General features: G+C 35.9%; 7 protein-coding genes, 1 long non-coding RNA gene, 1 other non-coding gene and 3 pseudogenes across 9 annotated transcripts; 1 reads left to right on the forward strand and 11 right to left on the reverse strand.

Annotated features, from left to right (window-relative positions):
* Positions 1 to 11,299: 11,299 nt before the first annotated feature.
* On the reverse strand, positions 11,300 to 17,247 carry LOC137939386 (uncharacterized). Its single transcript, XM_068784655.1, has 9 exons — positions 16,737 to 17,247; positions 15,980 to 16,025; positions 15,807 to 15,885; positions 15,661 to 15,706; positions 15,420 to 15,518; positions 13,346 to 13,414; positions 12,896 to 13,238; positions 12,636 to 12,790; positions 11,300 to 12,543 (listed from the first exon to the last, which is right to left on the reverse strand). The coding sequence occupies exons 1-9, from the start codon at positions 17,208 to 17,210 to the stop codon at positions 11,560 to 11,562; spliced, it is 2,295 nt and encodes a 764-aa protein (XP_068640756.1). The 5' UTR covers positions 17,211 to 17,247; the 3' UTR covers positions 11,300 to 11,559.
* Positions 17,248 to 22,636: 5,389 nt separating this feature from the next.
* LOC137938855 (uncharacterized) lies at positions 22,637 to 25,861 on the forward strand. The gene is made up of 5 exons (XM_068783927.1): positions 22,637 to 22,805; positions 23,176 to 23,362; positions 24,085 to 24,291; positions 25,238 to 25,432; positions 25,514 to 25,861. Exons 1-5 carry the CDS (start codon positions 22,723 to 22,725, stop codon positions 25,643 to 25,645), a joined length of 804 nt encoding a protein of 267 aa, XP_068640028.1. The 5' UTR covers positions 22,637 to 22,722; the 3' UTR covers positions 25,646 to 25,861.
* Positions 25,862 to 29,055: 3,194 nt separating this feature from the next.
* Positions 29,056 to 29,337, reverse strand: LOC137938138 (large ribosomal subunit protein uL6m-like; annotated as a pseudogene).
* A 2,816-nt stretch (positions 29,338 to 32,153) lies between these two features.
* LOC137939445 (large ribosomal subunit protein uL6m-like) lies at positions 32,154 to 32,873 on the reverse strand (annotated as a pseudogene).
* A 409-nt stretch (positions 32,874 to 33,282) lies between these two features.
* On the reverse strand, positions 33,283 to 33,546 carry LOC137938143 (large ribosomal subunit protein uL6m-like; annotated as a pseudogene).
* Positions 33,547 to 34,376: 830 nt separating this feature from the next.
* On the reverse strand, positions 34,377 to 34,685 carry LOC137938129 (large ribosomal subunit protein uL6m-like). The gene has a single exon (XM_068783116.1). The coding sequence runs from the start codon at positions 34,683 to 34,685 to the stop codon at positions 34,377 to 34,379; it is 309 nt and encodes a 102-aa protein (XP_068639217.1).
* A 6,641-nt stretch (positions 34,686 to 41,326) lies between these two features.
* Positions 41,327 to 43,861, reverse strand: LOC137939059 (uncharacterized). Its single transcript, XR_011109923.1, has 2 exons — positions 43,688 to 43,861; positions 41,327 to 41,902 (listed from the first exon to the last, which is right to left on the reverse strand). It is a non-coding gene; the product is annotated as an uncharacterized lncRNA (long non-coding RNA).
* LOC137939632 (small nucleolar RNA snoR101) lies at positions 41,930 to 41,993 on the reverse strand. Its single transcript, XR_011110008.1, has one exon. It is a non-coding gene; the product is annotated as a small nucleolar RNA snoR101 (small nucleolar RNA).
* A 6,200-nt stretch (positions 43,862 to 50,061) lies between the features above and the next one.
* On the reverse strand, positions 50,062 to 68,669 carry LOC137939251 (protein GET1). Its single transcript, XM_068784485.1, has 7 exons — positions 68,468 to 68,669; positions 68,011 to 68,090; positions 62,988 to 63,058; positions 61,819 to 61,889; positions 61,593 to 61,674; positions 50,657 to 50,706; positions 50,062 to 50,384 (listed from the first exon to the last, which is right to left on the reverse strand). Exons 1-7 carry the CDS (start codon positions 68,576 to 68,578, stop codon positions 50,316 to 50,318), a joined length of 534 nt encoding a protein of 177 aa, XP_068640586.1. The 5' UTR covers positions 68,579 to 68,669; the 3' UTR covers positions 50,062 to 50,315.
* Positions 68,670 to 82,735: 14,066 nt separating this feature from the next.
* LOC137938811 (HMG1/2-like protein) lies at positions 82,736 to 84,319 on the reverse strand. The gene is made up of 8 exons (XM_068783856.1): positions 84,213 to 84,319; positions 84,055 to 84,112; positions 83,742 to 83,855; positions 83,594 to 83,651; positions 83,448 to 83,492; positions 83,261 to 83,341; positions 83,079 to 83,168; positions 82,736 to 83,002 (listed from the first exon to the last, which is right to left on the reverse strand). Exons 2-8 carry the CDS (start codon positions 84,102 to 84,104, stop codon positions 82,985 to 82,987), a joined length of 456 nt encoding a protein of 151 aa, XP_068639957.1. The 5' UTR covers positions 84,105 to 84,112; positions 84,213 to 84,319; the 3' UTR covers positions 82,736 to 82,984.
* Positions 84,320 to 97,456: 13,137 nt separating this feature from the next.
* Positions 97,457 to 106,049, reverse strand: LOC137939482 (uncharacterized). The gene is made up of 18 exons (XM_068784757.1): positions 105,994 to 106,049; positions 105,020 to 105,407; positions 104,046 to 104,369; positions 103,747 to 103,941; positions 103,376 to 103,471; positions 103,230 to 103,260; positions 102,283 to 102,410; positions 101,617 to 101,857; positions 101,380 to 101,531; positions 101,171 to 101,295; positions 99,981 to 100,107; positions 99,827 to 99,885; positions 99,606 to 99,699; positions 99,336 to 99,522; positions 99,130 to 99,228; positions 98,855 to 98,973; positions 98,421 to 98,480; positions 97,457 to 97,678 (listed from the first exon to the last, which is right to left on the reverse strand). The coding sequence occupies exons 1-18, from the start codon at positions 106,047 to 106,049 to the stop codon at positions 97,574 to 97,576; spliced, it is 2,586 nt and encodes an 861-aa protein (XP_068640858.1). The 3' UTR covers positions 97,457 to 97,573.
* Positions 106,050 to 107,501: 1,452 nt separating this feature from the next.
* LOC137939446 (uncharacterized) lies at positions 107,502 to 109,857 on the reverse strand. Its single transcript, XM_068784711.1, has 6 exons — positions 109,715 to 109,857; positions 109,036 to 109,166; positions 108,715 to 108,799; positions 108,376 to 108,429; positions 107,787 to 107,878; positions 107,502 to 107,691 (listed from the first exon to the last, which is right to left on the reverse strand). Exons 1-6 carry the CDS (start codon positions 109,751 to 109,753, stop codon positions 107,502 to 107,504), a joined length of 591 nt encoding a protein of 196 aa, XP_068640812.1. The 5' UTR covers positions 109,754 to 109,857.
* Positions 109,858 to 137,047: the final 27,190 nt, after the last annotated feature.

Consider the following 137,047-nt stretch of genomic DNA (forward strand, 5'->3'; position numbering starts at 1 on the left):
AAACCCATTTTGAGGTAACAAATGAGATTGGAATAAGGTGACAAGAGGTGTGAAGTGGCAATGACAAGGGTGACATAATTTCTTATGTGCCAAACTTTGGGTAGACATGTCTGTACTCAGTTATAATCTCATTTTTTTTCCCAGACAAGCCATTGATCCTCTATACATCCTACCCACCCAAAGTTGGGTTTAGATTTCTCTGGCCCCTTTTGAACCTTCTCTCCTACTATATATATGAGAGAGTACCCAACATTGCTTGGATATGATACTGATAGCAATTAATTGTGATGTGTTACATTGTTGGATGTCATAAAATGAAGAGAGTTTTGAAATAATAGAGATACCTAATTTATCTACTCATTTAAATTTTTTACATTTACATGAAATATCTAAAACACCCTAGTAACATATTTCAGTCTTGCCATTTAAATGAAAATATATATACTACACAACATACCAAAGACATTTTTCCTAACCAACCTGTTGCTAACACTTTATACACATTATCACAAAATGTTGCATATTTTGGTAAGAACACAAGTTATTTTATTTTTCATTCTTTTCATGTAAATAATTGACATTCTATTTTACTTAATTTTTTTCTTATGTGTTAAAAGACACCCACATGTGTAGGGAAGGCAAGGTTAGTAAATAATAAGAACTTCCATGGAGATGGCGTAGAATTGTAATTATGTAAGCTGGTGTATGTCCCACTTATGTCATTTTTTTATTTTGAATCATGTAGCCTTAGCGACATTGAAGTCAATATAAACATTTTTTCATAGCTATAAATACAGCCTCAAGGCATAGTGTAAAGCATTCGAACCTCTTCTTCTTTACTCAAATTCGTCCTTACACTTCTCTCTCTTTTCCTCTGCCTTCTCTCCCTCGGTTTCTTCTCTCCTCTCTCCCATGTGCTAGAGTTCTCTTTTTTTCTCATTCCCTTGAGATCTCTTGTGTTTGTGTTGGCCCTAGAAATCAACGTTATGTACATTATAAATAACAAAAACATCTATCATTACTTGTTTTGTGGATATTATAGGTAAAATACAAAAAATATTAACACAATGATTTTTACTCTTTTCTATTTGTAACATAAAAAAAAATCCGACTATCTTTATAACATATTATTTATCTATAGGTTTAATTTTTTTTCAAATGTAAGCTTGTAAAAAAATTCGCTTATATTTATATAAAAACCAAAAAAAATTATACAAACACCTATTTAACTTGGTCACAATTCTAATTGTTAGGAATTAGACGCCTTAATTCCAAACTAACGAGAATAATAATAATAATAATCACGGAAGAAAGGAAAAACAAGCACGAGAACAAACAACAAAATTTATACAAGTTCACCTCAAAGTGAGATTACGTCCTGTCTTCCGCTGTTGTAGTAGTCCACTACGAAGATGAAATAGTTTACAAGAGAAATTACCCACACTTAAATATGTTTTTCTCTAACCTCTCGGGCTACAACTTACGATGCTCCTCGAATGATGAAAACCCTAATAGCGGCACCCCCAAATATAAAAAAGGAAAAATAGGGCAACTAGATTACAAGTGTGAAATCCCCAAACTACCCTTAATGAAACAACAGTCAATATATCGTGGATTTGGCGGGGACTCCACCCCTACACCCCCGGGAGGGGGCTTCCCCGCTCCTTTTCCAACCCCTACAACAACCTTACCGTGAAGGTCGACCCGCATACTAACTCAACGTAAGGCATTAATTAGGCTCCACAACTTAACACTAAGGTTCGATAAAGAAAAAACCTAGAGCGGAGGGGGGAGGGGGTTGAATGACTAGATTCGTAAACTTTTGCTGCTCAGTTTAACTTCTTTTGGTGAATCCATGAGTGTGTATGAATTTATCTTTTCAATTAATAAAAATACAAGGTCAATCTTATAATTTATGTTAATGCACAATAGTCAAAGTATAAGGGGAAACAATCCATATCAAGTACATACAAGATTTTTGGGTGGTTTACAATCCTTCTGTGGATTGCCAATCCACCCCCCAAACCCCCACCCACCCCCCCCCCCCCCCCCAAAGGGATTTTCTAGCAGTTCACTAGGGTATATGAGCCGAGACAGTAGCTCACTAGGCACACCAGCCTAGACCTTCAAAGGGATTTTCAGCACTACCTACCTATACAAGGCCTTAAAACACAATAGTAAACTCAATTGCCAACCCCTACTCAACCACAATTATTTGCTTACAATGTAACTCGATGTAATTTGCCTTCCAATAGGTTGACTTAACAATCTAAGCTCAAACAAATAGGTTTGCCAACCTAAGTACCTACTCATTATAATCAACAACATCAGATAATCTTTAATGACTTGATTTCAAAGCCTATGTATCTCAAGATGTCTTGCCCTAATAAAATTTTCATATGAATATGTGAGATATGATTTGGAAAATGAAGAAGACAACAAATGAAGATTTTGAGTGGTAGAGTTAATCACACAACCACTCACACTGAATGAAATTTTATCTTGAAAACTCTTGGCACATATTCTCAAACCAATATCTAAGTATTCAATTAATATTTCAAAGGATAAGAACTAGAATACTTAGCTCAATAGAGGGAACTATCAATTTTGACTTCCTTTGGAGCTGGGAAGATGGAAAATTTTCCTCAAATCGTGCGTGAAGGATTATGAGCTAGGAAAATGTTTTGGCTAAGAGAGAAAATTATTTGGGAAAGTCTGGCTCAAATAAAAGGCTCTCCAACCTTCAAAAAACTAGTTGTTATGAGTGGATGACACTATTTTTGGCATTTAACAAAAATAGGTGAAAGCTAGGTCCAAAAATTCTAAAAATAATTAATAAATCCTTTTTTTCTACTTAACATGTTGGAAGGTCACTCAAAAAATTGGAGACCTATAGCCTTCTAAATTTTCTTTTGACACTCTCAAAAGTTGAATTTTTGCAGTAAAGGTTTGAATCATATGCCAAATATTTGAATCTATTCCTTCCAACAATATGAAATTGCAATTGAATCCTCCCCTAGGCTCGACTCCTTAAGTTTTTTATTCCCATAGGGATTGAGCCCGTCATCTGTAACAAAACTTTTTTTTAACTAGGATATGTTATTTTTTGTTGTTTTTCACCCAGTTGGGGTCGAACCCATAGATGGGTTTGTCTCCTACAATGTGTGTCTTCAATACATGGTTTGATCCCACTTTTAATTCCAAAAATTTTGTAACAAAGGCTGACGACCTCTTTCTTTTCTTTGCTTTTTCTTTGCTTGTGTGGAGATTAACATCCTGTGACTTGGGTTTGAAATTTTCCTTCTTTACATGCTTCTTTTGGTCCTTGGATTCGAATCTTCCTCCTTGATGGATTTGAATCCAATAGAGGGTTCGACTCCATTTTTAATACTAAATTTTTTGTAAGTGGAGTTTGAGTCCCTTTTTACATTTTTGCATTCGGTTTGGTTCAAATACTTCCATATGGGCCAACATCGTTTACTCCTTTTTCACCATATGTTTTGACTCCTTTTGTTTTTTCACTTCGAGGCTTCATTTTTTCACTGATGTACTTGACTTCTATGCATGGGCTTGACTTCTTTAGCCTTTTACACTACATTTGATCATCTTCATGTACAAACTTGACACATGAACTTCTACTTCAAATTCACCTTCAAATTCGTTTCAATCATCTACATGAACTTCAACTTCATATTTGGTGTTAGTATGGACGAGTTCATGTGCATTGGAAAACAGTTTCCAGTGTTAATGCCCCAAAACGAGAAATATGACAAAAACAAGAGAATGAGTAACTTGTAATAATATACTTAAATAAAACATAATACCTAAACACCAAATTGGGTAAAACAAACACGATTACTACACAAATAAGTAATTTAATGTATAATTAAAATATATTAAGATACTAATTAATTAAATTATATATTATTTAATGATTTCAATTTATTGTACATTAATACAATAATTACGTGAGCCAATTAACTGTGAACATGATTAATTATAAAAAAAATAATGTTAAAAATAACATAAACGAATATAATAAATTAATTTATTAATAACATAAGATATACTTTAACATAAAAAAGAATGATTAAACAAAAAGAATTGATCAAATGCTAATATTTTTACGTATTATTTAATTAATAATATTTTATTAAATTTAAAATAATTGGTTTTATTAATTATAAAAATAGTTTAATAAAACCAAAATAATTGATCAAATGCTTGATTTAACTATATTTAAAATATCACTATTAAATCACTAATAAAAAATAATAATTAAAAAATAAATATAATGAATAAATAAAGTTGGTTTAATTTTTCCTAAACTTAGGAAAAATTAAATCAATATCGTCGTCTTCCTCACGGCGTTGATAATTGTAGGGAGACAACGACGAGCCAGCAAGCAACGGCGACTGAGGTGGCGCTTTGACGTCGGAGGCAACTGCAACGGTACGCTGGAGGCGTTGCAATAGAGACGCTCCGATTGGATGCTCGACAATGCAGATTATGCGAAGGAGCGGTGGCAGGCAATTGTGACGGAGGCTCTGTGATGGCAGCTCTACGACGGAGGCTAAGAGGGAGAAGAGAGGGAGGCCGAGAGGACGTTCGCAGCGAGAGGGAGAAGGGAGAAAAAAAATTTCAGAGGAAGAAGAGAGGAGGGAAGAAGGAGAACGAGAGAGGGAAGAGTGCGGAAGAGACATAATTTTTTTTTTCGATGGTATGCTTTGACGCATCCTGCTCGCTTCATCCGGTTGATTTACAATATATTGCGGAATCCAAAATCCTGAAATTAAACCGTGGGTGTTATCTTCGGATTCATCTAATTCATCAACAAGAATCGGGCGCTAGTACTCCACTAACAATGTCAAGAGATGAATTGAGTAATGCGGCTAAAGTTTATCTCCTGATTCAAGTTGATTAACCCCCCTTAAAAGCATGACCATGGCATTAACCACCATATCTCCTGGAATTTGTCAAATGTTGATTAAATATAGTAGCTACTCATATGACAAAAACCAAATGCATTGAGTGGTAGGGGCAAACCATACATATTCAATAGTGGGGAATTACCGCATCCATAATTATTGTTGGGCATGCTATAAAGCACTTTAACTTTCCTGTTGAATTTCTAGAAAAGCAATATAATTCATTGACTTTACTATAACTAAGTATAATGAGCCTCTATTTACAATAGAGAAAACAAGTATAATCAGATTACAATTAAACTACCTATGTCTCAGTTACACCTAAAGATTAACAATTAAGAATAAGTTCTAACACAATTAAACACCTGAGCATGAATAGAAGACTAACATAACTAAAACACTTTTAAACTGAGTCTCTTCTGTGAGGCTTCCTTTCGATGATACTGTTGTGAGACTTTATCATATTAATTATGGATTTGTGAGACTTCTTGGTGTGAGAGTTATTGATTTCTAATGCCAACACATAAACACGAGATCTCAAGGGAAGGAGAGAAGAGAGGAATCTAGCTCTTGGGAGAGAGGAGAGAAAAAATCAAGGGAGAGAAAAAAGAGGAAAAGAGGAAAAAGTGTATGGACGAATTTGAACAAAGAGGAAGAGGCTTGAATACTCTACCCCATGCCTTGAGGCTGTATTTATAGTTGTGTGAATGTTTTTACAATAGCTACAATGACTTTAGAGCCACATGCTTCAAAAGTAAAAAGACATAAGAGGATATACACCAGCTTGTATAGTTATAATTATATCCCATATCTATGAAATTTCTCCTCATTTACTAGCTATGCCACCCCTACACTCGTTAGTGTCTCTTAACACTCCCCCTCAAGCTGGTGTTTATAACTTCACTTGCAAATAATCTTAGTTAAGAAACTTGTGTGCTTGAAAAATAAATTTTGATTGCCTTGATTTGATTCATCTTATTCTTATTCACATCTTGCTTGTAATCTTCATCTTTTTCTCATCTTGTCTCTCCCTTACTTGGATATTTCAGCCACATAAAACTTGATTATTAAAATATGTGGAATTCTTCATAGTTGGTTACCTCCTTCTTGTACTTCTCCTCCTCAAGTTGATGATCTCTTTGTTCTTTTCCAAGAGACCCCGTTTGCACATCATAATGGTGAGAGAAGAAAAATCACTCCTAGTTGTACGACAAAGCTCCATACACTGAAACACACTCTACTCAATTTCAATGGCAAAAAAATAACCCAACTTTATAGCACAACAAAGAGTCTACTCACTTTTTAAGGATAATTCAAAGACAAATCACCTCTTGGGTGAAGAATAAAAGACTTGACACAAACTAGATGTTGGGGACACTCTTATACTTTTAGGTAGTGGGTCTATAGGTGTTGGAATATATTAATACGTTGGAGTGTCACTAAGATTTACAAAGAAATTATTCAAGAGATAATTTCTAGAACGAGAGAGGTTTTAGGACACTAAGATTACTAATTTATAATGAGCAAACAAGACTTTCTAATTCAAAATTTTCTGATTTTGTAAAAAATGAAAACTAAACTCATAATGAAAAAGACTTCTCTTAAAGAAACTAATGTAATGTGAGATCAAATAAAAGAAACTTTGAAAACTAAACTCAAATCGTTAAAATCTTTACTAGATTTTGAAAAACAATAGGAAACATAACCAACATTTGCTACTCAAAAAGTGAAGCCGAAAATTCGGCTTAAATTCGGATCTTCGCATGCAACAAGATACCAGCATGACCTTTGATTATTCCAATATGGATATTTATATGTAGAAAGATTAGATTGAGAAACGGTTTATTGGTATAAAAAGTAGATTTGCATAGATTTCTTTTGAGATGTAATTCTCACTATAAAACCTCAACAATGTTGGTACAAACCATTCAGGAATTTGAGGCTTTCTGCTACTTGACCTTTGATGCTTTAGATATCATTTCTAGAAAATTTTGATTTCAACGATTCTTTTTGTGATGGATACTAGACTCAAAAAAAATTCTGATGGTATATAATTTGCTAAAGGAAACATATAGTAATAGAGTAAAACATCTAATTAGAAATAGGAATTGGGAAAGAAGACTTAAGGAAAAACGATAAACTCCTCTTTTTTCTTTTTTTTCTTCTTCTTCTTCTCCATCTTTTTTTTTTCCATATCAGATCTTTGTCTGCTCTAAAACCATGTTGAGAAGACATCTCAAGGGAAGGAGAGAAGATAAGAGAACTCTAGCTCTTGAGGGAGAGAAGAGAAAAACTCTAGCTCTTGAGGGAAAGGAGGGAAGAAACCAAAGGAGAGAAACAAGAGGAAAATAGAGAGAGTTATATGGACGAATTTGAGCCAAGAGGAAGATGGTTGAATGCTCTACCCTATTCCTTGAAGCTGTATTTATAGTTGTGTGAATGTGTTTACAATGACTTCAATGTTCTTAGGCCTACATGCTTCAAAAGGAAAAGGACATAAGAGGACATACACCAGTTTACATAATTACAATTCTATGTCATCTCTACGAAAGTTCTCCTTATTTACTAGTCATGCCACCCCTACTCACGTGTCTCTTAACTAGAGTCACATAAGACTTTTCTATACCTATTCTTCAATACTCCCCCTCAAGCCAGAGTTTATAACTTTAACTTTCAATAGAAAAGATTTTTGGTCTTGAAGAAGAGATTCTTCATAATGTACTTCCCTTGATTTAGATGTCTTGGTCAAATAAAATTTGATTACCACAACACGTGGAATTCTTCATGGTAGATTGTACTTCTCTTAAATGATAGAAAAACCTTACTTCAATTCCGAAATGAGGCACAACCACTATAACATTCAACTTTCAAACAAAATTCTTACACGTAAACATAGGAAACACAACCACAGACTTGATTTAGTTTGTAGAATCTTTCAAATTTCTCCTCAAGTATGGAGTTATCAGTGTGATTCAGGTTGAAGCGAAAAAAAAGAGTGAAAGAAAAGAAAACAGAAGCAGAGAAGAAAAATGGAGAGAGAGAGAGAGAGAGAGAGAGAGAGAGAGGAAAACTGAGAAGGAAAATGGGAAGAGAAGCAGAATATAAAATAAAGAATAGGGAGAGGAAAACTACAAAGGAAACTGCAAAGAAAGAAGAAAAAGGAAGAAGACTAAGAGGAAGAAGAGAAAAGGAGAAAGGAAAAAGAAGAACAAAGAAGAAAGAGAAAAAGAGGAAGACCGAGAGGGAAGAACAGGAAGAAGAAAGCAAAATTGACAAAAGGGAAGAAAGGAAGAAAGCAAGAGGGAGAAAGAAAAAAACAAAGAAAAGAAGAAGGGAAAAGTAGAAACGGGAGAAAAAAAAGAAAACGGAGGAGCAAGCTTACCTAGCTGGTCATCTCCTCTTTGTAGCAGTTCATCAACAGCGTCATAGCTCTCCTCGACAAGCCAGAACGGAACAACAAACCAACCCAACACCATTTTTATAGAAGCAAGAGAGGTGTGGAGTGTTTTTCTTCCTACTTCATACGTGCATGGACTCTATTTCAGTTTGACGGGTGGACAAAGAGAAGTATTTTACTCTAAATTTGAACGAGTCCGATGCTTATCAAAACACTTATATATGAGAGTCAAAGAAATTTGTTTGCTCAAATATTCCATCATCAAACGATCTTAATTCTAATGGGCTCACTGATGGTTATATATATAAAAGGTGAAGACCCTAGTCGGATGACAGATTAAGAAGGTCTTGCCACAAAAACAAAAAGGTGCTTCGAGAGCTGTCTATCTACTCCAATCGAAGAAGAAAGTCTCAAAGGGTGGCATACCCTTGTGGGTGGCATACCCTTGTTGGCACCCCATGTCACTATGTATCAACTCCTCCGCTTGTGTTGTATCTAAATGGCATTCAAGTGGTCTTCTCCTATATGTTGTTTTGGTGGTGGCCCAATATTATTGGCTTCAATCTCGATACTCGATCCAAATTTTGACCAGTGGTGGCCCAATACTTTTTTGCTTCATCTTGATTGTCGATTGGCTTTGACAATTGATGAACCATTTGACAATCGGGGTCGACCTATACCTTTCCACACTTTGACAATGGGGAATTTCAATTTTGACCATCAGTCAATTGGTGACCAAGTTCCTTCAATTTGAATCGTTAATCGATATTGATGATTATGATCGTCTGTTAGGGTAAAAATACCCAAGAGTAGCAATTGCAAGGGCAAATCACTATTAAAATTGAGAAGATTGCTTAATAAAAAGGATAGATGGAAAGCAGCCGTGATGGTGTCCAACTATAGACTTCTTGAAGGAGATTATTGACTACTCAAAATTGAAAAAGACTTAACACTTAAAACATAATTAATCAAACAAGTAAAACTTGGACAATAATCACTTAATAAATCAATGAAAATCAAGCATTTAATAAAATTAAAAACACTTAAAAACTCTACATCAAAGAATTAAAAACATGAGAACCAATGAATGGCAATCCAATAAGAAAACTCTGATTGTTGAAAGGGAGTAGTAATTTGCTTCATCCATTCATGTGGGTTTTGATTCCCATTCCAAACCCACTTAAAATGGATTATTCTTGTCATCTCTCATTTACTACAAAATTAGAGCAAACAGGAAGAAAAGCTAGCAATTTTCCCCTAAAAAAAAATTGACCTCGTCTATGGTTCTTGATGTCACCTACGATCAACCAACGTCATTGTTGACGGAACCATAAGTCAGGTAACTCGTCGAGCCGATTCCCTCTATCCTTTTTCTATTGCTCATCACCAACATCAATAGAACTTTATGGCGACCACTCCATCACCGATCCGTCATCCATCACATCTATGAGTCGCCGACAACGCTCACCATCATCCTTACAATTGTCGAGTAGAGGAAAGCCACCACAACCATAGTTGTAGGCTTGTCGTCGTCGTCGCTAGAAACCGCCATTGTAGCCGGATTTCGAGGGTTGTCTGACGCCACCAACGTCGTTGTTGCGTTCACTCCGCCTCCTTCTTGCCCATCGCTTGGTGCTCTTCTTGTCATAGTGAAATTGCTATATAAAATGGCGTTTGGACGGTTCATCAAATGGATGCTTTTGGTAAACCTTCATAAATCGCTCCTCTTTTCTTTAGTACTGTAGTTTGGGTGGCTAATGGATACTTTCAGTACCTTTTCTAGTCACCTTTGGTCCAACAGGGATTGTTTCAATAGACGGCCTTGTTGTCTGTTTGTTTTTCTTTCTTCCTTCATTAGGTTGGTAATCTAGTGTTTGGGTAAATGGTCTTCAATAAAGCCTTTTTGCTCTTCAATTCGATTGGAGGGCTCTACTTTTCTAACTTTGCTTACTATGTTGAACTCTCTTTGCCTTGTTCCTTTTTATACGGCCGTTTGGACAAATCAAGACAGGGCAAACAAACACACAACTAAATATTTCTTCAGATTTTTGAACTACAATACATACTTAATGCACCTCAATAGTAACTTAGTGTTTGTTATTAGCAAAATTATCTTAAAGAAAATCTTGAGACAAATAAATTTCCTTTTACTATTTTACTGTATATTATCACAGTATAGACACCTTTGGTGCTCTTCTAGTGAAATTGCTATATAAAATGGTGCTTGGACGGTTCATCAAATGGACGCTTCTAATGGTTTTTCTATCTATTGGTCATTCAAATATCCTGTATTTGGTTGGTAGACCTTCATAAATCACTCCTCTTTTCTTTAGTACTGTAGTTTGGGTGGTTAATGGATACTTTCAGTACCTTGTCACTCTCATGTTTGGTCCAACAGGGATTGTTTCGTTAGACAGCCTTGTTGTCTGCTTGTTTTTCTTTTTGCTCTTCAATTCGATTGGAGGGCTCTACTTTTCTTACTTTGCGTACAATGGAGGGCTCTACTTTTCTTACTTTGCTTACTATGTTGAACTCGCTTTGCCTAATTCCCTTTTTATACGGCCTTTTGGACAAATCATGATAGGGCAAACAAAAAAGGCCTTTTGGACAAATCATGATAGGGCAAACAAACACACTACTAAAAAAATTTCTACAAAATGCTCCTCAATAATAACTTAGTATTTTTTATCATCAAAATGATCTCAATGAAGATCTTGAGACAAATAAATTTCTTTTTACTATTGTACTATATATTATCACAGTATAGACACCTTTGGTGCTCTTCTAAAATGGTGTTCTTCTAGTCACCCTTGTATCATACTCCAACACTCTTTAACCTAAAAATAGTTGAAACAGGTGTAGGAAATACAACCGAAAGATACTGAAACACTGGCATTTCGTAGCAGCAGGAATATTTCTCAAATTCAGCCCAGCTGAAGCTTCTTCTGTAACTGTTAGTTGGAGTCCGCAACACTATCATGAAATCTTAGATAATAGAATAAATATTTTCCTTCTAAAATCATGGATTGAAATGTTACAAATGCGATTCACCTTTGCCTTTCAGGAACTGAAATTAGGATACATTAATCTGTACACTCCCACACCCCTTACCCTTATACAACATAAATGGGCTGTAAAAAGAAATACCCTTTCAGTTGTTGCTTACGGTTGTGGTTATTAATCCAACTCTTTCTTGCTACGAAATTGTGGGAAGAAAATAAGAAAAATTACCCCTTAGAGCTGTAATACTAAGTCTGGATGTTGTGAATCCACCTTGACTGCACCTGATGATGGAGAACCTGGAGACTGGAATCTGACATTCAGATCTGGTGGAACCGAATCTGAATTTGGGTGCAGAGATAATCCCCCCCAAGATGGCTGCTGATGGGGCAGAAGTCCCGAACCTGGATGAACACCATGAGGGGCATTTGCGGAGAACACACCAGAATTTACAGAACTTGAACTACCGAGTAGTTTAGTACCTTCAGCTTCTGCTTGACCCAGGTGGGGCACTGTGGCACTTATCAGTCTGGGGCCTTCAATGTCCGCTCGACTAGTAGGTATGGCATGGACAAAACTGTTAGCTCTTCTATTAACCATATCAAGCATCCCTGAAGCTGAAGATGTCTCTACACTGACGTTATTTCCATGTGGACCTCCTGGCCTGATCATCTTTCCTACTTGAGAGAGATTAAAACCAAATCCAGGGTTAAACCCATTAACAGGAGAATGGACCTGTGGGTTCCGCTGCTGAAGTTTGAAAGGTGGCTTTGGCCAGACTCCACTGCTGCTGTTGAGCAAGTTAAAACCAGTTTCAAAGCTTTTCCCTCGAGTTTCAGGGATCTGAGAAGAATCAGATGAACTGCCAGCAATGGAAGTTCGGGTGTTAGACACTGGAGGGCTTCTGGTCAAATTAGCTTCTGAGGCTGACAAGTTATTTGAGGATTCTTGTTTCTCCGACAACTTATCACCCTCATGCTGTACAGTACTACATGCTATTGGTTGTGGACCTGTAAATGAAGAGGACGCTGGTGGTGGCTGAGGTGATTGATTTGGAGCTTCATTTTCTCCCACCCATCCTGGCCCAAACTTAGTTCCTGGAGGCAATACTTTCTCAATTTTCCTGGAAGCAACTCTCCAAGCAGTGGGTCCAAGGTTTGCAGCAAATCGAGCCAGGCTCCTCGTATATGCATACTCCATATGAAAGCCAAGACCAACCTAATTCATGTTATAGATGTTTCACCCATCAGTTACAGGTATACTTCTTAAAAATAAATATTCAGAAGCAATAGCTTCGGCATAGTACTCACAGGCATTAATTGCCTCCTATCTCCATCAAAAGTAGTCAGCATTGATGGTCCACGTGCAGATAACGACTGGAGGGACTGTTTGTAAGTGGAACGGCGATTTTCATCAAATACAAACTGTTTTTTGACAAGTTTAGACACAGACTTCAGCATCGAACCTGAAAAGTCAAAACTGTCAGAAAACAAAAGAATACACTCTTTAACAGCTGCATGCATAAAAAGGAAGGCAGCAAGATGTGCTTCAAAGTTTGAGCAGCATAAACCTGAGAATTCATCATTCCTGTCAGATTTATGATCGGCCAAACCACCATGAGTTTCAGCACTGCGGGAACTCCTTGTGGATGCATCTCCTAGACCGGGCTTATCAGCTCCTCTTCTCGTATCATGTAAAGAGTTAGATTTGTTATCACCGGGAGTTGCAAGGGTTGCATCAGAGGAGAAATCTGAACTGGCCCTATCAGCCAGAGGGTGTCCTAGTTGTCGTTTGATAGAAGTTTTGCCCGGTGGTCTTCCTCTACGTACAGCTTTCAGGTCAGGTACATTATCTTCACTATCTTGCCTTAAGTTCTCAAAATTCTTTTTTGCAAGCTCTTGGATGGACCGAGCCTGCAAAAGAGGTAAGCAAATTTATTGAGGCAACTCTAATGCCCTTTCCATCTTTTTCTAAGAGTTCATAGAATAGTGTTTATTAAAAAAAAAGTCATAATTGATACCTGACGAAAATAAATGGTATCGGATGCATTGTAACGCATTGCATTTGAACATATTAAGAACACGTCTTCCTGCAACATCAAGAAATATGGCAACTTAGCAATATAATTTTTTTTTTAAATGAAACTGAATTTTATTAAGAGAGCTCAAACAATCAGATTACAACTCAGCAATATAAGTTGAAAGGCTAAAATAGAATATCTTGAGAAACATGGCAACTAGAGCCACATCAGAACAAAAGGGATTCATGATGAAACTACTAGTCTATTATCAGGTTTGATAGGTCGAGATTCACAGCAAATACAGTTCAGCTGTTTCTATAGGCAAGGGGGCTTGAAACAAATATTCCCCTTTGTGTATAACTCAATATTGAAATATTTTAACAAACTTAAAAGGACATCCAGCTCACCAACAGGCCCCACCACTAATTACTAGAACAAATACTTGCCACAAAAAAAAAAAAAAAAACTCCTCGGCCCCACAAGTCTAATTTCCCAATTTTTGCAAACAAGGCTCGAAGTACGCATAGATTAACATAATACAGGTACCACAAGAAAATGAAAATAAGTAATGGAATTCAATTTTCTTTTTTAAGAAAATGTAAACCAAATTTTGTGGCGTAGATACAACAAACATACTTATTTGCCCTACTAAGACATTTTTTTTAGAAAGTTTAAATTATCCTAATAACAAATTTTATAAATGTCACAGAAGAAAGTTCAAATATTGATAGTCACATGTTGCTGGCAGCACCGTAAACCATCTTATAAGAGATGGGCATTACTAAAACAGCTTCCCAGCAAAAAAAAGGACAAATGAAAAGTATGAGACAGATAGCCACTCTTTCTAGTAGAAGCTAAAAGTATTTTAAAATTAGATAATGGTGAACCACGAGAGAACAGAATACTAACCTATCCTATTACATTTTTTTAAGGGATTTTGTCTTCATAAACAATACTGAAAGTTGCCCCAACATAGAAAATTATGACTTTAGACAAAAAGAAAATGTACATTAGTGCAGCGGATTAAGCCTTTGGCTCAGTGGCCAATTGGGGACTTTCTTAGTGTGAAGGTCTTCGTTTGAGGTCTCAAAGATACATTGCTATTAGGATGTGTGTGTCTGTTATAATTGTGAGTGCCTCTGTGTCAGTCACCAGAAACAGAAAAATTAAATAAAATGAATAAATAACAGTATAGTGAGAACAATTATGTTTTGTAGAGTAAAAGATTTGAGAGCCAGAGGTACAGCAATTGCACTGAAATAGTTATCTTTCAACCATTTCTAGCATTCATGGCAGCATCTTCAGTTTTGGCATCGGCACCACATTTCAGCAAGTCTAGCCTTTATTAAGAATTTAAAGGGTGTCATTACATTGTTAATGTATATTTAGCACACAAGACATTACTAAAACAGACAAGCCTCAAGAAATTCAGTCTCACCAAAGCACATTCGTATGTTTTGTGTTTTCTGGGCTCATTACCAGTGATTGAATGGTAATCTTTGTATTGAAAATAAATAAACTTTCTATCACGGTAATCTTTGCATTAAAAAAAAAACTTTCTTTCAGAAGAAAGGTAAGTTCCATCCAAAGATTCTGCTCATTGTAAAATATACACAGTTACTCCCTTTAAAAGGGAACTCCTTGAGCATTGTGTTTCACCCTTTACACAGGACAATACAGAGGAAGGTGAAATGGGTTTAATAAAAAAAGATAGCCAGCCTCGTAAGGATCTATAGACCTTTAATCTCAACTAATAAGATGTTAACTCTGGAAAACTAGGTGGGGAGTGCAATTGATACATCATTGAGAGAGATGAAAGTAGTGATAACATTGAAATGCAAAAGCAGCAATGTGGGAAAAGCAAAGTCACAAGGATCTATTCAATGTGTTCAAATGGAGTCACTCAGACAAAATTTTCTTTGACCATTCGAAAGACAAGCTACACTGCTCTGAGAACCACACTTGTGAATTTCTTTAAACCAGCAGCTTCACAAGATGGAAGAAGAAATATTCATTCTTAAAATGAAAAGCTTCACTGAAATTAACAACACATCTACAACCTCCTTCAACCGACCTCAAATTGTTCTAAATTGGCATATGCTCCAGACGAAAGCTTGCTCCTCACAGTACCAAAATCCATTGGATGCTCTATGACTTCATGGTAGTCCGGCAGCTGTAGATAGGAGGCATCAAAACTCAGTTCAAATGAAATAAGTACTTCATCAAAAGTTGATGCAGTAGAGAGCTGGAGCAAGAATAAATAAAAAAAGTGCATACATAACTAAGGAATCAATATGATTGAATCAAAAACCAACCTCATTCGGATCCACAGGTTCTGAAAAAACTCCGTAAGTGTCTTTCCTGTCAATAAATCAGACTTGGGGTCAGAACTAATATTTGAAAACAGAAACAAATCAAAGAATCAAATTCAGAATAAGTAAGAAGGGATCCACAAACGCACTTTTGAAGCCGGTCGAGGATAAAAATCAACAACTTCTTATCCGGCAGGAGAGTTATGGGCCCGCTAACAGAAGGTACCACTGCATAGAATAGACAACGTAAATAGATAAATATTAAATATAAATATTTCCAAGAACATGAATTTTTTTTGCGGCAAATCCAACCAACGCACACCTGGACGGGAATCAGTCGCTTTCACAGCTGAACTCTGCCTTTCTGTCTGGAAAAATTTTATATCGAAGTAAGAGACACGGTCACTAGAATTGAAGAAAACTACCGAAAATAAACTCATCGTTCAAAAATCTCAGAATTTGAAGACCTTTCCACATGCAATGAAAGGGTAAAAGTAGAAGAAAGATCCAATTAGAATCAGAGAAACAGACCAAATGACGGATGATAATTATAGAAACAAAAAAGAAAACAGAGTAAGAAAGGAAAGGAAAGACAAATTAGAACTTTAAAGACAACATATGTTCTCGAGATATCAAAGAACTTGAGACCAATCAAGATTATAAAAGTACAACAAATAGCCTCGTAAAGTATCGCTGAAATCCCAGAGGTGAACAATAAAGGAAAAAGAAATAGGAAAAACAAAAGATTGACAAAGTCAAATCGGTGAACTATTACCGATATCGAAGTTAATCTGTGACAAATATGGACAGATTTTTCAACTAACAAAAAGACTATCGGAATTAAAAAGTCCAAGCACGACTCTTATTTAAAAAGGAAAAAAACACGCCTTTTAAGACAAATAGCAATGCGAAATCCCCAAAACTGCAATTCAAAGCGGAAAAGAAAATTTCCAAAATCGAAGAAGACGACCTTTTTTACGTATCTGATCCAGCACCCCTTTCCCAATCAGTAACCGAAATGTACGGAACAAAAAGAAACACTGCCGACTTAAAAAACGAGCAAAAAGAAAAATTATCACCTTTGCCTTCACCGATCCCTCAACGAATTCCCCTGATCGGTCGGCAACACCAACGGCATTGATCTTCCTTCTCTTGAGCGGGGTCTCCCCATTCTCATCCTCCTCCCCGTCAGAGTCGTCCCCGGCGTCGGATCCCGACCTCCCGGCCGACTGCGAATTTTCCGTCCGTTGGGGCAAACGAAGCACAAGCGTAAGCTTCTTCTCCCTGCGCTTGCCATTGGTCTCCTCATCATCATCCTCGTCGTCATCGTCATCCCGATTGTCAGCAGCGACCTCCGGAGTCGGGTTGCGGCGAGTATGCCGGCGGGGGGGCGGAGGGCTAGGGTTTTGGGAATTGGGGTTTCCAGTATTAGAATTGGGTTCCTTTTGCTGTTTCTGTAATTGCTGTTCTTGCTGTTGTCGGAGGTTTCGCTTTTGGAGATCCAAAAGAGAGGGACGGCCTTTCTTCTTCTTCTTCTCCACTACCTTACCCATTTCTCGATCCCCCCCCTCCCCTCTCTCTCTCCCTCTCTCCCTCTCTCTCTCTAAACTAAGGGGGGTATATTTTTCGTTTTTTTTTTTTTTCAGGGTAGGACTTTTGCTATGTGAGTCACAGGCTCACACGTGACGAAGTCCAGTGAGAGATAAAGTGGCACGTGAGAGAGCAGCGTCCCGTACTCCTCTCGGGCCTTGCCATTTCTGAGCATAGTCGAAAATGCTGATGCTGCTGCTGCTGCCGCTGCTGTAGATCAATGAAACGTGGCGAATAGGTGGGTCCACCCTAGGAAATTTAATAAATGAACGTGCAGTTGCATGCTTCTACGCAAGTAGTGACACTTGGCCAATATTTCTATATAGATGAGTCACATTTATCTTCCTTATAAAGTATTTTCTGATATAACTTAAATCTTGAGGTTTAAATAAATCAATAATTATTATAAATTTAATATTATTTAAATTATAAATAGGGGAGAGATAGCGTTATTTTTTATTTTTTATTTTTTAAATTTTACATGGTTTAAGCATGGGCCCAGTTATATTAGAGTTCCCTAACTTTGATCTTGTTGCCTCTTATGGTCCCTCCATTGCTAACTCAGTCAACTTCAACTTAATTTCACTGGTGTAGGCATGGATTTTTTATTGTCAAAATTAAAACATTAATCGACAAAATGATGTAAATCGAATGAACTTGATCATTAATTGATTGATGGTCAAAGTCGACGTTCATGATCGTCAAAGCATGGAGGTTTATCAAATAGTCTATCAAATGTTAAAATTAGACCTTCAGTAAAAAATTTGGATCAATTACTAAGATCTGAGCCTGATTGACTGTGAAGATGAAGTCTATTGTATCGGGTGACTACCAATACCAAAGGGAAATGCCACTTAAATGTTACACAAATAAAGTAATTGGCATAAGTGACATGTGATGCCACAAGAGCTCCACATGATGCAACAGCATCTAAGTGGTAGAATACTTAGTTCTACCGTATGTAACGATATCATAGAATGAAGACTTGGCTCTATCATGTGTCGCAATTTCAAGAAATGGAGATTTAGCTCAATCATATGTCACAATCTCATGGAACAAACACTTGGTAACAAGAGACTAAATGAGGGAAAGGTGGTGGGGTGGGGTTGTTGAACCACCCCCACCTTTCAATAAATAGTGAATTCGTTTGCTCTTTCCCCATATGGTTTGAACCACCCTCACCCCTCAATAATTTAATTTTTGTGTTGTCATATTATTGTATACGGTTGCATCGATTTCCGAACCAACTCATTTGTACCTCCATAGACGATAATGGTAATTAGAAAAAAAAAGTAATTGGAATACTTATTCTCGATGAAATTTAAATAGCCGATAAATATAATCTATTTTTGGAAAAAAAATTCATTTTTAATGGGTAAAAAAATACTGGATTATATAAGTTTATTCTCGGTGAAAATAAATATACATTGATAAATATTAACTATTTTAAAAAAATAATTTCACCAATAATGGGTAGCAAAATAAAAAAATAACAAAAGGAGTAGTAAACTGAAAAAAGTTATATGTTGAGTAATTAAAAATTATATAATGTAATTAAGTTATTAAGAATTGAATTCAATAATTATGCAATATAATTAAGTAGTTATTTAAATTAACTAATTAAAATAATAAATAATGTTACTTAGTAATTTATTAACTATTTTAGTAAGTAATTAAATATTTAAGTAACTAATTAAGTAAATAATTAATTTTTAATGAAGTAACTAATTGACCATCTTATTAAGAGATTAATTGGGTGGGTAACTAAATAGGTAATTAAGTAATTAACTATTTAAATAATAGAATTAAGCAAGTAATCAAGTCACTAATTGAGTGAGTAATTAATTAAGTAACAATAAATAAATGTAAACTAACTAAGTACGTAATTAGTTAAGTGATAATTGAATAATATAATAATAATAATAATAATAATAATAAGCAACGGATTAACTAATTGATTTATTAAATAACTAATTATATAATGTAATTAAGTTATTAATTAATTTACTAGGATGTTACTTAATAATTATGTGATGTGTTAAAGTGATTAGGTAAATTAACTAAATGATTATCCAGTTAAGTGAATTAACAACTTAATTATTTAATCTACTAATTGATCAAATGATTGAGTTACTAACACTTAACAATGTAGTCATAGATAGACATTTTGTATTTTTGTTCGCGTCATTGAAAGACTTCGTATGTTTTTTATGAGAATGGGATGCGAAAGAGATCAATTGCATCAAATTCTTAGTGTAGTAATCGTCTTTCACATGGATTGTAGATAGGGGATACGGCGTTTGTTGTATGTTAGTTGTTGTTGAGTATTTTCTTCGTGTACTCTGTTTGTTATATATTTTCTCATGAATAAAGTTAAAATATATATTTTATTTTTAATGTTGAAAATTTAATTTTATGTACAAAAATTTAGGAGTATTAGTGCAAAAAAAACAAATTACCTTTTGTTTATTCAATACTTTTACTCTACAAAACCAAAGTTGGAGTATCCTTTTAAACATATTCTTGGAGAGGGTAACCAAGTAGCAATTTTTTGCAAAAGTTGGCAAAACAAGGGGCCACATGTTAAGAGAGAAATTTAATTTACTTTAAAATTAAAATTTCATAATTAAATTATATAATAATTTAGGGAATAATGACAAATCAATCAAGAGATTGATTTGTCATTATTTCCTAAAATCAAGAGAAAATCTTGATTGATTTTTGACTTCTTAAATTATGAAAATTTGAATCCTTAATTAAAGAATTAAGTAATCCCTCTTTAGCTGAAATAGACTTGTATTTATTGTAAAAATTCATTTCGATTCAATAAAATTTCACCCTCTCTCTTTCCATTAGTGGATTAGGCTCCTAGGGCTGAACCACGTAAAATTAATTTATGCTTTTCGTTCCTTTAGTCTTCAATTTCATTTTTGCATAAAAATTTCTCATGGTATTAGAGCCAAAAGTCTAATTTTGGCTATTTTTTGTTTCATTGTTAATTTTTGCATATTTTTTTTTTGTTATTTATTCCATTATTTTTAATTCAAATTATTTTTAAATTAGATAGATCTGCTTACTGTAAGCATTTTGCCTCTTATTTCATCAAAATCCATTAAGAAATGGTTTATAATTTTATGTTTTTCATTGACGGGCATCATATTTTTGAATTGAATTTCCAAGTTCGATTTGTTAGCTTGTGAGCCAACTCATTAGCATAATTTTCTTACAAAAATATCTTTTACTCTAATTGCTCTCGTCAATTCTCTCTTTAGTTGGTTGAAGGTTGTTCTTATTTACCTAAAACTTCAAAGACATCGGTCATTCAACCTTTTTGGGCCCCTCAAGTCAACATCTAATGTTGTTGTTTGCCAATGGAATAAACACTATTAATGGAGGAGTTTGCTCCTCTATGATAGTTTGCAGTTCAATGGTGCTAAACTCATTACCATATTCTCTTAATTTATTTTTTAAAATTTTTAATTTTTGTAGTTTTAAAAGTTTGTTGAGCTCAAACTTGGCTCAAGCTTGACCTTAAACTCATTTATAATTTTTGAGGTTGAGCTTGAGTTCAATTTAAGGGTCAATGCTAAGCTCAAGCTTGAATTCAATTTAAGGTTCAACCCTAAGCTTGAGCTTGAAGTTTTAAGGTCAAGCCAAACTCAAACCTACACAGGTTCAAGGTTGGCTCGACTTGATGCCACCTCTAACTTGAAGAGTCTTTTAGTGATGAAATTGAGTTTTGTTGCTAAAAGTTGATTTTAATGATAAAAAAAAATTCGATGCTAAAACCTGTTAGGAATTAAACGCCATAATTCCAAATCAACGATAACAATAATAATAATTGCAGAAGAAAGAAAAAACTAGCACGAACACAAACAATAAGATTTATACATGTTTGCCTCAAAGTGAGACTACGTCCTGTCTTTTGTTGCTGCAGTAATCCACTATAAAGATGAAATAGTTTACAAGAGAAATCGTACACACTTACAAGTGTTTTTCTCTAATCTCTATTGGGCTGCAACTCCAACTCCTTTTCGGTGATAATTAAAACCTTAACAACGGTGCCCCCAAATATAAAGGAAAAATTAGAACAATCAGATTACAAGTGTGAAATCCTCAAACTATCCTTAATGACTCATCAGTCAATATATCATGGACCTGTCCAGGGGCTCCGCCCCCTTCCAACCCCCACGACGACCTTATTGCAAATGTCGATCCATGATAGAGGGTAAGGTGTAGGCTCCACAACTTAACAAAACCCATTTTTACCATTGAAATTTTATTTTTTTGAGGAAAACTTAACAAAACACACTTTTTTTTATAAAGTTTTTCACTAAAAAACTTTTTTTAAGAATTTTATTTTTTAAAATGAAAATATTTGTCATTCAAAAGATTAATATCTTGTAGTGATGTTTTTTATTTGCTAGTTGCTACTTTATGAAAAATCCAGTTTTTTTCATCACTAGATTGCAAGTATTTAATCCTAAAAGTTTCTTCAAACCAAAAGTTGACAAGATATTCAACATACCATTCTTCTTGTTAAATAATATTTGTATTCCTTTGCCATTCTTCCCTTTGAATCTCTCATAAATTTTATTTTTTTACTTTATCTTGCTGCATATATTCCCAACTTCCTCTCTATTTTAGCTTTCACTTGGCAGAGCCAAAAAGTTTTGGAAAGGGAGCAAACAATGAAATAAAAATGATTCAAGCCTTCAAGAACACATCTATTGATTGAGTTTCAACTTAAACTAATGGATTAATCCAATCTTCCACCAGAAAAAAACAGCTGGTCCCGACGGAATGGCAGCCATGCTTGACGAAAACCAGGAGCTCCCACAGACTCAAGTTCTAGACTGGGTTAATTACTGCAATCTGCAAAATTTGATCAATCCATGTCGGATTTCCCTTATCCATTGCACTGCGACGCGCCGTGTCCAGCTCAAATAGAATGTTTGAGTTGTGGCCAGAGCATTTGAAACAGACAAACTGGGCATAGAATAAAGAGTAACTGCATTAGAAAAAGTAAAACCCGTCAACTTGAATGAATTAATGGAAGAATCAACCTGTTACGGCTTGGCCGGCGGCACCATGGAACCGTTTTTGTATATCAGTTACTCCAAACTTCCATCCCTCCGTCTGTGGCGCACCAGCAAAACACCAGGTTGTTTTGGAAGTCGTTTTCTTTTCTTCTTATAGAGAGAGAGATTCCATTCACTCGTGCTCACAATTACAACAACTACCTTCATCGTAAAAGGCAGGTTGGGTGCCTAATTCCATCAAGATTCTTTATTCTTCTTTCGAACCGGAAGTAAATTGCTTCTAGCTGTGATAAGTTGACAGCCACCACGCCTCAGCGTGCAGTTGAGGAACTCTGGAATTTTTTCCGCCTAATAACCTTCAAAACAGCCTATAAAGAGAAAGCAGGAGCAGTTCAGGTGGTTTTGTCGAATACTCATCTTCGTAAAAAAAGCCATGTGTATTGCGGTGTGGCTGTGGCAATCTGATCCTCGGTATCCTCTTCTCCTTCTACTAAACAGAGATGAATACCACGACAGGTCGGTTTGAATTTGTTGTTTTTCTTTAAATTCTCTTCGCATAATCGCAATCCGTTCCACCTGAAAGCAGTGTAATCGGGAACAAGTTAGTATTGATTATTATTTGGATTATTTCGGTACTTCAGTGCCATGAATTTGATCAATATAAATTGTGGGTCTTCGGTTTCTTCAACACCTGTTTGTAGTATTTCCTAATAGAATCTGAATAACGCAACCACTACATCTAATTCAAGCCTAACTAGATGATCTTTCAATGTACTCAATCCCGGTTTTTGTTTGTAGGAAGTTAACTTATAATATGTTTACAAAAAGTAGAGATTATCTCGGTATAGATGCTCGGAGGAGTAAATTGGTTGGATGTTGCATGCAGGCCGACTAAGCCAATTCATTGGTGGGATGACTCTTGCCAAATATTGGGAGGTAAAGATTGTCTGGCCGGGGGTACTTGGATGGGCTGTAAAAGAGACGGACGCCTAGCTTTTCTAACAAACGTGTTGGAACCTAACCCGTTTCCCAGCGCAAAGAGCAGGGGCAACTTGCCTCTGCGTTTCTTGAGGGTGAGAGGCTTCACAGTTTGTCTTCTGTAATCGGTCAGTGTAGCAAAACAATGAATGATAGGAACCTCGTGTCTTCCCATGTTTGGTGGAGTCTAAGAAATAGTATCTACATCTTGATATGAGCTTTCACATATGCATATGATCTGCCTTACCACATCTAGCTGTCTGCTTGTCTTCTTTTTTTCACAAAGGATCTCGACTTCTTGGTGGTAAAGGTTCGTGTAAGTGATGAACAGTTGTGCAACTGTTCTTGCTTGCCTCCTGCTTTGTTCTAGATGAATTTGCTTCTTCTTGATTTAAGGCCTTCCTCAATTTCCCTCTTTGATTTAATCAACTTCTCAGGTTTGGTTGTTTGATTACCTTGATTTTTCCCTAGATGATAACTTTTCATGGCTTAATTTTACCTTACTGGAAAATCCTAAACGCTCTCTTCATTGATTTGATTAACCTAAATGATAATCTAATATTTAAAGAACACTTCAGCATATTCCTATGCTTGTTTTGTTGGGCATGAACGTTTGTCATGATTGTCATTCTGGTTACATGGCATAGTTACTAGAATCTTTTAGATTAAATTACCTCCATGGCTCCATCTCTTCTGTTTTGCTTCTTTTACTTCTGATAAATTTTCCTCAAGTCTGTGGGAAGCTTTTTGCAAAACTATTCTAGTGACTACCAGTGGCCTATCTCTGAGTTGGGTTTTGTTTTGGTTCTAACTGCAGAGTGGAAAGAGTCCTCTTGAGTTTGCAGAGGAGGTAGCTGCAGAGGCGGACCAATACAATGGCTTTAATCTCATATTGGTTGATATTTGTTCAAAAAGCATGGTATATGTTTCTAATAGGCCAAAAGGACAGCCTGCTTCAATTCAGGAGGTGACCCCTGGACTTCATGTCCTCTCAAATGCAAAACTAGATTCTCCCTGGCATAAGGTAAGTACTACAAACAAAATCATTCATCATTAGGAGTTCTCTTTCGTTCCAAGGATAATGTGGATGCTTTAGCTTTCTATCAGTTGTAATAATTAGTCGTAATAATTTGTAAATTATTGTCCTGTGATTGATTCATTTAACAAAGTAGGTTATTGTGATGCATGTAATATAGATAATGTATTAATCTTGTTCACAAAATTAGACAGCAGGAGATAATTTTTCTTATCTTATTATTTTATCAGGAGAAACTATACAGCCAAATATTTAAAAAAAAATCCAGATCTTCATCTTGGTTATTATTTCCTTATCTTATTATTGTATCAGGAGAAACTTTACTGCCAGATATTTGACAAAAATCCAGATCTTCATCTATTCATGGGTATCATCTCATTTTTCAAAGAACTTACTAAAAGTATTCTGCATTTAACATTAAAAAAAAAGGTATCCCAACTGATTTCCCATTGAAGCAGTCAGCAACAGGGCAGTTTGTTTAGAATCTGAGTGCATTTAAGGCAGCAGATTTCTTAAACCAACATCATACGCTTCATTGTTTGGGTGCAGGAAGTAATTCCCTGATAAGACAATATTCTAGAATTTGTTTCTTTGGAAAGGAAGACCGAGGATCATTTTCTCCTTAGAAGTATGGAAATTAGCAGTATCTTTTAGAATCCAAAGAAGATGAGTAGTCCTTTTGTTTTCTGTGTCTAACATGGGGGAACATTTTCTTAATGGAAGCAACCAAACAGACTTCTTGGGGAAGTAGTCTTTTAGTTATGTGAATAAACCAAGTTTCATGCTGTGAAGAAACAGGAATATTAAAATGATTTTTATTTTTATTAAAATTTGTTCATCAGAGAGTATCTGCTATTTGATTTGTTGAAAATATAATAAAATTTCCGACTAGCCAAGAAGATTTATTGGCTATTAACTCTCATCCTCCTTGCAGGCCCAGCGCTTGGGTAAAAATTTCATGCAGCTGCTCTCAAAATATGGAAATGCAGAGCTGCTGAAGAAAGAAATGGTTGAACAACTTATGAGAGACACTGTTAAAGCTGACAGGGTGAGGTTGCCTAATACAGGTGTTGATTCTGAGTGGGAATTCAAATTAAGCTCCATATTTGTTGATGCTGAGAGCAAACAGGTATAGTGAATAATTCATTTAGCTGCCTTAATTTCTTCTTCCTGTCCAACCGAAACAACTTCCCACCTTTTCAAATGTCAGGGGCGGTATGGCACTAGAAGTTCAGCTGCTGTTACCATGAAGGCCGACGGAGAAGTTAGTATCTATGAAACGTATCTGGAGAAAGGTGTTTGGAAGGATCATACAATTAACTTTCAGATCAAAGAAGCATAGCAGGTGTGAAGAAAGCTCGTAGCAATAAAAATGCTTCCTGTTAGTTATTGTTGGTACTCTGAAAGGTCATTGTGATAAGAATCAAATTCTATTATAGTTCCAGTCTTTTTGTGAAAAAAACATCAAAGAAGCGACACCCTCACTATTCTCATTGTATGTAAGCATGTTTGTGAAGATTACTTGGTATCGACTCCAAAAACTAACATCAGCTTCAAACTTTCCCAGTTTGATAGAGACTTTCATAATAGCTGTACAATCCTACTGCTTCAAATTCAAATCCTCCCTCTCTCCGAGCTCGTCTAGTAAAGCCAATACTAGTCTATGCTTTATCAGGGTTTTTCCCAAGTTCCAGTATAAGCTTTGCATGGATACTTGCATGTTTAGAAATTGTGTCAACAATTTCAAACCTTGAAATAAAACTCCTCAATCATATAGCCTATGATGACACTTTAAAACATGCTACAAATTTTGTTTCTGTGGTAGAAGTAGCAATCAAATATTGTTTTGCACTTCTCTAAGAAATGACCCCTCCAACTAATAAGAAGACGTATCCTGATGTCGACTTTCTCGAATCAAGGAAGCCAGCAAAATCAGAGTCTTAATATCCAATCACTTCCAAATGATCAGATCGTCTATACGTAAGCTTGTAGTCTTTAGTCCCCTGAAGGTATCACATGACTTTCTTTGTAGCTTCCAATGGTCCAAACTGGGATTACTTTGATATCTGCCCAACATTCCCACTGCATATGCTATGTCTGGTTTTGTGCAAACTTGAGCATACATTAAACTCCCAACTGCTGAAGCATATGAAATGTTTTTTATTTGTTCCCTCTCTAAATTATTTTGTGGACCTTGTTCCAAGCTTAATTTGTCACCTTTGACAATAGGCGCAACACTAGATGAGCAATTATCATACGATATTTCTCTAAAATTTTGTTGATATAGGTTTCTTGAGACAATCCTAATGTCTCTTGGGATTTGTTACTATCAATCTTTATGCCTATGACATAAGAAACTTTACCCATATCTTTCGTATCAAATTTCATCGAGATAAATCGTTTGACCTCATAAAGTAATCCTAAATCACTTGAAGCAAGTAAAATATCATCTACATATAGGACTAAGAAAATTATTTTACTCCTTCTGACCTTATGGTATATACATTAATCCATGATATTCTCCTTAAAACCAAATGAAGAAATTAACATCATGAAATTTTAAATACCACTGACGGGAGGCTTGTTTTAGTCCATATATTGATTTCTTAAGTCTACAAACTAAGTGATCATTCCCCTATGAAATGAAACATTCACGTTGTTTCATGTAAACCTTTTCTTTTAGGTCTCCATTGAGGAAAGTCGTTTTCACATCCATTTGATGTAACTCCATATCATAATGAGCTACTAATGCTATAATTATCCAAAATAAACCATTCTTTGAAACAAGAGAGAAGGTATCGTGATAGTCAATTCTTTCTTGTTGAGTAAATCCTTTGGCTACAAGTTTTGCCTTCTATATTTCAATATTGCCTAAAGAGTTTCTTTTGGTTTTATAAACCCATTTACAGCCAATGACCTTACCCCTTTTAGGAAATTCAATAAGATCCCAAACTTGGTTTTTTTCGCCATTGAATCCAACTTTCCTTCATGACATCATTTCATAATGTGGATTTGTGTCCACTCATGGCCTATGAAAACGTGATAAAATCATTTTCAGTACAAATATCCATGTCAGATTTTTGAAGGTATATTTCATATTCTGAAGAAATTGCTGGTTTCCTAACTCTTGAAGAACTTTTTAATGGTACTATAACATTTTAAGGTTGAGAATGTCGAGTAACCTGATGTATAGAGTATCCTCATGATGAGATGGTTCTTTAACTATTAGTTGTACTTGAATAATCAAATCCTGATGATTAATATCTAAATATAAGGTTATAACTCTTCTCACGCCGTGTTGTGATAAGTCTTCCTGTTCCCTTATTTGTCTTTCCTTTCCATAGATATAGCCGGCAGCTCATTCTTCCATTTCCCTCCTCCTTTCCGAAAGACAACAAAGACGAAATAGTTTGCCAGCAAAACTGCTAAAGCAGAGGTTTACAAACTTTTTTCGGCTTAGGTGACCGCATGCGCGCAATGGAACAGAGAAATAAAGGGCCTCGAGAGAGGAGACTACAAATTCTGCGAAATGAGCAGCAAGAGCTTTTGGTTCAGGCCTCCATAGCGAGCGAGCGGCCCGACTCTAACGACTGAGATTATCTATATGCAAAGATGATCTATGTAGTTCACGTCGACTTACAAGTTGATAACCTCGTTCTAGTCGATTGTGTTAAGCTAGCTATTATAAACGTTCACCTCAATAGAAAGAAATATCATATCACCTTATTCTTAAGATAATATAAGCATTCTCTTGTAGCTGTATTTATGGATGGCCGCGGGGTTCTCTATTTCAACGGGTTCCTTTTGCACATTCAAATAGAAATATACAATTTCAAAACCTCCCCGTCGAGCCCTCTCGATGACTTTGCGCCACAGTGATGATCTTGATTCCATGGATCACTAAAACATTGATTCGGTAATCCAACAGTTCTCCACTTAGTACCTGGATGATTGCTGTTGATGGGGCGAGGGCGGTGGGTTGGGAAGGTAAGGTAGCTTGGGCTACGTAAAGTGAAGCCAGCAAAACGCGTTAGCTGAAACTGAAGAAGGCAAACTCTCCTTGTTGAAAAACAGAGTGCTTCGAAAGGCGGCCGACCTCTCCATTATAAGTAGCACTAATAAGGAAATAGCTGATTTTCGGTAAGGACTCAGCTCCGCTCGGATGACTTGCTCATATCCCTTAAAGAGTAAATTCTTCAGGCCTCATATTTCGTCCAGACCATTTGGCCCGAACTATGGAAGCCAAAGCGAAGGGAATAGGAGGAAGAGGAGAAGGTGTCACTTTCAGTAGGCCTCCGTGGGATATCCGATAAAGGGTATCTTCTCGGCGGGCCTCCTTACCGTAGGTTGCTTTCTTGAATTTGCTAACTTTGCATTCCTCCCCCAACCACGTGAATCAAAGTGGAGGAGTCATATATACGGATTCAAGATGGCGAAATAGTATAACACCTATCTCGATTTTGGCTCATTATGCAGAAGTAAAACACACGAACAAGGCCATGACACCAAGATAAGATTTAACTGAAAGATAACAAGGCCATGACACCAAGATAAGATTTAACTGAAAGATATCTAGTTCGTAAGTGAACTCAGTGGCAAGTTCAAACTCTGTTATTTGGCAGTTTCATATCAAATTTCTAGCTTCACTACCACAGTCTAGAAGGAACAAAATATTTTTGTTTTAACCACAACTAACCTGGCTATGCTGCTTAGTTAAATATTCAAGTAAATATAGGTACAAGATTTTCTCTTTCATTTGGACTCCTTCCCTTGTTTCTTTTTAACAACTTCATCCGTGTATAATATGCCCTTGCCCTTGTAAACATCAGAAGGTTAACAAGCACGAACCGCAAGAGCAAACTGATGAACCCTCCACTTATCAAAACCAGAAGAAGACTCAAACTATTGGTGGAGCATCAAATCAATCTCATGGGTGAAGCCCACCTTCAAATAAAGCAAACACCATTCAGCTTTTGCTCTTGCCTTAAAAACCACTCCAACAATCTTAAGAAATCGAACAAATTTTGCTTCCATTTTAATTTGCAGTCCAACATATTTGAAGCAAACAAGGGTCTGACTAGAAAGTGAAAAACCAGAGTAAGTTGATCACAAAGTGTACGAAAAATCATTAGATTACGACATGAATAACAAAATCTACTTTCAAAGTAGGTGAACACTTAAGTATATTTTATGTATTTAACATTCTAGCTACAAATGTTGAGACTTCTAGGATGATGCAATATCTGGGTGACAACATTGCCAAAACTATATAAGAATTCTAGATAGGAAAGGTTCAGACTAAAGCTTGTTCAAAAATCCAAAAAAGTATAAGTCATTCCATACTTGAAATTATCGAGAAGAAGAACAACTCCCGTAAGTGTTTAGAATTTTTTTTCTCTTTCTTGATTTGTTTTTACTCCAATGCATTGAAAGAGAGGGGGGAGGGAGGTCACACCACATTTATTTTAATACAGAATATTTGATGAAGGACAGCATTAGATTGGTAGCCAATAATATATGTGGCCTCCTGTCAGCATTCTTCCGCTGACTTGGCCATTTTGTCATAAGAATTACTTGTCTCGTTTACCTTGTCTGTGAAGTAATTTGGTACCTTGACTGGTAACTAGGAAAAATTTATAGTTTTCCTTCAGAATCTTGAGTTTAGCCAATGAGGCTATGAACATATAATTAATATACTAATAATATAATTGTTGAGTGGCGATAATATAGTAGCCAATATAAGTGAATAATCAAGGGTGAGTTCGCTCTAACACAAGCTAGAGTAATCATATACAACTACAATCCATTATTAGAAAGGACACTCTACTCTCCCCTCCAAATTGAGGGTAAATGGAGGAGTTATTGGTTCTTATGTTCCCGTAAAAAATCATTACCAATGTTTGAAATGACTTACCAATAATTGCATGCGTGAATGTCATTGTTAATCTCAGTGCACTCTAAAATGATAATGCAGATAGCGATGATAATGTGGTCTTGTGGATGAGGATAGTCAATCAACAAACATTCGGAGGCAATGTGCATTAAAATCCACAAGAGCCGCACAATATCGAGATGCCATAGGAACTCGCATGTGGAAAGCTAAATGATGGTTGTATCTTACTGCTTTTGAACATGTATCTTGTCGTTCATATGTATTAAACTAGTAACTAATGATTTTATTATTAAAAGCACAAACTCGTTGTTATCTTCCAAGGCATAAACGTTTGTTTTTATGCTACAAATTATGGACTATTATGAGTAACTCAGTTCATTTTCAAGCATGTTTTTTAGTTTTAATTTATATATATGTTATTAACAATCAATCTTAGGTTATTAATAAAATAGTATATTTATTTATTTATTAAATTTATTAATTTTATTACTATATTAAATTAGATATTTAAAACTAGTAATTAAAATATAGTTAAAGTAAACATTTGATAAATTATTTTTCAATAATTATCCCATTTTTATAAATAATTAAAATAATTATTTTTAATTTTATGGAAATATATTATTAATTAATACAACGTAAAAAACCCATCTTGTATTATTAATAAAATAATATTTCTTATTTATTCATTATATTTATTTATTTATTGTATTAAACTATTGATTTAATAGTGGTAATTTAAATATTGTTAAAATAAGAATTTGATCAATTATTTTGGTTTAATTAACCCATTTTTATAATTAGTTAAACCAATGGTTTTAAATTTAGCAGAAATATATTATTAATTAATAATACATAAAAATATATATTGTGTTACAGTAAGCATTTGATCAATTATTTTTGTTTAATTATTCCTTTTTAAGTCAAAATATACCTTCTATTATTAATAAATAAATTAATTTATTTCTTATATTTTTTTCTGTTATTTTTTACTTTGTCACTAGTAATTACTGTATTAATGGAAAATAATATGTAATTATTAATTAATATAATATCTTATTTAATTAATTATTATATTAATATTTTTTAATTTTACATTAAATTACTTATTAGCATAGTAATCATGTTTTTTTTGGTTAATTTGGTGTTTAGATATACATGTTCTTTTTAAGTATATTATTACAAGTTACTTATTCCCTTGTTTTGGTTATATTTCTTATTTTGGGGAAACAGTTTTCCAGTACACTTGAACTCGTCCATACTAACACCCAAGTTGAAGTTGAAGTTGAAGTTGAAGCAAATGTTAACTAACCCTCCATATGTAATTTGGACATTTGCATTTAACCAAAAGAGGTATCACAACTTCTTACTCTTGCCATGATCCGCTCCAATGTTGCGTGATCTTGTGTTGATATAAGGGCCCTGAAAAGTTGCTTGAGGAGGCAAAGGCTTTGTTGGGACGATAACAATTTTACTCTTTGATGTCCTTCAACAAAATCATCAAAATCAGACCTGAAAATGTAATTTGGCAACACTAGAGGCACCAAATGTATGAGAGCTCTATGTACACAAGCACAAAAGGAAATGCGAAGCTTGCAGCAACAAAGACAACTAAGCCTGATGCAAGAATAGCATTCCTCAACCTGGCCATCTGACAGTGTAATAAAAAAACCTGGACCTAAAAGTATAAATGTAGAGCCTATTAACCAAAATATTTGTTTAATTATGCTAGGATTTATCTTTAAATATTAGAGTTTGGGTGTAATTGGAACAAGGGTATAGTTCAATTGTAATTGGACTCTATAACTTTTCTCTATTATAAATAGGGGTTCATGTACTTTGATTACATCAAGTCAATGAAGTTTTTCTCTTTTCTATAAATTCAGTGGAAGAAATAAAATATTTTTGTGCTGCTTAATTAAATATTCAAGTAAATATAGGTACGGGATTTCCTCTTTCATTTAGACTTATTTCCTTGTTTCTATTTAACAACTTTATCCATATATAATATGCTCTAGCCCTTGTAAACATAAGGAGGTTTACAATCACGGACCGCAACAACAAACTGATGAACCCTTCGCTTATCTAAACCAGTGCAACAAATAATGTTAGGATTAAAGTAGAAGACTCGACCTGCTAGTGGGAGCGTCAACTCCATCTCATGGGTGAACCCACCATCAAATAAAGCCAATGCCTTTCAGCTTCTACCCTTGCCTTAAAACCCACTTCAACAACATTAAGAAATTGAAAGAATTTCGCTTCTATTTTAATTTGCAGTCCAACTTCTTTGCAACAAACAAGGGTTTGACTAGAAAGTGAAAAACCAGAGTAAGTTGATCACAAAGTGCAAGAAAAATCATTAGATTATGACATGAATAACAAAATCTACTTTCAAAGTAGGTAAACACTTGAGTATGTTTTATGTATTTAACATTCTAGCTACAAATGTTGAGACTTCTAGGATGATGCAATATCTATGTGACAACATTGACAAAACTATGCAAGAATTCTAGATAGGAAAGGTTTAGACTAAAGCTTGTTCCAAAATAAAAAAAAGTATAAGCCATTCCATACTTGAAATTATCCAGAAGAAGAACAACTCCGGTAAGTGTTTTGAAAAAAAAATGTTTTTACTCCAATGTGTTGAAAGAGAAGGGGAAAGGAGGTAACACCGCATTTATTTTTGTTGAAGAGCAAATATGAAATAGTCTTACATAACTTTCACAATAAAAAATCTTACAGAGCCAAAATTATTATGCTTGCAGGTCGCACATAAGAGTTTTAGTTTAAACGTATTTTAGTTATATTAGTCTTCTATGTTGAGTTATTTAATTATGGTGGGATTTATCTTAACATGTTAGAATTTGGGTGTAATTAGAACAAATGAAGTTCAATTGTAATTAGACTCTACAACTTTCCTTTATTATAAATAGGGGTTCATGTACTCTGATTACATCAAGTCAACGAAGCTTTTCTCTTTTTCATATATTCAACATAACAAATAAAATATATTTTTTTACCACAACTAGCATCGTTGTGCTACTTAGTTAAATATTCAAGTAAATATAGGTATGAGATTTCCTCTTTCATTTGGACTTCTTTCCTTGTTCGTTCTTAACAACTTCATCCATATATAATATGCCCTTGCCCTTGTAAACATCAGGAGGATTACAATCACGAACCGCAACAGCAAATTGATGAACCCACCCTTCGCTTATCTAAACCAGTGCAGCAAATAATGTTGGGTTTAAAGCAGAAGACTCAAACTAAAGTAAACGCCCTTCAGCTTCTGCTCTTGCCTTAAAACCCACTCCAACAACCTTAAGAAATCAAAAGAATCGTGCTTCCATTTTAATTTGCAGTCCAACTTCTTTGTACCAAACAAGGGTCTAAGTAGAAAGTGAAAAACCAGAGTAAGTTGATCACAAAGTGCAAGGAAAATCATTAGATTACGACATGAATAAAAAAATCTACTTGCTAAGTAGGTAAACACTTGAGTATGTTTTATGTATTTAACATTCTAGCTACAAATATTGAGACTTCTAGGTTGATGTAATATCTGTGTGACGACATTAACAAAACTATGCAAGAATTTTAGATAAGAAAGTTTTAGACTAAAGCGTTCCAAAATTAAAAAAAGTATAAGCCATTCCATACTTGAAATTATCGAGAAGAAGAACAACTCTGGTAAGTGTTTTGAATTTTTTTTCTCTTTCTTCATTTTTATTTACTCCAATGCGTTGAATGAGAGGGGGGAGGGAGGTAACACCGCATTTATTTTTGTTGAAGAGCAAATATGAAATAGTCTCACATAACTCTCACAATAAAAAGTCTTACAAAGCCAAAATTATTATGCAAGCAGGTCTCACATAAGAGTTTAAGTTTAAAAGTATTTTAGTTATGTTAGTCTTCTATGTTGAGTTATTTAATTATGGTGGGATTTATCTTTAAATGTTAAAATTTGGGTGTAATTGGAACAAAGAAAGTTCAATTGTAATTAGACTCTACAACTTTCCTTTATTATGGGGTTCATGTATTCTCATTACATCAAGTCAATGAACTCTTTCTCATTTCCATAAATTCAATAGAAGAAATAAAATATTTATGTTTTAACCACAACTAGCATTGTTGTGCTGCTTAGTTAAGTATTCAAGTAAAGATAGGTACGAGATTTCCTCTTTTATTTGGACTTCTTTCCTTGTTTCTTCTTAACAACTTCATCCATATATAATATGCCCTTACCCTTGTAAACGTCAGGAGGTTTACAATCAATAACCGCAATAGTAAACCGATGAACCCTTCGCTTATCTAAACCTGTGCAACAAATAATATTTGGTTTAAAGCAGAAGACTCGAACTGCTGGTGGGAGCGTCAACTCAATCTCATGGGTGAAACCCACCTTCAAATAAAGTAAACGCCCTTCAGCTTCTGCCCTTGCCTTAAAACCCAGTCCAACAACCTTAATAAATCGAAAGAATTTTGCTTCCATTTTAATTTGCAGTCAACTTCTTTGCAGGAAACAAGGGTTTAACTAGAAAGTGAAAAACCAGAGTAAGTTGATCACACAGTGCAAGGAAAATCATTAGATTACGACATGAATAACAAAATCTACTTTCAAAGTAGGTAAACACTTGAATATGTTTTATGTATTTAACATTCTAGTGACAAATATTGAGACTTGTAGGTTGATGAAATATCTGTGTGACAACATTAACAAAACTATGCAAAAGTTCTAGATAGGAAAGGTTTAGACTAAATCTTGTTCAAAAACAAATATGGAAGAGTCTTACATAACTCTCACAATAAAAAGTCTTACAAAGCCAAAATTATTATGCAAACAGGTCTCACATAAGAGTTTTAGTTTAAATGTATTTTAGTTATGTTAATCTTCTATGTTGAGTTATTTAATTATGTTAAGACTTATCTTTAAATGTTAGAGTTTGGGTGTAATTGTAACAAGGTTAGTTCAATTGTAATTTGACTCTACTACTTTCTTCTATTATAAATAGGGGTTCATGTACTCTGATTACATCAAATCAATGAAGTTTTGAGCTTTTCCAATAATTCTGCTGCTTAGTTAAATATTCAAGTAAATATAGGTACAAGATTTCCTCTTTTAATTGGACTTCTTTCCTTGTTTCTTTTTAACAACTTCATCCATATATAATATGCCCTTGCCCTTGTAAACATCTGGAGGTTTACAATCACAAACCTCGATAACAAACTGATGATCTAAACCTCACTTATCTAAACCAATGTAGAAAATAATTTTTCTGCTACTAAATCTATGGTAGTTTACTTTAAAATCTGTTGGATAGAACATGTTCCATCCTAAAATGACTAACAACATAGAAGGTCTATTTTCTGAAATAACCTTATAACCTTATAACCTATTAGTCTTTCAAAAAATTATTCAATGTGGGACTTTTTTTTACTCAATACACCCCCTCACATCTAACACTTACACATAACATGTCTCAAACATGGGTACAAGCTCCCAATGGAGCAAATAATACACCACTCCCACCTCAAGGAGCCCACTCACACAAATAACAAACAACCTAGAGAGCACAAACTGGGCCTTAGCCCGTGCACACGTCCTACTCTAATACCATTGTTGAGTTGAACTCAATTCCATCCCAAAATGATTAACCACTTAGGAGGCCTATTACAGAACCTTAATACCCTTTTCTGACATTTCTCAGTGTGAAACTTTTTCCGACATTTCTCAGTGTGAAACTTTTTCCCACTCAACAAGGATCCTACAATTAGCAAAGAATAGTAGGAAGGCCCAGTGAAAGATCCATATGCTCAGAGGCACCATATCATCTTATCAGGCTGGTCATGCTTGAGTCCACCATTGTCACGTCCTTAACCAAGTTGCATACTCGAAAGCCTCAACATCATTAAAATCACAGCGGAATATAGAGCTCTAATTTACTTCTTAGAGTCCTCCTTTGCCAGTAATATTGGATAGAAGTGCATCCTCGTTTTGAGCAAGGTAGAAAAGACAGAGGTAGGAGACCTTCAAGAGGGAGTTGTTGAACCACATACCAGACTAGAAACACACACAGTTTCTAATATTGAGCAAGAGGCGAATATGGGGAGCAAAGTGATTGTTGTGAAAGATACATCTCTAGACCAAGGAAAGTCTATTTGGTGATCCATCACTGAGCCACCAGCAAGCATTTGTTCTTCCCATATTCCTAGTAACAAATGGAATTCATGCTAGACATTATTTTGTGAGGAGGGCAATATTAGCGTCCCTTACATTTGTAGACATCCATCCATTTTATCATGCAATGCTTGAATCCATTAGACGACTACACAATGTACTCTCCATTCTTCCTATCAAGAGAGGTAGGCCAACTAGATTCCTAGAAGAGAGCCAACACAACACTACAATCTAGTGGCCATCTCATCAAGGCTAGCCTGAGGTAAATTAAAGCCATATAGGGTAATCTTGCTCCAATTAATTTGCTGTTCAGAAATAAAAAAATTGTTGAGGAGAGCTTTAATATGAAACACTTCTTCCATAATACCATCCACAAAGATGACTTTGTCATCCGCAAAATGAAGAATTGAATTATCAAGTCTCTCATCTTCAAAGAGAAGTCTAATCCAATCAAGATCCTTCGTCAGGTGGAAGAGGCAAGTGAGGCCATCAACAATAATATTAAATAACAAGGCAAGTGAGGCCGTCAACAATAATATTAAATAACAACGATGAGATGAGATCTCCTTGTTGAAGTCCTCTAGACCCTTTTAAAGTACCCATAGGCATTTCCATTAAGGATAACTAAATAAAATACATATGAGATGCAACTTTGAATCCAATGCCTCCATTTGTTTCTAAATCTTATGCCCCAATTGCTAGGAATCGAGGTAGCGCCAGCAAATCCTATCAAATACTTTTTCAAAGTCAAATTTTAGCATAATCTAAGGCCTAGAACTGTGCTTGAAACAATCAATTGAAGACAAGAAGAAGAATTTTTTCTCTTGAGTATGTTCCTGCACCCATTTTTTCATGGCATTCACATTATCGTACTACACTTTCCATATTGCAAATCATATATTGATGGAAAGGTTTTAGGTCTAGTTTCCAATGCAAAAAGAGTTTAAAAAATCAAAATTTTCTACAAAGATAAATCAACATTTGAAACAATAAAAATCAGGCAACAGTAATAAAAAGTTTCAATTTGTAGGAGTTTGTGCCATAAAGAACATTTATATAGAAAATTATATGTCAAAGAAAAGATCTCTAAGCCTATTTTCTAACCCCACAAACCGTTTCCCAATCCAATTTTTCTTAAGATATAAATTAACATTAGAAGAAGAAAATGTCATGTTGGAAACCTATTACAAGTCAAAAACACAATTTTTAAGTTCGATTTTTTTTCTTTATTCTTTGTAGTAGGTTATTCTATTGCTTTGGGTTTCTTCAGTACTGGCCTTTGGTAGCTTTGATGTTCTCATATTCCTTTTTTCTTTTTTCAGCCTACGTTGATGTTCATTGTTTAATTTCTAGTAGTTTCTTGTTGGTTAGCAAACTAAAGTAACATCCAAAGTTTCTACTGCACGGTCATTGACATATCTTATATTTTCTGTCTGGTGTGATGCTATTTCTCCATGGGTCATTTTTGTTATTTGCTTCTTGAATAATTGGCTGTTGTTGAGTTTTGGTTATGTGGCATTGACATTTCGATTGTTGCATGATGGGTAGTAAACTGTAGTCCTTAGTATCTACTCCTTTTTTTGATTTCGTAAAAGTAGGTTGCATCGTTATCTAAGTCCTTATCACTTGTTGTTAGGGGAGACCTCCTTTGATGTATTTTCTTGCTTTCCTTTGAAATAAAATCATCACCGTTTAAAAAAAAAAAAAAGGTTGCATCCTTATGTGGTAGCAACTACTAATTTTACTCTAATTTCGGTATTCAAATTTATCCTAACACTTCCAAGAGCAATGGAGATTCTTTTTCTATCAAGAAGTTTGTAGAAGAATGGTGTTTTAGCTTCATGAGCTACTTGTCTTGCGTCAATTCGTCTCTTGGTCCAGCACAATCAAAGCTTTGTTTCTCTCTTGCCCTTGTTGGTGTAAAAAATTGTCCACCATTGTTCTCTCCTTATCGATACTTGCACTAGGGTGAATGATTTAAGGATGTAGTCACAAAAGAGGTAACATCAAAGTTATGTTAAAGTGAAAGTCGTGAACCCCTAACAGTACTTCTTCAATAATTTTTTTAATCAGCCCAAATCCAATTTGAGTTGAGTCAAGTGAGGCTGATTTACATCCTTAAAATTGGGTGAATGTAGTGCTACCCTTAAAAGTGAGTAGGATGGCTTCTCTTAACTTTTCTTTGATCTAAGAGTGCTAGCATGTGGAGTTGTGTCAAGTGCTAAGACTGATTTTTTTTCTCTCACATATGTTATTGGCAACCTAGGTCTCTTGTTGTCATGGATTTTCAACTCGAGAGGGTGAAGTAGAAGAAATACAGAGGAAAGAGGTATTTAGAAAAGCCTACAATGAAGTGTTCCAAAAGGTGATGACTTTTTTATCGAAGTTGGAGACAAGAGTCAAGTTATTCACGATATCCAAGTGGGAGATTGGAAATACAGATTTTAAGAAGTGGCCAAATGCAAGTAGAAGTAGACGATCAATGTGAAGCTGAAATTTTGAGAATTCAATGCTACATTGAAGATGTTGTAGACATTGAAGACCTAAGTATAAAAAAATTATGATTTTTTTTTTATATTTTGATATGCTATGTAACAAACTGTAGTCAAAATTTTCAGCTTGAGGGAAGTGTTATAAGATATAATTTGTGTTTATATAGGTTTCTAGGTCGATGTTTTCTTACAAAAATTTATTACATAATTCAACGTGAGATTTTCTCCAACCTTCTCTTTCTCCTCCCATGTTGTCTTTCTTCTCCTAATAACCTTGGGAGCACGAACTCGGCCTTGACTCACGCACACACCTTACTCTAATATCACTATTACGTTGAGCCCAATTCCATCCCAAAAATGACTAGCCACTTGGGAGACATTACTCAATCTTATAACTATTAACATTTTTTCCACTTTCTCAACAAGAGACTTTTTCTACTCAACATTCCCTCCCACGTCCATGCTTACACATAATAGGCCCGAAATATGGGCACAAACTCTCAAAGGAGAAAACAACACAGAATCCCACCTCATAGAGCCTACAACACATAGGACCCCTACCTCATGGAACCTATAACGCTGATAACTTAGCAAGCACAAATTGGGCCTCAAACCACGCACACATCCGGTTCTATCCATAAAATGACTAGCCATTTTTTTTTTTTAAATAAGACCCTATTACTTAATATCATAACCGTTAACTTTTCTTCACATTTCTAGATGTGGGATCCCACTCAACAGTAATTTTACTATCATATCACTTTTGCTATCATTAACAGCAACCACCAATTAAAAAAAAAAAAAACGTTGCATTGTTCTTCGAAGAAGAGATATTGTGGATTGGAGAATGGAAAACTAAGAAGGAAAATGCATCAGCTAGATCCAACACAAAATGGGTTATAAATCTACAACAAATTCCATTTGTGAGTTGCCATTTGAGAGTGCCTTAAAAAAAATTTGGGTTTCAAGAAGTACACCTATAAATTTTCATGCAAAAACCAACAGCAATTTATCTTTCAACCAATCTAATTTTTCAAGAGTGCACAAAGCATATTAAAGTTGAACGTTATTTTATTAAAAAACAAGGCGTTCAATAAGGAAACAGAACTCCAATATATCTCCATTTCCATACAAAGCAACTATGTTATCTTATATCCTATCAACTCCCGCCGGCTCAATCTCTATTTTCTTCTCCACTACTTTTAAGATTTTATTCTCCAAAGTCATCTGTCCTTTTTTCTTATAATTTTCTTTTATTAATCCGACCCATTAGATTGTAACTTACTGGCTACCAACCTCAGTTTGTGCAACTCAATGCCTGGTCCTGTAAACCACCGAACCCATCAGCAAATGGTTAAGGTGTTTTGCATCTGTGAATGGTTGTTCGCTCATGATGCATTCACCCACGTATCACAAGCTCCAGCTTCTACAAACTGGGCATGATTGGTTTGCAAGTAGGGTAGGCATAAGGTTGGTTTAGAGAGTCTCGGACGGGTCAAGAATCCGGTCGAGGAGGAGAACAAAGCACGCGGTTTTACATTTTCTACTTTGTAAGGATTTTCTAAGGACGAGCTTTGGGGTCGGGATTTTAAAATACCTCTGCCCTCCAATCGCTCAACCTTTCCGCATATCAGCCCTACCGCCATTCATCACGACGGAATAGACGAACCTGCAAGCTCATCAAATCTTCTCCCCGTTCTCTTCTTCCTCTTTCGTCTATTTTTTTTCTCTTTTTGCCTCTAATCTTCCCTGACGCCGGCGAGTGCGACAATCGACGCAAGCAGAGTCTGTCCGGCGAGAGGGGATGAAGAGTTCTGCCCTTCCCCCCTTCTCTGTTCCATTTGTTGCTTGGTTTTTTTGCATAATTCGTCTTTTCTACTAAAAGAAAAACTGAAATCATCTCTGTGTTTCTTTTCCTTCTTATTCCTTTTTTTTTATGCTGTAATTTTTTTACTTTTTTATTGTTAAACGCTTGATTTTCAGTTAAGTGTTTAAGCTTGTTTGTAAGTACTGCCTCGTTTACCATGTTAAGTTATTCATGTTTGGTCATTAGTGTTTATTTGAGCTTTATCAAGATTATGATTTGCTGTTTGGGTTGAGAAATTTTATGTTCTCTGCTTTTCCTCGCACTCTTTTTGCTGGTGAAGTAGTTTTGTAAATTAATGGTGGGATATTTGGCAAGCTACAGACTAGAGGAGAACCAGGATTTTCTCAAAAAACAGTTTGGAGTGTTAATATTTACCTTCGGGTATCTTATTGATTTAAGCTGTTGTCGAGAAAATGTTTCTCAAGCAGTCAAACTGTTTGCCTCTACAAACATTGCTCTTCTTTTGAGTCTTTAGTGTGCATTAATTCTTTTGTGGTAACAGTCGATTGACTTAACCGTATAGAAAGGTTGCAACACATCATTTTCATTTGCTTACTCAAAATACTCGAGTTAATATCAGAGAATCTCAACCAGCATACAGCCTAAAAAATTAACCCTATCAATAGAAGTATAGTAAATGATTCCCTTCCCTCTTAATCATAACTTCTAAAGCTCATCTGTGTCAGAGAAGCCGAACCCAGTGGGGCTTGATCACAAGGTGCTACTCCAAAAACAACCTATATGACCTAACAATTGAGTTAAAGGCCCAAATGCTTATATCTGCAGAGTTTTGAAGCCTCTGAAAAAAGAATGAAGTATAATGAAAGTCATGTGTTTTTGGGGCAAAATGAACCATAACAGTTCTGAGTAGAGAACACAGATTCCAGCAACTTTTTTGGAGGGGGCATTTTGCATTCATTACTTCTTGCTGGGTACGTTCTGCTATGAGACTAGTAAAATTTCAATCTTCCTCTCTTCAAAAATTACAGCAGATCAGCCAGGTCAGGGCCATGATTTAGCACTGTTTTAAATTTGATTAGCCTAACCAAAGATTTTTTTGTCAGTATGAGGCTTAAGCACAAACTATAAGTCCGCCTAACTGTAATTTCATCAAACATATTCTGGGGAACCCAAAAGTCCAACCGCAATTCACATAGAAATTGCTTTAGTATCTGCCCAAAGATACAAAGCACAAAACATGCATCAGTTACCAATTTGTCTACATAAGAACTTACCTGGAAGTTCAGAGATCAAGTGTAAGACATCATATGCATGGGAAATCAAAAGGAGAAAAAAATCCCTTAAAAGTTCATAAATAGGATGGGAACAAAAGAAAAGAAAAACTAGAGAGGAAGAACAGCATAGCGATAAAGCAGCTGAGCATATTATTCATAAGCATCACATCTTGATTCTCAAGCCAATCGAAAACAACAAAAAAGATAAGAGAGGAAGTTTCAACAGTCAAAAACCCAAAAGAAGTTCACATAACAAGATAGAAAACTATATGTCAAATGAAACACATCCAATTCACCAATTAACGGCATATCACATATCTATCAAACAGAAAACAAAATACTCAGACCTTCTAAGGAACCCCAAAAAACCCTGACCGAAAAACAAGTTGCCCTAACTTAGGAGTTGCAAGTGGGTAAATTAAACAGGGTAACCAAGCTCGGTCAACAAGACCTGCCACATGTTTGGGATTCGAGCATCTTTACCTCACATGAAAGTCTCAGGCTTTGATTGGAAAAGAGTACTGGTCACAGGAAAAACAGGTAATCTAGACTCAAGGCCACAGGATTTTATCACTTCATTGCTCTCATCTTGTCCATTATGGTATAAAAGAGAAATATATGCTTTACATAAGCAAGAATAATTAAGAACGAACTTTGTCTCATTACAATAAATACTCATCAAGTCTTTATTTTTAAATTGTTTCGAAAAGACTCTTTTGTTTTATCAAACAATATTTTATTTTTAAAAACGAAATGAAAGCATTTGATTGAGAAAGTATCCTTTTCCCAAATTAAAAAAAAAAAAAAAAAAGTGGAACCCTTATAAGAAGGAAAAAGTATTTCAATGTAGAACACAAAAGTGATTGTTAAAAATAAATAAATCCAGGTTTCCCAACAGTTGCCATAGTTCATTTTACAACTGTTATTTCAATAAACAATATTGGTAATATATATAATCATCACAAATGAAATTCTAAAAATAGGGTTGTTATCATCATTTTCATGTCTTTCTAGTCTCCTTTTTAAGGGACAAAATGACTACAGCCTTTGAATTAATGAAAAAACTTTAAACTGTTGTCTTATTTTTCAAAAAAGTACCAACTCACGTCCTTCATTTTCAATGAATCTTGCAATCCTTACCCTACTTGTCGTGACCCAAAGTAGAAAGGGCTTTTACCTAAATCACTTTTATAAATTAAAAGGTATTTCTAAAGACATTATGTATTTTTTGTTAGGTTGTTATTAAAAGAGAAGATTGGAATCGCTATAATGACTACCTTAGTACCACTTTAGAAATAAACGCAAGGAAATACTTCTACTTAACATACTTCTCGATAAAATAGCGTACTCCTCAATCAGAAAAAGCCTGAACCTTGTACCTGATTCAGCGAAACAGTGAAAATCTTACCTGAAACCCTAAGTTTAAGACCAGATAATCTTAAACAGCATATGGCCTATAAAATCAAACCCATCAATAAAAGTATAGTCCATGTCCCTTCCCTCTGAATCCTAAGTTCTAAAGCGCATCAGGTGTCAGAAAAGCACTCCAGACAACACATCTCAAAATATCAAAACGGTGACAAGAAAATAAATATACAAGATACAACCGACTAGTCAACATCCTCAGAACATACCATTCAAAAAATCCCGGCTACAGACTAATGACGAATCTATAACGCAAGAAAAATGCACATAAGGAGAAAGCAGATCGATTTAATTTACCCTCTCGCTCCGTACATGGTGGAGAAAATACGAGCGCTCACTAGATAAACCGAAGAGGCGGCGACAACTGCGTCTCAGGACTCTTTTCAGAACTCCCGAAGGAAGCAATGGCGGTGGTGATTCGCGAGGGAAAAGACCATATTCTAGCGGGACTTTAAACCCTAATATCACCGCCTTCACGCATTACTTCTTATAGTTGGAGCTGGACAGTCGTGGGCCGTTTGTAGTTTTTTATTTTAGATAACTTGTGAGCCCAGTTGCATTGGATGCCCCTTTGAGAGGGATTTTTTTGAAGCAAACGCCGGATATAAAAAGAACTCAGGTTTAATTGCCGTGATTTATTCTTCTACATTGTGTAACCATATAATCAGACCACTAAACCATATAATCAGACCACTAAACCTGAGTCAGAACACTAAACCATATAATCAGACCACTTAAGAAATAACAACTAACATTCTCCCATTTGGTACGTATTTACATTTTTTTCATTTTAGGGTTTAGTAGAGAAATCATATAAATCATGGTGACAAAATCATTTTCAAACAAGTATAACCTTTCATATATCACAATGTGATTTTCTAGTAAAATATGGTGTTTTATCTCTATAAAGCACAACCCAGGTACCCATGAGGGCCTATCCAAACGGATTTGGATGGAATTATTGACAGATTTCAGGCATGTGGGATAATGCCTTATTTGAATTTCAATAAACTCGTGTTTAGAGTTCTCCGTGTATGCGAAAAGGTCATTTCTTTATATTTTTTACTTAGTTTCTTCTTAAACGAAAAGTAAGTGAGGTTGTGCGATGAGGGACTGGGTTGTTTTTTCTAGCTTGATCTAGCGACATAACAATTGGTATTAGAGTAGAGATGATTTAGTCATGGCTTCCTTGGAACCGATGTTGGAAATTATTCCAAATAAAGGTAAGAAGAAAGTCTCTATAGCCGAATCCCATTAACTTCATTTTAATCTAAGCTCATGAAGGTGGAGTGTCAATGCTCAAGTTGGGAGGAAAAGATTCAAAAGTGGTGGGTGTCTGAAAACATAGTCCTGAAGCGGCTCAAGGGCTAAAGAACCATGTGCATGTCGTCATTGCAGTTCTAAAGGTGGATACTCGCAATGATCTTAACGAGATGCAAATGGAGTTAGAAGAGAAGCAGATGAGAATGGCAATTCTTGAGCGAACCGTTTTGAATGGGAAAATGGTTCCTACACACATAAAGATCAAGATTTTTGAACCAAAATCGTACGAGGGCTTACTAGATCTGAAGGCAATCAAGAACTTCTTATGGCAAGTTGAGTAGTACATCAAAGCATCAAATCTCACGGATGAGGAACTAAAGGTTAGGACTACATCTATGTTTGTCATTGATGATGTTATCTTGTGGAGGAGAAGAAGGGTTATTGATGTTGAGGATGGTGAAAACTCAATTGGCATTTGGGAATATTTCAAACAAGAGTTGAAGTGTCATTTCTTTCCCAAAGATGTTGATTATCTAGCTTGAAAGGAATTGCGTGTATTGAAGCAAAAAGGGACGATTCGTGAGTATATTTAGCATTTACTTCTTTAATGTTATGAATTTTTAACATGATCGGTGAGGATCAGTTGTTTTCTTTTCTTACAGGACTTCGTTCTTGGGCTGAAAAAGAGTTGAGGAGTCAGGAGGTGAAGACGCTTGCAACCATTTTAGCCACCTCGGAGAAGTTGACGGATTTTGAGAGAAAATCCAATGATAATGATGCCACATCTATGGATAAAAATGAGAACAATTGGAACCATAAGAAGAAGTCTTTTTGGAGACAAGCTTACGAGAAAGACGAAGGGAACCATAAAAATGGAGAAAAAAAGAAGAACTACTTGGAAACAGGTAATCCTAAAAATTGAAAGATTGTTTGTACTCTTTGTGAAGAAGATCACTTAGTGAAGGATTGTCTAAGTAAAAAGAAGCTATTAAATGCTATCAAAGTGGACAATGGAGTTAGGCAATCAGATAACGATCAATGTATTGAAGAATGGTCGAGAAAACCGTATTGGTTCGTTGATGTTGCTCAACTCAATTCGAGCAATGGTCGAGAAAACCGTAAGGCCTAAACTATTTTTTTTATGTGTTGCTAAATGATGGCAAGGTGAAAGCTTTTGTTGATTTGGGAGTTATCCACAACTTCATCTTGAAAGAGGAAACAAGATTATTACACTTAAAGTGGGAAGTGGTGGACAGTCAAATAAAAACTGTCAATTCGAAGCCAAAGTCATACTTAAGGTGGCCAAGCATATTCGTGTCATTGTTGGAAAGTTGGATTTTTAAATTTTGTTGTAGGTCCTTTGGATGATTTTAATGTAATCTTTGGGGTGGATTTCTTTTGTAAAAACAAGGCCTTTGCAATGCCCTATATGGGGATGATAAGGATTATGGACGAGGAAGGACCGTGTGCAATTTTCGGTGTAAGAGATTATTTTAAGGGGAAAGCAGCAATGCTTTCAGCCCTCCAACTTAATAGGGGTCTTAAGGGTGGAGAGTCTAATTTTCTTGTATATTTGGCAGGTGACAAAAAATAGGTTGAAGGTTGATCCATGCCGGTTGTTGATTTTTAGGATAACACATAAACACAAGAGATCTCAAATGAATGAGAGAAGAGAGAAACTCTAGCTCATGGGAAACAGGAGAGAAGGAAGCAGAAAAGAGAGAGAAGTGTATTGACGAATTTGAGCCAAGAGGAAGATGCTTGAATGTTCTACCCCATGACTTAGGTTATATTTATAGTTGTGTGAAAGTGTTTATAATGACTACTATGCCCTTAGGGCTATATGCTTCAAATGAAAAAAGACATAAGAGGATATACACCAACTTACATAATTATAATTATATGTCATATCTATAAAAGTTCTTATTTACTAGTCATGCCACCCTTACACACGTGGGTGCCTTTTAACACTCCCCCTCAAGTTGGTGTTTTTAACTCTACATTGCAAATAATCATGGTCAAGAAACTTGTGTGCTTGAAAAAAAAATTGATTGCCTTGCTTTGACTCATCTTGTTCTTGTTCACATCTTGTTTGTAATCTCCATCTTGTTCTCATCTTGTCTTCCCCTTACTTGGATATTCTAGTCACATAAAATTTTATTACCACAGCATGTGAAGTTCTTCATTGTTGGTTACCTTTGTCTTGTACTTTTTGTTCTACTTTCTCCCCTCAAGTTGGGGATCTCTTTGTTCATTACCAAGAGACCCAACTTGCACAACATAATGGTGAAAGAAGAAAAAACACTCCTAGTCGTACGATAAAGCTCCATACACTAGTCAAAATAGTCATAGTCTGAAACACACTATGCTCAATTTTAATAGCATAAAAATAACCCAATTTTAGGGCACAACAAAGAGACTACTCACTTTCTAAGGGTAACTCAAACTAAAAACACCTATTGGGTGAAAAATAACAAGACTTGGCTCAAGCTGGATGTTGGGCATACTCTTATACTTTTAGGTAGTGGTTCTATAGGCATTGTTCTGAAGTGATTTTAACAAACACAAATTGAAGAAAATACTTTGAGGGATTAAGGGTGTGAAAAGAAGATAGCATCTTTCATACTTCCAATGGAAGGAGCCGCATGATGCAGCTTTTTATACTTTCAAGTAAGAAATAAGCGTTTTTAAACCAATAGATGGATAAAAAAGAACCAGGTTTGACTCAAGAGGGAGATAAAAAATAATTCCTCAATAAACATGATGATTGAGGAAATTCAAAAAAAGTTCTCCACTAAGAAAGTTTATAGATGGAACATAATGATGAAAGTTTTCTAAAAATAGACTTCTCATATAAAACAATTACCTTTTAACACACTTTGACCAATTTGGAAAGCAAATATTCAAGAGATAAATTTTGGAATAAGGGAGATTTAGAATACTATTATTTGGAATTTAGAATGAGGAAACAATACTTTCTAGTACAAAAAATTTCATACTTTATAAAAAAGAAAACTACACTCATGATGGGAAAGACTTCTTTTAGAAAAACTAATGTAATGTGAAATCAAATAAAAGAAACTTTTGAGGAATGAAAGATACTCAAGTTGGTAAAATCTTAACTAGATTTTAAAAACAAATAGGAAAGTCATCCAACATTAGCAACTCAAAAAGTTCGGCATAAATTTGGATATTCGCATGCAATATGATACCAGCATGATCTTTGATACAAACTGTTAAGAAAATTGAGGTTTTTTGCTACTACATGAAACTTTTCTACTGCTTCAAATGTCGATTTTTCTTTTTATAAAAATCGTATTTCAACGCTTTTTTTTATTTAGAAACTAGAATCAAGGATGTTTCCAATGGTATATAATTTTTTTATATGAAACATATGGTAAAAGAGTGAAAATTCCAATTGAAAAAGAAGACTAAGAAAAAACGAGAAACTCCTTCCTTCCTTCCTTTTTTCTCCATCTCAGATCTTTGTCGGTTCTGATACCATGTTGATTTCTAGGGACAACACATAAACATGAGATCTAAAAGGAAGAAGAGAAGAGAGGAACTCTAGCTCTTGGGAAAGAGAAGAGAGGAACTCTAGCTCTTGGGAAAGAGGAGAGAAGAAACCAAGGGAGAGAAGGAAGAGGAAAAAAGAGAGAGATGTATGAACAAATTTGAGCCAAAAGGAAGAGGCTTGAATACTATACCCCATGCCTTGAGGTTATATTTATGGTTATGTGAAGGTGTTTACAATGACTATAATACCCTTAGGACTATATGCTTCAAAAGGAAAATACTTAAGAAAACATACACCAACATACATAATTACAATTCTATGACATCTCTATGAAAGTTTTCCTTATTTACTAACTATGCTACCCATACACACATGGGTGTCTTTTAACAAGTCTTTAACAAGAATCACCCTAGGAAGTTCTCCTAGCTTAATGTACCCATAAAATTACTCTCCCCCTAAAGTTAATCTTTTATTTCAAAGTTTTGTTCATCGCCCCCTTTTTTGTGATCATTTATTATCAAAAAAATATTTTAAAGGAAATAACTTGTGTGGAATTCTAATTTTTTGGATCAGTTGATTCCAAGAAACTCATAGTTGCACAATCACAATAAAAATTAGTCCTCATAAATAATGGGGGCAAGTATTGAAGATCTATACTACAATAAGATGGTTGAATGTCAAATTTTAGTTTAGCATAAGTAAGCCAATTTGAATTGCACTAGGTAAATTTAAAACATTCTTTAGAATATCATAGCCCTAGATAAAGATTACTTATGCCTATATCTCTACGAAAGTGTGAGAATCAAGCATATAAATCTTGCATATAATCAAATTCTAAATGATGAAATACAATTCTCAAGATATTGATAGAAATCCGACATGCAAGTGCATTACTTCCAAAGTACATGTGACCTAAATATTAATGTTTATTGTGCATTTAAGCAATAATTATCCTTTTCAACTCACCCCACTCATTAGCACTTACTATCCAAGTAAGGTCAATGACAATATATGCTTAATTTGCCTATATCAAGTGATTCAAGTGATCTTTTTATATATTCCTAGCCTATAAGAATTCCAATTAAGTCTCATAAACTAGGAAAAGGGCATCCTAAGTAGCTACACATCTAAGACTTCCACACGAATAAAATTTTGGAATGCATAGGCTCTAATGGTAATAGGACCTAAAAAATTTCTAATTATAATCTAATTGGGTTCTAATCCATTTCTATCGCATTAGGTTTATTCAGTTTGTGTAGAGAGGCATATAATTTCACGAGTTTCATTTATCTAACAAACTAACTTTTCCCTCAATGCATAAGTATTCTAATTCCAAGGAAATAGTTGATGTACACTGAGCTCATGTTAACAAAGCGGCTAAATTTATTATGTACTAAGCAGGGAACAGAAGACCTCAAAGACACAAAAGTCGCGACTACATTGTACTCTCACCCTTGGATCTCTTCGCCTAACTCGCTACATTAGGCAACCTTCGAATGGAATTCACTTTGTTTTGGGTGTAACTATTTTTAAAATTTGAACTGATGACTATGGATCATCTCGAATTGTGTTCTAGGTAAAAAAATTCACTCAAATAACACTAAGATTCAACAACCTATGTTTAAGGTTTCAAACTCATCAAATTTTGTAATCCTTAAATAAGTTGAAACTGTTGACGTAAGCTGACTCAAGTCTTTGATTTTGAGCGTTATAGGATGAAGAAATGTGCATTGCCTTCAAGAAACACACACTAGACATTGTTGATATTTAGGTTTCGTTTATTTAGTAGCTCAGAAACCAGTCTAACGGAGAGGCTTTAACGGTTTATCCTCATAAATATAGCCTATCAATTAAGTGAAAGATAAGGTAAGTATCATTCTCTGCTCAGTAGTGAAGAAAGACAATTGAAGGCGTCCAGCGAGGTTTTAACTATTGCAGAATCCAGTCTTATCCAAATGTAAGAAGTGTTTATATCCAACTTGTGCAATTGTTCTGTTTTCCAATTGCAGCTACTCTTTGCATAGGACATTTTGAAGGCCTGAGTCTAACCAAAAGAACGCCAAAAATGATAGGCAAAATAAGAACACTACTCAGGAAAAAATGCGACGAGCTGTGCCATTCCACCACAGAAAAGTGCACCCACCACTATGGGAATTTCTGGGAAATAAACTTGCTCACTCTAGTGGCCAGCAGTATCCATGGTACAATTCCAACCTGCAATTGTAACATAAAACATGTTTTGAAAAGAACTGCAACAAAAATTTGAAAATAACAAAGAAACGACAAGATGTCAATGCAACTGGCGATGACTATGAAATGGTAAAATATTAGCCACTTTGATGTTTCGAATTTCCACTCACTGTCATAAGAGAGTTGATCTTCACAAACACAAATACAACAGAAGTTATTCTACTTGAGCATGCCTTTGTATTGAACATTTGAAAAATTTTAAGATTCAAAATAAATAAAACATTTTAAATCTTTACCGTAACATGACCAGCAATAGATTCCCCAGCTTTCCAAGATAGCACCTTCCCTGTAGAGGGGCAAACAGATTAGTTCTACAAGTTCGGTTGGAAAAAATGAAGGAGATGCTTTCCAAAGAAAAATTAAAAAAGTAGTGCAGAAGAACAGGTACCACTCAAGGTTGAAACTGAAGCATGGCCTTGATGGAGATCAGCTTATTAGTTACAGGAGGTAAAACTTTCAACAATGGAAAAAGTGTTTTAAGAAGACTAAGGTCCTACTGGCACCCATTTTTATTTCATATTGAGATCATCTCATTAACTCACTACAAGAAGCGTGACGTGTTGAAACGCTATAAATTCGTACATACCCCTACCACTACCGTATGCCAGTTCAATCTTGTCTGTAGCATACAAAAGAAATCGAAGTGGAGTTATTAGGCCTACACACAATGATGATGTGGAATCCTTCTTGAAACTTATACATGGCTTCTGCTGGTTCCCACATAACTTAGTAAAATATTAGTGAACATCAATAGAGCCGATTGGAGAATAAGAGATCAAGGTACAAACAGATATGAAGTTAAGGAACTTGGAGAATCATGAGGTTATACAATAAATTTCATCTAATTGCACCCTATTCACAATGGAGCCACTATAATTAACTTCATAGAATAGCCAGGACAAAATAACAAAATAGCATCTGGTCATGACCCTAAAATCAGCACAATGTTCAGTAGATAACATAGTCTCTCCAGAGGACAGGAACTTTTAGAAAATTCCTTCCACAGTCCCCCAGACCTCCTTCAAAGACCAGTAGGGTCATTTTGCTGAACAATTTATATAATAACAATAAGCTAGAGAGTTTATATTCCTCACATCAAGAGTATGTTTACTTCATTTTTAATTTATAAAATTGTGTTCCTGCAGACATTGTCAAACCTCTCCTCACGAAATTGCAGTTCATTTTACAAAAATCTTGCAGTTCACCAGTGGTCCTTAGAAATAATGAATAGGGACTATCAACTAATTTCAAAAACTAAGCACGAATGCTGGCAAATAACAATCATAATAACTAGATGCATGGTATAAAAAAAAATTGAACAATCTCAATCTATTTGGATGATAAAAAATAAAATACTAAAAGCAACTAGATTCATATCCTTTAACGATTTCATTTACTATCTACAGCTAAAAGGTGTAAATATGAGATGGATGGGAAATGGTTGTACATAGAAACAAACAAATTCACTGAGTGTAAGGAAATTTTGTTAGATTGTCAGCAAAAAATTGAGACACTGGATGGTACAATCAGGTCCCATCAGGATCGAAGGCTTATCTTTAGAAGACAGGAAGCAACCCAGTTAGCCACTCACATACAAAGATGAGAATTTCCTTCCGACTCAAACATTAAACCTCAAGTTTCTTTGAACTGTCGGGATTCCAGAGATCCACTTCATGACTGTAACACAGAAAACCCTGAGGAGGTAACTTACTACAACACTTTAGAAATCCTGGATGGCCCTTGGTTGCCCAGGTGCCTCTTTCATTGTGAATTGTCGGATTGCAGCAAACTTGGTGCAATAGACTTTGATAAACTAAGATTTAAAGCCCAAAGAAACCATGGATACAGGGCTTTCTAGATTTTGTGCTGATCACCCCTCTAGTTAGTAGTTACAAACCAATTTTAAATAGAGAACCTAACATTTCTGAAACTTCCTAGACAAAATTGTGAATCTTTCAAACAATGTTATCAAAATCAGACTGGTCATGAAACCGGAATAATAGTCAGTTTTAATTGAACCGATCGTTTGGGTTCAACCAATTATTAAACCAGTATGACATCATCATAAACTAATTATATACTAAATATAATGTCATGTTACCAGTGGTTGTAGAGTTCGGTTCAGGAAGAAAGAGTGGATTGGGAATTCTTCTTTAGCTACTTTATTTCCTCATCTTTTTAATATGGTTTTGTCTCAAGATATTTTGGCTCCCCAATAGTATGTTAGTAGAACTTGGAATTTTAATTTTCATCATAATCTTACTGGCATTGAAGCAGTTGATATATGGAATCTTTTATCTTTATCTGAAAATCACTTCATTATATTTGCTGGAGAGGATGAGTTAATTTGGAACTGCTCTTCTGGCATATTTTCAGTTCTCCATTTTATGGGTTTTTTATTGTTTTAACACCCATAAATGGGTTTTATGGGTTTTTTTTCTGAAGGGGCATATTTTGGTCTTTCAAGGGTATAGTTTAGCATATTACTCACAACATGCATTTGGGTAAGTTTTCAGGGGCTCATCATCTTTCAAGTGCTGTTTTGAGAATGCATTGGAGAGACATTATAGCTTCTTCTGATATTCGACCTCCATGTATTGTTTCTTGGTCTCCCCCTCATGAAGGGTAGTTGAAGTTGAACATTGATGGGAATTCAAGAGGAAATCTGGACCCCATTGGAGGTTGGGGTTTTATTAGGGACTATTTTGGTTAGATCCTCCAGGTATACTCTGCACCATTGGGCTACTGTGATTGCGGTCACTTTTATGAGTGAAGGTTTTCTTTTTTTCAGGTTTTCAGGTCCACTGGTGATTGAGAGTGATCCTTCAGTTGTAGCCTCTTGGTTTCACTCTGGAAAATCTCCTCCATGGTGACTTCTTCATATCTTTTATGAGATTATGAATTGGAGACCATGAAATTGGGACTTGAGCAGTTGTTGTCTGATCAAGATATCATGCCAAAAGCTAACTGTGTTGCCTTGCCCCATCTGGAAGCCAATGGTTGTGCTGATCTTGGGGGGAAGATCCTAGAAACTATGCCAAAAGGGGAGAGCACTGCTATATTACCTTCTCCGAGCCACCAGCTATGATCATCCAGCCAGAGTTTGTGAGACACCAATTGCCTCCATATGGCATCCTCGCACCTATTTATATCCCAACACCATATCGCCAATAGAGTTTGATTCGTCAAATTGATTGGCTTAATGTCAAGACTCCCTGGTTCTTGTGCTTTACCACATCCGACCACTTGACCAAGTGGTGTTCGAAATCAAGTTCAAACCTTTCTAGAGGAAATTTCTCATGAACTTTTCAATTTAATGGGTGAATGACATTGGGCTGTGGAGGAAAATTAGGAAGTATAATGGAATGCCAATGCATGAGCTGATAAGTATCAGCCTTCCTACCTTGAAAAGCAGTCTCCCCTTCCTAGTTAACAATCTTCTCTTGTTTCTCTCTATCACCAGGCTGCAAAGGACTTTGTTTGACTGGCTGATGTTGAAGCCAGCTAGAGTGGATTTGTGCCGATTAACCTTCTGGCCAGAGAGCAGCTATAAGAATGCAATGATTACTTTAAGATTGTGGATTTACTCTTGGGGTCCTTTGATGAAAATGATGGTGTTATCAGCAAATTGGATGATGGGGACATCCACGATGGGGTTGTTGGATACTCACTGCACCCAGCCTATCTCCCTAGATCTGTTGGATGCAAATTTTCAATAAATCTTGTGTAAACAAGTAGATTTGAGAGAGAAAGAGGAAGAACAGATTGAAAAAGGAGAGGAAGAAGCAGCAGCCTAGGCTGCATTGGAGTTCATGCCCAATAAGCATGAGTTTCCCTCTTTTATTCACCACTTAAGTGATAATTACAAGAATGGACAAAAATGCCCTCAGTTACAAAAACTCATATAACTCATACAATACAACTCTTAATCGAATGAAACTTGAAACATAGGAGCTTAATGAAATTATCTATCTAACAGAACTATGCTAAGAAAAATCAGAATATGAAAAATGACCAAAATACCCTTGGACCTGTATCTTAAAACTCTCCCTCAAGCTGGAGAGTAGATATCAAACAATGCCAACTTATCATAGAACACCAAGTGCACACGTCTTCCCAGAGGTTTTGTAAACACATCTCCAAGTTTATCTAATGACTTCAAATATGGAGTAATCACCTTTCCTTGCATAACTACATCTCTGATAAAATGACAATGAATCTCTATACATCTAGTTCCCCAGTGGAATACAGGATTGCTTGCAAAGAAGATAGCAGCCTGGTTGTCACACTTCATAACCATGGGTTCTGAAATATGAAAACCAATCTTAAGAAGAATATACTTCACATAAGCTCACTAACACTATGAGCCATTGTTCTATTCGGCCTTTGCACTCAACCTGACTACAATTGTCTATTTTTGTGTTCTGCTACCTCATTTTGTTGAGGAGAATATGTGCAATATGTCCGATGAGTAATACCATGGAAAGCAAAAAATGATGCAATTTTTTTATTGAGATACTTCAATTAATTAACCGTACAAAAAACATAAACACAGGCACCAAATTGATTCTTTATTTCATTAAAAAAAATCAGGAATATATCAAATACTTCAGATTTCTCCCGTAGGAGATACACCCAACTTACCCGACTAAAATCATCTATGAAAGAAACAAAATACTTGAAACCAAATGGATTGGGAACCCGACATGGACCCTATACATTAGAATGAACTAATTCAAACATTTTGGTGCTATGGCTAGGACTAACTGGGAAACCGGCTTGACGATGTTTTCCGAGTACAGGACTTACAATCAAAAGAGATATCTACTAACAAAGAAGGAAAGGACTGACACAGCTTAACTGGTGATGGATGTCCCAAGCGTAGGTGTCATAGGTATGAGGAGTCTGCAATGGTAAGTGCCACAACTTTGGGAATAAAATCATCGTCCAATAGGCAAAGCCCTCACTTCTCATGCCCGGAACCAATCGTCTTTTGGTCTGCAAGTTCCAAAAACCACAAGAAGTAGAAGAAAATGGTTACTAAACAATTTAAAGACTTAGTGATGTGACACACAGATAAGAGGTTGATTGAAAATTTTGGAACAAAAAAAAACTGAATTCAAGGATATCTTAGGAGTGGTATGTATGGTACCCTCCCCCTGAATTTGGAGGTGGATCCACAACTAAAGTAACTTGGCGATATGAATGGGAAGGATAAATGAACTGAAATAAGGAAACATACCTGACATATGGGTAGGTGCCCATCAATCAATGATCCAAGAGGGAGAGTGGGACACATTCAGTGTAGTCATACTTGTGCTCGCCATTGTGGCACTTGCTGAGGACAAAGGATCAAACTCAATGACAGAAGAAGTGATAGATGGTGTAGTCAATTGACCAAGCCGTAATAGTAGTTGTTGAATCTCATCATGTGAACTAGAGTGAGAAGTAGCATCTTTGTTTGTGACTATAGAATTGGCTCAAGTAGGCTTACCAAACTTCTCCCACCACTTGTAGAGATAAGGTTAGATCAACTATAGTCAATACATTTTCAATCCCCTCTATCATTTTGGCCACGACCTCGAGTAGAAAAGTCTTGACCTCTACTTCTGCTACTACTTCCACAAATTTGACCCTCGGGCTTACCAACAAATGACTGGAGGTTAAGAGCCGCAACATATAACAATCTATCATCTTTTTCAAATTTACATACTACCGCACCTTCTGCTTGAAGGACTCTGTTAAAGGCTTGTTCAAGAGTAATCACATCGATATTGACCAATAATTGGACCCAAATAGCATCATATTCAGATCCCAAACCATCTAAAAACCTGGCAACCTGAATTTGATTTTTTTCCTTATGGATGTCCTCAACATTTGCAGTGAAATGATGAAAAGGTGTTGATTTCCTATAGGACACCTCTCATTTCAAAAAAATAATTTATCACTGATCTATCTCCTCACTTCATATTAAAGTACTAGATATATGGCTCACAAATCCGACACAAATTGCTCTCGAGAGACAAAATGGAAGCCAGAGTTGTCCACATCTCTTTAGTTGTACCACAACTTAAAATCTGGTCACAAAAACGTGACTCCATATTGTTCACCCACCAAGTCATAACTTGATTGACCTCTTCAATTACTGGTATAGGGGAATTATCTCTTATGTATTTAGCCATTATTCTAGCCTTCAGAAAAATAAGAACGGATCTTGACAAATTCACATAGTTCATCCATTCAATCTGATAGAGGTTATCTAAATAGGCTTAGAGTGTTTTCCATCTGAACTTTCAGTTTCTCTTTGGACAGCAACTTGTGTGGTAGATTCAGTCATCTGTTTTCCCCGAAAAAGATCACAATTCAATGCAAATGAGAGCCTTATTACACAAGGGATTACTTTCCCCAATTCAATTTACCCTGCGCAGGCAAGTGGGCACCACAAATCAAGAAATAAGGGCACACCTTCACTCCAAGTGTATAAACAAGTAATGTGACAGCAGTCGCAATCTTCAATTGAAGTGGAAACTTGAACAAAAACAACTTAATTGCATGTAAGATGGATGATGCAGGCTGTGGGGAGGATGATGCAAGCCCTAGGTAGGCTGCGCAGGCAAAAATGAAGCTAGGGCTTCAAGTAGGATCCCTTAAAGAGCTTAAAAACATAGTAATCATCCAATTGATAGTAGGAGCCATCAACCAATTGGTTATGGTAGGAAGAAAAGAGGAAAAGATTTTACCCTACCAGTCCAGATGTTGGAAAAACCTTCAGAAGGGTTGCTGAATGAAGAAGAAGAAGTCACAAAACTGAAGAAGATCTCCCCAAGACTGCCTTCACTGCTCTGATACCATGCTAAAGAGTAGATTTGAGAGAGAAAGAGGAAAAAAAGATTGAGAGAGGAAAGAAAGAAGAAGCAGCCAAGTCTACATTGGAGTTTGTTCTAGAAAAGCACAAGCTCCCCCCTTTTATTAATCACTTCAATGACAATTACAGGTAAGGACAAAAATGCCCTTAATACAACTCTGATTAGAATGAAACTTGAAACGTAAGAGCTTAATAAAATTATCTACCTAACAGAACTATGCCACAATAAATCAGAATATGGAAAATGACCAAAATACCCTTGGACTGATATTTTAACAACTTGAACCCTAAAACTTGACATGCCGAAAAACTTCTCAAGGATGAAATAAAACTCCAACTCAAGATAAGGTAAGATGTTCTTCCCCACATCCTAAAGGGGTTTATATAGGGCTTCAAAGCAAAAGATTGGACTTGCCTAACTAACAACTCCTAAAACAAGAAACTAAAACTGTTCCTAAGGCTTATGGGTCGGTCCAAATATCATACCCTTCTACACTATTATATCTCATATTATGTGACGTGACATAAAAAAAAAATTTACTTGGTTGGACTCCTATTAAGTTATGAACTTTTCTTCAATGCCTAAACTAGGAAACTTCCTTTTGGCTCAAAAAAATTACAATTACATGTGATCTTCCTCCCTCTAGTTCGTGTTAGACTTTCTGTGGACATCCTAGAGAGACTTCCTTGTTGTTTAAGGAAAGCAATATAACTTCGGAACTAGGATTTTGATCTTCATCGGAACCCAAATATGCTAGTTGGTCTTCTAGACCTTACAGCTGGTATGTTGATAGAATGGGTTTTGGCTTCTTCTAAATACTTTCTTCAAACTATTTAAAAAAGAAGGTTTTTGCTTGTGATATGTTGTATATACACTATACTATGTATAATATTAGTTATAGTTGTGATATCACATTATATGTAATAAATGCATTATATAAAATTTACATACCATATTATGTTCTACATAAATAACATTAAGTCTAGTGTATGAATATCATATTATATATTATATTTTTTGCATACTTTGTCGACTACACCTTATGTCTTTGTGACGGCTCCATTAACCAACTAATGAAGTTAAAGGCCTTTTTGGGGTTATTTGAATTAAGTTCAGGGCAAAATATTAATTGGTGAAAGTCATCTATGACTGGATTCCATGTTGTTGAAGAGGATAGACATTCGCCAACTATATGGGCTGCTCTATTGCGTCTCTTCCAGCCACCTATCTCGGCCTTTCCCTGTTTGACAAGAAACCTGATAAACATCTTTCTACACCAGTCATTGAAAAGCTAGAGGCTCGTCTCTCAACATGGAAGGAAAGGCTCCTATCCAAGGCGGGCAGGTTAACCCTCCTTAACTCCTGTATTGCAGGGCTACCTCAATACTTAATGCCCTTCCTCCCCTGCCTGGCATCCATGAGAAACCATATTGAGAAATTTAAGAAAAACTATCTCTGCCATGGGGCTTATGGGGGCTTCAAGTACCACCTTATCAAGTGGAGCGATGCTTGTATCCCAAACTCTATGGTGGGATTGGGAGTTCGATCGGTAAAAAAGATGAATCTTACACTTCTTCTTAAAGGGTTTTGTCGTCTAAATACAATGTCAAACCTTATATGGAGTGGTAGATGGTGGCTGAAGGGGGCCCTCATCAGAACCTTTCACCTTTATGGAGATCACTTTACCCCTTGCTACCTACCTTCTCAAAAGTTATTCATCACTATGTGGGAAATGGGGAGAGCACCCAGTTCTGGATGGACAAATGGATTGACATAAGGCCCCTCTCGGCTTCCTTCCCTTGTCTAGTTAGTTTGATTGATGATCAGCTCACCTCAGTTACTGACTCTCATGTTGCGGGTGATAGTTATGGTGGTTGGGACTTCCACTTCAGAAGAGGTTTAAAGGACAAGGAAACTGAACACATTTGCCAGCTCCCTCCCATCCTTCAAAATGTCTGGCCCTGCTTTTTGGAAGATAGAATCATCTGGACAGCTGGCAAATGGGACTTTCTCCATCTCCTCGGCATACACCATTCTGCGGGGATGGCATACCGCCCCCAATCACTTTGCTGTTATCAGTTGGAAACTCTCTAGCCCCCTGAAAGCCTTCTTCTTCTTATGGAGTGATTTACTTGGCAAAATCCTCACGGTTGACAATCTCAGGTGTCAAGGCAATACTGTTGCAAACACTCTATGTGACCATCGTGATGTTGTTGATGAATGTGTTGACCATGTCCTCCTCCACTACCCCTTTGCATGGGGCATTTGGGCTCCTTCCTAAGATTGGTCTCTCCTTTTGTGCCCCGAGCAACCTGAGTATCTTTTGCCAATTCAGCAAGGGAGCGAGCCTCCCGAAGTAGGAAAAATGTTTGCTGTCAGCCATTCTTGTTCAAGTTCCTTGGGGGTTGTGGCTCGAGCAGAATAATTGAAGGTTTTGGCATTCCAGAGCCTCTAAAGATGAAATCATCTAGAGGATCAGCTCCATTGTGACCTTGCTGAGTACGCAGGAAGAATTCAGAAGTCTATCAGCCTCCCCACTTCGTAATAATTGGCGCCTTATTACTCAGATGTGCATAACCTGACCCACCACTATGTAGGAGTGGGTCCCTCCCCCTTGGTGTCATTAAACTCAATTTTGATGCCAATGCTTTCGGTTGTTTGGGGTTGGTTGGTATCGGGGGGGGGGGGGGGGGGGGGGGGGGGGTTGTTTGGGGTTGGTTGGTATCGGGGGGGGTTGAGGGGTGTTTAGGAACCATACCATGCAGACCCCTGTCTTCTACTCAAGGCCCCTTGGAATTGCAGATGAGATCGCTGCTGAGACTTTGGTGCCTAAGGATGGGCTCTCTATCTTCTCCAACTTCAGTTGTTGATCATTCTTCTCGATGCCTCTGGGTTGAAGGGACTCTAAGGTAGTTATTGGCTACATCTCCTTATTGCCCCCCCCCCCCCCCCCAATGGCATCACTTGCAGACCCTTCAAAAGATTTCAGATTTGGCTGTAAATTTTGATATTGTTTGGTTTCATGTTACTAGATCAGCCTACTCTGTGGCTGAAAGTTTTGCTAGGGAAGGGACCTCCTAGCAATCTCTCATTGTCTTGGGGTCCCTTCAGTCTTCTTCATAATTATGTAGTTAAGGCATTCTCGCCCTTAATATAATCTCATCTTTTTCAAAAAAGTATTTGTTCACACTGTTGTTTTTCTAAAACATACATTTGTATTATTTTATTACATATTATGCTTAATGTTATGTAATATTCTGTACTATTATAGATCTATGCATTGTATGTAATATTCCAGATCCATGTAAGTATTGGTATAATTTATAAATAAGGCTCAGGGAGAATGGAGATCCGTCAGAAACATTTCCTACCACTCCCACTCCCTATGACAGAGAGGAAGGATCTCCCTCCCAGCAGGTGAAGAAAAGGGAGAACAAGGGGGACCCACATCCCTGTTATCCAGATGGAACACATCGAGGAGGCCTAGAAGGCAATTCAGCCCCCTGTTCCATTTGTGTGACAACAGGGAGGCCAAGACTCCCCTTCCTCTCTGTTTCTTCTTTCTTGTCAGAAACAGAGAGCAGCAAGAGGGGATTGCTGCCCCTTCACTCTCTGAACCAATAGAGCAAGGGTGTCGCCCTCTCACTAGCAAACGTTAAAAGGGAAGGTGTTATACCAGTCTTTTTGCCCTGTGCAGGTTTGACAATTCAGCAATCGAACCAACCAAAGTGACCAAGTCAGCCGGTTTTCCTTGCTCCCCTAGTTTTAATGATTTCAGAACCAGATTGGAGAAAGCATTGCTTTCTAGCTACTAGGCACCGACCCATACAGAGAAATGAATTTCAATGGTTCCATTGCCCCTAGAAAATCTGATGACTTGTTTGCAAACTGTCACCCAATCTATCTGACCTTTCTAACCTTCCAGATTAAAAAATTGTGACACAACAACAGTTGGTGGAATTTTGATTAGAAGAGATTACACTGAATGGTTCTTTCTTTTTGCTCATTGTTTAAGAAGAAACCAAGTGATGCAAGAAGAATCACATATTGAGAGGTAATTAAGAGTTAATTTGTCAAAAACAAAGACCTTTTCTTAATACAAAGACAAAAAAATTGGAAGAGCAACTAGTAAACAAAACCAAAATCCATGGGGGAAGATTAAATAAGTTGGAAGAGGGCAACATAAACCTAAATAAAAATTAGTCAAAATCACACCAAACAACTGCAGTACACTTTTCTTAGACCTCAGAAGAAATAAAAGTACGTAGTAGTGCCTGAACAAATTCCCTGTGCAGGAACATATTACCAAAAGGTCGAAGCAACTGCTGAGGAATGACTGCAATAGGAACCCCCCAAAACCACCAACTGAGGCCAGTAAGTGTCAATACCTACTAAATTCAAGCCAGTCACCCACAGTTAGTGACTTGTTTCCTTTTCAGATTTGGTCAAGCCAAAGAAAGTTTGAAAAACTTTTAAGTAATTAGAAACCAATGGAGGGAACCACAGGAGTTGCTCATGGGTCCAAAATCTACCTTTAAACACAAGAGTGATTTGAAGTACACATCAAAAGATCCTTTTGCTTCCTTGGTATGCAATTCCTGAACTGGAAATTCACAAAGACTTTCAGGAAGCAATTAGTTGTATTCACAGTAACCGTAAGCAACAATGAAAATGCAATGCTAGCAAATCATGGAAAAAAATGTAATCATAGTGGCAAACAGAAATCCAGTACGGTGATGTCCACAAAGATGTGCTTTACTGTACACGAAATCCATGCACATTTCATCCCAACAGAGGTAGCCTCAAAGAGAACAGAAGAATTGGTAACTATATAGATTTACTAGAGGCAACACAATAAAGCTACCTGTGATAATTAGAAAAGACCCAGAAAACCAGTCCGATATCATACCCACAACAACATATTAGAAAGGAACTGTCTCTGTAACATGATTAGGAGAGGCAGAACCAGACTTCTTAGAAGTGAAACCACAATTTTCATTCTTTTTCGTACTTTTAAGTTATTGCTTGAAGTACCACTACTTTTGTCATCTGGTTTTTTCATTGTCACATAGATGCTTTCTATCTTTCAGTACTACTCTGCATAGACCATGAAGACAACCTCTCCTTTCTTGCTTGTCTTAGTCCATTTCTGCTTCTTTTTGTTTTCATTTATGTTAGAGGACCACCATTCAAAAACACTTTAAACAACAATAAAAAAATAGCTTAGCAATAACTGGTTAAGTAAGATGTTCTCCAAAATATCAAATGATTCATTAATTGTTCACAAAATTTTAATTAGCATGATGCCACATGGATACTGAAGTAGGGATCACTATCAAGAAGTTCCATAATTTGTATCTTGGAGACCCACAAACTTTGTTAAAGGAACTATAATTCATTCTCAGGAAGGTCTCTGGATTCACTTACATGTTAAAGCATTTTCATTTGTCAATACCATCAGAGATGGAATAATAGTTTCTAAATTCTATTTAAAAAGAAAACAAAGAAGAAAATTCTCATTCTGTACTTGGGTTCCTTTTTCTTTCAACAAATCCCATATTTTCTGCTTATTTTCTTTCCAAAACGTTGAAGAGTTTTCTTAAATTAAGTCGCATATATGGCATTTGAGTTATCTTTTTTTCTAAAAGATGCCTCTTTTTAGAAGATTCCTCAAAGCTTCCACTGATAGCATTCAACATACCTTTTGCAAGCTCTTTCTCTTTAGCAGCTGCCTTTCTTCTAAGTTTCGCAGCTTGTGCAAATGTGGACGGCCTGTAACCACATTTGAAGCCCCATGGACCATTAATATTTGAAGGTTCCAACAGAAAAATAGCATTACACAGAAACATAAAAGAGACGAGCAAAATTTTCAAATTCATTTGTAGAAGAAACGTCAAAATATTTTGGTTAATATCCTTCTCTGGGTCTATAATTGAGGTTGACTCCACGGAAACTGAAGTAAGGACTGTCGTTCAAGATATTATCCTGTTCTATGATCACTTCTCTGGTCACTTAAGCATTGAAGAAGATTCTACCATTGTCATCTCTTAGAGTACTGGCTTAGATGATCCCTCTGGGAGGTTTCTTCATTATTTCCTTCAAATTCCTGATCTCACAGCTTCCTCTTAGATTTTGTGGGAGTATGTGCTCACTCAGTAAATTCCTCGACTGACTTGCTTTCTAAAGAAAGATCCTCTTGTCAACTTGGTGTGAACTTTGCCCATAAATTGCATTTTTATTTTCCTCTTTTTATTTTTTTCCTTTTCTCTTGTTTCTAGTTATGTTTGGAATTTTGGCCCTTTTCCCCCTTTCAAATTAATTTTTCATCATTCAAAAAAAAAGAGTTTGAATTACAGTTTATCACCCATAACAAATAATATAAGCACAAAAACATAAACCAATACCCATATAACTTCTTGTGTCATCTTCAAAACTAACATGACCTACATTCGTAGAGTGAACTGCCAAACTCTTGACAGGGGCCATGAACTTCTCAGTTTTAGACAAGCCTTTATCCAGATCAATAACAACGGAATGAACATTTTTCGGTGCTTAAATTTGTTTTACGAGTGAGAAATGGAAATCTTTGGGTTGTAGGTATGGAGTTCCCTTCTTTTTTAAGCTTGCTTTAGCCAATTCACTGCAGTAGATATTGTCCTGTATCACTCAGGACTTCGTATTTGGGATTTTAGCCTGTATTGTAACCCCATTGATCATGCAGTTGAATATGTTGCTTTCCAATTGGTCATTGCTCAAAAACATCTCGCTTTATAACTTCCTTCACCTTTCTCTTTTATCTTTTCCTGTTGAAAAAAAAAAAAACTACCCGTCCATCCCTATTGTCTCTATGAGAACAGTGATAGTTTTTTCTTGGTCCACAGAAAACGAAAATAATTTTGCAGTTGATCCACTTTCCAATCATTGCATTGAGGAGATCTTCATGTACACTAAGTAATCTACCAATTTTTTTCACCAATTCTTTTCAGAAGGTTGAGTCTTTTTCTTCAGAAAAATCTATTTTGCAGGAATTCAAGTAAAATTGCTTTTTTGAACACAGAAAGAAAGGCTTAACAAAAGAAAAGGAGAGTACAAAACAAGGAAAAGGACATAGAAATGGAAGAAAAGGAGAAGGAATTGAGTTCCATTATGCAATAAAAATAACCACAAGAGTTAACATATAGAAAATCTGCCTCCAATGACAAGGTGTTGGAGGGAGACCTCATTTCTAGCCAACAGAGCAGCCAAATGGTTGGTGCTGTAAGGAGTATGGACAAACAGATTGTCACTCGACAACATGCATCCTCCCTATCATCAGAATTATCAAGAAAAAAATCCTGAAAATGACTAATTTCTAATACTCTTCAACTTGAAGGGACTCAATGAAGAACAGCCTTCACGTACTTTGTGAAAGTTGCAATGACAGAAACTCACAGAATATACAAGGTGGATGCTATCCTTCTCTCTCAAATGAGACCTCCCCATCTGAACATGGACTACCCCATGAGCAATCATTAAAGTTGAGCTTAAGCTAACCAAAACATATAAAAGACTAGTGAAGAACCGTAATCCCAGAATCCATTAAAATCAGCTAGACTCGCTCAATTATTCCTAATTAAGGAACTAGGAATCGCTTAAAGAAATGGAACTTACTAGCATAGAACAACATCTGGGGGAGTATCCAACTATAACAACCCCTACTGAATGGTTTCTCCCCTCATATTTTCCACTCTGTTCTTTAAAAGAATAACAAAGAGTAAGTGTCCAGAGGATTTTCTTGATTTCTGGTGGGAACATTTTAAATAAACTTTGAAGCTTATTGCCTCCTGGTTGCCTTCTCTTCAAGCTTCAAGTAGTAAATCTATCAGGCTACCACAATTCCAAAAATCCTCTAGGATGAACAAAGGACATAATAAGGTAACCTAAGTAAAATGAGAAGATCAACTCAAGGAACTCAAACAAAAGGTATTGACACACTCAACTCCCAAAACATGAGACAATTTCTCAAGACAAAGTTCAAACCATGGATGAATACTAACCCAGTCAAAGAAATAAAGGAGTTTGATGTGCAGCAAATAAAACACTGACAATTGCTGCAAGTATCAAAGCAAGAAACTTTCTTGAAACAGAAAACAACATAAACTCTAATTTAATTAGAAAACTCTGAATGAAAATAACTCTTGGAAAAAAAGACTCATATTGGTAGAAACTACCACTAGAGTTTAATGGCACATAGGAGACTTAGGCAAAGCAAAAATATTAACTCAAAAAGAGAAGAAAATAATGGGCTTAAAATTCGGATTTCCGCATGCAACCGGCTGCCAACAGGACCTTTGATTCTTCCAATGTCGATATCTTTGTCTGGAAAGATCAAATTGAGAAACAGTTTGTTGGGTTACAAAATAAATTTAGAGAGCTTTCTTTTGAGATATATTCTCTATATAAATCTTCATTCTTGATGGCACAAAATGCATCAAAGAACAAAGCTTTCTACTGTTGCTCGAATCTTTCCTATTGTCTGACCTTTGTTGTTTTACATGACGATTTCTTTTTGTAAAAAACTCCGATTATCAAAATTATTTCTGTGTTGGAAACTAGACTCAAAAATTTTTTCGTTAATATATAATTTGAAACATGGAAAGTGCATTATGAAGGTGCGAACTCTAAGTAAAAATGGGTGTTCAGATAGGGGGAAACATCAATGAGAAAGAAGACTAAGGGGCAACTAATAAAGATGACTGATAAGAAAAGGAACACATTGTCTCTATGGATTGACCGAGTTAGCAGAACCTGCTCTAATACTATGCTAAAATTTATAAAAAAAGAACATAATTCACTGATTGATGTAAATTAAGTACATTGAGTCTCTATTTATAATAGAGAGAATACATAGAATTGGAGTTAAATTAAACTAACCATATCCTATTACATCCAAATTAAAGCTATTAAAAGATGTCCTACAACAATTAAATAACTCTAACAAAGTACAAAATTAATAATACTAAAATTTCTCCTTGGTTGCAGCTTCTTCCCATGAGACTCCTTTCTATGAGAATCATGTATGACTCTTCCATATTTATTCTTCAACATTCTACCAATACCCACCCAAGCATGTCTTGTCCATGTTGCACGCTTAACACCAATAGAAACTCAACAAAAGCCCTTTTGACGGTAAGAATCATTGGCGATAGCTCTGTTTGACAAATTATAATCCATTGGAGACGTCCAAGCAACATGAACTCAAACAAGATGAGGTTTATACCCTGCTTTCAAGTTTTAAGACAGTTTCCTATCTCCCTCCAAGAATCATTATTGGAAATGATTTCTATGTGAGGTGACTAGGTGGACAAGGTTGGTGCCACAGGTCAGGCACATGGCTGCTCTTTTAGGAAATCTAAGAGTTCTGTGTATCTCCTAGAGACAAATTTTATGCACATGATTTAGCAAACAAAGGAGTATGTCCTCACCTTTCATGAATTTTCGAATGTTCTATTAGTTATTATCCTATTACTACAACTTAACTGCATAAAAAAAATGATGGGTTTGAAGCATATGACTTCAAGGGTCCAAGCGGTGACACTCCACTCAAAAGCCAAAAGCTTCCAGCTAACATAAAGGACTAACTCCGCATACAATGATAATGACACAATGCATATAATCACCCAACACTAGCATAAAGCTAACTATTGGGGTAGGGATTCTCTCACCACAAGTAACCTATCCATCCCGTAAAAACTGCAAACAACAGCCCAGTTACATATGCTCTTACACATGGAAGCATCACTGTTAAATTTCAAAAGCAATGATAGTCTTCTAAGCATATACCATCAATCGCAGCCCTTTCACAAATAGTGACTGCTTTAGAGTCTCCGTAACAGAGACTTCAGAAAATTTCCCCGAAGAGCAGCATAAAATCTATATATGTAAGTGTTGTTTCAAGCGTCTAGATTCACCTATTTTATCCTTAACCATCCCAAGCATGTAAGAATGCCAGCATCTACCAGTTTCATCATGTTTACTACCTAAAAAATGCATCCAACTCAAATGCGCAAACTTAGAGTGGATACGCCCAACCCACAGTACCTATATATATGTTGCAGATCACCTCAAAAGGAAGTGTGATTATTCTTGATACTTCCTTAAATCTATATTTGTAAGTGAATGCCATGCAGCTTCATCCCAGAAAGTGTATCCACAGTTACCAAGAACTAGATCCCAAAGAAGTAAGATAAGGCAGGGGAAACAAGTGGCGAAGACCCTGCCCTGCAACCTCTTACAGTTAACCATTTCCATGTCATAACCTCACATGGAGACTATTACTTCCATTTAAATGTTTATAGAAAAATCAACATCAGAAAAGAAATAGATCATTGAATCCCTACCAACTTCATATATTCATTTAGAGGAAACTTTGGCCCAGATATTCGCTTTTTAAAACTGAATAAAAAAGAACTGTTGCAATTGGTTAGCAATGTATACTGAACAATGTGGATGGGGCCTTTGACTCCATCGCCACAACAGGAGTTTCTAGTGTGACATTGGGGGTTCAAGTCTCATCAGATTTTGGAAAGACATGTTAAACATTCAAGAAAATGCATACCAAACAAGTCGTTCTATTGAAAATTAAGTACACTTTGAAGAGATTTAGCAGCCTGTTAAAATTTCACATGGAGCCTTTGCACGAACAGTCTAAAAGAAAATTTATAACTAAGAGTTCAATGACCTACACGGATAAAGAATTTGCCTCTTTCAAAAGCTGTCTTATCTCCTGTCGAAGTTGCTGCTCTACGGGACTCTTTGCTGCTTTCTGACAATGTAACCACGATATCAAACAGATGAACAAAAAACAGAAGCAATATTCTCCACGTAACAGGATAGCGAAATATAAAGTAGTATCGAACTTTGTAAGAATAAAGAAAAGATGATCTTTAGCTACCAAGGCACCACAAAAGCCCGGACTCCTAATATCGAGTAAGTCAAGGAAGATCATATGTGCAATCACCCAAATACACCTCGAATTTGGATTTTTAAATCTAAATTCAACATTAATTCAACGATTTATTAACTTTCTACTCGATTTTCAGCTGCATGGAAACAAAAAAGGAAAACAAATCACAAAATGAGAAACGAGATCTAATCAGAGCTTCTCTAATTCAGCATTTTTGTCAGAATTCGAAATCTTACCCTTTTGAGCTGCTCAAGAAATCTGGAAATGAGCTGCAAACTAACTAAGAAAATAAATACAAGAGGAGGTGCCAGGGAACCGCGGCTTCCCGGAATTTTTTCCGTCTCCATGAGAAATCAGCAAAAATGCACCCCTCGGCGGGCTGATTATCTTTTCTGTTTGCAACTTCGTTCCTGAGCGTCGCGCATTCAAAGTTCGATCGAAGGCTATATTTCAAGAGAATGTATGTAATTTATCTAAATATTTTATTTATCAAAATAGGAAAAAAACTGATCTGTAAATCGACTGATGTCAAATAAAACGGAAAACAGAAACAAAAAATAAAGTTTTTAAAATAATTTTTACAAAAAAATTTTAAAAATTAAAAACCAAGGGAAAAATAAAGAGGCCAATAAATTTTCCCTCATATAAGAAAATTTAAGATAAGATAATTAAGGAGAAATGGGCATTTATGCAAATTATTAATTACTCGACGTAACAAAATAATTTTTTTTATTTTGATAACATAAATTCCTCTTTATATAATTGTTTAAAATAAATACAGTTAGCTAATTTTAAAATGTGAGCTTAACATATAACAAGTTAAAATTATTATAAAATTTATAAAACAGTTTTTGAATTAGATAAGGTCAATTTAAATTTTGATGCAATTATAATTTACATTCATAATTATCTTTTACTTAATTTAACCAAACCATGATAAATAATTATGAATTTTCCAAGCGATTTAATTAATATTTATAAAATAATTTAATTTCGATTTTAGAAAATAATCATGAGCTAGATATACAATGTCTACATTTACTTAAATAATATATATAGGATGTACTTAAGATAATTAAATAAAATTTATAAATTAAATATCTTGTTACTTATTTTTTATGATATTTATATTATTTTAGTAGTTCATTAAATATTAGTCTATAACATAAATAATATATTTAATTTAATCAATAAATACTTTTAAAGATAAATAATAATTATTATTATTATTATTATTATTTTAAAAAATAAATTAGTGTGGGGGCAGGGGGTGTTCTAGAAAAAATGAAAAGGATAAGACACTCTTCTCCCACTTAAAAGATTTATTTCAATGGCTAATGTCCCTCCTTCATCAATGATATAGATATATAGAAATAATAAGAAGGAAGAAAATATTTTCACCTTGCTTTACATTCATGAAAATAAGTATTATAGTTTACAGATAGATAAAATTACATGATAAGAGTTATCGGTTATCTCTATCATACAAGATAAAAATTAGCTTTGAAATTATAGGTAAGTATTATTCGTTATCTCTATCATACCCCCCGCAAGATGGAGATATAAAAGGAGAGTCCAATCTTGGTCTTCAAGAGGATGAAGCGAGTTTGCGGAAACAGTTTAATGAGAGCATCTCTGCTAAGTGATCAATAGAGGAGACATGAGTCCCCCGCAAGATGGAGATATGAAAGGAGAGTCCAATCTTGGTCTTCAAGAGGATGAAGTGAGTTTGCGGAAACAGTTTGATGAGAGCATCTCTGATAAGTGATCGATAGAGGAGACATGAGTACCCCGAAGAGCGCAACACTGAACTTGTTCTCAAATGAAGTGGCAATCTAAAGTTACATGTTTCATGCGAGAGTGAAATATTGGATTGGAACACAAATTTATAGTAACAACAATGTTACAATAAAGTACCTGTTGTTGCGGAAGAAAAACACCAACTTCCGTAATAAGAGAGAAAATCCAACTAGCTGCAGTGGTTGCAACAGAGCAATATTCCACCTCAGTAGAGGAGCGAACCACAATCCGTTGCTTCTTAGAACTCCAAGAGATAGGATTGCGACCTATGTAAACAAGATAGGCACATGTGAAAGTGAAATCATCCTTGTTTCCTACCCAATCAGCATTAGAGAATGCATGGAGAGATAAAGAAGATTGTTGATGTAGGATAGTACCATGATCCAGAGTCCCACAAAGATAGTGCAACAATCACTTGACAACATCCCAATGGTCAGTAGTAAGGCAATGCATAAACTAAGACAACTTATTAACTATGTAAGCAATGATGTCATGGCACGTAAGAGACAAGAGACTACCAACAACAATCTGATATTTGGATGGATCAAAGAGTGTCGTGGCAAGAGGCATAGTTACAGGTTTTGCATTTGTCATGCGCGTGCGAGCAAACATATCAGAAATATACCAGCATTGACATAGAAGTAATCCTTGAGAATGAGAAACAACTTCAACTCCGAGAAAGAAGTCAAGGAGCCAAGATCCTTTAGTGAAAACGTATGAGCAAGAAGGTGGATGAACGTTGTCATAACTTGATCATTATCTCTTATAATAATGATGTCATCCACATAGACCATAATATACAACACAGCAGTACATGTGTGAGAGATAAATAGAAAGGAATCTGCATGAGAGTTGGTGAAACCAAATGTGATAAGAAATTGGGGCAATTCATGATACCAAACATGTGGAGCTTCCTTGAGACCATAGATTGCCTTGCTAAGTGTGCAAACATGGTGGGGATAATCACAATCAATGAAACTTAGTGGTTGTGCTATAAAAACATCCACAGACAGGGTACCTTGGAGAAATATATTATTGACATCAAGTTGTCGAAGCAACCAGCCACGACTTACAGCAAGGCTAAGCACGATGCGAATAGTAGTAGGCTTAACAACGAAACTAAAGGTTTCATGATAATCAATCCCATGGTACTTGTGAAACACTTAGGATACTAAATGAGCCATGTGCCTATCAATAGGGCCATCAGATAGATATTTAGTACAAAAAATTCATTTTCAACCAACCAGATTCTGCGAGGGATCCAAGAGTACAAGTTCTCATGTCCTATTCTAAACAAGAGCATCATACTCATTAGACATAGCCTGACGCCATTTGAGATTGGTGAGAGCTTGAGTCATGGTTGTTAGTTCACAGTCAACAGATGTAGGAAGTTTGGTTGTGAGGTTTAATTTTTAGATGGGTTTGGAAATGTTGTTCTTAGATCTGGTGATAATAACATGGGGAGGGGAGGAACCAGGTAGGGATGATGGGTGTGGGTTGTCCGGTGTTTGAGTGTGGTTAGGTGTTGAAGTGGGGTTAGGTGTGAGGTCTTGAATGGAGCTTGCAGATGGAACATGGATCAAAGTTGTGGTTGATGTGCAGGTAATCAGAAGTAAGGCACAAAGGAACACCAAGCGGAGAGTGTGTCAGACCAAGGACAGTCTAGGTGAGACTAAAATGAAGTGAAGGGGAAAATAGACTCAACGAATTTAACATGACGTGGCGCATATAGAAGAGAGGTAGTAGTGGGTTTAAGACATAAATAGGTACTTTTAGTGGTAGAGTACCCAAGAAAGATATAAGGACAGGAACGTGGAGTGAGTTTGAGGGAGGTAAAGGTGGCACGAACCAAACCGGTTCACGAGTGGCTCGAGCTCGGCTCGGTTCGATTCAGTTTATTTGGATCTTGAACCAAGTTGAGATCTAGATCAGGCTTGTTTAAGTTAACAAGTCGAGCTTGACTAAACCATGGTTCGGTTTGAAAGCTTGCGAGCTGGCTTATTAACTTAACGAGGGCTCTAGCACGGAGGGAGGGGTATTCATCCTTCATTCTCTAGAAGTCGGAATAGGGGGGAATAGGGACAGTCGAGATTCCACAGGCAAAGATTGAGCAAAAATGGGGATTTGGGGCAATGGTAAGGGGGGGTGGAAGGTCGTAATGAAATCGACTGCAATATGCTCCTAGCTAAGTTTTGGTTTTTTATTCGATTTTGTCTTCTTATTCTTCGTTCTTCCTCTTCAATTTCTTCCTTCGAACTTCTTCCTCGCCGATGGAAGTGACGGAACAGAGGAAAGTTCTTTTATTTTTATCTTCTATTTTTTTTCGTGCCAATGTATCAGTGATTTTTTTTCATTTTTATCTCCAGTATTCCATTATTTATCTTCAATCTTGCATTTATACTGCTATGGACGAATGCCTCATGCAGTTTCAGGAGCTTCTTCCTACTCATTTCTCATAGGTAATGGCTCTCACCCTATTGTTAATTTTTCTATTTTTCAGCTCTTACGGTTCCGTTGATTTTTCTGTTTTTCCATTGTATTATTTTGTTGGGCGTTTTAACTATTTGGTATGAATGTTAAACTGAAATATTTGTCTTGCACTTCTATTTGGTATGAATGTTAGACTGAAATATTTGATAGGAACTGTTTTGGTATGAACGTTAGATTGTATTTGATTGCATTATTTTCACTTCTGTTTGGAATGAATGTTAGATTTTTTTTCCTTTTGTCTCAGATGGCTACCCAAGTGAAGAAATCAAGGACGACTACCAAGAAGTATAGAAAAGTGGATTTGTTTCGATGACCCTTCCGTGTGGATCTGAGGATTCAGACCAATTTAATTTATTTTGTTGGTTGTTCAATTGTAGGTATTTCACAACCTAGCTCTTACACAATTACATGAAGTCAAAGTCATCTCTCCACATTGGTCAGTTCCCATCATCTTCTTTCCAAACAAATTGTACCTCCGATAGGACCACCGAACACTTCCCTTTTGTCGTTTTAGTTGGGTTTTCTGTACTTGTATAATCACAGTTTCACATGCACACGTGCATGAATCTACTGTCAAACGCCTAGTCAATACATCCCAAAAGACCGATCTGTTAAGTGCGAAAAGCCAAGTACCTAACCCATCAATGGTGGACGGAACCAACTAGCTCTGACACCCACCGTTCCTGTTCCCTATCGCTGCATCCAGGATTCGAACACGGAATGTGGTGCCTAGCTCTGATATCATGTCAAACGCCTAGCCAATACAACCCAAAAAACCGGTATATTAAGTGTAGAAAGCCAAGTACCTAACCCATCAATGGTGGATGGAACCACCTAGCTCTGACATCTAATGTTAGTGTATTCTCATGGTTGGTGTTGTTTCTACTATTTGATATTGAGATGGGAATAGTTTCCTGTTTTAGATTTTGGTAAGTTTACTTATACTGGTAAAGAAATTCACTTGAAGACGACAAGGCTATAAACAAGTAGTTATTCCAAAATTGCATTTCTTGGGTGCACTTGTACTTGAGAGTATGGTTGGTCGTAATTTTAATTCTAGGGTGTGCTTGTACAGATGGGTTTTTTTTGTATCTATCCGGTTCAATTGGGGCTTAAACCCAATTTGCATGAAACTACTAATGTTGTTTGGATTTTTTTTATGTTTTTAATTTGTATATTTTTTTTTTGTTGAAGTAAGAATGTCAACACCTCCTGCTTAATTGACATCAGTAGTTAAGACTAGTTTTAGTGTGGTCATAGATAGTGACTCAACTCCACCAGAGTAATATCCCTTTAGAACTAATAATGTAACATAAGTGACCCTAGATGAAGGTACCCTACTTGAGGAAGAAGGTGACTCTATCCATAGTTCAAAAAGATAAAAAAAGGTATCATGTGTGGTTGGAATTCAAAGAAGTCTCACTTATAGATGGTACATATTGGAAGATAGGGCCCAAGCACACACGACCAAAGAAGACCCACATATCAGAGTGTATTAGAAGATGGGCCCAAACCAATATGACCAAGGAAGATCCATGTATCCAAGAGATATAGAAGACGGACTCAAGACCCACATATCAAAGAGAAGGCCCATAGGCCCAAATACAATGACGACAAGATGGTAAATAAAAGTTCATCTCATAGATATGAAATTGATGTAATTAGATTAAAGTTCCAGGGTTAAAATCGTAAACCCTAAACCCTATGTTCAAGGGGTATTATTGTAATACATTAATTTTATTAATATATAAATAGAGCTTCAGGGGGAGGGTTAAGACATAATATCCATAACCTCTTCTCCCTCTGGTTTTCTCCCAATGAGTCTCTCTCCCTTTTTCTCCATGAGCTAAATTCATGGAGTCCTGAAAATCAACAGTACAAAAAAGGCTTAATGTGTTCATTGTAAAACCAATTTGAGAGTTATTAGTAGTGGAGTGACCATACATATGAGTCAATATTTGAAACGTTGTCCTAGTAGAAAAGTAGCAATGAAAAAACAAAAAACCATAAATTTTCAACCAGTGGGGTCTAATGTTGATCAGAGTCCATCTAGACTTCCCTTTTATGGATTTTGGAGGTAAATATGATCAAGCTAAAATGAGAGTATTTATTGCTCATTAGATTCTTATGCATGAGCATCCATTTATGATAGTAGAAGATGACGGATTTAATTTTGTAATGAAGATGACAAATGTGAATTATGAAAAAAATATCTCATAAGACCATTGAGAAGAAGTGTATGGAGGTGTACGAGGGAGAGGAAAAGAAATTGAAAATTTTATTAAAAGAGATTAACAAGATTAGTCTTATCACAAATCCTTGGAAGTCCCAGAATCAAAAGATTAAATACATAGTTATTATTGGGCATTTTATTGACAATAATTGGAAGCTACAAAAATGAGTCTTGATTTTTGTACATGTTCCTCCTCCTCCTTCTTGTGGTGTTGACATAGCAAATGCTATTTATAAGTGTTTGAAAGATTGGGAAATTGAAAATAAAATATTTAGTATCTCCTCTAATAATGTTGGATATAATGATGTTTGTCTGAGAGTTTTGAAAGAAGATTTTTCAAGAAAAAAATTGGTTTGTGGTGGGAAGTTATTTCATGTGTTGTTGTACTCATATTTTGAACTTATTAGTCCAAGATGGTCTTGTTCAAATTAAGGATATCATTGAGAATGTGCATGATAGTATCAAATTCATAAATCTGTCTAAGGCTAGACTTTGTACTTTTTCTGAAATTGTACAACACTTACAACTAGATGAAAAGAGGTTGGTTATTGATTGTTCAACTCGTTGGAACTTCACTTATGACATGTTGTCTTCTGCATTAAAATTCAAATATGCATTCCCTAGATTTCAAGATAGAGAACCAACTTATGATTGTTTGCCAAGTCTTGATGAATGAGAAAATGTTGAAATGGTGTGTGGGATTCTAGAAGTTTTTAATATAGTCACTAGTATAATTACTAGGAGTGACCACCCTACTTCTAATTTGTACCTTAGTGAGGTATATAGGGTAAAAGAAGTTTTGAATTTTCATTCTACAATTGAAAATATTTTCATTAGGACAATGGTTTGTAGAATGAAAATGAAATTTGAGAAGTACTGGGGTGAATACAAATTGTTGATAGTTGTTTCTTCAGTTTTGGATCCAATAGTCAAATTAAGGTTGATCGAAATGTGTTTTCCAAAGATATATTATGAGGAGGAAGCTACGATAAATATAAACTTAGTTTAACGGGCCTTATATGAGATTTATGATGAATATGTATCCATATATATTATCGAGATTAGTAACGAAGGGATTGCTTAAAGTATTAGCTCCATGGGTGTTTCCACAAGTCATAGGTCACATTATTCATCAAATTCAAGTTGGTCAAAGTTAATTACTTAAGTGAAACAAGTGGAAGTAGTGAATTCACCAAGGTCAAAATTGGAAAATTATCTTGAAGACGGTGTGTATATTTGTGAGAAAGCTACCCAATATGATTTTAATATTTTAGAATGGTGGAACGTGAATAATATGAAATTTTGGGTATAATCGAAGATAGCAACAGACGTCCTTATAATTCTCATATAAACAGTAGCTTCAAAGTCTGCCTTTAGTATTGGTGGTAGAGTAATAGGCCCATATCATTCTTCCTTGGAACTAAATACAATTCATGTTTTGATTTGTGGCAGTAATTGGATTCGGGCTCTTCACGGTGTCAAGAAAAATCAAAAGGTGAACTACTTTTGAATAATTATTTATTATGATATTTTTTCGTTTTATTTATTAAAATTTTGTTTCATGATTATAGGTTGAGAAGAAGATTGTGGAGATAATGCTACCAGTTACTTGATTTTTCATCTTTTTCTCATCTTGGTAATTTCAATATTTTCACTACATTAAGTAAATAAGTAGTAGAAGAGTATTTTTTATCAAATAATAATAATTTTTATTCTTTTGTTTTTTCCATAGGAAGAGATTTTGCTCATGCAAAGGGGACTTCGTATATGGTTTCCTTAGTACGAAGAGAAAGAGCTAAAGTTTATAAATTTCTACAGGATGTATAGTTTTTATTAGGGTGATTGTAAATTGATATTGATATTTCAATGATGTTTTTGTGTTTGATTATTGAATAAAACTTATGCATAATTATGTAGCTTTTATGAATAACTTTATGTAGAGCGTATAGATAATTTTATATATAATTTGTTTGACATGTATTTTATGCAAAATTTTAAATGTAGCTTGGAGCTCGAACTAGGCTCGAGTTCAAACTCGATTAAAATTATTGGGCTCGAGTTTGATTACAATTTCAGGCTCGAGGCTCGGCTTGGCTCGAGATCGAGTTTGAAATATTTAAATCAAACCCAGCTCGAACGTAGCTCGAACGTAGGCAGGTTCGGGCTCGGCTCTATTCAATGTCACCCCTAGTGGGAGGAGTATGAACTAAGCCACGGATAACAGAGACAACCAAAACTTCGGAGTTTAGAGTTGTTTGGAGTGCCAAAAAGTTTGGCATTTAGTGAAAGAAGATTAAGCGTGGGAATAGGTAGACAATTGATGAGATAGACAATAGTTGAAAAAACATATAACCAGAAAGATAGAGGTATGGAGGCATGAGAAAGAAGAGACAAATTTGTTTTGACAATATGATGATGTCGTTGTTCAGAATACCCATTGTATTCAGGTGTATTTAGAGGGGATGTGAGATGAGAAATGTTACCAGTAACCCCCCTCCCCATTATCAGATAAGAGTGTTTTAATCCGTTTACCAAAGAAGTTTTCAACAAGAGATTTAAACATGACAAATGTATCAAACATATGTAATTTTCATGTGATAGGGTAAAATAAAATATACTTTGTAAAGTGATCGACAAAAATAACATAATATTTGAAATCATCAACAGCATAAATATGAGAGGTCCATGCATCCGAGAAAATAATGTCAAAAGGGGAAGAAGAAACAAGAGAGCAGTGAGAAAATTGTAATTTGTAACTCTTATTGCATTGACAAGAATTGCAATTGAAATTAAAATTTAAAGGATGTGATAAATCTAGCTGAAAAGTGAACACGATGTGCCTAAGAATTGTAGATGACGGATGACCTAAGCGATGATGTTACGCAAGCAGTGGTCTTGACACTAGAAAAGGCGATTATCGGTGAAGACTGGACTTGGGACGATGGTCATTCGTATACACCATCATTAGTTCGACCCTAGTCAACAAGATGTGACCGCGCAAAGGCCGAGCATAAGTATGGGCCAGAATATTCCCGGCTTCATGAGAGGTCCTTGATTGAGTGATAAACGGAATTGTTGGAAAGTAGAGCTCAAGCCCACACGACCAAGGAAGGCCCACATATCCAAGTGTGTTAGAAGATGGGCCCAGACCCATAAGACGAAAGAAAGCTCATACATCCAAGAGATATAGAAGACGAGCTCAAGGCCCATAGACCAAGGAGAAAGCCCATAGGCCCATACAATGATGGCAAGATGGTAAAAAAAGGGTAATCTCATAGAGATGGCATTGATGTAATTAGGTTAAAGTTTCAAGATTAAAAAACTAAACCCTAAGTTCAGGGGTATTATTGTAATATAATAGTTTCATTAATCTATAAATAGATCTTCATAGGGAGGGTTAGGATATCAAGTCCATAATCACTTCTTCCTTTGGTTTTCTCCCAATTGGTCTCTCTCTCTTTTTCTCAATGAGTTAAATCCATGGAGTCCTAAAAATCAACATGGTATCGGAGCTTTGATTTTTAGGAGTCATATTTATGGTATTTAGGTTTAAAAAAATCTATATTTTTTTTCTTTGATCTTGCGTTGATTATTTTTTTTCATCTTCTTGTTGTAAGTTTTCTTGGTTCTACTACTGGTTTGAGCCTTCGAACCATCATCTAACTGCCCATCATCATCGTTTCATTCAGATTAAGCATCATTCCTGCCCTGTTCAGAAGCGACCAGTGTGGGAAAAATTATCTTGCTTGGCACGAGCGTTGCAGGGAAAATTCTTCTCACATCAACCATCATTCTATATATAGATGAGAAGGAGATTATTGTTGCCGACAATCTTCGTCTTTGGCCTTCTGTCGAGGAGGTTTCTGGTTCTACATGTCCCTGGCCACCTGCATCCTGTCATCGTCAATATTCAATTAGTAAGGATGCGATGACACCCAGCGACGGAAGAACCTCGACCGGTCTCCATCTCCGTCAACGGTAACTCTGACCAAGTTCCTAACAGAGTCGATGTCTTTCCAGCAACAGAGAATTGACTTCCGTCATTGCCGATTGTCGTCTTCGACGGCAAGAAGGATCTCCTTCATTGGCGTCGACAGAAGGATCCAACCTGTTACCTTATTACAATTAACTACTGTAGATTTATTTCTGGAAGTTCTATCTGCTTCATCCGCTGTCAGCCATCTCTGATGAGAGTTTTTTTTAGAAGATCACCCATGATCAGTTCTGTGCTGGCATCATCTTCAATCCTGCCAAAATTATTTTGATTAAGCTACTGGATATCCTTAGTACACTCCCGAAAAGTTTACTTCCTCTACATTGTCATATTTAGACATCGCTTTGACAACAACACCAACGCTTTGTTCGGTGTCGAGAGGAAGAAGAAGGCATTGTTGCCTTATTTATGTTTCCTAAGTTAGGAAACGTATTAAATCCGGGTCGAGCGACAGCTTCAACCCGGACCTGACCGGGTCAACCCAAGGAAACTTACTGCTTTTGCACCAGCCAGACCGAGTCAACCCAGACCAACTCGGACCGAGTCAACTCTCTTCGGGTCAATCTGACTCGGGCCACTTATTTTTTGTCTCGGTATACGTCTTTAGACTAATGCTTATACATATTTCTGCAACGACTCGGATATATTGATTTACTATTTGACTTGGTGCGACTCGGTAATTTTTTCTATGGCTGGATTATTATTTTGAAGTATTGATAGATTATTTCTTGGTTAGCATATTGTTTAGCACAAATACTTGCATTAGATTATTTCATGGATCAATTTTACAAGTATTATTTTGGTTCGTGTTATATGGGCCCAAGCCCATTTCAATTGTTATTATTGTGTCTCTTTCGATGATATATTATTATTGAAGAAGAGGTAGCCTTAATATCTTTCCTCATACCATAATTTATTTGACTCCCAAAAATATTGCGGTTGGGACACCATGAGAGTCGATGCCTAGATTGGGACACCATCATTTATTTTGACTCTCAAAAATATTACGGTTGGGATACCATGAGAATCATGGCCCGGAATGGAACACCATGATGGATGAGTTTATTACAATATATCATTTTACTTCCCACCATTAATGTCATTTATTACTCCTACTACTTGAGAGGCGTTGTCCTGTGAAGGGACACGGTAATGGAAGAGTTTTTTTTTTTTAACTACCCTTGAATGTATAAACCCACTACCTATATTAATAAGAGTGGCACTAACTACAGAAGATAGAAGTGTGTTGAACATCCAACATGAGTTATTTGACTGGATTATGGAACAATGTCATACGACTTGAAGTGATACTACTCACACTTATGTTATTCGAATTGGGCCTCATGATCAAGAGCACCAACGTGAGGGAGATGTTGGAAGATATGGAGGATTGTCATTTCATACAAAAATATTTTATACACCATTGGAGGCAAGTCGGGAGTTTATGATGTTCTCTCACCCACAACTTGAGGGGGAGTGTTGAAAGATAGGGCCATGACCAAAGAAGGCTCATATATCCAAGTGTGTTAGAAGATGGGCCCAAGCCCATAAGATCAAGGAAGGCACATACATCCAAGAGATATAAAAAACAGGTTCAAAGCCCATAGACCAAGGAGAAAGCTCACAAGCCCATACAATGATGGCAGGATGGTAAATAAAGGTCATCTCATACATATGGCATAGATGTAATTAAGTTAAAGTTTCAGGGTTAAAACCCTAAACCTTAAACCCTAAGTTTTGGGGTATTACTGTAATACATTAGTTTCATAAATATATAAATAGAGTTTCAAGGGGAGGGTTAGGACATCAAGTCCATAACTTATTTTTCCTCTAGTTTTGTCCAAATGGGTCTCTCTCTCTCTCTCTCTCTCTTTCTCCGTGAGCTAAATCCATAGAGTCCAAAAATTCAACAATAATGAGAAATGTCATGAGAGAGTCGACTAAAACACTAAAAATCAATTTATATTGACAAAGCCATGTATGATATTCGGCATAGGGAACGACGAGATTATTGATTGTCTTTGTGGTTGAGGGCACAAGATGAGAACCATCAAAAACTCGTAGAGATCATAACTAGTAACAACGGTTTCGATCTAAAGCTTCTAGCAAAGATAATCGGTAGATGTGAGTTTGACAAAATCATGGATATTGATCACTGTAAAAAGTTTAGTTGGGTCATTGGCCTTGGGATCGGTGGTTTAAGTCTTTTTCGGTGCCATTAGCACAAAATCAGACCAAGCTTCGAGATGCAGGTTTTTTTTTCCAAGTTCGTGTGAGATTCACATGTAGGGTTCACATGGACGGCAGGCATCAACCTCTTCTCTAAAACTTCATTAAATCAGAGTTTTGATTTATCGAAACTCAGACCAGAGGTTTTCAACAGGTAGGAAGGAGGACTAACGAAGGCAGTAGCGACGGCGGCGAACGGCCCTCAAGGTCCGACAATAGTGGCGGTTTCCAACAATGGCGACAACAAGCCTGCAATTGCAGCTGTGGTGGCTTTCTTCTACTCGACGACGATGAAGATGATATTAGGTGTCATCAAAAAGTTCTATCGATGTCGACAAATAGCAATAGAAAGCGAAAAGAGGGAATTAGCTCAGCACGTTACTTGGCTTATTGTTCGGTCAACGACGACATTGGTTGACTTAAGGTGAGAAATTTCCTAAGGGGGTTCATAGCTCAGAAAGAGAATATTTTCAATGTGCTTTACATTCATAAAGATGAGCATTTATAGATTTTTAAGATTGCATCGATATACTCTTGAACCCCCCCTCCCCCCTGTCAAGAGAAGAAGTCGACTAATTTCTCTTTTGTGATTTTATAAAATTAAGTGGAATCTTACATAAATAGGCCTCTTACATCAGTCTGATCAGACTACAAATCCTTAAATATAAACCAATCTACTAAAAATAGCGTTTGTCATCTTCGCCCACCCCAAAACCCTAGTTGCTAACCTTCCTTTCTACTCCAGATTTCTGGTAAAATAAACCGTGCCACACAGCACTAAGAGAAATCACCAATAAGTTCTCTCCATATGACGACCAATTACCAAATGTTTGGGAAATATCTTCCACATTCTTTGATATAACCGATTATTACATAAACTTGGCAAATCTTCCGAGGCAAGCCACAGGTGACATGTTTCTTAGAATTATTACAAACTTGGCAAATCTTCCGAAGCAAGCCACAAGTGACTTGTTTCTTACTATTTAATTATTTTTAATGTTAAAGGAAACGTCTAAAACAATTAAACTCAAATTAGGACAAAATTACCTCAAAAAAAAGAGCACACCAGTCGGAGCTTTCTAGTCACCTCGGGAATATCGGAGGGTTTGCATGGTCAATTCAGTGTTACATCCAAAGACATTTCACGTCAGACCTATATCACTTACCATGCTAAAACGGTAGTTGTAACCACTCTTGAAAGAATAACGACAAAACACTTGGATAAAATGTGCCCCTTTTAAGCAACGTGCGGTACAAAAGATTTCCATACCTCACCGATATTTGCAACAAACCCAGTCATCAAAATGGTTCGACCTGGATGGTAATAACTACGATCATCTAGAATCTACTACACCGTTTGAAAATAATTTATAAATTAACACCGTTACAGACGGAACAAGCAGGCATACAAACCAGAGTACCAAACACAAATAAAGTAAGATTTTCAGTAGACTGATGAAAAATCGTGTGCCTAAAGATCGCACCAATGAATCACCTACTTCCTAATTGAAAATAAATACCATCTACATGTCACATTTCAACGGGTCAGCCAATTTACCATCCAACGCCGTCGAAGTATGACGCTCGTCAATCGCTGTATACAGTTCTAGAGAAAAGTTGCTCGCCTCGATCTAATTATCAGCTGTCACAGTCATAATTCCGTTTATTCGGTTATAGACGAAGCTCGTGCATTCTCAGATACCGACCCTGCGGCAATATTAAGCGAAAACCGTATAGAAAAGAGATTGCGCAAAGACGACGAGCAAAAGGCCTGAATTACTGGAAATCTTGAAACGAGGTTAAGTACAAGATATACGGCTCATATCGACGCCGTTTGGTAACTGGGAACTTCCAGAAACCCATTCGAAGTAAAAAAGTAAAACAAAGAAAAAAAAACATCTATTTTCACAGAGTCACAGGAAATGGAGATCCTAAGATCCTACAGCGCTAGTAATCAAAAATCTAACAACTTTGTTCCCTTGCGTTTTTCTTTCCATGTATATCGTTCTACTCATCATCCTCTTCCTGCAATAGAACCACATAAACGATTAGCAAACAAATAAAAGCAATAGTTTCTCACAACAGAATAAAAAAGAATTACCTCTCCACTTTCTTCGTCGTCTTCATCGTTCACCTCGGACTTCGACTTGTCCGATTCCTCCTCTTCTTCCGGTTCATTCGGTCCTTCCGACTAAAAATTATGGTAGATCATTAGCATTGTTTATTTTGAACAACAATGAAAAGGGAAGCCAAAAAAAAAAAAAAAACGATGAAACAACATACCTGTTTCTTATTATAAGCAGCCATGTTCTTGTTATACTCCGTCTTCCTCTTGGCGGCCTTGGCGACGTATGGAGCTTTATCCTGAAGATGTAAAGAATATCGTTCAGGAACATAAAGACGCAATGAATACGTTTACAATTCGATTTCATTATCCGTACAACCCATATTTTCTACTTGAAAAACTTACCGCTTCCGTCATCGATTTCCACTTATCTCCACCAGCCTTGCCAACCTATGCGAACCAAAAATTATAGAAACAAATGCGCATATTAAAATCGAGTAAAATACTAAATTTGGCCAAATGACCAGATCTAGGACAGAATAATAGCTCACCACGGAGACGGATTTGTTGTTGGGGTTTTTCTCCTTAAAACTCTTCCGGAATTCCTCCCTTAAGACATCAAAAGGAATAATCGAACCTGAATATAAGCTTTTCCAACATGAATCAAATAAATATAAAAACAAACAGAGGACCACTCACATGAAGACGAAAAAGGCACTGGCAGGCCTCTTAGGTTTGTTAGGATCTTTCCCTATCTTTTCCTTCTTAGTCTTTTTAGCCGCACGATCGCTTCCTTTCCTCTTCACGGAAAGCCTTCAGACAAAATAGAAAAATAAATTTCGCAAAATAAAGAAAAATAAACAGAAAAGATCAGATGATTTCCTCCACCTAACTACTCCAGATCTAATCTCAACAAAAACCAAAATCCAAAAAAGAAAAAAAACGCCTTTGATCTACTGCGTTCACAGCCTACAACTACAAAATTTCACAAAAAGAAGGAAAAACAAGTTACTTGCTATCGGTCTTCTTGATCGCATCCACCTTCGACTTCGTTCCTTTCATCTTAGAAACTGCCAGAAAACAGCATCAATCGTTACAATCGTTAGCAAAACAAAAAAGAGAAGATCAAAAAGGCTGAAAATCGTATGTAATCCGGCCACACGGACTTACTTTAGGGTTAGGGCTTCTTCCGCGCAGGTGAGGCGAAAGAGAGGGGGGTAGAGGGTTTGGCTTGTCGAGCACCAGTTGTGTAAAGGGGGAGATAAAGGTGAGCCAAAATTAAAATTTAATGGGGAACGAAATGAAATCCGGGTTTAGGCGGGATTTGAAAATAGTTGCCACGTAAGCGATCCGCGTCGTCGAATATTATTCGATCTCCGCTGGCTACCCTTTCCTTCCCTTTGTGTTTTCGCTTGTGTTTGTTCACTTTGCTTTCGCTTGGTCGCGCTTCCCTTTGTACAACCAGCGGGCCCACCGGCGGAAATATCTCTAGCTTTTACGAGGATTAAGTGGTACGCTGAGCGTTACTAGTCCTGCGCCGGAGCGTGTGGAGAACCAAATAATATCTTGAAGAACCACTAATTACTGTGACTCTACGGGCTACATGCTGGGACAATCTCCTGGACGAGTCGACGTTTGGAAAGAAGGAGCTACGTGTCATTTAAGAAATGACGTAGGTATAGTAGTCATTTAACTCGTGTCCATGTGAACGCCTCCTCTTGGTGGAATATAGCTGAGCGGACTAGAGTTTCAAGGCGGCACGACCACAGTTCCAGAGTCCCACTTCTTTCTTTTAATCTTGACCGTTAATCTTATCTTGACGAGTTAGACCGGGTTTGACTCGCGCCTCGTGAAGTATTTGACCGGGTTAAGAACGAATTAGAAACTTAGTTTTCCAGTTGGCCGAATCAATCAGACGCGGTCGGTCTAAATGATCACAGCCAACAGACCACTCAGTTACAAATTCTAATAAATACTAAAATATTTTAATATTTACTAATTTCGTGTGGAAGTGATCCATTCTAACTCTTTCAGTGGTAGAAGAGACGTTGTGCAACAAGAAAAGCGCATTGCCAAAGTGGGTGATGAGTGATTTTTGTATTCTTTGATGATAGTGAACAAAGATGTTCTCCATGTCAATTTTCTAATCTTTTAATGGATTATGAAGTTCAGTTCTCAAAAATTGGTCTATACGCTGGAATTGACAGTGCCTTGTTGGAATGGTATAAGTGATTTTTCTGAGGCTGGTGAGTGGATTGGTGAACCTATTTTGACGTTGGTAACTCTTTATCATGTGCATAAAGCTACAAATAATATTTTTGCTTCTCTCGCTAACGGAGAGTTGAATCCAAACCTGGTATGACCTATAGAAGAAGAAAAAGAATTTTCCCAATGATTTTCATTGAACAAGTATTTAGGGGGGTTAGTTCACAATGAAGTGGAAATGAAGTGGAAAATTGAATTGAAGTGAGATGAATTGTTTCCACTTCAACTCATGTCTGGGTGTTAGTCCAGGCCGGTTGAAGTGGCAGGAAAACTAATTCCAGTGTTAGTGCTTGGAAAACAGATTTCAGTGTCCTTTTCTAAATAAATGATTATAGTTTATTATAAATTAAAATAATAATTACGTGTGACTACAATAAATTATATAAAATTAATAAAAAAAGTTAAAAATAACATAAGAAAATATAATAAATAAACATAATGGTTTAATTAATGATAACAATTGGATAGTTAAACCAATTAATGTTATAGTTTATTATAAATTAAAACAATAATTATGTGTGACATGAATAAATTATATAAAATTAAAAAAATAAAAAATAACATAAGGGAATATAATAAATAAACCTAATGGTTTAATTAATTATAGCAATTGGATAATTAACCAATTAACGATTATAATTCATTATAAATTAATATATTAAATACGTGACTAGAATATATTATATAAAATTATTAAAAATTACAAAATAGCATAAGGGAATATAATAAATAAACATAATGGTTTAATTAATTTTAGCAATTGGATAATTAACCAATTAATGATTACAATTCAATATAAATTAACATACTAATTACGTGTCACTAGAATAAATTATTTAAAATTAATAAAAATTAAAAATAACATAAGGGAATATAATAAATAAACCTAAGTGTTTAATTAATTATAGAAATTGCATAATTAAACCAATTAATGATTACAGTTTATTATAAATTATTATACTAATTATGTGGGATTAGAATAAATTATTTAAAATTAATAAAAATTTAAAAATAACATAAGGGAATATAATAAATAAACCTAATTGTTTAATTAATTATAGCAATTGCATAATTAAACCAATTAATGATTACAGTTTATTATTAATTATTAAACTAATTACGAGTGAGTAGAATAAATTATTTAAATTACATAAAACAGTTAAAAATAACATAAATGAATATAATTAATAAATAAACTATTTTGTAATAACATAATGTATAGTATAAAAATACTTAATAAATAAAATTAAAACAAAAAGGTATAAAATGACAACAACGAATATAATTAGAGTAAATTATTTCTATCAACGAGTTTGTGCGTTTAACATCATCAACTTACTAGTTTAGTAGATACGAACGACAACATACATGTTCAAATGCAATAAAGTACAACCACTAATAATCACTCCACATGCTAGTTGCTATGGCATCTCGAAATTGTGCAGCTCTAGTGGATTCTAATGCACGACGCCTCCGCATTGTTGTTGATAGGTTGCCTTCATCCCCAAGATCATCGCTATCTCCATCCAAATTTTCACCTGCTAATCGAACCTCATCACCTCCTCCACCTACCTCATTATCGGAATCATCATCTTCCAATTCAAACATATCATAGTAATCCTCTTTACGTATATAATTGTGTAATATGCAACAAGCTATTACAATTTTCATCTGGATCTTATAAGAAAAGGGAGGAGCGACTTTCAACATTTGGAATTGAGCTTTTAAAGCATCATAAGTTCGTTCAATAGTATTTCTCAAAGATGAGTGCCTTTGGTTGAATAGCTCTTTATCATTTCTAGGAAAGTTGTTTCCAAATTCTTGTAGATGATAACGAGTTCCTCGATATGGAGCCAAAAATCCTGACATATTTGCATAACCAGCATCGACTAGATAATATTTACCTACAATACAAAATATTTTTCACATAAGATAATTGAAGATAAAATAAAAAAAATACTACATTACAATATATTATTTACCTTCAGGTACACAGATTCTATTTCGGCGAGTAAATGCGTCCTTCAATACACGGGAATCAGCTGCTGATCCCTCCCATCCAACAAGTACATAAGTGAATTGCATATCAAATGTACATGCTGCCATCACATTTTGTGAGAGATAGCCTTTTTCTGTTCTAGAACCTTTGTTGTTCTTCAAGTTGGATGTTTGCTTTGATATGAGTTCCGTCAATAGCCCCAATACAATCCTAATTATATCATTTCAATTAATACAAGTAACTCTAAATGTTAATCTAAAATTGTTCATTATATGTCAAGTGATGTTACCTTAAAATACGGATTAAACATTGGATTGTTTAAAATCTTCGAGTGAGTCCGTTCTGAAGGTCGTTTGATGTAATCAAACCTTATTGAAATACCTACTTATAGTCCAGTTTGATCTATCAAACATCTCTGCTGTTACACTATACGCTTATCCTTGACCAACAGTTAGAAGAAAATATGCAAGTTGTTCTTCCACTAAGATGGTCTTTGTAAGTGATAAAAATCCTTTACTATAAAGTATCTCTGCCATTTTTTTAAACACAATTTGATTCATCCTGTAAACTTTTCGAAATTTAACAGGTGATTTCGCTAATGCCTTTTGCAAATAAATCGGACCGCCAATCCCACGAGGACGTAATGTACGTCTATACCTATGGTTCATATAGTATATTCCCATCATGTACATAAGACATGTCAATAAAATCATTCTTGTATTCCTATTTTCGTCTTCCATGGAAACCTGCAAATATAATCACCACAACCATAATAACGACTACAACAATAATTCATATTTCTTCTTAATATCATAAACACAAAAACATACCATGTTCTTCAATCATAACCTATTTTTAATCACACCTATATAAAACCATCTCCAATCACACACCTACAACATTCATCCACACAATAAGAACACGACAATCATGAAAACCCAAATCTTAACCATAATAAAATTCATAAACAATCAATGATACGTCTTATAAAGTCATAATTAAAAAAACATAATTAAACTTCAAAACAATCGTCCCAAAATACATAGTGTACTTCAAACTATTGACTACATTTCACCAGCACAATATTTAAGCCAATTAATTCGCTCTTCCACTGGCAGCTTCGTAAACATGTCATTCTTCATTGGTGTATCTAACAATAGAGGAGCGCGAAACTTCATCTCTACCAACAGGTCCGGGATTTCTGTGAGTGCTTCATACCAATTTTCTCCTGTGGTTTTATCATTTTTAGATTGTAGAGATTGCAGTAGGGTGGCAATTCTTGTCATTGTATCAGCGAACATAATACTATCATCGGTGGCCATTTGTGGTCTCTTTCTACGATGACTTGAACTTGACGGGTTAGTACTTGGAGACTCATTTTCTGTAAAGAATGGCGAAAGAGTATCTCTACCTAAATCGACATCCTCGAGCATGTCCACGCACTCATTTTCTTCCTGATGTTGGACATCATTGCACATGTCTTCGTCAGTTTGACTTGTTCTCCCCATGGCTATTGAGTTTCCCACTACCAAAGCCAATTTGTCATAAAGAGGGCAGCCTTATTGTCTATACTTTTCAGCTTCTTTATGCTCCTACAAGGATAAAACATTATTTAGACGACTTGGCATAGAGTTTTAGTAATGCAAAAAACATACAAAATATTTTACAGTCAATCATAATTTACTGACCTTGATATAGTCTTGCCATACAGAATGACATGCAGTAACTCGATGTGTGGTTGCATCCCAACCGAACCCACTAGTGTTGAGACAACTTGTTACTGCTTGGTAAGTTTTCTTCCATGATCTTGTTCGATTCTTGTGCTGCTCAACAGTTTTTTTATTAGCTGTGTCTTCATTGAACCTATTGACACAGTCCAATATATTTCATGCTTCCAAACCCCATTAGGCATCCTATTCCCTATATTGACTGCTCAACCAACAGATCGAGCATTTTGTTGTCATCATCGAAGGTCCAAATGTCATATGATCTAGGAGTTTGTTATCTTCTTCTAGCCATTTATAATCTAAATCCGAGATGATCGTCATGGAAAATTTTTTTATCAGACAACCATTACTCGTCGTAGTAACTAGGGACACACAGAAACACAACCAACAAATAATAAAATACCATGTGGTGGATATTTATAAATCCAAAATCTCCTCACCACATGGCATAAACATTCCATAGAACTTCAAACATATTCAACAACATTCTAAAACATTTCAAAATTAATCTAACTAATTTCATTGCAGATGACTAGAACAATGCAAAAACAAACTCATGAAGTCCAAATTCACCGAACACCCCTGGTAGAGCCCCATATGACTTCGCAGTCACTACGAACCGTACATCGTCATTGATGGGGGTCGGGTTTCATTGGCTAATGGACGCCCGTGTAGGCGACTCAACTTTGTTTGAATTGGACCATGTGGTGGATATTTATAACTCCAAAATCTCCTCACCACATGACATAAACATTCCATAGCACTTCAAACATATTCAACAACATTCTAACACATTTCAAAATTAATCTAACTAATTTCATTGTAGATGACTAGAACAATGCAAAAACAAACTCATGAAGTCCAAATTCACCGAACACCCCTGGTAGAGCCCCATATGACTTCGCAGTCACTACGAACCGTACATCGTCATTGATGGGGGTCGGGTTTCATTAGCTAATGGACGTCCGTGTAGGCGACTCAGCCTTGTTTGAATTGGACCACGTGGTGGATATTTCTAATATTCATTATTAGAATGGCAAACCCAGAAAGGTTTGGTGGAAAACTTACAAGAGACACTACACTCATAGTGATGCCACTGGCAGCTCCTATTCCGTCTTGGCCCTGTCCGTTTATGTTATGTAAAAATCCGATGACTATAGCTATAGCTAATTTTCACACTAATTGAGCTTAAATATCAAATTCAATGAAGAAAATAAATAAAGAATGAAATAATTCTTACCAAGAGCATTGTTTTGCAAGAGGAACAAACCTTGTTTCTATGTAAGATATTCTGTTTATATTATTCTTGACAAAAAGAAGAACACCTAAAAGAAAAGGACCAAAGACAGATAAAACCAAGTAACTAAAAGCATAGAAAAAGATAAGAGACACCTCGTCTCACAACACCTAAAGGCAAATTATTTGCATCAAACTTTTTTGTTTTTTTTCTTTTTGCTTTCGGGGCTTGAAGAACAGTTGAGAGACAAACCTTCATTTCCCTATACTCCCGACGTGAAATTATCCAAATCATCTATCAGCTTCTACTCCTTAAAAAATGTCGGTGAAATTATAACACTCTACCGCCCCAGTCTCCATGGCAAAGCTGCAAATGGGAGGGAGAAAGGGGAAGGAACAGAGGGCGAAGGAGGAAGAGAATGCGGTGTTTTGTGCGAAACTGAAACCTGATTATCCTGCTGTCAACCAGTGAGTCCGTGAACGACTCAGACTTTTGTACAATGTATATGCATAAAGTTAACAACGGATGATCAAATCCAACCATTCACTGGTCTTGGATTGTTAAACACGGAATAGATTTCAACTGATAAACAATTAACATATAAAAATTAAACCCTATCAACACGAATTTGAACCCTAAATCCCATAAACTCTAACCCTACATCCCAAAATTTGGCCACAATCAAGATAAATTACGCACAAAAATTCAAATTAACTCAAACACAACACTAAATTAGTTGAAAAAAAAATTAGGGTTTCGGATTACCTTATGAAATTTGGAAGAAATCACCGCCGAATGGGAAAATGTAAGCCCAATGGAAGAAATCGATGCCTAAATGTCGAAAATCGAAGAAGATTGAAGGAAATCGAAGGATATCAAAACCGGAATAGGTTAAATCAAAGGAAATCGGGGGAGGAGGAAAGAGAAGAGCGAGAACGAGAAGGAAGAGGGAGGCCTAGAGGGAAAAGAGAGAGGGAGACGAGAAAGGGAGATGGGGCGAAAATGAGAGATAACAAGAGAGAGGGAGCAGAGAACGAAGACGAGCGCCGTGCGAGAGGAGCAGAGCGAGCAGAGACAGCGAAAAAGAGAGAAGAAGTCGGGCGAAAAAATTCATCGGGAGACGAAGGCTGAGCGAGAGGAGAGGAGAAGAGGAAATGAGCGGGATTTTTAGTTTCGGGGGGGGGGGGGGGGGAAGAAGCGACACCATCACTCGCGATAAGTGGATGACTTGAAAAAAAGGGCGGAATCAGATTTCCGTCGTTTTTGCCTGAGGAGATGAAATGGTGTTATCTCACTTCAATTCAAGTCATTTTGGACTAACGCCATAAGTGGGATGAACTAGGTAATGCGGGGGGAATTCATTCCACTTCATTGTGGACTAACCCCCTTAGTATTTATAGGATTACAACAGGTGTCGTAGTGTGATCTACAATAGAGTAACAATTTGAGGCTGTCTCAAATTCTATCAACCCTTTATCTTTATTACTATAATGTCCTCGCAAGATGGAGCTCTGAGAGGAGAGTCCAATCTTAGTCTTAAAAGAGAGGAAGTATGTTCGTGGAAGCGGTTTGGTGAGAACATTTGCTAATTGATCAACAGAGAAAATTTGAGTAACCTGAAGAGCACCACTCTGAACTTATTCTCGAATGAAGTGGTAAACCAAAGCTGCATATTTTATACGTGAGTGAAAGACTGGATTCGAGCACAAATTTATAGCACTAATATTGTCACAAGAAAGCACTGGTTGTCGCGAAAGATGAACACCAAGTTCAGTGAGAAGAGAGTAGGTCCAACTGATCTCAGCTGCAGTGGTTACAACAGATCGATATTCCACCTTAGTAGAGGATCGAGCCACAATATGTTGCTTATTAGAACTCCAAGAGATAGGATTGTGACCTAGATAAATAAGATAGGCACCGGTAGAAGTAAATTCATCCTCGTTTCCTACCCAATCAACATCAAAGAAAGCATAGAAAGACAAAGAAGATTGTCGATCTATTACGATACCATGATCCAAAATCCCACAAAGATAGTGCAACAATCGTTAGACAACATCCTAGTGGTCAGTAGTAGGGCAATGCATAAACTGGGATAACTTATTCACCACATAAGCAATGTCAGGGTGAGTAAGAGAAAAGTATTGCAAACTACTAACAACAATCCGATATTCAGATGGATCAGAGAGTATCATGTTAGACAAAATGTGAGTGTAGATGACGTGGCAAGGGGTGTAGATACGGGTTTTGCATTTGTCATGCATGTGCGAGCAAGTAGATCAGAGATATATTGGCGTTGAAATAGAAGTAATCCTTTAAAATGATGAACAATTTCAATTATGAGAAAGTAAGTCAATGAGCTAATATCCTTGAGTGAAAATCTCTAAGCAAAAAGGTGGATGAATGTTGCCATAGTTTGATCATTGTCTCCTGTAATAATAAGTCATCCACATAAACCAAAATATACAGCATAGCAGTACCTGTGTAAAAGATAAATAGAGAGGAGTATGCATGAGAGTTGGTGAAGACAGAGATGATGAAAAATTGTCGCAGCTCATGATACCAAGCAGGAGGAGTTTGCTTGAGACCGTAGATGGCCTTGCAAAGTTTACATACATAATTGTGATGATCACGTTAAATGAAACCATGTGGTTGTGTCATAAAGACATCCTCAGATAGAGTACCTTAGAAAAAAATATTATTGACATTAAGTTGTTGAAGCGACCAACCATGACTTACTACAAGGCTAAAAACAATGTGAATGATGGTAGGCTTGACAACAAGACTAAAAGTTTGATGATAATCAACCCCTGGGCACTGGTGAAACCCTTTTGCGATTAAACGAGCCTTGTACCTATCGATAGAGTCATCAAAGAGATATTTAGTAAGAAAAATTAAGTGTGGGAGTAGGTAGATGGTTGATAAGATAGACACCTGTAAAGAAAGCATATGACCAATAAGAAAAAGGTATGGAGGCATGAGAAAGAAGAGGCAAATAGGTTTTGACAATTTGACAATATGACAATTTCGTCGTTCATAATACCCATTGTGTTCAAGTGTATGTGGAGGAGACATAAGATGAGAGATGCCATTGGTCACCAGAAAATAGGACATTGCTTTATATTCCCCCCATTATCATAATAGAGTGTCTTAATTTATTTACTAAAGAAGTTTTCAACAGGAGATTTAAACCAAATAAATGTATCAAACACATGATTTTGTTTGAGAGGGTAAAACCAAATATACTTTGTAAAGTGATAAAAAAATAATAAAATATTTGAAATCATAATTAAAATAAATTGGAGAGGTCTAGACATTCTAGAATATAATGTCAAGAGGGGAAGAAAAGACAAAGGTGGAGTGGGAGAATGGTAATTTATCACTTTTAAAACATTAACAAGTGCATAAATCTAACTGATAGGTGAACTTGATGTGCCAAAATTTTGTAGACGATGGATGACCTAATCGATGATGTTGCGCAGATGAAGTGGTCTTGACATTAGAAAAATTGATCATTGGTGAAGATTGGACCGAGGATGATGGTCATTCGTACACACCATCCTTAGTTCAACCATACAAAAGTGTTGCTTTTGTATAAAGATCCTTCAGACGAAAATAAGTAGGTAAGAATTCAATATAAGTATTATTAGATTGACAAAATTGAGAAATAGAAGTAAGATTTATTTACTTGGTAGGAACACAAAGAACATTATTTAAGAAAAATTTACATGAGGGTAGGTGTAGAGAGAGATTTGTTACTGGTATGAGTAATAGGAAGACTTGTGCTATCACCAATCACAATGTCGTCAATGCCGTTATAAAGAGTGTGAATAAAGAGATTACTCAAGTCGGTGATAACATGGTACAATGTTCCACTGTCTGAAAGCCAAATAGAACTAGTAGGAGAGTTGGCGGTTGCAAAATGTGCTTGTGGTTACCATGATGCCAATGGGCAAGGTGGCTAGTGATAAGGTTAGCAAGGAGTTTGGGGAGGTGGCCGGAGCGGTTGCATTGGGCAAAAGACATGACATTGGGGAATGGTGTATCCTTTTTCCCGGCATCGTTGGCAGTGGCTGAAGTAGGGTTGAGATTTAGATCGACCATCCGAAGCAACGGTGTTGGTGAAACATGAGGCAGTAGCTTGTTGTGGGTGGTAGGAGGACACCCCGTGTTGTCGGAGATTACGATTACCTGACTTGCCATAATTGGAGCGATAACTTGAGGGATTTGCATATGTTGGAGGTGGAAAGGAGTGTATTTGATGGACACTTAGAGAGAATTCATTGTTGATGAGTTTTTCATGCAGTTTATAAAAAAAAAATTGGCGTGTCACGACCATTGATAATATCAACAAGTGGTTTGTACTCATTGTCGAGTCCATCCAATTTTTTTCATTGAGATCCTCTATATCCATAGATTTTCCTAGGGTCACAAGTTCATGAATATGTGTTTTAATAAGCTGCATATACTCGAAAATTGTTTGAGATTCGTTAGTGGCATGTTTGAGTTGTTCCTTGGTCTATTTTATGTGACCACGTGAAGGCCGAGCATAAGTACTGACAAGAGTATTCTAGGCTTCATGAGAGGTCCTTGATTGAGTAATAAGCATAATGAAATATGGTATGAGAGAGCCAATAAAAGCACAAAAATTAGTGATAAGCCATGTGTGGTATTTGGGATTGGGAGTGGCAAAATTATTGACTGTCTTTGTGGCTGAAGACACATGATATGAACCATCAACAAACTTATAGATATCATAATCAATAAGAATAACTTCCATTTGAAGATTGCAACAAATATAATTAGTGGAGGTGAGTTTGATAGAATTGTGGATGTTAAGCACCGTAAGAGGTTTGGTTAAGTCATGGGCAGTGGGAATAGTGGTTTGAGTCTCTTCAGGAGCCATGAATACAAAGTCAATCAGGGTTTTGAGATATTTTTTCTCTTACCGTCATAAGTGTGAGAATCACACGTGCATCAGTCTTCTTCTTCTTTCCAAAATCTCTTTAATAAAAAAATTCAGATTAAAGTGAAGGTCGACCATATAAAAAATGGGAAGAAGAAGAGGGAAGTTTGTTATGCGGATGATATATACAACACTGGTATCCTATCAAATATGACCTGTCAAGTTGTTGTTAAGTGGTTGTTTTCAAATTAATTCTTCATTGCTAACCAGACAATATCTCAATTCTAACCTGGTAACTTCTGGTGGATAGCTTCGTCTAGGAAATTGTTGTTTTCGTATCCTACTCTGTTGTTGGCATATATTTGAAAGTTATATCTTTGGCTGCTACTATCATCTTGCACTCAGTCGGCTGGTTTATTTTGGGAGTTACTGAGTTGTTCTTCGCTGGTTTATTTCCCGAACATTGTTGCATGTGTTTGTCGTTGTTTATGGCTATTTTTCGCTATTGTTTTGCATTGACTGGTTTGTGAAATCTCACACCACTCAAGAACTTGCAAGACAGTGTGATACTCTCATTCGCTAGTGGAGAAAGATAATCAAGAGTTTGATGAAAGGGAGAGACACACGACCATATTGATACTATTTCTCTTGGGTTAACTCGGAACGAGTCAACTCGAACTCACAAGCCAAACTCACTCGGTCATCTCAACTTGATCTCTTGACTCAGTCTAAGTCTTCCACTCTTCTCGGATTGACTCAGTACTTGACTCACCTTGAATCGGCTAGACTCACTCACTCATTCATTGTCAAAGTTGCTATCTGCTACCGGCTTGACTTCATCTTGATTATTACCTCGGATTATTGTTAGCTTATTGTTTGGTGCATAACTTCCTTATTCAAGGATGGATTTCGCTGCAGATTATTTCACGAGTCCTTATTACTCTTAGGGATTTTCATTATTTACCAGTTATCTGCTGCTATATAACTGCATATTTGGTATGTATTATTTGGGCATTGGCTCATTTCCTGGGCTACTATTGTGTCTCTTTGATAGAGACATTATTACTGAAGAATAAATCCTTGGTTGCTTGCTTTGGGTTCATTATTTACTGATTATTGTCGGTATTGGTTCATCAGATGAAAATTTTGAATTAGTTAGGAAAATAAAGTACATGATGACCTCGACTTCTTTATCTTATTTTCCTATTGATTCCCCATTATCCTTTTATTAATCTTTCTCTTACCATCCTTTATATGACTTTCACTTACCCTTTCGACCCCTTTTGGAGTGTTGCTTTGGTTGGTCTCTTCTATATATATGGGTGTTTTAAGGCCCTTGAAACTTTTTATGGGTACTATTGGTTTTTTATTGCCGTATTGTGAATGACAAACATTATCCACTTTAGTGATTATTATTACTATATTTATTTGAAATCATTTGAGGTTAGTTTCGACTTATTACCTATTTTTACCCTTTGAAAGTCTGTGCTCGATTTTCCCTAGGCAACTGTGATGGAAGAGATTATTACTACATTTATGTTAATTGTTTCAAAGTGGTAGGATCACTGCCATTACCTCCCTGTTTGAGGGGGAGTGTTAGAAGATATGGTGTAATTAGAGTGTCATTGATATAATTAATTGTTTCTTGTCTCTTATTCACTCTTACTAGGGTGAAAGGAATATATATAATATTATATTTTTATCGTCTATAAATATAGTTTAAGGGAAAGGTTTGGACTAAGTCCATAATCCTATTTTTTTCCCTTTTCTTCCTCATGTGCTTTCTTTTTTTTCTTTCTCTTTCTTACCCAATAAGTAATTCATGGAGTCCTAAAAACCAACACTCTAAAAAAGGTTTTTAAGAAAGGTATAAAAATAATGGGGTAGAAAATAACAATAAATTTAAGAGGGAACGAAAACAAATAGGAAAGAAGAATAGAATAAATGGAAGAGGACGATTTTATTTATTCCAAGGTGAATGGTGGGTGTTGAGTGATGTATGAGGATTGAGTGGTAGGACGAAGAGATAATAAATAGGATTTCCTCTTAACTTCGTTTGAGGCTTGAGCTAGGGCAGGAACTAGGCCAACATGGGATCAGAGGCTGAGTCACAACTAAAAGTTTTAAAAGTAAAACCTGAAAATTAAATCTAGTTCATGTTTACTACCAGCCTTTGAGTAAGAGTTAAATTCAAAAAGTTAGAATTGCATAAGTTGGAAAAGCCAAACTTATGGTCACACCACAAACACATGAAAATTTATTAAAACGCAGCACACTTCCAATTCGAATGCGATGTTTAACATTAACCTGAGTAGTGGAAACAAACAAATTTAATGAAGGTCATGAATGAATATATACATGCCTAGTGCCCACTCTGCACATGGCTCTACGTGAGATGGCTTACGAGCCTTTCTTTTCACGTTGTAGTGTTTGCAGCAGCTCTTTTGCTGCAGCAGAGAACGATTGTGCTGTGTTCTGCATAACATTTGTTCTTGTGTTGATACCCTATTTAAGAAAATTATCAAATGGTCAGTAGATAATAACACTGCGGCAGTTGATAAGATTGAGAACAAACAAAAAGTTTCTACCACTACCACTTATGCTTTTATTATCAAATACTTATCGATGAAACATCATCAATTGACAAGCTGACTACAAGCTTGCTTGCCATTCATCAATGGTATTAAAGAGAAAATATGTTTGAATTACATAAAACGAACTTCTCCAACTACTGAATAAGATGATCCAAATTAGGAGTTGTGCGATAACCATTAGTAGATCATATAAATTAGTATTTAAATGAAAAATACTATTATACCCATAGAGGTTTAAAATAAAAAATAAGATCAACAAAGTACCCAGCAGACAGGGACCTGAATTTAGGAGGGAAAATAAACCTTTGCATTTTGGTTAATTTTATTTTCTTAGTCTTTTCTGTATGCCCAAAATTCTTTGCAGACACACACATAAAGGCTATATCTTTTGATCATAACCACAAATTCTTTTGTTAGAGTGTTGACTCATATTTGTTAGTTTTGTCCTCAGAACCAATGTTCATATAATTTTAGAAGCTTGATCACTTACATATGGGATCAAAAGAATCTGTAAAATAAAAAATTAATGTAAAGGAGAATAGAAATCCTTTCATTATCTTTTAACATGAACAAAATGTCATATATACAACAGTATGATTCGAGGAGAGCTCTCTTTTCCTTCTCAGAAAAAAAAGTGAGATTAAGATAATTACCTGCAACTTCCTCAAATTTTCAGCAAGCTTATTTTCTGCCACTTTCATAGCAGTAGATTCCTACATCATTATAACAGTTTTCAATATACTATCCCCTACAAGATAGCGGGACACTTTGAAGCAGTAGAAACAAATCAAATAGATCACAGAAAATAACCAGTATAAAAATGAATTTTGAAGGAACGGTAATCATTCTGACTCTGATTTGAACAAAATATTCAGGAATCTAATTAAGTTCCTTTGGACTTCATTTGACAAAATTTGAAGCTAAATTCAGAATATTCCAAGTTGCCTGATATGTATAGAATAGAAATAACTGTTTTCAGTGTGGACTGCAATGGCCATGTACAAATATGTCTCGGTGCATAGCTTGAATACTTCTGGTTACTTGATCAGAGTGGAAAAAAAGTCGAAATTTGTGGATGTATACTTACACTGGATGAAGAAAACCCATATCTCTTTTTTATATCATCAAGAGTACCGATGTTCTTCTCATCTTTCTGCTCCTCCACTGAAGTTTCTGCATTTTTTAGCTTACTCGAGTTCAATTTACCTACAGATGACATCGTTTACATAAATGACTTTTTAATGTATAATTGGAATCAATGTTTACAATAAGAATGTTACTTGATAGACCCTTTTTTTCAAGAAAAATGGAGAGTTAGAAACAATGCAGTATGTGGCTTCGATGAACTAACAATCAACAAACCTTTGAGCGCCTGAAATTTTCCAGTCAACTTTTGCTTGTTGATAGCTAACATACTTCGTCCTTTTGGTTTCTCACCTCCATCATCAAGATCTATATCATCTTTAAAACATAGAAAGCTAGAGTAATCAGATGAACCCATTAAAAAAAAAGAATAGGAATTTATCAAGAGGGTAAAATGGATGGTCAATAAGTTATAGAACAAATACCTATATTTAGTTCAGGATCATTTTCATCTGTATACATTCCCTCAACTCTTTTTGCATCTGATGGGAAATTAGCTGTCGAAAATATGACAGAGAGTTCTGCAATACTAGCTTCAGAATCTACTACTACGTCCTGGCTGTGCTTAGTCTTATTGCCCTTTATATCTTTAATAACTGAACCAAATAATCCCTGTAAACCCAATTGACACTAAGACTTATTATGAACAGAGTGAGCAGCAAAAATTTGTTCACCATGTTACTAATGCCACTAACCTTTTTCTTCTCTTTACTGCTAGGTGTTGAACTGGTGGCTTCATTTTGCATAGGAATAGTGTTCTTGTAAATTAGGCTAATGGATTCCAGATTTCTGAAAAAAGAAGATCTTACCAGTTGATAACATAACTCGGATCTTGGAGAGATACAAGCATCATTTTCATATAACAAACTAATGAAGTAGAAATTAATGCTCATTTTAAATGTCAAATGAATCACACCTGTATATGTCATTCCTGTACAAAATAGAGATGAAAAAGATTTCTTGATCTTTGTTCACCTGTATTAAAAGCATAGCAAAAGTGTCAGGAAAAGATTTGGTGAAAATTTCTCTAGCAGCAGTATTTAAACATATGATGATTGAGTTTTATTCACCAAAATGAGTTCTCCTTCAGATGAACAGCAGCAAGATAAATCCAAAGTTGAGTTTGATTTTGAATTATTTGAAACAGTCAGACCCCTCAATGAAGTTTCCTTTAGTAAGGATAAATCTGGAAGAGACCTGAAGTGCAATAGACAGGAACTTTGTAGAATTAAAAGTAACTAATAGATAGAAACTGAAAACATGAAGGGAAGGGTCACCTTACACGTATTTAATCAATCAGAAAGACATACTGTTTTGTTAAGGTTCACAATCCGAAAAGGAAGTGGGACAAAAACTAATTTAAATGGAAATTTAACTTAAAGTGAAATTTAAACTTCTCTAAGTAGAACAAGAATTAGAGGATTGACATGGATATCTTCGGCAATTTTGTTTAGACCTTTTACCTATAGTTATTGACAACAAATGAGGAATTTAATAACCAAAAGGGAAATTACCTACATACCCCTAAAATATCACATAATGCCTTTATGTCCCTGGGTTTCAAAATTATCTTTATCTTTGAATGTCGGAACCCCATACGCTGGTGAGATTTGAACCCAAGATCTCAGACTACGACACCCACTGTAACTATTGAGCCAACAGCCTAAACCATATCTCTAGATTTAAATTAATACCTATAAGCTGCCTATTCCATCTATCCTGGTCATTCAATTTCACCAGTTGACTATAATTATAGTAGGATAAGAGTACTTAAAAAGGGAGCATTGTGACTTTGGGCTTCTGCATCACATATTCAATAAGGGCCAGCCATTTATGTGGGGCTTGTTTGGAAACTACATTTTTACCAAAGATTAATGTAGTTTCCAAACAAGTACAATAGCAAGTTGTACAGCCAAACAACAAGCCAACAAGTAAAACCATCACTTGTATCAGGCTACAAAAGAAAAAGTAGTAAAAAATGCACACCAACTTGCCTATAAGTAATAATACCTTTTTTATAAAAGGTAAAGTGGTCTTCTAATGCTACAAATAGAGTTAACTGATGGAATCTGGCCACTGGGTATGTAGCTATCTATGGCGATACTATGGGGCATACAATGATGTGAAAACACAGGAGTATACAGTCTTGTTTTATTTCAAATGTATTTAGGTAATTAAGGCTCAATAAAAATATTTTCGCTAAAACTTCGAACCAAACCCCAGTTATGGGATAAAAGCAACAGAAGAAGAAATTTCTAACCTTATTTCGATTTTGCCACTTGTAAACAGAAGTATTAGACCAATACCAGAACTAGGAGTGGAGACTGTTGATGCCCACCAGCAAGTCCCCTGGAATTTTTTCTTATTGTGCACTTTCTTAACCCCCTGAGACCCAAAGCCAGCATACACACCAACCATCATCCCTCAAACATTAATGAAATGGCTTCCCACAAAGCATTCATATCTTACCTGCACCAGATGAATTAAGGAATACAAATGTGCAGCTTTTTCAGAACAAACCAACACAAGTGATTGCTTTGATATTGTTTCTTTACTCATCTGCCCTTGGTTCAAACGTGGACTTGATGCAATGTATCCATGGCCAGATGTATCTTGCTCATCTGCATATCATTTGAGATGTCTATGTTTCACAAAAGAAAAGCCAAAACTGACAAATTAAATTGTCCACAAAAAATTGCATCTTACCCAGAAGGTGCATGAATAGTGCTTTTGCAGGTATTTTAGAGCGGACCCCACAGCTGCTGAGTGGATTTCCAGTGTCTCCATCAAGGGCCAAAATGGATGAATCTTTCAGGGTTACCAGCAAAATATTTTTCTGAGAGCCATTGGAGTTGCAATTCTCAAATTGTAAAGCACCAGTATATGTTTCACTTGAAAAACGTCTCTGAGACAATATGGTAGGCCCTTCCATCTCAATTATCGAAACCTGGAGACACGAAAAAATACTTAACATTTTTGTTTTGGTGAAATGCCAGTTTCAGAAAATAAAAACTAAATTTGCCAAAAAATTTATTGGAAGTAAAAGCTTTATAGCCTATGACAAAAAGTTTTACCCACGGAGGACCTAAAGTGCCCCATAATAATATGCTACTGAATTTTTTACTTTCATTTTCTTTTCTTTTTTTTCATGTAACTTTGGTCATATGGCAACTGGAGAAAATTTTATGTTTTGAGCTTAAAGTTGAATTTTTGTAGAAAAGTCAAAACTCAAAATTTGGAAGCTCTTAGTCAAATATCACAGTGAAATCCAAAAACAAAGAGAGCTAGTTTAGAAATATTTTCCATTAACTTTTTATAGAAAATGGGAGACATTGCAAACATGCAAAAACCAATATAACGGCAGAAACTTACAGATCCTTCATCAGATCCAATGACAAGTTTCCCTTCAATGGAGTTCATATGTATCGACATTACAGCTCCTATAACCTTTATAAGCTTGATGTCATGAATGTTGCTGCTGCATCCTTGCTTTGTACTTACTGTGAAAGGTTACGTATCTATGTTAGAAGCCACTTAACAGATTCGAATGGCTATGAAAGAGCATTGTCTGAAATAATGATAAATAGATTAAAATTGAAGAAGCTATGGTCTCGTGAGAAGACCATCAAGCAGTAAATAACTTGCTTAGGAATAAGTATGTTCTAAACTGTAAGTACAGGCAAAAACTGTACCCATGGAAGGTGAATTTTGTTAACGTTTCTGGGGATGTAATAGAGTCCTTGACTCATTCCTGTCACTGTAAAAGAAGCTTGTGTGTAAATTTAGTATTGGCATTAACCTAGCAGTTTAGATGAAAATGGTTCAATTGGACAGAGAACATGTCAGACCTGCTGAAGGATCAGTCACAGCAAAAAGACCTTCTAAGCAAATGAAGCAAAATTTGCTGCAAGATTACTTACAAGAACCTCTTCTTTGAAGCTGTTTTTGGGTCTCCTTGTACCTGGTCTACATACAGTTGGTGGACCTACTCATGCCTGAGTTTTCTAGACAAACCTAAAAGCTGATAAGCAGGGATGCACATGCTCTTGGGTCTGAAACGTCAGGGATGTGGTATTGCGCAAACGGACTTTAATGGTTTTTGTTCAACTACCATGAAACAAGAATCTGAAATAGGATAATCTTTTTTTTGAGACATATAGGATAATCTTTGGAACGGGCCTTTGGCTCAACACCAGATAGGTGATCATCTAGTGAGAGCATTCAAGTTTAACTAGGGTTTCATGTGGCATGTAATCAACACCGAACTAACAAAAAAAGAGGAAGAAGAAATAAAATGGAATATCATTCTCAGAAACTACCTTGCTCAGGTTTGAATGTGAAAATGCGGACCTGCAGTAATGTTGACAAATAAAACTCCATTTAGTGTCTAAAAATGTTTTGGATCTTAAAATTACCATTTATAAGTAATGTGGAAAGCATTTTTAATTTAACTGAAGTCCCTCACCATTCCATGCTGATCTCCAGAAACAAGAACCCGAGAACTGATGTCAAAGAACAAAGCTGTCACTGGAACACCACTCAAAGAATGATCATCCTGGCTCTGACCAAAATTGAAGCATCATTAAATCAAATTAGGTAATGCATTACTATGAATGATTATTCTGTTACTGAAAATTTTAAGACCTCCATTATGGTGAATATGATCTGACCTCATCAAAATGACAAAACAAGGTGGATGTCTTTTTCATGCATGTCAGATTATCAATTCAAACAGTCAATAATCCACCAATATGAATTTTTTAATATTTTTCGAGTTTATTTCAGGATATAACAATTATCCTACCTGTAAACATAGGCAATAATGTGAAATAATACCTGTTGTTGTATTGATAGAAGCACCAGTAAGAAAGGGGATGAAATCTCCCAGATATTTATAGTCCCATCAACATGTCCAGTTATATACAAATTCCTTATCTTTGTGAACCCCACCACACGAATAGAAGAATCCCCATTCTTTTCCTTTGTATAAATTGGCATAAGTGATGGAAAAGCTTTGCCTGGTAGATGACTCTACATAGAAAAGAGTTCTTAAACTGAAGTCATTTGTTTAACTTACCCGCATCAGAAAAATTAAAAATCTTAGTACTAGTTTCATTTACAAGAAAATGTATTACCTCACCGATAGTGGTTGACTGAAGTGAATTATCTGTAAAATATTTTGCAACTGTAATACTTGAGTGAATGAACGGTAACTTAACCATTATATGGCTAGGGTTTGATGGTGCTTTGGATTGCTGGGATTGTAATAAGTACTTTTCAATATTAGACTCATCGAAGACGCACAAGTTTCCGGATTCTAGCAGCAGCAGCAGAAAATCTTGGTTGTGCTTGTTAAGTTCACTGGCACTTGAAACAATTTCCATGTCTACACAATGTTTAGGCAAAGGAATGACCAACTTGATCATACGAGACTCGGTACTTTCTTGGAGAAGGACTACCTGCCACATTAAAAGAGATTCTTATCAAAATAATTGATCAAATAAATTATCATTTTTCACATTAAACTTAACTGCAATTAAACACGTGCCTGTAACTGAAATAGTAGGTCTTTTAGCCTAAGAATTATGTTAACATATGGTCAACATTAAAGAAAACCATCTAAGCTTAGTAAACTGATAGCAGTTTAAAATTCAAGGTACATGCTTTTTACAAAATGAAAACAAATACATAGTAGTTTCTTCCTGCATCTCTCAAGACCAAAGGTAGGTATTTCTAGAAAACAAAAAGTAGAATATCTGCCACCTATATGGTTCATCATTAAGAAAAATCCATCATTAGACAGGAAAGAAGAGCACAAAATAGATTCTGTCGAGTTTGAAAGATAATTGATGTAGGAGTTGGACAGATGAACTGCTCAAGGATCCACCCCCTCCACCCCCAAATCCCAAACCCTCCTCGGGCATACACAAATGAACAGAAATTTAAGTGAAAGAAGGGGGAGGAATTTGTCATAATGTATAGCTTCATATTAGAAATTTTTCAGTACTATGAAACAGCAAAACTCCTTTTTTTTTAATGATGGTGATTCTGTTGTTCTTGATGAAATGCCAAATCATACAAACAGATGTGAGCATACGAGTCTTAATACCTGAAACAAACTTGAAGATCCATCTTCAGAGGCTCCATTAACATATAATCGAGTACTCTGTCCATCTCCATAAACCCACCGTAGTAGAAGTATAGGAATTTTTTCCATCTTATATCCAAGATTGAGTTTAGATATTGGGGTATTTTGAGTAGCGTATATGTCTTCTTCATCTATGGCCGAGATTAATGGGATGCTCCACAGAAAAATCTCCCCACTGTTGTAACCAACAACAACTTTACTTCCAGAGTGACATGCCCAACATGCAGAGGTTACTTTCCTGGGCTCCTGACCCAGTGAAAACATGGAGTTTCCACCTGCTGAGAATAGGGCTTTACTTTCTTGAATACCCCATAGGACAACAAGTCCATCCCTAAAAATTAGAAGAACCCTGCATCGGTACCAAAGAGAAGCTGAGAAAACATGGACAAAAACCACCCAATTCAAAGAAATGTAACCCAGTCTGTACACTTCATTACTGTATGAGTGATCAAGGCAGTACTGGTGCTATTTTACAGAAGTGTGCTGATTCATTATTTTGTTTTGTTTTCTGAGTCTCCCTCATTCACAGACATAAAAGATTCATCTAAAACTATGTCTAGAATCTATCCACACATCACAAAAGTGAAATGGTTAGAAAAAGAGAACTTGGAGCTATGCTTCTTCTTGTTAATTCACAATGACATCACTATGTAATTTACTCATCCAAAGAGTTTCTAGTATGCATTTTTTAAAGAAATGGAAACTCTTAGAATGGTATTCTTGTGAGTTAAACTTCTTCTCTAAGAACTATAGCTAGCTAATGTCAAACATGGGGTGTATGAATCATACGTATAGAAGATATGTTCTTCATAAGCCACTGAGAAGTAAACATTTTTAATGAGTTAGAAATACCCTGGATAAGCTATTTCCAACAAATATTTCTTTAAAAAATAAGATATTGTTTAAAACTGAAGACGAGAATGAGAGATAATTACCGTCTACTCTCAGCCAATGGCTGCAGCAATATAAACATTATAGCGGTATCCTTCATGGCCTCAGCAGTACCAACTAAGGGGATAATTCACAAGTTAATAGATTATAACTGGAACAGATGTGGCAAAGAACGCAGAAGAAAAATTACCCATTATATACAATGAATAAACAACCATGGAACAAATTTGAATAAACTTTTCTGTTTATGAAAATTGGCAAATTTGACTTAAGCCATTGTCAGTTATTGGTCATTCATTAACATTCTAGTTCGTCATGTGAACAAATCTTACCACAGAGCATTACTAATGAAGACAATTTTGGAAAGTAAAACATCAAATAACATTCACATTGACAATCAGCATGAATTTATGTTGAAGGCTAGATGGGTTAAGTCAAACCTCTAAACATATGCAATATTTATACACATACGCATGTATATCTATATACATATATGATATTAATAGATAGAAGATAGTTACTATATGAATGTACACAAATGTTATTAACATGCTTACATCCAATCCAATACCCATAATAATTCTCTACATTCAATGCTCTTTCACAACAGGGCACTAAGAATTTGTGGGATATACTAAGTCAAGTGAATTGCAGGCTTCCACATCTTTATTCATTTATTTATATATTGGTGATAACAATGAGAAAGGAGATTATACTAAGAAAACTCCTAAGGGAGATGAGTAGAAAATCACATGACAAGTGCTAGAAACTACCACTGGCAGTCTTGAGAGTGTGAAGCCATGTGATAGTGAGGTTCTACATATATCCTTGATCTCATCAAAGTACACCAAGAAGAGGGGGAGAGGTATCGTTCCTAGAGGTCTAGTTGATAAAGACTGTTAAGTTCCATCCAACAATGAGGTGTATGATGCACTTATCGTTGTGAAGCCTAAACCCTGGGAAGGCCATTCATTGTGTAACTATGGACTCACGCTGGCTACAATGAGTAGAGCAAACAAGATGGCAAGTAGTAGGAGTCCCTGATGATCACACTGCTAGTTGACCCTGAGTTTTCCCTTGAACTGCCATAAAAAAACCATAATTGACCTATTGGAAGCGGTGACCAAGCAGTGGGACAGTCCACATTTACCTGATTGCGTTGATAACTGATCTCCTTTGGATAACTGCACAGGGTAAATGATCAATTTCTGAAAGTTTTGTAGCCAGAAGAGAATTTTATGCGTTACCGATTCAATGATTCCATTTTTGGAGTAAAGTGTCTACTTCAGAAGTTAGATTCATTTCATTTGCATTAATGATACATTTGTGATGCAAAACAGATACAAAGTGTTCTTCTTTCATTCATTCTTTTTTTTTTCCCATCGAAGAACGAAATAACTGAGACACAACTCAGATGCATAGCTGGAGATAGTTTGTGAGTGAAGAAAATTTTAAGTATCAACATGAAAGTATCATAATAAAGAATCCTGCATACAGAAACATACCTGTTGTTTTTTAGATTTGCAGAAACAAAGTTTTAAAGATTCCCTATTTAGCTAGGGTAGCACTGATAATGGCTAAATTCATAAAACGTACTATAAATTGGGGAAGGAAGGCTAAAGTAGGAGATGTTCTCACCACGAGACGCTGATATAGGAATGTTGTACTGCATGTTTACCAAATTTAGTGGTTCTTGATCAAGCCTTAAAACTGACACATTGCCAGAAGCATTTCCAACATACCTGATAATTGATCCAGGTTCTCTTTCATTATTTTCTGTCAACATTGATTGCACATTCTCATATTAAAAATCGTATGTAACTGTCTAGTTACTTACATGAAGGAACATCGTTGCATAATCGTAAATGAGGTGATCTCATCATTGAAGTCACAAATATGAGCCAGCTGTTTTCTTTCTATATCCCAGACCTGAAGTGAGTACATAAATGAAATAACCAAACATTAAAAATGAAATAACCAAATCAAGTCGCTTGATTAGCTTGTATAATCTCAAAAAAATGAAAATTTAGGTTGAGCTATTATCTTGTTAGCAACTAGAATACCATAGCATTGGATGCTTCCCTTGCATACAAATAATAAAAGATGTTCAGAACAAAAAAAATCATAAATGTACATGTTGTTGCGATGTACCCCTTCATCCATTTAAATATTTATATATTTTCTGATATGCCCACACACCTATGACCACATGTTAGGTATGATTGTAATAAACTCAAACATGAGAAAATCCAGCTACATGAAATTCAATAGGATAAATGTCAGTCTGATATGACAGTAATCAGTAGAAGACATGATAAATTTTGATAGCATAAACTGACAGTAAGTAAAAACCAAAAAAAAATTTCATCTATTGAAAGAAGAATAAAACGGCAATTCTGTTCAGTCTTTAATAGTTTAGGACTTACCTCAATGTGGTTTAGAAGATTCACATTCAGGAGGATGCCTCGATTCTCGAAGAACTGGAAGATCAAAGGCAATTGATGCATCAGTATATCAAGCATTCTAAAAATTATTCTCAAACTAAAGAGCTGCTCAAGCCAGCAAGAAGACTGAACATCTAGATACAGACATGAGGAGAAGAAATTTTTGTTAGCGGTAGAAGCAGCTTAAATGATCAGATTGTAACAATAGAATATTTTAATTTTCATGGTGTAATTATTATAACAGGGTACGTCCCATTTGTAGCATATATGAAACCTCTGTTCAAGCAATAGAAACAACCATGAGCAGAATTAAGCAAACACCTGTAAAAACTTGCTTGGCACTGATTCGCTAGATTCTAGTAGGGCTTGAGTATTGTCCCTCCCAAATAATTTGATTCGTCCATCTCTGGCATAAGGAACAGAGAGATATCTTAATTTTGTACACATTTTGACTAGTGCACCGTGAGTCATCCAAAATAAATGTCGTTTGATTTAAAAAGCAATAAAAATGCTATGTGGAGTAGAATGATATTCAGAAATCAAAGCTTGAATTTGAAATAAGTTCACAATACTTTTGATTTAAAAAACAAATTAATATTCCCGAACTGTTCAAAACGAAGTGACGATTGTCAGTAAACTTACTTGGTAGCAATTGCAAGAATTTTCTGAATTGGATCATAAGCTAAGGTGCCGGATCCTGCTGGAATACCATAGTGGAAAACAAGACGCGGATCAACATCGTCAGCTCTCAAACTGCTTATACTTGAACCCGGCTGCAAAACCGATGGTACACAATGAGACCCCAGTCGGAAGCACTAATGGCGGGTGGCGACCAATAAGAGCCATGTACAACGATCTACCGGAGAAGCATACAAGCAGATAACACTTTCTAGTCTTTCTTCGTAATGGTGAAACAAATGATGATTTTTTTTTTGTCAAAAGGCGAAATATATGATCCGATAAAATACAAGGTCAGTTGCCAGATTAAATACTTTTTTGTAGTCGATCTAGTCATATTTCTGACTCGGCAGTTAAGAATAATGACTATACAAGGAGATCAGTGTTGATCCTTAATCAAAACAAACTAAAGCAGACATTTCGCCGTACCAAAACTCTTCCGGTGAAAGGCTTTCAAAAGTCCGAACAAATCCACCAGTAAGAAGACAGCAACGAGAATATGCAAATATCCACCAGTAAAACACTAAATGCTAATCGATGCTCTACTCAAAACTACGCAGGCAAGAAAGAACCGACCAACTAAAAAACCAGACCTCTCAGAGAAAATCGAAACGAAGAACGACTGACACTGAGATCATCATACCTTCTTAGTAGCCATGTCGACGAGCTTTTTCACGAACATTTCGAGAATCAGCTACGAGATCGCTCAGTGCACAAGACTTCGCAAAAAGAAAACCACAAACCTGAGAGACTTTCAGTTTCGATTTTCGGAGGAAACTTGCGAGAGTAGCAGAGTCAGAGACGCTCCCTGCTTTGAGAAACCCGTCGCCGGGGCGAGACGAGACAGAGAGCGGTTAGTTTGCAGTTTTTAAAGAGAAAGAACTTCCACTGCCACGTGTCACAGGAAGAGACGACGAGGATCTGTTAAGGTGACCGATTCGGTCCGTCTCCATGTCGTGGCAGGCGACACACTGCGGAATCATTAAATTCGAAGCTTGGACGTGATGGAGCCCACTGTTGGACCATAAGAAACGGACCCCTGATTGATTGCTTGCTCGGACAAAGAAATCCTCACTTAAACAAAAGCTTTAATTAAGGGAGCAGGTAGGCAAAATGTCGGTCTCCACATTGACCGGCACGTGGCACAAACAAGGACAAAGGCGGATCCAGGTGGGCCCACGAGTAAAGTCCACAGTGCATCAGGACGTGTCGATCGCCAGATATGGTCGGCGTTAATTTAAGAAATCTCGATTAATGGACAATCTATGAACAGTAAAAAAGTTAATTTGTTAACTTAAAAATAATTAAATTAAAAACAATTAATTGTTTTATCAATTCTTTCTCTTTTACTTCTTTTTCCTCGTCATGGCCCAACTAAGTCCTATTTTGATTTTTGCATAGATGTCAATAAAATATATTATCGTATCGATATAGTTGGGTGAATTTATTAATTTAAATACTAACCTTAACTGTTTCTTTCTTTCTCACCATAATTTTCTGTTTACATAATAAAGTTCTAGAACTCCAGTGCAAGAGTTTAAAGCATGAACATGAAAAATCTTCTCTATGCTTTTCTGTTTAGATTTCTTCTGTCTTCTGTATTGTTGTGCGTCACCTTTTGCCTTAAACACACAAAAAAATTTCTAATTTCGAGGAATTAACGAAATAGCTGAATTGTCCAATTTTGATGTCAAATGTGTCAATTAGTGAGGCACAAAAAATGTCAAATGGTGGCCTAACATGCTTTCATCAATTTGTAGATGGTTGTAGTGATGACCTAGTATGGAAATGATCCAAAGTGTAAAAGGAGATGCCTTCTCAAGCCCAATTACTCACCTACCTTACACTCAACTTTAGCAAAGGGCACACATGTTGCTCAATGAGTACTTTGTTTATCTCACCTTAGGTTTGAGCTATTGGACTCTTGGGCATCTTTCCACCTAAAAAAAGGGTGATTTTTTTTTTTTAAATCCAAGAAAAGAATAGGAAGAAACTTGACATTGTAGTTCTACACTAATTAGTTTGTCGAATTTGTCGTAAAGGTGTGTAACATCCTCACGTAAAGAGTACCTAGACATATAAGAAGGTAAAATATATAATATTTCTTCGTGTAGACATAAAAATTGATCACTAAAAATAGAACACCAACAAAAGGTCTAAATCATGCACATTGATCAAAGATCAAGATTGGAAGTATCTGAATGCCAGTCAAAATTGGAACTTTTGATGGTTTAAGTATTGACATTTGGTTAATAGTTTATCAACTATCAAAGTAGAAGTCTTGACCAAAATTTGGATCAATGATTGAGATAAGAACTCAATTAACGATTAAGAGGAAGCCAATTATACGAGGCCACTATCAAAACCTAACCAGGCAAAGGCTGCCACCTAAGCTAGGGATATTGCACATCATCAACATGTGGCACTCTAGGAGATTGTCACCCAAGCAAAGGAAGTGACACATAGTCTCTATATAGTCAACACATGGAAGCTTGAAAATCACAAAATATTAACCAAACAAAGTTTTGACATATGACATATTCTCTATGAATGGGTAAGATCAAGTGGAGGAGAAAAATGTCGGTAGTCCAACCACCTACCCTTGTTCAAAGATGGAAAGATCAATTAGAAGAGGAAAAGGTGGGTGATTACCGCCTACCCTTGGCTTATAAAAAGAGGCCAATCCGCATGAAGGGGAGGAATTTTGGAGAAGAAAATTGTTGGAGCAATTTGAAGAAATCTTTGTCATGAATCTTTGCCTGTTTAAAGAAAAAAGGCTTTGGAGAAGTTTCATGTTAAAGCGATACTAGCCTAGAACAAGATATTAATAAAGAAAACAAAACCATATTTAGTACAATTTGCTTCATTCGATATCATGATCATTGGATCGCTGCAAACAATGACCACCTTTATGTGATTTAATCCCAAAAGACTAGTTGAGACACTGCCTTTGAGTACAAGTGATGATGAAGGATGGACATTGGTTACACACTGAAAGACGTCGTTAACAAAGTTAATGCATAGAAAAAAGGCATAGAAACTCAAAGTTAGCAACAAGGAAGGATGGTAGAAAAATATGGTACAATAATACTTATCTAGTAATGCAAAAGATGAGGTCTTCTCAAAGATTGAAAACCATTGTTGAAAACTATCGATAAGAACCCACTTGTGAAATGTCCTTATCTTTTCTTAAAAATGCAAGGACAAGTTGAAAGAGAGAGTTTAAGAGAACTGGAATAAGAGAGAAGGGAAGAAGAGAGAAGTAAAGTGGAGGAAGAGAGGTGAGGTGGCAGAGAACAAATCTAAGAGGGGAAAGACAAACAAACAAGATTTTGGAAAAAAGGCTTAACTGATCTCCTTCTTCAGCCAACACCTCTATTTATAGTATTATTTGGGAAATTCCTTAATCAACTAAGATTTACAAAACTCAAGGAGAGATTATAAGAAATTAAAAGGATTACATCAATTAATGATAAATCTAATCTACAATGATTTTATCTTATCAAGGAGAAGAAACATCTTTCCCTTTTTGTTTTCATGCTCCATGCCGCTTGGGCATTTTCCCTTTTTGTCTTCATGTTCCATTCCCCTTGTTTCTATAGAATATAGGAATAAAGAATAATATTGTCGTGATTATTATTGATCATGTGTAAACTAACAGCAGACTGGTCCTGATTAATGGATCAGAAACTCTGATACCATATAGAATATACAATGAAGAATAATATTGCTGTGATTATTATTGATGATGTGTAAACTATTTATAGAATTACACATAGAGATTGTAGATAATTAGGACTACAATCCGAGTCTATCTCTAATACAAACACTAGTTATCTTTATATCTATCACTATGTTTATCTCTATCTCTATTAGTTTCTTGGAATTGGCACATTCTATTTTGTAGTGGTTTCTCTTTTTTTTTTTTATTCTTCTACTTTTCTTCTTCTCTTCTTTCATAAGGAGATATCGGTCCCATTATGCCATAAGAAAGGCACAACAACACTTACCCCCTCCCCCCTACAATTTGGGTATCTTGGTAGAGAGAGGAGAGAAACGGGAAGGGAAGGATGGCTCTTCTCCAAGAATCACCTACCTTTACCGTTTTCAAGGTCATTATCATCAATATTGATTGTCACTATCATCTATATCGAGATCATCAATAAGATAACCTTGAGGCTTGTCATCCAGGAACTTGTTCGAGAATACTGTAATGAAAGGAACATAGGAGTTTGTCGCTAGGTATTTGACCAAATATGATTGTCTAGTTCCTATAGAACCTATCACTAAAATACCCCTATAAGGGGATAGAGCTAAGCAGACCGAAAAGTGTTTTCCATGAGATGGCAAATGAAAACTATTAGCCCCACACAAGGTTTGTGAATAAGTGATTGTCTGATAATGAGCAAGGATTATCCGTATTTGTACTAAACATGATCTATGAATTTGACTCAATAGAATTTGATCAATCCTTTTTTTTGTCGTTAAGGTGGAGAACTGAACCAAGAATTATCTTTTTTCATCATCAATTGAATCATTGTTCGTGATCCAAGATTCTATTTTATCATCAATCCAATCACCGTTCACATTTTTTTCTTTTTCTTATCAATGAATAGATCTCTTTACTTGGACAACTTAGATGTCTCGTATTTCTTGAAGAAGTGATTCAATTGATGGGATTTGGTATGATACTTATGAGATTGATGATATTAATGAGATTAATATTCAAATATTTCTTCTTAGAACGTATTGATTTGACCCCATAAGTGGGACCACCACCTAATAGCGTGTTGCCGCCAGAAGTAGAACCCCATATTTCTCCCAGAGAATTTCCTAATTGTTCCATAGCAACTAGAAAGAGATTCTTTAACCATAGAGAATTCTGTTTGGATGTAGGATACCTATCTAGAAGTTTTTGCAACTCAATTGTGTATGATGGAATCATCAAATATTTGATCCTTTCTAACTCTCTCTACAACTCACTAAAGGTTTGGGAAACAAAGAGAATATGTGCATGAACGAAATATCCAACAACAACAAGAAGGAAAAGGATTGAGTAGAGGAACTCCAGAGCATTTGGTGATCCCAGATGTCTCCATATCAATAGAATGAGTGACTCATTGTTTTGATGAATCATTTCTTAGGACATAAGAAGATTATGTAAACACGTACTCGACATATCACTTATCAAATTCTATAGTGGAAGAATCACCTACCATTTTTTTTAAGGAATTGTCCATGATATGTCTGATCCATGCATAATATCATATACAAATTGCATATCACATTTATTATTCGATCTAAAAAAAATCTCATAGGACCCATTTCCACAAATGAATTAATTAGGTCAAAACTCTGAAAAGATGAATAAATAAAACCCTATAAAAGTGTGCTATAACTATTCCAAAAAGGGCTATACTAACTAATAAAATTGAATTTGTAATAAATTCATACCAATCTAATACCAATCTATGTAAACGGTTTATGTACAGAGTTAACCATTTTGGATAATATATCAAAATGCATTCCTTCTTGATCCAAAGGAATTCCAATGAATCTTTCAAATAAAGTTAATAAGACCAATACAAGCATAGGTAGAGTAACATAGTATTGTTGGATTCATGGGGAAAAGTGTCTTTATCTCCAAAATAAGTACTAGTACTAATGGAACGGATCAGATTTCGTGCATTCTCCCCTATTTGATATTTCTTTTTGGAAGAAAAGGAAATTTGAGGTTTCCATTCTGGTTTTGATTTTTGGAAGAACAGAGCCGTTCTTTTTCCTAATTCATTTTCAAGGTCGAAATCTTCTGTTTCTGATCCAAAACCAGTAGTGGAACTTCTTCTACCTTCTTCTGTTGCGAGGTTTGTTCCATTCGCAAAAAATCCCAAGCTAGAAGTGCCAAGTGGAATCGTTTGGTAAGGAGCCAACAAAAGTGTCAGCTGCCTCTTCTCAGGTGTTGCAACTTCTTAGAGATGAAGCAATGTGTAATTCATCTTCTCTGATTTCAGCCACAAAAGATATCACTTTCAGCCATTTTTTTGAAGGTTTCTTGTAGATGACAGACTGTTCTTTCAGGATACATGGTCTTCAAATGGCTGCAGGGAAGCTTAAGACACATTCAATGCAGTCTTTGAGCAAGAAGCCATTTCCTTCTGCGCCCTCTCCTTATCTCATCTTCTTTGAGCAAGAAGACACCTCCAGAATCCCTGAATGATAACCCAATATCAATATCCTCCACTGAGCTTCAGAGAGCCTGCTCCATTTTACCTCTCAACAGCATCAGCAGCTTCAGTATTTGATCCAACCATTTGCGCCTCCTCCAATGGGCAAAATATCAGGTCCTCCTCCACTTTTTGTTTGTAACCAGTATTGTGCGTGTCCGGCTCTGAATCCTCCTGCTTGAGATAACAAAGTCAGTACAGTAAAGTCGATACTTCCAAGAACCCCAATTTGGCCTTCAGGGCAAGCAATGTAAGGCCAATTGGTGAATGATCAATATGTGCGTCCTGTTCAACAAGTTCAACCCACTCTTCAGGTACCCCCTCTTCCCCAAAACAGCCCCTCCAGTTTGTTTCGGGGGATAGGAAGGAGACGATTGAACCAAAACAAGTCCGAATTTCAAGAACTAGCAGTTCTTCTTATCAGTATAACTGCACCTACTCGGTTCTCCACTCCTTTCAGTACTATGGAACAAATAGATGAGAGTCATATGATTCAAAATGGTTTCTATATTCAAGAAAACTTCACTGAGAAGCCCCTTCACCAACAATGGAGAAGCCCCTTCGCCTTCCTTAATCCCGAATGAAGCTTTCAAGAGGTTGAAAGCTGCCTGATGAGTGTTGAGCCGTCCAGTGTGCACACTAACGAGGAGAAGATCCTTGATGAAGTGAACTCAATGACCAACCTCCTTAAATCACGTTCTCCATCAGTAGTCGACTGTAGTGTTGTGGCACCAAAAGGAGCAAAAGGACATGACAGTGTCAGGAACTCCAGATGCTGTCAATGGTGGAAACCACAACCATTGAAGATGTTTAACAGTCTCACTCTCTGGAAGACAATGACGATGACTTCTTGGCCAGCTTCCTGGATTTGAGTTCATTCCCTTCTCCAGTTGCAGATCAAGCTAGCATTTGATGACTAGGAGCGTTTCCCTGGATTAGTATTGTCGTTTTCTTTTTTCTGTCTTGGACGAAGAAGTAAATTAGAAAGCTGTGAGTTTTGTTCAGTTGAATGAGTAATTATCAGAGACTCATATATGTGTTTTTATAAGAGTATTAAATAATTATATTTTACTATTGAGTAAAAGATATCAATTTATTTATATATAAATAAATTAATATTTAATATTTAAGTATGTACACTATTTCTTAGTTTTTTTTTTTGATGAAAAATAGGCCCAAACCCACATGACAAAGGAAGACCCACATATCTAAGAGTATTATAAGATAGGTCACACGACCAAAGAAGGCCAACAAGATGGGCCCAAACACATAAGAAGTAGGACCCACCATGATTACCACAAGTTGGCATCCTTATCACATAAGTTGGAAGATCAAGAAGGACTCACAAAGTCATCTTTATCTTATGGTCACGTCCTAGAAGAGTTCTAGTTTGAGTTATGTTTGTCTTTTATCTATATTGAGTTATTTAATTATGGTAAGACTTATTTTAAGTGTTAGAGTTTGGGTGTAATTGGGACAAAGGTAGGTTTTATTGTAATTGGATTTTATTACATTTTTCTATTATAAATAGAGGTTCATGTACTCTGATTATAATAAGTTAATGAAGTTAATGAAGTATTTTTCTTTTCCATAAATTCAATACTTTCATTGAGATTTTTGTAGAGACAGTGTTGTCTTTAGTCCATTTTTTTTTCTCATAAGAACGAGAACATAAAAAAATCCCCAAAAAAAAGAAAAAAGAAAAAGTCATACCCACTTATGCGCAAATGTATAGTATTATAAAAATAAAAATTAATAATTTTAATATTAAAAATTATTTTTTCATAAATAAATCATTGAGTGACAATAAAATCATAGTTGTTGCATGAAATTAATTAAATAACAAATTATTTTGGAATCAAGATAGAATTGATATTTCAAAATTATGTTCTTAGCATCCATTCATGTTTTCTATTGGTAGGTAAATAATAAAATAATAAATAAACACATAATGATCAATACACCATGGCCCATGCCTCACCATGTTGACTCACAACTTAGATGAATTATTGAGTTAACTTTGATTTCATTGCAGTTGATCTAGTTCATAGTGTTTGACTCGATTAGATAGACTCTCATTGATTCGGCTAAATATGCAATGGTTATGACTTTAACTCATAGGTGGGTCTAGTAGTTGATCTCACCACTTGACCTCATGTATTTTTCAATGATAAATATATCCTTTATCTATAAATTATTATATCTAAACAAAGAAAATGATTTAATTTTTCAGGAAAAAGAAGTCACCTCTTCCGATCCCTCCCTTCTCTCCATTGATGTTGTGGATGACATAGAGACGGGCAAATCCCTCCATAAAACATGTAAAAATGGAGGACAACACAATGTTTCATTTTATACTAAATAATAGTTTCACTATATGTAAAACAGAGAGAACCAAAAATAATAACAGAGACTGAAAGAATGATTTTTCGATGATTTTATTCTTCTCCGTTAAGAGGCTATTTATAATACATTACAAGTCGATTTTAGGATCAATTTAGATCCTAAAATCAAGGAATAAAATCAAGAATACAATCACGGGATCGGAGGAAACAATCACGCTATACATTTTCCTTTGATCACGCTATACAGCTATACATTTCAACACTCCCCCTCAAGTTGGTGTATAGATATTAGTCAAGCCCAACTTGTCAATTATACCATAAAAGTTTTTCCTGATACTGCCTTCGTGAGCATATCAGCCATCTGACTCGCAGATTGAATAAAGGGGAATTGTATAATCTTTGCATCGAGGTTCTCTTTGATGAAATGACGATCAACTTCAACATGTTTAGTGCGATCATGTTGAACTGGATTTTGTGCAATTGCGATAGCTGCCATGTTATCACAGTGAAGAGTCATAGGTTTGTCGTATTCAATCCCTAAGTCTCTCAGTATATTCCGTATCCATAACAACTCGCATACACCATGAGCCATACCTCGAAATTCAGCTTCAACACTTGATCTTGATACTACCTTTTGTTTTTTGCTTTTCCAAGTGACAAGATTCCCTTCCACAAAAGTAAAGTAACCAGACGTGGATCTTCTGGTTGTCTGAGCACCTGCCCAATCAGAATCTGTATACCCTTCAATACTAGAGATGCCATTTTTTGAGAATAACAAACCTTTTCCTGGAGCACTCTTTAAGTATCTCAAGATCCGATAGACTGCTTCCATATGTTCTTCACTTGGTGCATGCATAAACTGGCTCACAACGCTTACAACATATGCTACATCGGGCCTTGTGTGTGATAGGTAGATTGATCTTCCAACTAATCGCTGATAACGCCCTTTGTCTGCTGGAATTTGATCTGGAAGAATTCTGAGTTTATGATGCATATCCATGGGCGTCTCTATTGGTATACAGTCAAGCATTCCAGTTTTGGCTAGAAGATCCAACACATATTTTCTCTGTGAAAGGAAGACTCCATGTTTCGATCTTGCAACTTCAATCCCCAAAAACTATTTAAGTTGTCCGAGATCCTTCTTTTCGAATTTAGTAGCTAAATACTCCTGTAAAGCTTGCATTTCACCTGGGTCATCTCCTGTCACGACCATATCATCAACATATACAATTAATGCTGTTACCTTTCCTTTTTTGTGTTTTATAAACAAGTATGATCTGAGTTACTTTGTTTATAACCAAACTCCTTCATTGTAGCTGAGAATCTCCCAAACCATGCTCTAGGTGACTGTTTCAACCCATACAATGACTTCTTCAATTTACAAACTTTACCTTGAGACAAAGAACCACTTTTTACACTTGGTGGTAGTTCCATGTACACTTCTTCTTCTAAGTCTCCATTGAGGAAGGCATTTTTAACGTCAAATTGTTGCAGAGGCTAATCTCGATTTGCTGCTATAGATATAAGAATACAAATTGTATTGATCTTAACTACTGGTGCAAAAGTATCCTGATAGTCTATCCCATACCTTTGCGTATATCCTTTTGCAACTAGCCGAGCTTTATATCTGTCAATGCTTCCATCCAGTTTGAGTTTCAATGTGAACACCCATCGACATCCAATTATTTTTACTCCTTTAGGTTGGGGAACAAGTTCCCAAGTGACATTTTTTTGTAGAGCCTCCATCTCTTCGTTCATCGCTTTTTTCCATTTTGAATCAGCTAATGCATCCTGCACATTACTAGGAATAGAAACCCTGACTAATTGATCAACAGTAAATGCATACGATTTAGTCAACCTATGGGAGGACACATAGTTATTGATTGAGTATTTGGTCTTGGCTTCAAGATCCGGTTCATACTGTTTTTTTGGAACTCCCCTATTCAATATTTGTGGATATCTAGAGGTTATGTTTTCTGGAGGAAGATATGTTTCATTAGACTCATCAAACACATGATTCGTATTTACCTGAGGAGGAACATTCCGGGTTGATTCTTCAGTTGTTGGTGCAGACGGGGGCAACTCTGGGGGTTCTTCAGGTGAAATTACCGAATCACAGTCTTGTTGCACATCATGACACTTAAAAAATTCATTCACCTCTTCTAACTCAATAAATTCGGCACCTCTTTCAACATCTCCGTTAGTTTCATGTGGAACATTCTCTTCATTTGAACTCTCCCCCTGAAGAGATGTCCAAGAAACTCCCCCTGAATAATAAGGGACTGATTCATGGAAGGAGACATCTAAAGTCACATGGAGTTTGTTGGTGTGTGGATCATAACACTGATATCCTTTTTGAAAATCAGAGTAGCCAACAAATACACATCGCTTGGCACATGGATCAAGTTTATTTCGCAAGATCTTTGGGATATGAACATAAGCGGTACACCCAAAAATCCGGGGTTCAAGATTCGGAAGATGGGGAATTGAAATCAGGGATTACAACTTGTGTAGAGGAGTTTGAAAATCAATTACTCTCGAAGGTGTTCGATTGATGAGGTAGGCAGCAGATGTGATAGCTTCGCCCCAATAAAATCGAGGCATGTTCATGCCAAAGAGAGAGGCACGCACTACTTCCAAAAGTTGTCTATTCTTTCTTTCTGCCAATCCATTCTGTTAGGGAGTATAGGTGCAAGAAATCTTGTGACGAATTCCATGAGTGGTCAGAAAAGTTTCGAGAGAAGCATTAACAAACTCAGTACCATTGTCAGATTGCAAAACACAAATTTGCTTTTGGTATTGAGTGTGTATTATTGTATGGAATTTCTGAAATGCTAGACACACATCACTTTTGTGGATAAGCAGAGATACCCAAGTCATTCTAGTGCATTCATCAATAAATGTCACAAAGTAACGAGCTCTAGAAATAGAGGGAATCTTGGCTGGACCCCAAACATCAGAATGAATAACCGCAAAAGGTTTGAAACTTTTATTCAAACTCGGGAAATAAGTAATACGGTGGCTTTTAGCCAATTCACATGTGCCACAATGAAAATGCACATCAGTCAAACCTGAAAAAATTTGAGGTCGCAATTTCTTAAGATAACCAAAGGAAAGGTGGCCTAATCGCCGGTGCCATAACCATACAGTTGTTTGAGCATTATCGTCACTGCTAGCTTGATTTGTCAGACTGATTTTCGATCCCCCGTTCTCTGTCAACTCCAAATAGTAGAGTTTGCCCCGTCTAACGCCATAACCAAGAATCTTCCGGGTTAGAATGTCCTGGATGGGCAACATTTGCAGTAGGTAGCTCCTGATGCTCTTCTATGGATGTCACTATAGCTTTCCCAGCAATCTTGTTACGGGGATTTTTTGAGAAATCCCACCACTCCGGATAGCCAATAATCTCATAACACCGGTGTTGTGAATGTCCTTTTTTCCCGCAGTGAATACATACACGATTGTTACCTTTGCTAGAGGATTGAAGGTTCCGACTGCTTGATGATCCTTATCGGTTTTGGTTGACCAACATCGCCGAGTTCTCGGAGACTGGGCGATAACTCCCCATTGTCTGTCTCTGTTGATATTCGCGTCTGACATGTGCATATGTACTCTCCAAATCAAGTTTGGGATCTTTTCGCAAAATTTCTCCATGAACTTGATCAAACTCGGAGTCAAGCCCACTGAGAAAAATATGAAACCGAAGCCTAGCAATTGCAAAGTGCAACTGGATTAGTCCTTCGACTGTTCCTTCCTGAGATATAGTTCTATGATCAATCTCCTGGAAAATAGCAACCAGTTCATTGTAGTATGTGGATAATGGTCTACCATTTTGTTTGGTAGAAAAAGATCTTTGGTTCAGCTCAAATATACAAGTTTCATCGGATCCATCATAGAATGTTTTTGATACTGCTTCCCATATCTCCTTGGCAGTGGAGAGGCGAATAAATCGCTGCATGAGCAATGGACTCATGGAGTCAATAAACCAACTTTTGACTCTTTGATTTTCAGTAATCCATGCTCCAAGATTAGCATCACCAGATGCTGGTTTTTTTGTTTCGCCGGTGAGGTATCCAGCTTTGTTGCGTGCGCCAATTCGCATCTCCATGAGTTAGGACCATAACGAATAATTGGTCTCATCGAGGATAATTCCAGTTGGAAACGCAAAATTATCTTGGTGGACTATAATCTGTGGTGATAGGATAAGTTCGGTGGATGCACCTGTAGTGGTGGCATCGATCTGGATTTTTTTTTCTTCTAATCTGGTCCGATTCGGTTCAGTCCGGTCTGGTTTGATCTAGTCCGGTTCGGTATGATCTGGGCGGATTCAATTCTGGTCCGCTCCAGTGCTGGTCTGATCCGGTCCGATTTGGTTGACCCACCGGTCTGGTCTGGGTCGACAGGAAAAATAAACGAACAGTAGTTCCTAAGTTAAAAAAATACCTTCGTCTTTGGCAACGGCAGCGGAGCGTCGGCTTCAGTCGGAACAGGGTGGTGGTGCTGTCGTCGGCACTCGTCGGCGATCGTCGGCACTCGTCTGCGATCGTCGACACTCGTCGGCGACGTGATTCCGACTACAGGACCGTCGTAAGAGAACTCTATTCTCTTTCGGCAATTCGGCTTCCCTCGGTGACAATGGTGATCGGCGGCAATAACGGGAAGGTGGAATTGTCGTCGGTGGTTGTCTTCGATCTTTAGTGATCGTCGTTGGGCGTCGACGACGTTCTTTTGGCGTCGGGACAGCCGGAATACGGAGTTGTAGAAAAAATGGAGTTCTGCAACTCCGACGAATTTTTTTTCTTCCTCTGGCTTCCTCCTTCGGCGATTACAGGAGCACTTAGCTCCGACTTTCTGCGACGGAAAAGAGAGGATAATTCTCCTGCTCTGATACCATGTAAAATAGAGAGAACCGAAAATAATAACAGAGACTGAAAGAATGATTTTTCGATGATTTTATTCTTCTCCGTTAAGAGGCTATTTATAATACATTACAAGTCAATTTTAGGATCAATTTAGATCCTAAAATCAAGGAATAAAATCAAGAATACAATCACGGGATCGGAGGAAACAATCACGCTATACAGTTTCCTCCGATTACGCTATACAGCTATACATTTCAACACTATTATTGTGTTTATTTCTATTTGATAGTTCTCTAATGTATTTAGTTTAGGAGATGTAACTTCTGTCTAAGAAGAAACATGGAAGAGTCTTCTTACATGACTCTAATGGAAATGAGTCTCATGCGATGAAGATGTAGCTAAGGAGGAAGTCTAATTTTTTCATGTTTCTACTTTGTTAAAAATGGTTTAATTGTTCTAGAATTTATATTTTAGTTGTTTACTTTGACTATGATAAAAAATTCTATTTTTGGTGTAATTGGAACTTGGGTAGTTTAATTTCATTATAATTCTATGTATTTCCTCTATTTATAAATAGAAACCCGATGTACTCAAATTAAATAATTCAGTAAATTATTTCTCTTTTCCAAACAATTAACATGGTATCAGAGCAAGTTCTATGAGTTTACTTGGTCAACCAGTAGAGATAATGCGATCATTTTTATCTATCATCCCTATTAGTTTAGGTTTGTATTCTACTTTTTTCTTCCTCATTGATGTTTTCCTATCTTGTTACTCTTTTTTCCTTGGAGTTTGTACGTCCATACTAGACTTTATTTATTACAAATAATATATTACAGAAAGGTTTTTGAGTCTATTTTCCAAGGTAAAAATAATTTTGATAATCAAAATATTTCTATTTATAGAAATCGATATGTAAAGCAGAAAAATTCAGAAACAGGAAAAGTTACAGTGATAACAGATGACTTCATTTTTTGAGACATTTTATGCCATCAAAAACTAGATTTTATATGGAGATTTATATCTCAAAAGAAAGCTTTGTGAGTCCATTCTGTGACCCAATAAACATTTTATCAATCCCATGTTTCTAGAGAGATATCAATATTGGAAGACTCAAAGGTCATACTGAAAGTATGATGCTTGAGAAAATAAGAATTTTAAGCTCCTTCGTCAAAGATAAGTTTGTGTTTCATGTATGGCTTCTTTTACTTCGAGTACATACATTCTAGGCTACAAATTATTTTTTAAATTGCATGCCTCATCTAATTTCAAGCATGCACATTATAGTCCTTTCTCCTCCATCAAAATCCTATTTCACTTGTACCATATAGCAGCCATGCATGCCAAATTTTTTTTTTTTCACGGATCATTACCCTCAATTTGAATACCATAAATTGACTCCTATTGCTGAAGACTCTTTTGAAATTACATCTTCAATAATTTTTTTTTAGGATAAATAAAATCCTTAAATTAGAGTTTGAGGTTGTTTCAATAGAGAAACAAGGAAGAAGAATGATCCATTTTTAGGTTTTTTTCTATAGGAGTTTTTAATTTTATTTTAATAACTTGCTGCAATTGAGTTTTAGTAAAGTAAAACTCTCTCATTCAACTACCTTTATTACTTTAATGAGTCATTGAGTTTTCCCACTAGTTTCTATTTTTTTTTGTCAATTTTTGTAAACTTTCTGTTCCCACTTAATGTTGCTTCACTCTTTTAATAAAATTTCAAAAGATAAGATAGAAATCTTGTATTCTAATTATTTTTCTCCCTTTGTTTGTGTTAAGACTTGTCGCTCTTATTAATTTATGATTTAATGAGCGCCTCCTTTTTCATAAGTATAAGCTTTTCATTGTCGCCTCCTTCCGCTTGAAAACTGAGTGTTACTTTGTGTTCCTCTGGTATTTTTTTCCATTTATCATCTTTTATTTTCATCACAACTAAAGCCCAGAGACCCAATAACTACAAAGAACAGAAGTACGCCTCATATCCAACTTAAATCGATTTCTTTTGTTCATTTTACCCTAGTGGTATTTTTGAGTTACCCTTACAAAGTGAGTAAACTCTTTTTATTGTCCTAAAATTGGGTTGGTCTGCCTTTAATGAGTAGCCTTTTCTTCAACAAATGACTAAATGTGAAAGTCCATGTTTAAGTAGAAATTCACTTTCCATCATTGTGTTGTTTATTCAACCATTGACCAAACCATTGTGAGAAGGGGAACATCAAAGGAAACCACAACCTCACCACCCTTTCCCCATGCTTGTCTCTTATTGGCTTCTGAAGGAGAATGGAGGGAGGAAGCTGGGAAGATATTCTTCTTCACCCTTTTTTAATATCTAATTCAATGGTCTTAAGTTTAGTCTAATTTTATTACTTTTTTTAAAAAAGGCATTATTAGTGTCAAATTGATAAAGGGATCAACTTTTGATACTATGCAAGAATAAGTACCACTCAAATAGTTTGGGGACGAGAAATTAGATTAAATGTTTCATCATAATCTATGCACGCAACTTGAAGATGTCCTTGATCAATTAAACTTGTTTTGCATTTATCCAGAGTTCCATTTGATTTAAATTTAGTACGAAAACTTATCAGGAGCCCACAATGTGCATAGCTAGGTAGAAGAAATAAGTTCCCAAGTTTGATATGAAAGAAAGGGATTATATTTGTCTTCCATAGCTTGATTCCAATGTGGAAGAAGTAAGACATATTTATAGGACAGAGATTCATTAAGGCTATGTTTGGAACACAGAAAGAGGAGAAAAGAAAAGAATTTTTTTTTTTTTGTTTGGATGCCCATAAAAAATGAGAGAAAAAATGGAAGAGAAATATAGTCTCTCTTATTTGGATACATGCGAAAAAAGAAAAAGAAAAAGAAATAGCAATATTTTAAAATGTTATATCAAAATTCAAATTAATGTTATTGAATCAAACTTATTAGTTGGAAAACTTATAATTATTCGATATTTAATTTAATCTATTATATATTTAACATTTTATGTAATTATTTTTTAATTTATCATTATTGAATAATTTATTTTTAATTCATAACATAGCTATGAATTTATTCTTTATCATCTTTGAAAGTCAAATTTATGTTATTTAATTAAAATATTATTTTATAAGTCAAAATGGCCCATAAAATTTCATGCACTCTCCATACGATTTCATTAACAAGGAAAGAAAATATATTAAAATAATAATAATAAATTATTAATAATGTCCTACTAATTTTATGTCTAACAATTTTAAAGTATTTTTTTTCATAATTACAAAAATAGGAACGCAAATAATATATAATAATTTTTTAATTTGACTCAAAATTATTTTATAAGAATAATATTGACAACAACAAGACTAAAAACTATTATTTGATAAATAACAAATATAAAGATTAGAAATTCGAATAAAATATTTTATTAAAAATAAATATAACTAATTATTAATTATCATAAAAATATAGTAATATTTCTAGTGGCATAGAGAGTAAACATCAACACAATTGGTGAACAAAAATGAAAGCAATTACTATAGCCAGCGTGACTTTCGAGAGTAACGGTGGCTCATCCCTTCCGACTCCCACTCTCCATTCTGGTATCCTCTAGTGGAAATCAGTTGAAGAGGGAGATAGGAGAGGGTAAAAATTGGTCCAAAGAAAACAATCCAAAAGCTGAAACCAAGAGCTTGGTGCTGAACATTGTGGTTCTGATTGGCTCCCCAGTTTTGGTAGGGTGTGGCAAACTGGCACTCACAAGGAGTCAAAGAAAGAGTTTGAAATGGAGAAACAGAAAAGCAGCTCATTTCTCGAGCTGTTTTTTTTTATTTTATATTTTTTAATGATAAAATCATGGGTTAATAGTCCAGACAAGAGTAAACTTTTTAAATCTTCCAAAAGAAGGGACCGTTACGTCCCGTTTGAATTGATATTGGATAAATAATGAAAATGACAGTCTTCATCAAATTCACTGTTTGATCGATCCGGCTTCAAGTTTGGGGCAAAATCTGAGGTGGGTATCATCTGCGGAGGTGTTTGATGGAATGTCTTAAAGGTAATGTTCGAATTTCTTCACTGTGCTGCATTTTCTGGACCTCTTCAGTTGCAAGCTTGGTCTCTGAATGAACTGATTTGATTTGGGGTAGGATTGGCCAATGTCAAAGTAAGTGTCAAATAACTTGTTCATAGAACTATATAGATAATGTTTCTTCCTATTCTTGTTTAGACCTCAAGGCTGGGTTTGGATGGTCTAATCATTGGTGAAATTTGAGTTGAGACCCTTCACTACTAAGGCCAAATGGATGTGAACATAAGCAGAACCTTCTCTAAATTGGAAACCGAGTCAGGTTATATGTAGGGTTTTTCAATTTGAGATACAAGTGGGTACTTATACTTTTTCCTGTCTTATCCACAAACCAGTGAATCAGGGGTCTGAAAAGCGCTTTGCCTGTCTTGCATCTTGCATCTTTTTTATTTCAATCAGACAAGCACATCAAGGAAATTGTTGAGGTTTGTATGAATGCTCCACTAATCTAACTAAACCGATTGATATTGGGGTTTTCAAGGAAGTAGAAGATAGCTATGCAAAGCGAAATAAGGAGAGTGAGGCACCCACCGAGAACAACTGGGAGAGTGAAGCAAATCGCAGTGTTATTTGATTTGATAAATGAGTCATTGTTAGTTCTAATGAGACCTCCTGTGGGCAGGTCTGTATTCATGAGAAGAGTCCATGGACATACCACAGTGGTTCCATGTGGGAAGAAGTCATTAGATGCTGTATGGAGGATGTTATGCATGCATATATATCCACCTATAGAAGGATGTCACTCACTTGATGCAACGATAGCCTGTGATTTGAGGATGACTCATTGGTTAGGTATGACCCAAGATGAAATCAGTGAAACAGGGAGGGAGGTGGAGTTGATGATTCTAGGCGACTTACTAGAGTAGGTAACGAGTGAGATGTGCTTAAAGCATAGTGTGAATATTAGATTTTAACTGCTAGAAACTGTTGAATGTTTTGACAGGTTTTTGGGGCGTGGAGTAGTGTTGGAGATGCCTCTGAAAGATGTAGGTTTCAGAGATGGGTTCTGGCTTTGGTGTATATTACTTGAGATGTGATGTGTCACAGTAGCACAACAATGATCCAGAAAGATGATGTGAATGCTGAGGGATCAATGTATATTTGGTCCTGTTTTGACTGTTGTGGAATTTGATGATTTGGAGGAGTCGTTTCTTTGATAAACTATATCTCCAAAGCCCTTGCACAGGGAGGGAAGCATTGGGAAAAGAGGTCTTGTTTCGCTCTAATCAATAGAGTGGGAGAGGGACAGGGCCCTCGGCCTCCTTTCCCACCACCTCCCTCCCTAAGGAGCAGGGAATGGTAGGAGTGGGGAGCAGGCAGGGAAGGCTAGCAGGTGCGCAAGGGGAGCCACCTGCCATCCTTCCTCTTACTCTCAGTTTGAATTGAATTAGTTCAAATTGAGAGGTAGGCAGGCTGCAGAGGTCTCTTGTGGGTCTTGGAAGCCTTTTTCCTATCAGCTACTCTGATGTTGAGGGAGAAGATTGAAGGATCAGTATCTGAAGAAAATCTGTTGTGCTAAGTTAATTGATTGACTTGAATTGGGTTGAATGATAGAAATCTAATATTCGACGGTTCTGTGATAACTAATTTTTTATTGGTTACTAAATAGAAAAGCACTAAATATTATCTGTTTTAGATGGACAAAACCTAAGGACAACAATACAGATTCTAGTGTTCCACTCTATTCTATACGTTTGATTCTGTTGAGATATTTATATCGGGCCAGTCCTTGTATAAGATTCGTGCGATTGCTTTCCTAACAGGTTCGAGCCTTTTAGCGCACTGGTTTCAACATGGTATCAGAGCAAGTTGGTCTCGAGTTTGAATCCCGCTCCCGCTGCGTTTCCACGGTTGTCCCCGTGCGCTTTATATGGGTCCCGAATTTCCACGGGTTTCCCCGTGCGGGGGAGTGTTGAAATATTTATGTCGGGCCAGTCCTTGCATAAGATCCATGCTATTGCTTTCCTAATAGGTTCGAGCCTTTTAACGCACTGGTTTCAGCAGATTCCATATTCAGAAACTAAGAGGTGGTCTTCTTTCCGTGGGTGGTTTACTGAAAAGAAAACTCTGAAGTCTTGAAACAAGAGTAGACAGACTGTAATTGGTCTTTTGAATGGAAACTGTTCATCCTAAAGGCTCCTGTTTCATAAGCTCTAATTTTTTTTTTTCAATAAACGTAACCTTCTCTCCATCCTCTTTCATATTTCTCATATTCTAAATGCTGAAAAAGGAGAGTGAAGGTAGAGGCAGTCCCCTAACATCTCCTCCCTTTATGTGAATGTCTGGAAAAGAAGGAGAAATGAAAACCAAAATCTTCTTTTCTTTTTTCACATGTCAAGCAAAGAGGGAGACAAAAATGTAGTTAACTTGTTTCCTTGAGCACCACAGATGCCAATTAACTGTTAAATGTTAATGCACAGATCCTTTAGTTTCCAGCAACACCTCAAAGGCAGTGGGTACTTCAGCATATAAACAATGTGGAGCTTTGCTTCAAAAGCACAAAAGTCTTTACAGGTATAAAAGTAAGCCAAATTTAGATTATGTGAGACTTCTTATTGTGATCATGTGGAATTCTTGATTGTAGATAGTATTTGTTTTTCTCAAGTGATAGCAACACCCATACTTCAATTCCAAAATGAGGCACAACCATTGTAGTACTCAACTTCTAAACATAATTCTTACACAAAAACAATAGAGGGAGGTGCAACCACTGCAACATTTAACTTCTAAATCAAATTCTTATTCTATAGAAAATAAGAAAAAGATGTATATCAAATCAATAGAGTAAGGAAAGACACTAGGTTAGATTCAACTTGTAGAATATTTCATACTTCTCCTTTTATTATCTCCTTCAAGCTAGGAGGTATTAGTGTTATTGTAATAATTATTTCCTCAATTGAGGTGTCCCAAGGATTAGTACTCAGTTGAAAATAGACTCTCAAAAAACAAAAAAATATAATATAAAAAAGAGTTGAAAGCAACCTCCTAGAATTTTGAAAATGATAATAATAATAATAATCACTAGAAAGAGGTAATATCTGCCACTCAAAGAAAGGCAATAGAAATCACCTTATGGGTACTAATAAAGAAGTCTCAATGGACTTAAAAATACCCATATATAAAAAAGAGGAACCAATCATAACAACGCACCAAAAGGTTGACCCCAAGGGATAGACGAGAGTAAAAAAAATGGTAGGAGAAAGGTAACCAATAAAAAAGGTTATGTGGGGATGAAAAAAAAGAGAATAACCACTATAGTAATAAGGAGTCAATAATAGTAGAACTAAAGTAACTTAACAAATTTGACCAAGTATGACCTCAATGATATTTTTAGGGGGAAGAGAGTTCCCAATTGGCCTTGCCTTGACGACGAAGTAGCCTCATGGACTCCTTTGAGATTAATGGTGTTGAAGAGAACTATTGGTTGTCTAGTTGTATTTGTCTTGCACTCCCATTAAATAAATGAATACTAATGGGTTTATGTTGACCCAGAAGCTCCTTGTTGTGTCACTCTTCTTGTTCAAACATTTACTACTATTCAATGGCAACAAAATAGAGCCCACTTATTATTATTATTATTATTATTTGATATCATGCTTCTCATTGACAATTGGGGATTCTATGAAGTCTCTTCACTTCAAGTTCTTTAAACCAGGTTTTGTAGCCCTTGAATGTCCCCTCTCTAGAATATTGAGAGATCACCACCGTAGCACAGAGTGACAACTTGGCCCTTCTGTGGTTCTACCATGTTCTTGAAGGTTATGTCCCGAACGATGAATTTGTCGCCTGAGATGGAACTACAATGTCTTTCCAGGTTTACAACAATGTCAAGACGAAGTTGCAGCTTGTCACCAAGCCAAGAATGTTGCATCGTCTTCAATAGTGCCTCCTTGTCGCCCCCAATACCGAAGGAATCCACCTATTTACTAAGAAGAAGAGAAAGGTCGGCGTCCTGGAAATCATGTCTAACGTTGTTTAAGATGTAGTAACAAAGTCTTAAGCTGATACAGAAGGCACTACAACTGAAGGTTGAAATCTAGGCCATGACAAGAGGTCATTTTATTAATTTGTTATTATTCTATGACCTTAACTAATGTTATTTCCAATTGCGAGGAGCTAATTTTCACTTAAGGTGTATTTGTGCCAATAGGAAAGTCTAGAAAAAAAATATCATAAAAACTATTACCATTGACCAAAATATTTTAGCATTATTGCCATTTTTAGGGAGGGTAAAATGTTCCTTTTGATTCTTCTTGATTCCTCTTACCTTGGAGAAATGTTAAAAAGAATAGGAAAATGAGTTTCCTATTATTCCAATAGAAAAATGTGTTTTTGATTATTCTAATAGGAAACTATAGGAAAAATAAAAAGAATCCAAGAAGCACTAAGATGGTTCTTCATCACTTACCTCTTGCTGTTAACCTTAATTTGTTATTATTTATAAAAATTAATTTATTTATAGTGTAAATAGAAATACGATAATTAATTATTCTGTTGTTTCTAATGGTGGCACAAACACAAGTAACCTGATCAAAGGGGTTTTATTCCAATAAGAAAATTAACCAAATGGAAAATGAATTTTATTTTGTTTTATTTTCCTATGTCGAAACAAACAGTCACTTATTTATTATGCTACCTCCAAATAACTTTTTTCATAAAAGACTAGTAAATAAGATTAAGGGTTTAATGCTGATATTCAAATTCATTAAAAAAACCTAAATTTTGTGTTGTGGCATAAAAAACTATGAAACTTGTGAAAAATTAACTAGGTTTACATAAAAAATTAAAATATAAATACATAAATAAATTATTCGATGCCTTTAAATAAACATATATATTCAATAACCTTGATAAATTTGTATAAACTATAAAATATTAGGTGATCAGGTAATAAACAGCCTTTAGTTGTATAAGTCCTTTCTAACAAATGATATTAGCATCAAAATCATGACAAGAGTAAATAATTTCCATTCTTCAAACCCTTTAGAATGTGCAACTATCCATTGGTTCACTAACTAATAAAGGCCTAGAGACCAAATAAACAACTAGTAAACAAAATGCCATATCTTGTTTCGGTCTTACACTCTTGAATCCCACTATTTATGAGGAAAGGTACATAATATCATAACTCGAATTTGATGTGGGTTAAACAAATAGTTGATTTATTAAGTTAGGTCAAATTTTGCTCATACAAGTGACAAACAATACACATATAAACACTACTTTATATAGGTTAGGACAGATGAGATCTATTCGGATCCATCATTGAAGTAAGTTGGCGTATATTAAATAAATAAAGAATTTGTCCAAAGAAGATTTGTTCATTTTCTTTTCTTATTTCAAAAATCTGATTATGGGAATGCATCGCCTTGTCGACTAATTTTCCTTTGAGGGTAATGTGAAGTTGGTCCAAGACATATCCCAAAATGACTAGCTAACTTAGTAAACCTCTTTTCCAACTAATAAACTCAAGATCTTTGTACTCATTAATCCATGTGGGACTATTCCTCCTGACGTGTAGGTGTTTGTATGATTTGGATGGAGGACCACATATGATATAAAGTTAGGTTCAGGGCTTATCTCAAAATGACTAGCAAACTTAAAAAACCTTTTTTTTCGACTAATAAACTCAAAATTTTTATACTTCAAGACTATTCTTTAACATGTAAAACATAGATTAGAGAAAAACTGATCAAGTTTGCACTTAAGACGGTCTGTTCTTCAAATTTAGTTGAGTAGCAGTCCAGAAATCAGAAAATTACCCAGTAAATTTTAAAAGTGTTCTTACTGTGTTTTTAACTCCAACTCTAAGCAAGCAAAGTCCTCAAAATACATTAGAATCCACCATTGAAATCAAAATTCAAAGCAGCAAGGAGGTTTCAATCTCTTCCCGACCACGATCCACACCAACCTCGCTTCCACTTTCATGACTTCTGTTAAACTTCTCGTTGTCCCTCCAACAAGCAGTTACCACCCTCATTCTTTAGTCTTTAAGCACACTCTAAGTCTCCTTCAAGCTCATTAAAAAAAAAAATTGATTCTTCTTCCCTGAAAGCATCCCAATAGGTTAAACCAGGCACCTGACGGAGAACCCCGCGTTCAGCATCCGGCGACCGTGGTCGGCACATGAGCTGTCGGGAATTCTCTGCATTTGAAACCCTTCAAGATGCCAAAAATGACGAGGTGGGTGCTCGTAAAAAATGTCTTAAACCTTGATAAAAAAAAGCGGATTAGCAGTTCAGTCTAGGTGATAAACAATCACTATAAAGGGAAGGGAGAAGGCATGTTTGGTGGTGGAGGTTGAGGTTGATGGAGAAGGCCAAACCCTCGAAGACCTAAAAAAGGATTCCTATATGGATAAAGTTACTGCGAAAATGATGTTGGTGATAGAAAAATGAAACCAGATTCTGATGCATGAACTTTAGTTAGGAATTTCACATGGAAGTGGCTGTGGATTTGATCCAAACACCATAAGAAACGGGTGGAAAAAAATAAAAACATCAGAAGCCATGTGAGTGGTGCATCTAAATCGAGAACAAACGAGCATCTAAATCGTCTAACTATGAGAAGTCAAAGACCAAACCGCGCTTTTAACCTTTAACTAATAAGAAAGGTCACCAGCTATGAGCCAGACATGATCCTTCAAAATTACCCATTAAAAACACCTTATAATCTCGCCTGTCTTCAATTTAAAGACTTAAAATCATCTCTTAGTTCTTGTTTTTACTCGAAGAAAACGCCTGAAAAAGACAGGAGACGATAGAAGCAGGAAGGTAAGTCTTAATCAATCAAGCTTCTGTGCGCAGGGAAACTGAGGGCTGATTGTGGAATTTGGAAAAGAGATAGGGTTTGTATGGAACCAATGAAAAATAAAAGAAAAGAAATTAAGAATTTGATAATAATTGTTTCAAAAAATAATTAGTGAGTTTTTTTTATCATTATCTTATTTTCACTAATTATTTTTGAGAATAATATTGGTCAAATTATCATTTTTTTGCAATTTCAAACGTACCTTAAAAGTAATAGAAATACAAGTATTAAATAGACTCAAACTCAAACTCTTACTTCTTTGGCCAACACAACCATTGGCTCTTCAAAGATCGATATCTCCCTCTAGAGAACTCAGATTGAGAATTGGTTGAATACGTAAGAAAATAAACTTACAAATCTTTCTTCGGATATATAATTCTCCTTGTAAAGTCTCGTTCTTGATGGTATAAGACGGCTCAAAATTTAAAGTTTTTTGCAGCTTCAAATATCGATTTCCCTTTGTAGAGAACTCCAGTTGTCAAAATATCTTAAAAGAGTCAATGTTCATGTTGGCCAAAGATGGAAAAGAGTTTGAGTATATTTCGATCCTTATCCTTATCTGTATCAAAAAAGTTGGTCCGAACGCTTCTAGTCTTTAGGTGTTTGGGGGTTTTGTTTTGCTTTCCTAGCTTCCTTTGATTTGGAGGGAGGCCCTTTGAACTCCAAGCAAGGTGTCCTATCCAAAGTGTCACAGTTAGGTATATGTAACTCTAAAGGAGAGTGACATGTAGGACCCATGATGGGTATATGATCCATATGGTTTGAAAAAGGTTAGTACCCTCTTTACCTAGCAAAATATCGTCCGGGGAGATCTGCATTCTCATTAAAGTAGATGTAACATTTTTAAGTACAAAATCCTTAATAAGCACGGTGACAAGATTTTGGTTGTCTGCGTACACTTGTGGGTGGGATGAAGGAAGAAAGCTAGACCCACCAAATTGTGGGCAATAGTAGATTGGTTAAGAAAACACTAGATATTGATGTGGATTTCATCGTACTAGTTTCATATTATAAAAATGATGAGGAGTCGTTGGAATTTTGCAAAGCTACATAAGACTCCACTATGAGAAAGACCAAAATTCATTTTAGCCACCCAACCTAACTTATACATTAGTCAATTGTGTAATCATGATTGCATGTTACATCTCATCCTAACTCATTTTCTTGGGACTAATTTTGGAGCTTTAACATTTGTTCTTATCAAATTAAGAAACGTTACCGACACTCTAAGGAATTGAGAAAAGACATGAGTGAAAGTCATTCACGTGGAGAGTTAGAGCTTTGGTTATGTCCTTTAAGTGATTTACTTGAAGTGCCTAAGTTATTTTTTGTGATATATTTTTGAAAATATTAATTTTAGATCACAAATAATATGAGAATATGCAAGTTAGTCATATTTTTCACATATGATACATGTTAAATATGTAATAAGCATAAAAAAAATCGCATTACGATATCAACCAAATAAATTATGCAAGGCATATGTAGATGATTGATCGACCTGCTCTGATACCGTATAAGATGTTTAACTAAACCACTTATTTGCATTGATTAAGAGTGATATTTATATATATTTTACAACAAAAAGATAAATACAACAAAGACTTTATCTCTAAACCAAAGGGACGATAATCCCTTATCAAGGTGCTCCAGTAGCACTAATGCATAGGATAACTACGTTCAACTACCTTGATACGATTGTTTGTGCTCCAGTAGGAAACGAAATGATGGAAAAATTATTTTTCCTTTAGACTCATTGAAAATTTTTTAATTAAAAAACCCTTTAATTGGTTCTCTTGTGTTTGTGTTGCCATAAGAAATAACGGGAAAATTATTTATGGTATTTGTATTTATATTATACATTTATTAATATTTAAATAATAAAAAAAATTAATGGAAAATTTTTCTTTGGGAATTTTCCCCTACTCTTTCTAATTGACACAAACACTCACCAAGTGTCATTTGATGGCATTTAACTACCATGGTGCAACATTTGAGTGTCAAGATCACATAAATTTAAATTTCATTTTTGTCTCTCATTTTAATGTTACATGTTTGTTATACATAAAACAAGTGACTTGTTAGTCCTTACCGTGGTGGCAGACAGGGTTAGCCCCACTCGCTTCCACCAAACGAAAGGCCAGTTTTTATATAAATATTTGAAGCACCGAAAATGAAATCTGACCCTATAAAGGAACCGTGCTTTCTCGGACACTCTTTTCCATCTATCCTACGCCTCTCCTTTTCTCCTTCTCTTTATTTTCTCGCGACACGATCTCTGGTCCATCTCGTGTGTCCGGCTAGTCGGTCCCGAGATCCGATATTAGCTCGGTCAAAAACTAGGATTCCTTATACATGGGCCCACCGATTCTGCAACGTCGGCTTCTAAGAATGCCACGTGGATGCTTAATTGCTCTGCTGAGCGGGATTCGCGCGTCGAAATGCGCTTTGATTTCGGTGGACTCGGCTCCCCGTATTGGACCGTAGTTTGACTAAAACGTTTTTTCGGGAACCGGGTCTCGGACCGATGTGGCTTTAATTAAACCGGTTGGTTACATGGCGAATCAGAACGTTTGCCACGTCTTTAAAATAAAGGTGATTAGCTTAGAATAACGAGTAATTTTTTATTTGTGACTAGGTTTGGAGTAGGTCACAATACCCTAAACGTTCGGTCACTTTATGACTCGGTCACAACATCTAAGTTATCAATAATAACGTCCAAATGGTTTGATTGTGCACTGCCTTATTTATAGTTTATAACTAATTTAGATTCTGTCGTTAACATTGAAAGATGTAGGGATTCTCTTGCATATTAGGCAATTATGTTAGATTGCATATTAGCACGATGGAGATTCGCCTCCTACCTTACTCAAGATGTTGATGATATCTTCCTAAGATACAATAGACCTTTATATCCTTTTAGACATGTATCCTATTAAATGGATCTATAAATTCTATACCGGATCTAATGGAGAATATTTTCTCTTGGGCTGAATTTTTTCTATTTTTAGATTATTTTTCAAAACCTCTTTATTTGTCTGTCTAGATCTATAATCATTTTGATCTGATAGTTCAAATCATTGATCTCAATTTGATTGTCAGATTTGTTAATCGTTTTCATCCAACGACTCTGACCTTGATCCATTCCAAAAATCAATTGATCTGATAAAAAAGATTTATCCTACTTTGGCACTACATGTCATACATGTGAACCACACACATACAAGCATAAGAAGCTCACATCCATAAATATTAGCCTAAGTACCATTCAGAAACTAAGAGGTTGGGCTTAAATTTGGGGAGCCAATAAGTGTTGAATATGAAGCAATTTGTGTTAGATTTTAGAAGTGTTGTGACATCCCTAATGTTAGACTGTAATGTAAAAATGGGAGAGAGAAATGCCCAGAAAAATGGAGCATGCAGATGTCCAGTCAAACTGTGTTTACCCTTTCTCTTTCTCTCTTTTACTCCTCCCCACCTTCTCTTTTATCAAGATTCGTGACATTTTTACAGAGTTTCCGGATAACATTAAACAGCATAAGACAAAATGATAGAATTAAAAACCGCTTACGGTGTAGTTGTTTTTTGCATGAAAACTCTATCAGAAGAATTTTTTTTAAAAAAAACCGACTAATCCAAGTTAAGGTGACATCTGGA

This window comes from Aristolochia californica, unplaced genomic scaffold (assembly GCF_029961685.1).
Source record: "Aristolochia californica isolate CCGP_79_NKW_82.1479 unplaced genomic scaffold, dmAriCali1.0.hap1 SCAF_8, whole genome shotgun sequence".
NCBI classification, from domain to species: domain Eukaryota; kingdom Viridiplantae; phylum Streptophyta; class Magnoliopsida; order Piperales; family Aristolochiaceae; genus Aristolochia; species Aristolochia californica.

Coding starts and splice junctions, on each gene's coding strand:
- LOC137939386 (XM_068784655.1), bottom strand. CDS start 17,210: ATGGGTAAGGTAGTGGAGAAGAAGAAGAAGAAAGGCCGTCCCTCTCTT. Junction 15,707..15,806: donor ATCCTCGACCGGCTTCAAAA/GTGCGTTTGTGG, acceptor ATTTATTGACAG/GAAAGACACTTACGGAGTTT. Junction 13,239..13,345: donor ATACCATTTATTTTCGTCAG/GTATCAATTATG, acceptor CCTCTTTTGCAG/GCTCGGTCCATCCAAGAGCT.
- LOC137938855 (XM_068783927.1), top strand. CDS start 22,723: ATGTGTATTGCGGTGTGGCTGTGGCAATCTGATCCTCGGTATCCTCTT. Junction 23,363..24,084: donor TGCCTCTGCGTTTCTTGAGG/GTGAGAGGCTTC, acceptor TTCTAACTGCAG/AGTGGAAAGAGTCCTCTTGA. Junction 25,433..25,513: donor TTGATGCTGAGAGCAAACAG/GTATAGTGAATA, acceptor TTCAAATGTCAG/GGGCGGTATGGCACTAGAAG.
- LOC137938129 (XM_068783116.1), bottom strand. CDS start 34,685: ATGGAAGCAAAATTCTTTCGATTTATTAAGGTTGTTGGACTGGGTTTT.
- LOC137939251 (XM_068784485.1), bottom strand. CDS start 68,578: ATGGAGACGGAAAAAATTCCGGGAAGCCGCGGTTCCCTGGCACCTCCT. Junction 63,059..68,010: donor GAGGCAAATTCTTTATCCGT/GTAGGTCATTGA, acceptor ATGTGGTTACAG/GCCGTCCACATTTGCACAAG. Junction 61,890..62,987: donor AGAGAAAGAGCTTGCAAAAG/GTATGTTGAATG, acceptor GTGAATTTCCAG/TTCAGGAATTGCATACCAAG.
- LOC137938811 (XM_068783856.1), bottom strand. CDS start 84,104: ATGAAAGGAACGAAGTCGAAGGTGGATGCGATCAAGAAGACCGATAGC. Junction 83,856..84,054: donor ATCAAGAAGACCGATAGCAA/GTAACTTGTTTT, acceptor TTTTGTCTGAAG/GCTTTCCGTGAAGAGGAAAG. Junction 83,652..83,741: donor AGTGCCTTTTTCGTCTTCAT/GTGAGTGGTCCT, acceptor TGATGTCTTAAG/GGAGGAATTCCGGAAGAGTT.
- LOC137939482 (XM_068784757.1), bottom strand. CDS start 106,049: ATGAAGGATACCGCTATAATGTTTATATTGCTGCAGCCATTGGCTGAG. Junction 103,942..104,045: donor AGTCAACCACTATCGGTGAG/GTAATACATTTT, acceptor TTTTCTATGTAG/AGTCATCTACCAGGCAAAGC. Junction 101,532..101,616: donor ACTATTCATGCACCTTCTGG/GTAAGATGCAAT, acceptor AATGATATGCAG/ATGAGCAAGATACATCTGGC.
- LOC137939446 (XM_068784711.1), bottom strand. CDS start 109,753: ATGTTCGTGAAAAAGCTCGTCGACATGGCTACTAAGAAG. Junction 108,430..108,714: donor TGCCAAGCAAGTTTTTACAG/GTGTTTGCTTAA, acceptor TTGATCTTCCAG/TTCTTCGAGAATCGAGGCAT. Junction 107,692..107,786: donor ATGCAACGATGTTCCTTCAT/GTAAGTAACTAG, acceptor ATCAATTATCAG/GTATGTTGGAAATGCTTCTG.